The following is a 142106-nucleotide window of genomic DNA, read 5'->3' as shown; positions in this document are numbered from 1 at the left end:
TCTGTTGCCAGTTCGTCTTGTTTGTTCAAGTCAACCAGTATTTTGTGTCTCAGCTCCTGCTTTTTCCAGTCTCTCTTTGCTCGCCTTCCTGGTTTTGACCCTTGCTTGTCCTGCCTCAAAACCCACCTGCCTCACCACTCTGCCTGCTCCTGACCCTGAGTCTGAGCCTGCCTGCCAACCTGTACCTTTGCCCTCCTCTAGATTACCCACCTCTGCCTTACCCTGAGTCTGTCTGCCGCCTGGTACCTTTGCCGCTACTCTGGATTATCGACTCCTGCCTGCCTTGACCTTTCGTTTGCCTGCCGCTGTTGTTGCAGAAAACATTGTTACTTCTACACAATCTGCACTTGGGTCTTACCTGAAACCTGATTGGCGATTTGGGTCTGTTCCTGAGAGAGCGGTATATCCTTCTTGTCGGACTCGTTAAAGGAAAAAGATTTTTCCAGTTGGTGGTGAGTAATTGCTGTTCTGATGTACAGAAGTTGTTTTCGGTCGTAAGCAGCAGCATTACATAAAATTATATATTTTTTTACAATCAATTTTACAATCAACGCATAAAAAACGAACAAAATAGCACAATTGGTTAGGAGCATGTAAAACGTCAGCCGTCCTCTTCGGCGCCATCTTCACAGATTGTCCCATTTTGTGAATTCTTGGTTGGTGAGCAGACCCCAGACCTCACAACCATAAAGGGCAATGGGTTCTATAACTGATTCAAGTATTCTTTTGCCAGATCCTAATTGGTATGTCAAATGTAATATTTATTTTGATGGGATAGAAGGCCCTTCTTGCCATGCCTCTCCGTTCACATCCTTGTGTAAGTTAACTGTGGCGCAGATGCTTAGGCCAAGGTATGTATAGTTTTTTGTGTGCTCTAAGGAAGGTATTCCAAAACTGGGGTATGCCTACCCCAGGGGTACGCGCAATGCCATTGGGGTACACCAAATAAAAATGTGATTCCAATTTGTAAAAATATCAAATAAAAAAAAAAATATATATATATATATATATATATTCTTTTTTTTATGTTCCTCACATTTTCAAACAGTCCAATTATATTTTCCAACGGGGCTATACATATGGGCAAGTTTTTTTTCTTACGAGAATAGCCTTGTTTCACTGCAAAAAATAAAGTGAAACCATCTAGTGTTCGGCGAAATAACAGCACAATGTCAAATACAGGTAGCCTTGTCAAATAATGAACATCCAATCAAATGAACCTTTACTCTCTCGAGGAAATTCCACTAACAGTCCATGTGTAGCCAAATGTAGCTGCTGCTCATTCCGTTTGCTCAAAAATGTATAAATGCTTAAAAAGTAAGGCCTGCGTCCATAGAGACACATACCAGCTCTACTGGTAGTACTGCTACTACCAGCAGTACCACACCTGCACCTGTCGACAACACAAGTTGTTTTGCTTCCATGAGCACATCCAATGCTAGCATCAGTAATTCTACATTTGTTGATAGCCCAGCTAGCATGGACATCTGATGCATCCGAAAAGCTACTGCTCCCTTTACCCTGGAAAACAACAGACAGGGACGTTGGACCATCGAAGAGGCGCAAATATGATGAGAACTACATTGGTTTGGGGTTAACTTATATTGGGAGTAGTGCCTTTCCTAAGCCACAGTGTGTTATATGTGTAAAAGTACTCTCTCACAACTCAATGAAGTGGAGTTTTTTGAGAGAGAATTAAGATGACTTTCTAGTAGTAAGACATGTATAAAAGCAACAGATACCATTAATAAGAAGGGGCTAGTAGTGTCTTATATGGTGAGCTACCGAGTGGCTAGGACATGCAAGACCCATACAATTGTGGAGGACTTAATTCTTCCTGCAACCATGGATATGGCTAGGACAATGCTGGGGGAAAAGGCCCCAAAAAACTATACAGACAATTACTCCATCAAACAGCACTGTTTCACGACACATCAGTGACATGCAGGAAATGGTTTGAAACAATTTTACTGTTTCGCATACAAGCCAGTGAATTATATGCATTACAGCTGGATGAGTCAATAGACGTGGCAGGCCTGGCACAGCTCCTGGTACAGTATATGTCCATTACTTTTATGGGTGGTCAATTAAGGAAGACATCCTCTCTGCAAACCACTGGAAACCAGGACAACATGAGAGGATATTTTTTATGTATTGGACAGCTTTGTGACATCAAATGGACTTTGGTGGCCAAGATGAGTTGGTATCTGTACTGATGGTGCAAAAGCCATGACAGGGAGACATAGTGGAGTGGTAACGCGTGTGCAAGCAGTTGCTCCCGACGCCACTTGGGTACACTGCAGCATCCACCAAGAGGCTCTTGCTGCCAAAGTAATGACTGACAGCTTGAAAGACGTTTTGGACGCAACAGTGAAAATGGTTAACTTTGTTAAAGCAAGGCCCCTGTACTCTTGTGTATTTTCTGCACTATGCAATGATATGTGCAGCGACCATGTAATGCTTGGACAACATACAGAAGTGCGCTGGTTATCAAGGGCAAAGTATTGACACATTTTTTTGAATTGAGAGACGAGTTTGAAGTTTTCATTACTGACCATCATTTTCACTTGTCTGACCACTTGCATGATGACAAGATTCTCACACAACTGGCCTATCTGGGTGATGTTTTTTCTTGCCTGAGTGATCGGAATCTAGGATTACAGGGACTCTCCGCAACTACATTTTTGAAAAAATTGAGGCTATGATAAAGAAGTTGGAGCTCTTCTCTGCCTGCATTAACAAGGACAACACACAGGTCTTTCTATCATTGTATGATTTTTTGTGTGCAAATTAACTCAAGCTTACAGACAATGTTAAATGTAATATAGAGCAGCACCTGAGTGAGTTGGGTGTGCAAATACGCAGGTACTTTTCCGAAACGGATGACACAAACAACAGGATTCGTTATCCCTTTCATGCCCTGCCTCCAGTCCACTTACCGATATCTGAACAAGAGAGCCTCATCAAAATTGTAACAAGCAGTTCTGTGAAAATATAATTTAATCAGAAGCCAATACCAGATTTCTGTATTTGGCTGCGCTCCTAATATCCTGCCTTTGCAAATCGTGCTGTGAAGACACTGATTGTCTTTGCAACCACGCACCTACGTGAGAGTGGATTCTTTGCCCTCACTAGCATGAAAACAAAATACAGGCACAGACTGTGTGTGGTAAATGATTTAAGACTGAGATTCTCTCCAATACAACCTAACATTGCAGAGTTATGTGCATCTTTTCAAGCGCACCCTTCTCATTAACCCGTGGTGAGTTATGTGCATCTTTTCAAGCGCACCCTTCTCATTAACCCGTGGTGAGTTATGTGCATCTTTTCAAGCGCACCCTTCTCATTAATCCGTGGTGAGTTATGTGCATTTTTCAAGCGCACCCTTCTCATTAACCCGTGGTGAGTTATGTGCATCTTTTAAAGCGCACCCTTCTCATTAACCCGTAGTGAGTTATGTGCATCTTTTCAAGCGCACCCTTCTAATTAACCCGTGGTGAGTTATGTGCATCTTTTGAAGCGCACCCTTCTCATTAACCCGTGGTGAGTTATGTACATCTTTTCAAGCGCACCCTTCTCATTAACCCGTGGTGAGTTAGGTGCATCTTTTCAAGCGCACCCTTCTCATTAACCCGTGGTGAGTTATTGCAAATTTTCAATTAACAAATAGTTTTATATTTAAGATGTCTAAACAAAGAGCTTCATTTTAGATTAATATGATATTATTATTTGTGCCCTGGTCCTACAAGAGCTCTTTGTCACTTCCCACGAGCCGGGTTGTGACAAAAACTCACACTCATTCTTATGTTTAATAAATGTATCATATAGAGTGTGTGTGGCAGGCTTACAATGATGGCAAAAAAACATTTGAGAGTGCGCTGACCATGGTGCTAGAAGGGGTGTGCAGCTGGAGGTTGAATGTTTGAAGGGGTATGGGAACACTATTATCTTTGTCTTACTGAGATTTACTGTCAGGGCCCAGGTCTGACAGAATCTGTGCAGAAGATCTAAGTGCTGCTGTAGGTCCTCTTTAGTTGGTGACAGAGACACCATTTCATCAGTAAACAGTAGACATTTGACTTCAGATTCTAGTAGGGTGAGGCCAGGTGTTGCAGACTGTTCTATTGCCTTCACCAATTTGTTGCTATATATATGTTGAAGAGGGTGAGGCTTAAGCTTCATCCCTGTCTCACCCCCCTGCCCTGTGTAATGAAATGTGTGTATTTTTACCAATTTTAACCGCACAATTGTTGTTTGTGTACATAGATTTTATTATGTTGTTCATTTTCCCCACCAACACCACTTTCCATCAATTTGTAAAGAAGAGCGTCATGCAATATTGAGTCGAAAGCTTTTTTGAAATCAACAAAGCATGAGAATACTTTGCCTTTGCCTTTGTTTTGGTTTGTTTGCTTGTCAATTATGGTGTGCAGGGTGAATACGTGGATTGTCATAAAGTAATTTGGTAAAAATCCTATTTGACATTTGCTCAGTACATTGTTTTTGCAGAGGAAATGTGTTTGCTATTAATTATAATGCAGAGGATGATGTTACAGAGTTTCAGTATAGCCAATTGGAATTTGTGGTCTGTATTTTTTTAAATTTCATTTAGGATACCATCAACCCCACAGGCCTTTTTTGTTTGGAGGGTTTGTATTTTGTTCTGTAGTTCATTCAATGTAATTGGAGAATCCAGTGTGTTCTGGTAGTCTTTTAAAGTTGATTTTAAAATTTGTATTTGATCATGTATATATTTTTACTATTTGTTCTTAAAGAGCCAAAAACATTGGACAAGTGGTTTATCCATAAATCTCTGTTTTGGATAGATAACTCTTCGTGTTGTTGTTTGTTTAGCGTTTTCTGTTTTTCCCAGAAGTGGTTGAGTTTGTGTTTATTTACTTTTACATGGACAGTGCACATTAATCAGCGTTTCAGTAAAAGTGCGGGTTTTAGCCAGCCGGCTAATTTTCAACCGCAGTCCCTGGGCAGGTTATTAAAAACAATTACAATATAGACAATCATTGAGCAGTGAGCACACGCAGAGCAACATAGAACAAACAAGACATAGCATACAGACAGAGCAACATAGAACAAAAAGCAGATTAGATTCTATGAATTCTTCAGTTACATTGAGCTGATTTCTGACGTGCTGCTCCTTCTTTTTCTGTAGAGCATTTCTGTATTGTTTTAGTGATTCACAATAGTTAAGGCGTAGGCTCAGGTTTTCTGGGTCTTTATGTTTTTGGTTGGATAGGTTTCTCAATTTCTTTCTTAGGTTTTTGCATTCTTCATCAATCCATTTGTCATTGCTGTTAATTCTCTTAGGTTGTCTGCTTAACATTTTTTGATTTGATAGGGAAGCTGAGAGGTCAAATATACTGTTTAGGTTTTCTACTGCTAAGTTTACACCTTCACTATTACAGTGAAACATTTTGTCCAGGAAATTATCTAGAAGGGATTCGAATTTGTTGTTGTCTAATTGTTTTTTGGTAGATTTCCATACTAGTTTCCTTCCATCTATAGCATTTCTTAACATTATTCAGTTCCTTTGGCTTTGATGCCTCATGATTGAGCATAGCTCTGTTCAAGTAGTGTGTGATTTTCCTGTGATTTGATAGGGGTGTCAGTGGTGTGCTGTCACCTCCTGGTAGGTGTTTGTCCCCCTGTGTGCTGAGGGTGTCAGGTTTTTGTCCAGTTCTGGCATTTAGGTAGCCACAGACTAGTACACGTCCCTGGGCCTGGAAATGATTGATTTCCCCCTCCAGGATGGAGAAGCTGTCTTTATTAAAGTATGGGGATTCTATTGCGTGGATATAGGTAGCACACATGAGGACATTGTTCTCGGTTGAGATCATTTCCTTATTAATTTCTATCCAGATGTAACATTTTCCTGTTTTGACTAATTTAGTAGAGTGGGTTAAGTCTGCTATAGTTTGGTGGATGGGACTAACAGCTCTCTGTAACTTAGAGGGCAACCAGTGGGTCCGTCTCCATACCATGTTTTTTTGTAGGATGTATTTCCAATTTCTTTGAAGTCTGGGTTCCTGCTCTTTAGGCCAAAAGCAGATGATCTCTCTATCGCTCTCTCCCCCTCTACCCCCCTCTCTCTCTCTCCTCTCTCTCTCTCTCTCTCTCTCCCCCTCTACCCCCCCTCTCTCTCTCTCCTCTCTCTCTCTCTCTCTCCTCTCTCTCCTCTCTCCTCTCTCCTCTCTCTCTCTCTCTCTCTCTCTCGCTCTCTCTCTCTCGCTCTCTCCCCCTCTACCCCCTCCCCTCTCTCTCCTCTCTCTCTCGCTCTCTCCCCCTCTACCCCCCCCCCTCTCTCTCCCTGTCTCATGTGGAGGTTGTAGGGACTCTGAGGTATTGTGATGCTGTTGGACAGGCATGTCTCTCCATGGTGCTGACGTGACGTCCCCTCATGCCAAGACGTCACTGCTCCGGCACTCGGGAATAAATTGAAAGTCCCTGAGAACGGCGTTTGTAAAAACAAGACAAATAATAAATTACCCTGCCCCTCTTCCCTCATCTCCTCTGTCCTCTCCTCTCTCCTTCCCATCTTCTTTCTGCCTCTGTGTGGTTCTGCATTCTTGTAATGCCTCGATTATTCTCTCTTCATTCTTTATTCTTTGTCTCTGTCAGTCTTTCCCCTCCCTATCTATTTATTGCTGTCTACGCACAGAGATGTGTCCCTACTGCATGCCTCTAACCTCCCACTCCTCTATCTTGCGTGTTGTCAATACGAACGGTACACCCTCTTACTCTCTCCCAACTGTTATTAGGTGGTGAACACACTCGTTCTCCCTGGAGATGTCTAATCTTCTGCTGCTCCATGTCGGTGGAGACTTGTCCTCATAGCTTCCTATTGGAACAACTGTATATTATCTTTCCTTTTTCTTTTCCATATAGAACGTTGTAGCTGCAGAAAAAATGTCTCAGTAAATGAGGGCATGGACAATGTCTGCGTGTTTAGTGCGTACAGTATGTGACCACAGTTCAAAAGTAGGCTGAAGGGTTTGTCCATATGTCTTCTGTGAGGATGATGAGGACTATTAGGATGAAGACGAAAACAACAGCGAAAAGGGAAGCTCCAATCACAATTGAAAGTTTGAGAGAGGGAGCAATCACTTAGAAATGGCCAAAATTACTGTTTTAAGTATGGACTAAGAGGAATTTGAGGCCTTGAGAGAACAAAAGCATTGAGCAATCTTTCACTGTAAGAAATGTTTGTCATCATCACCTTCTAACATAATCCCACGCTTTTCCAAGGACATTCATTTTTTTATGGTAATTACAAAGCTTCCCGGGAATGCTGTTCAAGCTGTTCAAGCCTTGTGCCAAAGCTCCGATGCTCTATCTCCGCTCGCGCTGGGAGCTAGAAACTCAACATGGAGTAAAAAGTAAAGTAGAGCAGGATGCCTAGCTGTTGAATTGCATGGAACAAGACCTGACTACTTAAATCCACTTTGATCTCTGTTTCCTGAAGAGGGGATTGTCTGCTTCGTCCTGTGGTTACACTTTTGTCAGAGTCAGTGCTCCGTACATCAGCCTCCCTGTGAACAACTCAGGCTTTGCTTTTTTACCTCTCTATCCCTATCTTCTCTCTCTCACTATTTCTCTATTGCTTTCTCTCCTTCTCCCCTTTCCCTTTGACTTGGTGCGACCTCTAATTCACTTTCTTCAAGGACAAGCATCTGCAGCACATCATCTGAATAAGACTCAGAGTCTCTGTGGTCTACCAGGGCTTCAGTCCACAGAGCCAGAGAGCTCTCCCCTCCACGGAACCACTTTTAATGTCCTGTTATAATACCAGACGGTCACTGTCAATACCTGTCACTGTCAATACCCACTGGGCAAAAACTGGTTTAATCAATGTTGTTTCCATGTCATTTGAACAAAAACAATTCTATGTGATGACGTTGAATCAATGTGGAAAACTTGGATTTGCAAAAAGTCTTCAACATAAGATAATTATTTTTTTCACATTACTTTTAACCTTAATCCAATAACAAGGCAACATTTGTTGGTTGATTTCATGTCGAATGCACATTAGTTGACAACTCAACTAAACCTAAATCAAAACTAGATGTTGAAATGACCTCTGTGCCCAGTGGGTACATACTGTATTGACATCCAGAGGGAAGAACATAGTCACTCTGTTCGTCTCATCACACGTCCATGGGATATGGGAGTGGCTATCTGGAGATCCAGTGAGGTGGGTGTTGTGCTGATGACCAACTCCTGGGGTTAAGGGTGTTGGGTCCCTCCCTACCATTGATGATCAACTAATACTGGATACACATCTCATAATGGCCTCTGTTGCCTTTAATCAAGAACATATACCAATGACTGTAACATTGATGGAATGCCCAGCAGAAAGGAAGTCAGCATACACAGTGGAGCCCAGGATCAACATAATACTGACACACTTCTCTACAGTCTTCTGCCAGGCCCAGCCATAGTAGCCATAGCAGCAACAACAGCAGCAACAGCAACATCAGCAGCAACAACAGAAGCAACAGCAGCAACAGCACCATTATTAGCAACAGCACCATAATCAGCAACAGCAGCAACAGCAGCAGCAACAGCAGCAACATCACCAACAGCAACAACATCAGCAACCTCAGCAACAGCATCAGCAATAGCACCAACATCAGCAACAGCAACATCAGCAACAGCACCAACATCAGCAACAGCAGCAACATCAGCAACAGCAGCAACGTCAGCAACAGCAGCAACAGCAGAAACAGCAGCAACATCAGCAACAGCAGCAACAGCAGCAACATCAGCAACAGCAGCAATATCAGCAACAGCATCAGCAACAGCACCAACATCAGCAACAGCAGCACCATCAGCAACAGCAGAAACAGCAGCAACAGCAGAAACAGCAGCAACATCAGCAACAGCAGCAACATCAGCAACAGCAGCAACGTCAGCAACAGCAGCAACATCAGCAACAGCAGCAACGTCAGCAACAGCAGCAACGTCAGCAACAAAAGCAGCAGAAGCAACAGAAGCAACAGCAGAAACAGCAGAAACAGCACTAGTATAATCCTTCTCTGTTCCTGTCCCTGGCTCCTAGTTTAGCTCCACCCCTAAACCTAGATTAATTACCAGTCATAGCAGGGGTATTAAGATACGGCCGCATTAACAAAGTTGTCCTGTATCTTAATTGAATCTACCCCTGGAGAGCAGAATCTGGATTATGTTTACCTGAAATATAAGCAGCTCGCTCTGTGCTGGTACATGGCCTTGCTGATAAAACACTGGGTTATTCCGCCCAATCCTAATCCCCACTGTAATTTGTTCCCCCGATGGATGTGGCCAGCGCGATGGAAGCACCTGATTGGGATTCCAAAACTGGGAAATATTTCCAGGTAGGTCAACGTATTAAAAGGAAGTGTCTTTTTTTTTACAGGCGCGAGGAGGGGATATTGTGGCCATAGAGACAAACAAACTATTCGTCCACCAATGAACGAGTTAGCATGTACCAGCTTCGCCAGACAGGCGAGGTTTATCAGACTTGGATCAGGGGTTATAGGGTTTAGATAAGATATTTCTTACTGACAGTGAATATTCACCACTCCTTTGCTCAGCCACTATATACAGTACCATTTACTTCTTTGCTTAATGATGTTGTTTCAATTATGTTTATTTGAAATTCCAATCTCCTCCTGGACCATTTGTTAAGGTGGTGTATAATGCTGTAACATACAATTTATTCAGAAACATACTGGCCTCTCCTGACTACATTGTTGTAGTGACTATGGTGAGGACTTGGAGCTGAGGGGATGCCGTTCAGATGAAGCACCTTGCACAAGGGCATAGCCCACCTAGGGTCTGTCCCCGGACCTCTCACCCCATCACCCCACACCCTCTCCATTCCCTCCACTCTGAGGCTCTGGACAGACTGTGCTGGGGGCTGGGAGGGTTAGGTGGGGTTAGGTAAGGGACAGTCTGAAGGGTGGGAGGTCCTACATGAGGGATGACTATGTGTGACTACAAAAGGCAGGAGGCAGGTCCACAATCCTTTTGTCCTTTACAGGACACCAGACCCTCCCTCCCTCCCGCTCCCCTTTCCCCGTTCAGTACCCTAACTCACCCCTTCTCCCTGTTCAGTACCCTCCCTCCCTCTCCCCTTTCCCCGTACAGTACTCTACCTCACCCCTTCTCCCTGTTCAGGACCCTACCTCACCTTTCTCCCTGTTCAGTACTCTCGCTCACCCCTTATCCCTGTTCAGAACACTCGCTCACCCCTTCTCCCTGTTCAGTACCTCCCCCCTTCTCCCTGTTAAGTACCCTCACTTTCCCTTTTCCCTGTACAGTACCCTACCTCCCTCTTCTCCCTTTTTAGCAGCCTCCCCCTTCTCCCTTTTCTGTACCCTCCCTCCCCCTTCTCCCTGTTCAGAACCCTACATCACCCTTTCTCCCTGTTCAGCACCCTACCTCACCCTTTCTCCCTGTTCAGTATCCTCCCTCCCTCACCCTTTCTCCCTGTTCAGTACCCTTCCCCTTCTCCCTGTTCAGTACCCTCCCTCCCTCACCACTACTACCTGTTCAGTACCCTCCCTCCCTCACCCCTTCTCCCTGTTCAGTACCCTCCCTCCCTAACTCCATCTCCTTGTTCTGTACCCCCCCCACCCCACCCCATTTCGGACTAGTAAAGATGGCGCTGATAGAGATGGCAGCTTCGCTTCTATTCCTTAGGAAACTGTGCAGTATTTTTTTTTATGTATTATCTCTTACATTGTTAGCCCAGAAAACCTTAAGTGTTATTACATACACGTGGGAAGATCTATTGGATATCAGAGAGACGTCAACTTACCAGCACAACCAGCACTACGACCAGGAATACGACTTTCCCAAAGCGGATCCTTTTTCTGCACCTCCCAGGGCATTCGAACTGATTCTAGAGGCCGACTCAAAACAACACCGCCGTAGAAGAGGGTGGCGGAGCGGTCTTCAAGTGAGGCTTCAGATGCGCGCACACCACCCATCGCTTCTGACTATATTACTCGCTAATGTCCGGTCCCTAGTTAAGAAAGAAGTTAGGGAAAGAGTTGCTTTCCAAAGAGATATCCGGGATTGTAACATACTCTGTTTCACGGAAACATGGCTAGCTTGGGACATGCTGTCGGAGTCAGTACAGCCAATGGGATTTTCAGTTCATCTCTCCGGTAAGAAGAAGGGCGAGGTGTATGTTTCATGATTAACGACTCATGGTGGAATTGTAACAACATACAGGAACTCAAGTCCTTTTGTTCAGCTGACCTAGAATTCCTCACAATCAAATGCAGACCATATTATCTCCCAAGAGAACTCTCCTCCATTATTGTCACAGCCATGTATATTCCCCAGCATGTGGATACCAAGACAGCCATCAAGGAACTTCACTCGACTTTATGCAAACTGGAAACCATATATCCTGAGGCTGCATTTATTGTAGCTGGGGTGAACGAGTTTATAAGGAAGTGTATAGGAGATGTTGTACCCACTGTGACCATTAAAACCTTCCCTAAACAGAAACCGTGGATTGGTGGCAGCATTCGCACAAAACTGCTTTTAATCATGGCAAGGCAACTGGGAATATGGACGAATACAAACAGTGTAGTTATTCCCACCGTAAGGCAATCAAACAAGCAAAGTATCAGTATAGAGACAAAGTGGAGTCTCAATTCAATGGCTTAAACACAAGACATATGTGGCAGGGTCAACAGACAATCACGGATTTAAAAAAGAAAACCAGCCTCGTCACGGACATTGACGTCTTGCTTCCAGACAAATTGAACAACTTCTTTGCGCGCTTTGAGGACAATACAGTGCCACCGACACTAACCGCTACCAAAGACTGTGGGCTTTCCATCTCCGTGGCCGACGTGAGTAAAACATTTAAACATGTTAACCCTCGCAAGGCTGATGGCCCAGACGGCATCCCTAGCCATGTCTTCAGCACATGTGCAGATCTGCTGGCTGGTGTGTTTACGGACATATTAAATCAGTCCCTATCCCAGTCTGCTGTTCCCACATGCTTCAAGATGGCCACCATTGTTGCTGCTCCCATGAAAGCTAAGGTAACTGAACTAAATGACTGTCGCCCCATAGCACTCACATCTGTCATCATAAAGTGATTTGAGAGACTAGTCAAGGATTATATCACCTCCACCTTACCTGTCACCCTAAACCCACTTCAATTTGCTAATCGCCCCAATAGGTCCACAGACGACGCAATCGCAATCACACTGCACACTGCCCTAACCCACCTGGACAAGAGGAATACATATGTACGAATGCAGCTCAGCATTTAACACCATAGAACCCTCCAAACATGTTGTTAAGCTCGAGACCCTGGGCCTCGACCCCGCCCTGTGCAACTTGGTCCTGGACTTCCTGACGGGCCGCCCCCAGGTGGTGAAGGTAGGAAACAACATCTACACTCCGCTGGTCCGCAACACTGGGGTCCCACAAGGGTGCGTTCTCAGCACCCTCCTATACTCCCTGTTCACCCATGACTGCGTGGCCATACACACCTCCAACTCAATCATCAAGTTTGCAGACGACTTAACAGTGGTAGGCTTGATTACCAACAACGACGAGACGGCCTACAGGGAGGAGGTGAGGGCCCTCGGAGTGTGGTGTCAGGAAAATAACCCCACACTCAATGTCAGCAAAACAAAAGAGATGATCGTGGACTTCAGGAAACAGCCAAGGGAGCACCCCCCTATCCACATCGACGGGACAGCAGTGGAAGTGGAAAGATTTAAGTACCTCGGTATATATCACCAACATATCTGAAATGGTCCACGCACACAGACAACGCGGTGAAGAAGGCGCACCAGCACCTCTTCAACCTCAGGTGGCTGAAAAAATGTGGCTTGTCACCGAAAACCCTCACTAACTTTTACAGGTGAAATATCAAGAGCATCCTGTCAGGCTGCATCACCACCAGGTACGGCAACTGCACCGCCCACAGCCACAGGGCTCTCCAGAGGGTGGTGCGGTCTGCACAATTCATCACTGGTTCCCTCCAGGACACCTACAACACCTGATGTCACAGGAAGGCAAAAAATATCATCAAGGACGATAACCACCCGAGCCACTGCCTGTTCACCCCGCTTCCATCCAGAAGACGGGGTCAGTACAGGTGCATCAAAGCTGGGACAGAGAGATTGAAAAACAGCTTCTATCTCAAGGCCATCAGATTGTTAAACAGCCATCAGTAGCACAGAGAGGCGGATACCTACCTACCGATGTAATATCATTGGTCACTTTAATAAATTGGGAATTTAGCCAGGACACTGGGGTTAACATCCCTACTCTTACAATAAGTACCATGGGATCTTTAATGACCTCAGAGAGTCAGGACACCCATTTAACTTCCCATCCGAAAGACAGCACCCTACACAGAGCAGTGTCCCCAATCACTTCCCTATGATATCGGAAAATTTTTTTTAGACCAGAGGAAAGAGTGCCTTCTACTGGCCCTCCAACACCACCTGGTCTCCCATCCTGTGACCAACCAGGGCCAACCCTGCTTAGCTTCAGAAGCAAGTCAGCAGTGGAATGCATTGTGGTATGCTGCTGGAATGTTTCCATATCTCACATTACTTATCTCATATGTATGTACTGTATACTACACTATCTATTGCATCTTAGCCGCTCTGTCACTACTCATCCGTATATTTCATATTTATGTATTCTTATCCCATTCCTTTACTAGATTGTGTGTATTAGGTTTTGTTGTGGAATTGTTAGATATTACCTGTTAGATACTGCTACAATGTTGGATCTAGAAGCATGAGCATTTTGCAACACTCGCAATAACATCTGCTAACCATGTGTATTTGACCCATAAAATTTGATTGATTAGATTTGAAGACTTGAGGGAGGGGACACAGATGAAGGGGGGGGGGCAGTGAAGGGGTCCACTGTTGTCTCAAAGTTGGCATGGTGCACCCCCTGCTAGTGTATCATGTGCTCAAGGCAGGGTTGGTGAGCTGGAATGATGCGGGGCTGAGGGAGATGGTACCCCACCTGTTTGGTGATGCAGGGAGAGAGGATAAACAAATCCACCTGCCATCTACCTACACAACATCTGTACCAGTATAGGAGGACAGCTGAATAACAGCCTCTCCCACCATAGTCCCCACAGACTAGAAAACCCATGCATGCTCTGGGCTACACTCCTATACAGTCTCATCTGAAGAAGGATAGCTTAAGATATGAACCACAGTGTAATTATCACCATCTCACCGTCTCCCTCCCACCTTCTCTCCATCTTTCCCTCTTTCCCTCCCGCTGGCCCAGACTGAGCCCTCTGTAGTGGTGCTCAGGGACAAGGTAGAAAGAGAAGACCACCCGGGGCCAGATGGAGAGCCCGGAACAGTCAGTGTGTACTCAACCTGATATCCACCTCTCTCTCTACAGTGGCAACGAACCAAACAGTGTCACCGTCTGTGGTCACGCTGTGTCCAACTCTCCTCACTCGGCTCACCCGACCCCGGTCCCCTTGAACAGATGCTGGGAGTGTTGTGTGCACTCGCAAGGGGGGAGGAGGGTTAATTGGGGTAGTAGTGGGGGTTAATTTAAATTAAAATTGTAACTAATGGAGGTCAGGGAAGCATCTGCAAACACCTGATTAAAACAAATGGTCCTGCCAGTCAAAACTTTATCTTGGTCAGACCCTGGCCGAGCATCCTGGAGAGGGAGACGAGAGAGAGAGAGAGAGAGAGAGAGAGAGAGAGAGAGAGAGAGAGAGAGAGAGAGAGAGAGAGGGAGGGAGAGAGAGAGAGAAAGAGAGAGAGAGAGAGAGAGAGGGCAGGGGGGAGGAGGAGACGAAGTGTGGGATTACTAATGGGGACACTTGTTAGCGTAGCATCTGTAGGGAGAGGAGAGGGTGAAGAGAGAATGCACTGTATGTGTCTATCTCTGTCTCCATCTCTGTGAAGGAGGGAGGCCGGGGTAAACAAACTGTTATCCTTGCAGGAACCCAGGCTTGCTGTGCCACCCCGCTGCCACCCTGCTCCACCATGCGTGCCACAACAGTTCCCAACATCTGGTGCTGGCCCTCAAGGGGAGCACTGGGTCCCCAGCGCCCCGCCGTGGCTAAATATGGCGCAGGGTTACGCTGCGCGTCCCTAATCACTTAGCCGCTGTCTGGCAGCCACAACACCGCCGCTCCCTTTCCCTCTCCTTCTCCCTCCACTCTACACTGCTGCATGCCTGCCTCGAACATCACTGCCAGACATCTGCAGGCCTGCCAGGCATCTCTCTCTTTCCCCACTCGCTCGCTTTCTTGTTCTGCTGCCTCACCCGCTCCTCCCTCTTTCCCTTCTCTGCAGATCCATGTTATCTTCCACTCTTCTCTCCTCTCTTCCACTCTTCTCTCCTCTCTTTTCTTTCTCCCTCCTCTTCTCTTCTCTAATCTCTTCAACTCTCCTCTCTTCCACTCTCCTCTTCTCTCCTCTCTTCCACTCTCCTCTCCTCTCCTCTCCTCTCTTCTCTTCCTCCCTCCTCTTCTCTCCTCTCTTCCACTCTCCTCTTCTCTCTTCTCTTCCTCCTCCTATTCTCTCCTCACTTCTACTCTCCTCTTCTCTCCTCTCTTCCACTCTCCTCTCCTCTCCTCTCCTCTCCTCTCCTCTCCTCTCTCTCCTCTCCTCTCCTCTCCTCTCCTCTCCTCTCCTCTCCTCTCCTCTCCTCTCCTCTCTCTCTCTCCTCTTCTCTTCTACTCTCCTCTTCTCTCTTCTCTTCCTCCCTCCTCTTCTCTCCTCTCATCCACTCTCCTCTTCTCTCTTCTCTTCCTCCCTCCTTTCTCTCCTCTCTTCCACTCTCCTCTTCTCTCCTCACTTCCTATCCCCTTCTTTCCTCACTTCCACTCTCCTCTTCTTTCCTCTCTACTTTTCTTCTCCCCTCTCTTCTCTTCTTCTCTCCTCCTCTTCCTCTCTCCTCTTCTCTCCTCTCTTCCACCTCCTCTCCTCTCTTCCTCCTCCTCTTCTCTCCTCTCTCCACTCTTCTCTTCCTCTCCTCTCTTCTCTTCCTCCCTCCTCTTCTCTCCTCTCTTCCACTCTCCTCTCCTCTCTTCTCCTCTCTCGCCTCTTCCACTCTCCTCTCCTCTCTTCCACTCACCTCTCTTCTCTTCCTCACTCCTCTCCTCTCTTCCTCCCTCCTCTTCTTCACTCCTCTCCTCTCTTCCTCCCTCCCTTCTCTCCTCTCTTCCACTCTCCTCTCCTCTCCTCTCTTCTCTTCCTCCCTCCTCTTCTCTTCCTCCCTACTCTTCTCTCCTCTCTTCTACTCTTCTCTTCTCTTCCCACTCTCCTCTTCTCTTCTCACTTCCTCTCCTCTTCTTTCCTCACTTCCACTCTCCCTCTTCTTTACTCTCTACTTTTCTTCTCCCCTCTCTTCTCCTTTCTCTCCTCTCTTCCACTCTTCCACTCTCCTCTTCCTCTCTAACATTCTCTCCTCTCTTCCCACTCTTATCTCTTCTCTAGCCATCTTCTCTCCTCTCTACCCCTCTTCTCTCATCTCTTCTCTTCCACTCTCTTCTTCTCTCTTCTCGTCCCCTCTCCTCCCCCCCTCTCTTCCAATCTCCTCTTATCTCCTCTCTTCCACTCTCCTCTCCTCTCTTCTCTCTCCTCCCTCCTCTTCTCTCCTCTCTTCCACTCTCCTCTCCTCTCTTCTCCTCTCTCCCCTACTCCACTCTCCTCTCCTCTCTTCTCTCATCTCTTCCACTCTCCTCTCCTCTCTTCTCTTCCTCCCTCCTCTTCTCTCCTCTCTTCCGCTCTCCTCTCCTCTTCCTCCCTCCCTCTCTCCTCTCTTCCACTCTTCTCTCCTCTCCCCTCTTCTCTTCCTCCCTCCCTCCTCTTATCTCATCTCTTCTACTCTCCTCTTTCTCTTCTTCTTCCTCCCTTCTCTTCTCTTCCTCCCTCCTCTCTTCTACTCTTCTCTTCTCTTCCATTCTCCTCTTCTCTCCTCACTTCCTCTCCTCTTCTTTCCTCACTTCCACTCTCCTCTCCTCTCTTCTCTTCTCTTTTCTTCCTCCCTCCTCTCCCTCCTCTCTTCTCTCTTCCACTCTTCTCTCCTCTCCTCTCTTCTCTTCCTCCCTCCTCTTATCTCCTCTCCTATACTCTCCTCTTCTCTTCCACTCTCCTACCTTCTCTCTCTCTCTCTCTCTCTCTCTCTCTCTCTCCCTCCCCTTCTCTCCTTTCTTCCCTCCTCTCTTCCACTCTCCTCTCCTCTCCTCTCCTCTCCTCTCTTCCTCCCTCCTCTTATCTCCTCTCTTCCACTCTCCTCTTCTCTTCTCTTCTCTTCTCTTCTCTCTTCCACTCTTCTCTCCTCTCCTCTCTTCTTTTCCTCCCTCCTCTTATCTCCTCTCCTCTACTCTCCTCTTCTCTTCCACTCTCTCTCTCTCGCTCTCTCTCTCCCTCCTTCCCTCCCTCCCTCCCTCCCCTTCTCTACTCTCTTCCCTCCTCTCTTCCACTCTCCTCTCCTCTCCTCTCTTCCACTCGCTTCTCCTCTCTTCTCTTCCTCCCTCCTCTCCTCTCTTTCTCTTCCTCCCTCCTCTTCTCTCCTCTCTTCCACTCTTCTCTCTTCTCTCTTCTCTTCCTCCCTCCTCTTCTCTCCTCTCTTCCACTCTCCTCTTCTCTTTCACTCTCCTCTTCTCTCCTCACTTCCTCCCCTCTTCTTTCCTCGCTTCCACTCTCCTCTTCTTCCTCTCTACTTTTCTTCTCCCCTCTCTTCTCCTCTTCTCTCCTCTCCTCCACTCTCCTCTTCCTCTCTCCTCTTCTCTCCTCTCTACCCCTCTTCTCTCCTCTCTTCTCATCCCTTCTCCTTCTCCCCTCTCTTTCACTCTCCTCTTATCTCCTCTCTACCACTCTTCTCTCCCCTCTTCCTCCCTCCTCTTCTCTCCTCTCTTCCACTCTCCTCTTCTCTCTTCTTTTCCACTCTCCTTTTCTCTCCTCTCTACCACTCTCCTCTTCTCTCTTCTCTTCCTCCCCCTTCTTCTCTCCTCTCTTCCACTCTCTTCTTTTCCACTCTCCTCTTCTCTCCTCACTTCCACTCTCCTTTTCTTTCCTCACTTCCACTCTCCTCTACTTTCCTCTCTACCCCTCTACTCCCCTCTCTTCTCCTCTTCTCTCTTCCACTCTCCTCTTCCTCTCTCCTCTACTCTCCTCTCTTCCACTCTTCTCTCCTCTACACCTCTTCTCTTCTCTCTACCCCACTCCACTCCTCTTCTCTCTTCTTTCCCCTCTCCTCTTCTCTCTTCTCTTCCCCTCTCCTCTTATCTGCTCTCTACCTCTCTCCTCTTCTCTCCTCTCTACCCCTCTTCTCGCCTCTCTTCTCGTCCCCTCTCCTCTTCTCTCTTCTCGTTCCCTCTCCTCTTCTCTCTTCTCTTCCCCTCTCCTCTTCTCTCTTCTCTTCCCCTCTCCTCTTATCTCCGCTCTACCTCTCTCCTCTTCTCTCCTCTCTACCCCTCTTCTCTCCTCTCTTCTTGTCCCCTCTCCTCCTCTCTCCTCTCTAGCCCTTTCACATTGAGGCGACTAGTGTCAGATCTCTACATTAGCCCATGGAAAGGCCATGGCAGCATCATCTCCATTGTTAGAGCACCATGCTCTGTAACATGGAAACATATTCAAATTCCAGTTTGTTTGTCTTAATGGTTTGCTGGCAGTACCACCTCAATTGGAAAATGTTTGCAACTGCTGTACACACACACACACACACACACACACACACACACACACACACACACACACACACACACACACACACACACACACACGTGTCACCCATGGTCCCAGCAGTACACACTAAGCCAGGGCTCTCCATGAGGAGCAGCAGCTTTATAGAGCTTTGCCCCAGGCTGCACCTGTTTACCCGATACACACCGCTCGCCCATGCTTCACAACACTGCAGATGTGTGTGTGTAGTAGCAGGATTTGGAAGCTTGTATTTAGCTGCCAGGAGTCACGGTGATGAAGTAGCAGTGATAAACTGATAGATTGGCTGCCAGTGCCCATGATTGGGGGAAGGAGGTAGAGTGGTGGTCAGATAAACGTGGCAGGAAAAGAGGCTTGCAGTGTTGTGTGGCTTCATTTACACTCCAGACCTGAGGAAATTACAGGTGGAGAAGGAGAGAGAGCGGGGGTGGAGACAGAGAGTAGGGACATGGAAAGAGAGAGACAGAGGGAGGGAGGGAGGGAGGGAGGGAGGGAGGGAGGGAGGGAGGGAGGGAGGGAGGGAGGGAGGGAGGGAGGGAGGGAGGGAGGGAAGGAGGGAATCTGAAGAAGAAATTTAGAATTTAGAAAAAGGCTCTTAGGAAAACATCTACCTGAAAAAACTCTTAAAAGTAAAGACCCCTGCCAACTAATATCAACACATATTTCCTTTTGGAGAAATGTTTACCTTCTGTAAGTTATATTTAGGAAATATTGACTTGTACCTTGCAATTCTGTTACCAAAATTCCAAATATCTTTAAGATATTTCCTAATTTCTCTCCCTCATGTCTTCCCTAACACATGAGGAGGGAGGATGATACAAGTTCACAGAAGTAACAAGTAAAGGTAGACCTACCAATTATAGATGTAGTTATAGTGATTTTACTGATCAATTAAAACTTGTCATTCCGTTACTAAATTGATAATGGAATTACCCAAAAATTGGTAACAAAATTATTGCAACTGAATTGGCTACAATGGGAAATCATAATAGTCAAAAACCACAGTTGGGTCACCTGCTACTGTCCTCCATCCCACTGGCGTACTGTTATGTTCAGCTCATAACTGTTTTGTCTTTCTGTTGTCTGGTAACCAAAATGGTTAAAACAGTCGGAGTCTGGACAACCCTTCCCTCTCTCTATCTCTCACTCTGCCTCTCTCACTCTCCTGTTAATGTCACCTCTCCCACCTTTTTCTGACACGTACCAATGAGCCCTCTCTCTTTCCATTTACTGTAATCTGCATTCTCACCCACTGAGCACTGACAGACACAAGATATAGATGGATGTTGAAAATAGTTAACGTTTTGTCAGTCTGTGATGTCCAAAAGTTGTGAAATGAGAAGAATGACATTCATATCCATAGTGATGTCTTTCTGTGTGGTACAGATCAGGGACCCATGATGAAATTCCGTTACTGTCATTCCGTTACCGAGTGTTAATCCACTTCACTTACTGTAATTCAATAACCAAAATATATTTTCTCTAAGTCAATGTGTCATGTCATAGCTGACAGCCCATTATTTCTGCAGTTAAAAAAGGTAGACACATACTGTAAAAAACTGAGGGAGATTTGACCAAAAATATGTTACCAAACTGTGCATCTGAAAAGTTCTCCATGTTTTTTTTGTAAAATCTTCATTGTAAATTGTTAAAAGTAGTCCTTATACATAGAGCTGTATGGTTCGTTAAACTTTGAAATCAATGGTTTTTGTTTGGCAGACATTTTATGTTAGAAATCTGAGTCTCAGCGCAATTCCTTTATTATGGAATTCCCCAGATGCTCTTATCCGTAATATATATAGTGTTTGTATTTGCTCAAGTAGAAATGAGGAAATCTCCAATCACTGCTTTCTCACTTGTGTATTATCACACCCTGCCAGAGTTACACCAACACCTGGCTTCTCTATGAACTCTTCATATGTTCAACCCTTTAACCTGCCCTCCCCTTCCCTCAGCCCTAGTCACCGCCCTGGGCCTTCCACACTCCACCCTCCCCACACCTGATTTCCATCCCAGATAGTGAGGCTAATCCTGGCCTGGATCACTCCTGTGCATCCATACACACTTCACACATCCACAGTGATAGAATGGAAATGATGAGGTGGAAATCGGTTGCCAGGGGTGGGGGGAAGCATGTGTTACAAGGCTATCTGCACATCAGAGTGTTAATCTGTGCTAGAGATGCCACCTGATATGGTGGGTAGAAGGGGGAAAAAGGGACGGCCTTAATGCCTACCTGTTCACTCCTGCCAGGCTCCGCAGTCTCTCTCTGCCTTGGGTGGCGCATGCCTTTGCCCTTCTGTGTCTCATGTGCTGGCGCAGTTGACACTCTCTGTGTGTGTTGCCTCATCCCTGCTTCCCTGTGTTTGTCAAGACAGAGACTTGATGTAGTAACACATTAGTGTGTGTGTCTTCACCTCTAACTATGTCTGTCAAGGCAGATTAGCTCATTCCACCCATGCAGGTGGCCATGTGTGTGTGTGTGTGTGTCCTAGCTTCTTACTGTCAGGTGGCTCCCGTCCCACACACTGCACTGCTGAGCGCTGGGGGCCCGGGGGCCTGGCCATCTGCCAATGGGTGACTCCAGTCTGTGGGGAACCACAGACAGAGAAATGAGCCTCATGGACCCCCAGTGGTCTGTTGACACACAACACAGTGTGTGAGTGTGATTGTTGGGGTGGGGGGTGGGGAGGGGGGGGGGGGGGGGGCATCTGCGGCCCGCTAATCGTTAGCGGTCTTTTCGGCTGCTATCTGAATGGGTCTATCGGACAATTTTTCTTGGGTCACTATAACTATTTTGGGGGGGTGTAATGGCTAACTGTGGAACAAACCAAACTCTGTGAATCACTCCACTCAAGCTCACACAATATAAATAACAGACACACAGTGCATGCATCCACGGCAGATTTGTGATATGTGCCCCTGGGCCAAAGCTCATAGTTACATGTGTTGTATCAGGGATATGTTGCAGTACTGTAGTACATGGATAGCAGCCTGTAGACATTAGTTAAATATGTCCTGTCACATATGTGGACATTAGTTAAATATGTCCTGTCACATATGTGGACATTAGTTAAATATGTCCTGTCACATATGTGGAAATTAGTTAAATATGTCCTGTCACACATGTGGACATTAGTTAAATATGACCTGTCACACATGTGGACATTAGTTAAATATGACCTGTCACATATGTGGACATTAGTTAAATATGTTCTGTCACACATGAACGCAGGGGTCAACTTTGGTTTTGGAAGTGGGGAGTGGGGGCATGTCCCCTCCCCCGTCCCCATTGAAAGTTACGCCCCTGTATGAACACAAGTCACCTGATTCTATTGCATCCGGTGGTTATCAATCTTATACAGTACAGTGGCCAACGCAGTACTCACTACACTCATATGATTGGCTCTTAAATGTCACCCGTATGGGCTGTTCATTCATTCCACATAACTAATTGGGTAAAGAGTGTGTATACAGTAAGTGTATTTAAAAAGAGAGAACCTTCTTATCCTCCTGATTCTGTTCCCAGGAGCGAGAGGTGCTCTTTTATTTCCTCCTCCAGAAAGGTCAGACACTGTGTTCTCCCTTAATTGATTACTTAAATGCAGCGTGTGGAGCGATGGGGGAGAGATGGAAAAGAGACAGGGAGAGACAGAGGAGCTGGGAAAGGCAAGGGGGAGAGATGGAAAAGAGACAGGGAGAGACAGAGGAGGTGGGAAAGGCAAGGGGGAGAGATGGAAAAGAGACAGGGCGAGACGGGGAGGTGGGAAAGGCAAGGGGGAGAGATGGGAAAGAGACAGGGAGAGATGGGGAGGTGGGAAAGGCAAGGGGGAGAGATGGACAAGAGACAGGGAGAGATGGGGAGATGGGAAAGGTGAGGGGGAGAGATGGGAAAGAGACAGGGAGAGATGGGGAGGTGGGAAAGGCGAGGGGAAGAGATGGGAAAGAGACAGGGAGAGACAGAGGAGGTGGGAAAGGCGAGGGGAAGAGATGGGAAAGAGACAGGGAGAGATGGGGAGGTGGGAAAGAGACAGGGAGAGATGGGGAGATGGGAAAGGCGAGGGGGAGAGATGGGAAAGAGACAGGGAGAGATGGGGAGGTGGGAAAGGCGAGGGGGAGAGATGGGAAAGAGACAGGGAGAGATGGGGAGGTGGGAAAGGCAAGTTGGAGAGATGGAAAAGAGACAGGGAGAGACAGGGAGATGGGAAAGGCAAGGGGGAGAGATGGAAAAGAGAAGGGAGAGACGGGGGAGATGGGAAAGGCAAGGGGGAGAGATGGAAAAGAGACAGGGAGAGACGGGGAGGTGGGAAAGGCGAGGGGGAGAGATGGGAAAGAGACAGGGAGAGATGGGGAGGTGGGAAAGGCAAGTTGGAGAGATGGAAAAGAGAAAGGAGAGACGGGGGAGATGGGAAAGGCGAGGGGGAGAGATGGGAAAGAGACAGGGAGAGATGGGGAGGTGGGAAAGGCAAGGGGGAGAGATGGGAAAGAGAAGGGAGAGACGGGGGAGATGGGAAAGGCGAGGGGGAGAGATGGAAACGAGAAGGGAGAGACGGGGGAGATGGGAAAGGCGAGGGGGAGAGATGGGAAAGAGACAGGGAGAGATGGGGAGGTGGGAAAGGCGAGGGGGAGAGATGGGAAAGAGACAGGGAGAGATGGGGAGGTGGGAAAGGCGAGGGGGAGAGATGGGAAAGAGACAGGGAGAGATGGGGAGGTGGGAAAGGCAAGGGGGAGAGATGGAAAAGAGAAGGGAGAGATGGGGGAGGTGGGAAGGGCGAGGGGGAGAGATGGGAATGAGAAGGGAGAGACGGGGGAGATGGGAAAGGCGAGGGGGAGAGATGGGAAAGAGACAGGGAGAGATGGGGAGGTGGGAAAGGCGAGGGGGAGAGATGGAAAAGAGACAGGGAGAGATGCGGAGGTAGGAAAGGCGAGGGGGAGAGATGGGAAAGAGACAGGGAGAGATGGGGAGGTGGGAAAGGCAAGGGGGAGAGATGGGAAAGAGACAGGGAGAGACCAGGGAGATGGGAAGGGCGAGGGGAAGAGATGGGAAAGAGACAGGGAGAGATGGGGAGATGGGAAAGGCGAGGGGGAGAGATGGGAAAGGCGAGGGGAAGAGATGGGAAAGAGACAGGGAGAGACGGGGGAGATGGGAAAGGCGAGGGGGAGAGATGGGAAAGGCGAGGGGAAGAGATGGGAAAGAGACAGGGAGAGACGGGGGAGATGGGAAAGGGGGAGAGATGGGAAAGAGACAGGGAGAGATGGGGAGGTGGGAAAGGTGAGGGGGAGAGATGGGAAAGAGACAGGGAGAGATGTGGAGGTGGGAAAGGCGAGGGGGAGAGATGCGAAAGGCGAGGGGCAGAGATGGGAAAGAGACAGGGAGAGATGTGGAGGTGGGAAAGGCGAGAGATGGGATAGAGATAGGGGAGAGACGCAAAGGTGGGAAAGGCAAGAGGGAGAGATGCGGGAAACAGGTGAGATGGAGGAAAGAGAAAGATGGGGGAGAGACAGTGGAGAGATGGGAGACACATAGGGAGGTGGGAGAGAGATGGAAGAGGGATAGGAGAGCAAAGGGAGAGAGGAGGGGGAGATGGGGGAGATACTGTGATTTCAGACAAAAGAGACAGGGAGAGATGGGGAGGTGGGAAAGGCAAGGGGGAGAGATGGAAAAGAGAAGGGAGAGATGGGTGAGGTGGGAAGGGCGAGGGGCAGAAATGGGAAAGAGAAGGGAGAGACGGGGGAGATGGGAAAGGCGAGGGGGAGAGATGGGAAAGAGACAGGGAGAGATGGGGAGGTGGGAAAGGCGAGGGGAAGAGATGGGAAAGAGACAGGGAGAGACAGAGGAGGTGGGAAAGGCGAGGGGAAGAGATGGGAAAGAGACAGGGAGAGATGGGGAGTTGGGAAAGAGACAGGGAGAGATGGGGAGATGGGAAAGGCGAGGGGGAGAGATGGGAAAGAGACAGGGAGAGATGGGGAGGTGGGAAAGGCGAGGGGGAGAGATGGGAAAGAGACAGGGAGAGATGGTGAGGTGGGAAAGGCAAGGGGGAGAGATGGGAAAGAGACAGGGAGAGACCGGGGAGATGGGAAGGGCGAGGGGAAGAGATGGGAAAGAGACAGGGAGAGATGGGGAGATGGGAAAGGCGAGGGGGAAAGATGGGAAAGGCGAGGGGAAGAGATGGGAAAGAGACAGGGAGAGACGGGGGAGATGGGAAAGGCGAGGGGGAGAGATGGGAAAGGCGAGGGGAAGAGATGGGAAAGAGACAGGGAGAGACGGGGGAGATGGGAAAGAGGGAGAGATGGGAAAGAGACAGGGAGAGATGGGGAGGTGGGAAAGGTGAGGGGGAGAGATGGGAAAGAGACAGGGAGAGATGTGGAGGTGGGAAAGGCGAGGGGGAGAGATGCGAAAGGCGAGGGGCAGAGATGGGAAAGAGACAGGGAGAGATGTGGAGGTGGGAAAGGCGAGAGATGGGATAGAGATAGGGGAGAGACGCAAAGGTGGGAAAGGCAAGAGGGAGAGATGCGGGAAACAGGTGAGATGGAGGAAACAGAAAGATGGGGGAGAGACAGTGGAGAGATGGGGAGACACATAGGGAGGTGGGAGAGAGATGGAAGAGGGATAGGAGAGCAAAGGGAGAGAGGAGGGGGAGATGGGGGAGATACTGTGATTTCAGACAAAAGAGACAGGGAGAGATGGGGAGGTGGGAAAGGCAAGGGGGAGAGATGGAAAAGAGAAGGGAGAGATGGGGGAGGTGGGAAGGGCGAGGGGCAGAGATGGGAAAGAGAAGGGAGAGACGGGGGAGATGGGAAAGGTGAGGGGGAGAGATGGGAAAGAGACAGGGAGAGATGGGGAGGTGGGAAAGGCGAGGGGGAGAGATGGAAAAGAGACAGGGAGAGATGCGGAGGTAGGAAAGGCGAGGGGGAGAGATGGGAAAGAGACAGGGAGAGATGGGGAGGTGGGAAAGGCAAGGGGGAGAGATGGGAAAGAGACAGGGAGAGACCGGGGAGATGGGAAGGGCGAGGGGAAGAGATGGGAAAGAGACAGGGAGAGATGGGGAGATGGGAAAGGCGAGGGGGAAAGATGGGAAAGGCGAGGGGAAGAGATGGGAAAGAGACAGGGAGAGACGGGGGAGATGGGAAAGGCGAGGGGGAGAGATGGGAAAGGCGAGGGGAAGAGATGGGAAAGAGACAGGGAGAGACGGGGGAGATGGGAAAGAGGGAGAGATGGGAAAGAGACAGGGAGAGATGGGGAGGTGGGAAAGGTGAGGGGGAGAGATGGGAAAGAGACAGGGAGAGATGTGGAGGTGGGAAAGGCGAGGGGGAGAGATGCGAAAGGCGAGGGGCAGAGATGGGAAAGAGACAGGGAGAGATGTGGAGGTGGGAAAGGCGAGAGATGGGATAGAGATAGGGGAGAGACGCAAAGGTGGGAAAGGCAAGAGGGAGAGATGCGGGAAACAGGTGAGATGGAGGAAAGAGAAAGATGGGGGAGAGACAGTGGAGAGATGGGAGACACATAGGGAGGTGGGAGAGAGATGGAAGAGGGATAGGAGAGCAAAGGGAGAGAGGAGGGGGAGATGGGGGAGATACTGTGATTTCAGACCTCTGGATAAGACCCAGATGCCGACAGTTAGAAATAAAAAAAAGTGTATTTACAAAACAGGTGGCAGGCAAACAACAGGTCAGTAATCCAGGGCAGTGTCCGTAAAGTACAGAAAGGCAGGTAGGCTCAGTGTCAGGGCAGGCAGGGGTCAGTAATCCAAGGCAGTGACAGGAGGTACACAACGGCAGGTAGGCTCAGTGTCAGGGCAGGCAGGGGTCAGTAATCCAAGGCAGTGACAGGAGGTATAGAACGGCAGGTAGGCTCAGTGTCAGGGCAGGCAGGGGTCAGTAATCCAAGGCAGTGACAGGAGGTATAGAACGGCAGGTAGGCTCAGTGTCAGGGCAGGCAGGGGTCAGTAATCCAAGGCAGTGACAGGAGGTACACAACGGCAGGTAGGCTCAGTGTCAGGGCAGGCAGAATGGTCAAAAACCAGGAGAAGAAAAACAGGAACAGGAACGAGAAACTGGAGTACAGGAAAAACCTCTAGTAGGCCTGACGAGACAAGACGAACTGGCAACAGACAAACAGAAAACACAGGTATAAGTACACAGGGTACAACGGGGTAAAGGGGCGACACCTGAAGGGGTTGGAGACAAGCACAAGAAAGGTGAAACAGATCAGGGTGTGACAGGACAGGGAGCTAAGGAGATAGGCCTACCTTCCTTTTGCCATAGTGAAAGGGCCTGAAACAGTTTGCCATTCACACATAATTGTATTGTAGCTGCTGTGTGCATTGTGTAGGACAACCAAAGAGTGTTTGTGAGGACGAGCCTGTTTAGTTGGGTTGTTTTTGTCTGCTCTGTGAACTATGTGTAACTGTTTGTGTCTCTGAGTCTAACTTTAATCTGTATTTGTGTATGTTTTACTTTTAATCTGTTCCACATCGTTTTCAACCCCGCATAACATTTCGGCATTGGAAATGCATTGGCTCTCTAACTACAAGGACATTCTCTCTATGATGTACTGTGCACTTTGTCCAACGCTACAGTAGATTTCTTTGTTGTGCTCTGTCTGTAGAAACTTCTGTCTCCATCTGTTTGCAGTTTAACAAATGTTAGTGAATCGTAATGGCTATTAATTTGGCTTTCACTGCGTCTCTGTGCATAAGAGAAGCATCTGGACCATTCAGTCATACCAATAAAATACAAGATACACAATGTGTACTCAAATATTGCAAAAAAAATATGTTTTCTTTGTGGGCAATGCCCTAGCTGGGTTGTCAAATACGACCCAACTGAGAAGAGTTAGCCATGAAACAACTGTCTATTGCCTTCTGTCAGGCATGACATTGTATTTTTATTACAACTCTGGCCATCTACTTATCCATGATAGAAAGTTACATTTAGCAGTAATGGGGCTTTAGGTCTCTCTCGCTCTCTCGCTCTCTCGCCCTCGATCTCTCTCGCCCTCTCGCTCGCTCGCCCTCTCGCTCTCTCGCCCTCTCGCTCTCTCGCCCTCTCGCTCTCTCGCCCTCTCGCTCTCTCGCTCTCTCTCTGGTGTGCTGGCGAGTGTAGCAACACCTATTGACCGGGGTTCTCTGTGAATGATGACACGCGTCAGCTAACAGATTAATAACGTTCATCAAGCGTTCTGCACCCTGCTGCCACACTCTGGTATTGACCCGTTCTTCAACCCTCCCCTCACGTCTCCCCCTCTCTCAGCCCCCTCCATCAACTCCTATCAGATCAACATTTGTCTCATGCGTCGAACAAACTGCCACACATTCCAATCGCACCTTCAGATCTGGTGCAATCCCCCCACACACACATACAGTTGAAGTCGAAAGTGTACATGCACTTAGGTTGGAGTCATTAAAACGTGTTTTTCAACCACTCCACAAATTTCTTGTTAACAAACAATCGTTTTAGCAAGTTGATTAGGACATCTACTTTGTGCATGACTAGAGTAATTTTTCCAACAATTGTTTACAGACCGATTATTTAACTTATAATTCACTGTACCACAATTCCAGTCGGTCAGATGTTTACATACACTAAGTTGAATGTGCCTTTAATTAAAAACCACTTCAGTCTACCCCCTACTTTTTTGAACATTCTGTTAAAAATCGTGCAACATTTCAGCGTCCTGCTACTCATGCCAGGAATATAGTATATACATATGATTAGTATGTGTGCATAGAAAACACTCTGAAGTTTCTAAAACCGGTTAAATAATGTCTGTGACTATAACAGAACGTGAACAGCAAGCGAAATCCCAAGAAAAACCTGGTCACAAAAACCACAGAAAAGTATTAATCCACCAGTCTCTGAATTGTTTCTTGCAAGCAAAAATATATAGCCAGGAGCTTGCAGTTCCTACAACTTCCACACGATGTCGCCAAAAACATTTTCATTGACAAAAATCCTTTGTGTAATGACAAATAGATCCTTCATTTCGTCCAGCATACAGCAATCGATTTTGGAAGAGAGACAAAGGACAACGTTTTCTTGAGTAGCTGCTATTGAATACAGATCGCCCAGTGATCAATTTGATCGCTTATTAACGTTTACAAATACCTAAAGTTGGGTTACATACCTATGTAAATGATTACATCATTTGAGTCAATTGGAGGTGTACTTGTGGATGTATTTCAAGGCCTCCTTTCAAAATCAGTGCCTCTTTGCATGCTCAGAAAAAAAATTGTAGACCTCCACAAATCTGGTTCATTCTTGGGAGCAATTTCCAAATGCCTGAAGGTACCACTATCATCTGTACAAACAATAGTACTCAAGTATGAACACCATGGGACCACGCAGCCATCATACCGCTCAGGAAGGAGACGCGTTCAGTCACCTAGAGATGAACCTACTTTGGTGCGAGAAGTGCAAATCAATCCCAGAACAACAGCAAAGGACCTTGTGAAGATGCTGGAGGAAACAGGTACAAAAGTATCTATATCCACAGTAAAACAAGTCCAATATCGACATAACCTGAAAGGCCGCTCAGCAAGGAAGAAGCCACTGCTCCAAAACAGCCATAAAAAAGCCGGACTACTGTTTGCAACTGCACATGGTGACAAAGATCGTACTTCATGGAGAAATGTCCTCTGGTCTGATGAAACAATAATAGAACTGTTTGGCCATAATGACCATTGCTATGTTTAGAGGAAAAAGGGGGAGGCTTGCAAGTCGAAGAACACCATCCCAACCGTGAAGCACAGGGGTGGCAGCATCATGTTGTGGGGTTGCTTTGCTGCAGGAGGGACTGGTGCACTTCACAAAATGGAAGGCATCATGAGGATAGAGAATTGTGGATATATTGAAGCAACGTCTCAAGACATCAGTCAGGAAGTTGAAGCTTGGTCGCAAATGCGTCTTCCAAATGGACAATGACCCCAAGCATACTTCCAAAGTTGTGGCAAAATGGCTTAAGGACAACAAAGTCAAGGTATTGGAGTGGCCATCACAAAGCCCTGACCTCAATCCTATAGAAAATTTGTGGGCAAAACTGAAAAAGTGTGTGCGAGCAAGGAGGCCTACAAACCTGACTCAGTTACACCAGCTCTGTCAGGAGGAATGGGCCAAAATTCACCCAACTTATTGTGGGAAGCTTGTGGAAGGCTACCCGAAACATTTAACCCAAGTTAAACAATTTAAGGCAATGCTACCAAATACTAATTGAGTGTATGTAAACTTCTGACCCACTGTGAATGCTATGAAATAAATAAAAGTAAATATAAATCGTTCTCTACTATTATTCTGACATTTCACATTCATAAAATAAGGTGGTGATCCTAACTGACCTAAGACAGGGAATTTTTACTAGGATTAAATGTCAGGAATTGTGAATAACTGAGTTTAAATGTATTTGGCTAAGGTGTATGTAAACTTCCGACTTCAACTGTACGATGGCACCCACACACATACATACACAGAAATACACACAGAAACACACACCTGGAGCGCTCTTGACAAGAACGATAAGAACACACTTAACCATGCACTGTGCTTGCATACACACCCTCATGCACGACCAGATACACTCATAACGCAATTCACCAATGAGATCACATGACAATACTGTATGCACTCTTTCAATCAGGCTGTTGTGGCAACCTACACGTGTTCACTCAAGTACACCTTTGTCTTTGAAGCACCTCTCATTACTATTTTATCTCTATTCAGAGTGTAGTGTAGTGTGTGTGTGTGTGTGTGTGTGTGTGTGTGTGTGTGTGTGTGTGTGTGTGTGTGTGTGTGTGTGTGTGTGTGTGTGTGTGTGTGTGTGTGTGTGTGTGTGTGTGCGTGCGTGTGTGTACTGTGTGAAGTAATATAGTTAAGAGGTAAAATCTCAGACATTTGAAATGTAATTTAATTTATTTAATGTATTTACGTTCTCTCTTTGTACTGGAATATTCCTAAAATATAGCTAGAACAATTTAATAACACTGAAGTAGAGTGGGTCCTGTCTGGTCCTGATCACAATATTAGTGAAGCATGGGCATCAAGCTAAAGCTTCTTGCAATAACCAGCCTATAACCAGCACATAAGTTCCAAATACCAGGTTTAAATGCCTATCTAATCATGTTAAAGGCAATATTTTAGTTAGCAGTGGTGTTTTACAGCACCATTAAGGGATCTGATTATCTTTTTATTGAAGGGTGGCTAGATTTTGACTGGGCTTACAGTTGCTAGCTTAGCGACCATGGCTAAGGGGCAGGGCCCACTCCCTGCTGCAGCCCCACTGACAAACACAAACACTCACAAATCATATGCACACACACACACGCACGCACAAGCGCACACACACACACACACACGCACACAAGCACGAGCGCACACGCACACACGCAAACCTGCAGACATACACACCATTCTCAGGAAATGGTGTCATGGAGTAAGGAACAGGCTTACAGTACATCCTTATAAGAAGCCCACAGCACTTCTCTCTTTCTCTCCATTCCTCTCTCTCTTACCCTCATTCTATCTTTCACACATTCTCTGTCTCTATCTTTTTCTCATTCTTCCTTCCTAACTTCCTTCCTTCCTCTCGCTCTCTCTCTCTCTGTCTCTATCTCACCCCTCTCTCGCTCTCCCCAATTGTCAGTAACAAAGAACAAATTAGGCACTTTCAAGAACAAATCAACCCCCCCCCTAAAATCCACCTCAGGGAGGTTGGGGTTTTGACTTTGTGAGAACAGCAAGAGAACTGAAGATGGGGCATTACTAGAGGTGGCCAGGGTTGGCATCTTATGGAGTGAGTGATTGATATAGACGAACGGGCAGGGCCGGGCACATGGCAGTGCCACACTGACGGAGACAGAGCACTGCCCTACGCTCACACCACGTCCACTCAGCATGTAGTCATGGTGACCGGGAGCAACAGACAGCCAGCTAACCCCAGAGCTGCCGGGACAAAACGCTCGTCAACCTGTGGTCTGCCACAAAGTATTCTAGGTTATTGGTGTCATTTGTTTTTCATTCACGGTCCACTTTTTAAACAAACTCCAGCACACTGCACTGGTAGAGTTGCTCTTGTCTATAGTGGAAAAACGTTTTGGCTTGATCTGATTAAAGGTGAAATATACATATATTTACTTTATAACTACACTGAACAAAAATACAAGCGGCACATGTAACGGTTTGGTCTAATGTTTCAGGAGCTGAAATAAAAGATCCACGAAATGTTCCATATGCACAAAAAGTTTATTTCTCTCAAATTTTGTGCATCCACATGACAGGTGTGGCATATCAAGAAGCTGATTAAACAGCGTGATTGTTACACAGGTGCAGTTTTGTCACACAACACAATGCCACAGATGTCTTAAGTTTTGAGGGAGCGTACAATTGGCATGCTGACTGCAGGAATAGCCACCAGAGTATTGAATGTTAATTTCTCTACCATAAGCCGTCTCCAATGTCGTTTTGGGCAACTGGCCTCACAACCGAAGACCACGTATAACCATGCCAGCCCAGGAACTCCACATCTGGCTTCTTCACCTGCGGGATCGTCTGAGACCAGCCACCCAGACAGCTGATGAAACTGAGGAGTATTTCTGTCTCTAATAAAGTCCTTTTGGCGTAAAAAAACTAATTCTAATTGGCTGGGCCTGGCTCACCAGTGCGTGTGCCTATGCTAAACCCAACAAACGCGGCACCCCTGCCCAGTCATGTCATATCCATAGATTAGGGCTTGATGAATTGATTTACTTAAAATCTTTGAAATTGTTGCATGCTGCGTACATATTTTTGTTCAGTACACATTTCATTATTAGAGCTGTTCTTTATTAGGGATGTGATTGTTATTTCATGTGTCAGTATACTGTATGTGTCCTTCAGAGCAGAGCTCCATAAGTATCAAACAGCCCTTACTATGCATGCTGAGGAGAGGGGGCTCAGCACCCAGAGCCTAACCCTATCCCCAGCCTCCCATAGCAGGATGTCAGGCCTCATCTCCATAGGGATCAACAGACTACAGTAATAATGGGGATCTATTGAGACAAAATCAAAGACAGCCAGTGATCTACCCAGGGGAGGGCCGCATCCACTGACCTTTTAGGGTGTGATCAGAATAAACCATTTTCTTTACCCGCCCAAAGTGGATATATACATACACAGACTCATACTCACTCCCCCATCAGACCCCACCCCAGTCTATAGTCCTCAGCCCTCTAGGCCCTCTAGCCCCCACCATCCCACCAGACCGCCAGCTCAGGACCTACCTTCTAGGGTCTTGGTGTACTATGACATGGGCCACTGGCCCCATGCATGTTAATGCCCAGTTGAGGGAGCTAGGGGACAGGAGGGGACTATGACAAAGCAAAAGTGCAGACACACACACACACAAACTGTCCCGGTATCATGTCTAGGATCTCCCAGGTGGGTGTCTGAGAGAGCCCCTCCATGTTCTCTAGTCCAGATAGCACTCCACCCCTGGGCTCTGCACAGATCCACAGACAGATAGAGAGAGAGAAAGAGGGAAGGATCCATCTCTCTCTTCTCATCCTAATGTTTATACTGCTATCCTCCTCAACCTTCACTCCTTTATGTCATTCCTCTCTCTCCTCTCATACCTCTCCTCGTTATCTACCTCACTCTTCCCTCCCTCATCCCCCTCCCTATTTTCATCTTTCCTCTTTGATCCCATCTCTCTCTCTGTCTCTCTCTCTCTCTCTCTCTCTCTCTCTCTCTCTCTCTCTCTCTCTCTCTCTCTCTCTCTCTCTCTCTCTTTCTCTCTCTCTCTCTCTCCCTCTCGTTGGGTGCAAGGGGAGTCTGGTGCTCCATTGGAATAAGAATGCATGCATTATTTGATAATCAGAGTGTATTGTAATCCTTGACCCTGGCCCTGCATCTCAAACAGGGATTGGGGATTAGGCTGGGGACGGGGCTGCTAGCTAGTTTGTCTGTGTGCTCTCTGCTCTCTGACAGGCTGCCTGCATCCTCAGGGCACCACTACTCCCACTGTAATGTTCATGGGGACATGCTTTGGTGTGTGTGTGTGCATGCTTGTGTGCGTGTGAGTGCGTGCGCATGTGTGTGTGTTGGGGCGGGAGTATGGGGGAGAGGGGTTGTGATTATGGAAAGCAGGCGCTGGATGGTCATGGATTTGATGTACATGGGACACATTGCTGTGCCCTAGGATACACACATAGGTGTGAATATGAGAGAGGGCAATAGTAGAAGCATTTGTGTCAGTGTGTGTCTGTATGTCTGTGTGTGTGTGTGTGTATGTGTATGTCTGTGTCTGTGTGTGTGTGTCTGTATGTCTGTGTGTGTGTGTGTATGTGTATGTGTATGTGTATGTGTATGTGTATGTGTATGTGTATGTGTATGTCTGTGTCTGTGTCTGTGTCTGTCTGTGTGTTTGTGTCTGTCTTTGTCTGCATCTGTGTGTCTGCATGCACACGAGAGTGTGTATATGAAGTCTGATGATTGTGCAGAGGCCATGAGCTGACCCTTGTGATGCAGCGAGTGGAGAGGGAGATAGAGAGAGAGAGAGAGAGAGAGGGAGACTGACAGAGAGCGAGAGAGAGCGAGAGCGAGAGAGACAGAGAGAGAGAGAGAGAAAGAGAGAGAGAGAGACAGAGAGAGAGAGAAAGAGACTTTCTATCATGGAAAAGTAGATGCCTAGAGTTGTAAGAAATAGACGAAAAGAAGACAATGTCATGCCTGACAGAAGGAAATAGACAGTTGTTTCATGGCTTACTCTTCTCAGTTGGGTTGTATTTGACTACCCAGCTAGGGCATTGAAATACACATGACCAGACCTCATCTATCAGGCATCCTTTTCACAACAAACAACATGTAGATTCAGCCATCTGGACATGAGGCCAACTCTGGTTGCAATACACACTATTGACATGTATGATAACAGCTCCAGGACATTGTTTTGTATCCGTCTCCAGACCATTCTAGCCTTCCCAACAACGGTGACAGCTTTTCATTGAAGTGTGCAGAGAGAGGGATCACGCCAAACATCAGCACACCACACCGCTCTGTCAGACCCAAACAACCAAAACAACAAGCCAATTGAGGAAGAGAAAAATGGTGGTTACATACATATTGACAGGCAACAGAAATTTCCCCCTGAGCATGCTGCCCCAACGACTGGCTTTTAATAAATTACTTCATAGCTTAATAAGAACATAATTCTCTTGATGCAACTATTCATTTTTCCCTCCTTTTACCATCCCTTCTTTCAGTCACATTCATTCTCAATGATATCAATGTGGCAAACAGAGGAATCTGGGCTAAATATGCTTGTTTTTGTTTGGGTTTGGAACTAAAGGTGAGGTTGAGTTGACAGTTGGCATCCGTAATGACAGCTATAAAAACTGATAGAGAAAGGTAGAGGTAGAGAGAGAGGAAAGAGAGTAGTAGGTAGATGGAGAAAGAGAGAGAACCCCCAGAGCCATGCAGGCATTAATTGAACATTCTGAGCAGGCAATGCACAGGTGAGTTATTCACTGCCATTAGCAGCAGAGTTTTAAAGGTGCCTTTAATATGAGAGAGCTTAGTGGTAATTTCTTTCTCTGTTTCACACACACACACACACACACACACACACACACACACACACACACACACACACACACACACACACACACACACACACACACACACACACACACACACACACGCACGCGCACGCACACGCATACGTACACGCACACACACACTGACCTACTAACCTACTCACCACACGAGGTTGGTGGCACCTTATTTGGGGAGGATGGGCTTGTGGTAATGGCTGGGCCGCAATAGGTGGAATGGTATCAAATAGACAACAATAACCAAAAGTATGTGTACACCAAACATCTCATTTCAAAATCATTGGCATTACTGTAATATGGAGTTGGTCCCCTCTTTACTTACTGCCATAACAGCCTCCACTCTTCTGGGAAGGCTTAACACTAGATGTTGGAACATTTCTGCGGGGACTTGCTTCCATTCAGCCACAAGAGCATTAGTGAGGTTGGGCACTGATATTGGGTGATTAGGCCTGACTCGCAGTCGGTGTACTACTTCATCCTTAAGGTGTTAGATGGGGTTGAGGTCACGGCTCTGTGCAGGCCAGTCAAGTTCTTCCACACCGATCTGACAAACAATTTCGGGATGGACCTCGCTTTGTGCACAGGAGCATTGTCATGGTGAAACAAGAAAGGGCCTTCCCCAAACTGTTGCCACAAAGTTGAAAACCACTCCAGCTGACGCTTGGCATTGTGCATGGTGATCTTAGGCTTGTGTGCGGCTGCTCAGCCATGGAAACCCATTTCATGAAGCTCCCAATGAACAGTTCTTGTGCTGACATTGCTTCCAGAGGAAGTTTGGAACTCAGTAGTGAGTGTTGCAACCAAGGACAGACCATTTTTACACGCTACGCGCATCTGCATTCTATGGGCTTGTGTGGCCTAGTACCTTGTGGCTAAGCCTGTGTTGCACCTAGATATTTCCACTACACAATAACAGCACTTACAGTTGACTGGGGCAGCTCTAGCAGGGTAGAAATTTAACGAACTGACTTGTTGGAAAGGTGGCATCCAAAGACGGTCCCATGTTGAAAGTCACTGAGCTCTTCAGTAAGTCCATTCTACTGCCAATGTTTGTCTATGGAGATTGCATGGCTGTCTGTTTGATTATATACAGTTGTCACCAATGAGTGTGGCTGAAATAGGCAAATCTACTAATTTGAAGGGGTGTCCACATACTTTTCTATATATAGTGTACATCAAACACATGGTTTGATGCCATTCCATTTGTTCCGTTCCAGCTATTATTATGAGCCGTCGTCCCAAGAGCAGCCTCCACTGCTACTCACCTATCTCTCTAGTGAATGGTACCGGTGCTGAAACACGCATGTCTAACATTGCCATCTAGTGGTACTTTTCAACGACTTAACGGGCAATCCTATAGATAAACACTGTAGAAACCTGTGGCCCAGGCACACGCTTTTAGACATAGACAATTGAGCTTTCTAGGAAATTGTTATGATTTTATAACATAAATTGTGAAAACTGTGCATGGGTTTGTATGTTCTGTACTGTATGTTGTCTGTGTCTGTGATTTATGCAAGACTGTAAATCTATGGGAACACTCTGTAACCTCGACTCCAAGCCATTGCTGCGAAAGAGAGACACACATAGCGGGATGATTCAGAAAAATCTATCTGAGCATCTGAGTGGCCATAGTAGGAAGCACGAAAGGGAATGCAGATTGGGAAAGGATGCTCATCAGACGACAGCCAAGCCATGACGGACACACAGCTAGGTTCTATTCACATGTATAAACCTCCTAAAACATCCTGTTCCCCTTTCATCACTACTCAAACATACCATTATCTCCCTTAAAGTTAAACTCTGGAGAGTGTGCTTTTATGAATGTATTTTTCCCTAGGCTAGCCAGTCCCAATCCACTACCAGTAGCAATACAACACAAGCATTCAAAAGGATGGAACAATTTAAGACATTTGTCTCAGGAAATGGTCTTTGTCTTTTTATCTTGTTCACACTCCCTGACATACAGTGTGATTTAACTATACAACCTTTCCCATTATTACCATACTGTGTTCCTATACTGTAATACTGCTGTTGTGTCCTATGTTTATATAGGAATTCTATATACTCCAATTAAAGTGCATAAAGCTGTATTGCAAGCTCTCCACTGTCTATTTGTCATTGTCCTTGGAGTCTGCAGTAATAATGGTAGAGTGTTTGTCTACCCCTGCCTGCGTCAAAGCCAGCCTAGCTCCCTGCATGCCTGCGTCAGAGCTAGTCTAGCTCCCTACCTGCCTGCGTCAGAGCCAGCCTAGCTCCCTGCATGCCTGCGTCAGAGCCAGCCTAGCTCCCTGCATGAATGCGTCAGAGCTAGTCTAGCTCCCTGCATGCCTGCGTCAGAGAAAGCCTATCTCCCTGCATGCCTGTGTCAGAGCCAGCCTAGCTCCCTGCCTATCTGTGTCAGAGCCAGCCTAGCTCCCTGCCTATCTGCGTCAGAGCCAGCCTAGCTCCCGGCCTATCTGCGTTAGAGCCAGCCTAGCTCCCTGCCTATCTGCGTCAGAGCCAGCCTAGCTCCCTGCCTATCTGTGTCAGAGCCAGCCTAGCTAGCTCCCTGCCTATCTGCGTCAGAGCCAGCCTAGCTCCCTGCCTATCTGCATCAGAGCCAGCCTAGCTCCCTGCCTATCTGCGTCAGAGCCAGCCTAGATCCCTGCCTATCTGAGTCAGAGCCAGCCTAGATCCCTGCCTATCTGAGTCAGAGCCAGCCTAAATCCCTGCCTATCTGAGTCAGAGTCAGCCTAAATCCCTGCCTATCCGAGTCAGAGCCAGCCTAGATCCCTAACTCCCTGCCTATCTGCGTCAGAGCCAGCCTAGCTCCTGGCCTATCTGCATCAGAGCCAGCCTAGCTCCCTGCCTATCTGCGTCAGAGCCAGCCTAGATCCCTGCCTATCTCCCTGCCTATCTGCATCAGAGCCAGCCTAGATCCCTAACTCCCTGCCTATCTGCGTCAGAGCCAGCCAAGCTCCCTGCCTATCTGCGTCAGAGCCAGCCTAGATCCCTTCCTATCTGCGTCAGAGCCAGCCTAGATCCCTGCCTATCTACGTCAGAGCCAGCCTAGCTCCCTGCCTATCTGCGTCAGAGCCAGCCTAGATCCCTGCCTATCTGAGTCAGAGCGAGCCTAGATCCCTGCCTATCTGAGTCAGAGCCAGCCTAGATCCCTGCCTATCTGCGTCAGAGCCAGCCTAGCACCCGGTCTATCTGCGTCAGAGCCAGCCTAGCTCCCTGCCTATCTGTGTCAGAGCCAGCCTAGCTCCATGCCTATCTGCGTCAGAGCCAGCCTAGCTCCCGGCCTATCTGCGTCAGAGCCAGCCTAGCTCCCTGCATATCTGCGTCAGAGCCAGCCTAGATCCCGGCCTATCTGCGTCAGAGCCAGCCTAGCTCCCTGCCTATCTGCATCAGAGCCAGCCTAGCTCCGTGCCTATCTGAGTCAGAGCCAGCATAGCTCCCTGCCTATCTGCATCAGAGCCAGCCTTGCTAGCTCCCTGCCTATCTGCGTCAGAGCCAGCCTAGCTCCCTGCCTATCTGCATCAGAGCCAGCCTAGCTCCCTACCTATTTGCGTCAGAGCCAGCCTAAATCCCTGCCTATCTGAGTCAGAGCCAGCCTAAATCCCTGCCTATCTGAGTCAGAGCCAGCCTAGATCCCTAACTACCTGCCTATCTGCGTCAGAGCCAGCCTAGCTCCCGGCCTATCTGCGTCAGAGCCATCCTAGCTCCCTGCCTATCTGCGTCAGAGCCAGCCTAGATCCCTGCCTATCTCCCTGCCTATCTGCATCAGAGCCAGCCTAGATCCCTAACTCCCTACCTATCTGCGCCAGAGCCAGCCAAGCTCCCTGCCTATCTGCGTCAGAGCCAGCCTAGATCCCTGCCTATCTGCGTCAGCGCCAGCCTAGATCCCTGCCTATCTGTGTCAGAGCCAACCTCCCTGCCTATCTGCATCAGAGCCAGCCTAGCTCCCTGCCTATCTGCGTCAAAGCCAGCCTAGATCCCTGCCTATCTGCGTCAGAGCCAGCCTAGATCCCTGCCTATCTGTGTCAGAGCCAGCCTAGCTCCCTGCCTATCTGCATCAGGGCCAGCCTAGATCCCTGCCTATCTGCGTCAGAGCCAGCCTAGATCCCTGCCTATCTGAGTCAGAGCCAGCCTAGATCCCTGCCTATCTGCGTCAGAGCCAGCCTAGATCCCTGCCTATCTGAGTCAGAGCCAGCCTAGATCCCTTCCTATCTGCGTCAGAGCCAGCCTAGATCCCTTCCTATCTGCGTCAGAGCCAGCCTAGATCCCTGCCTATCTACGTCAGAGCCAGCCTAGCTCCCTGCCTATCTGTGTCAGAGCCAGCCTAGATCCCTGCCTACCTGAGTAAGAGCGAGCCTAGATCCCTGCCTATCTGAGTCAGAGCCAGCCTAGATCCCTGCCTATCTGCGTCAGAGCCAGCCTAGCACCCGGTCTATCTGCGTCAGAGCCAGCCTAGCTCCCTGCCTATCTGTGTCAGAGCCAGCCTAGCTCCATGCCTATCTGCGTCAGAGCCAGCCTAGCTCCCGGCCTATCTGCGTCAGAGCCAGCCTAGCTCCCTGCATATCTGCGTCAGAGCCAGCCTAGATCCCGGCCTATCTGCGTCAGAGCCAGCCTAGCTCCCTGCCTATCTGCATCAGAGCCAGCCTAGCTCCGTGCCTATCTGAGTCAGAGCCAGCATAGCTCCCTGCCTATCTGCATCAGAGCCAGCCTAGCTAGCTCCCTGCCTATCTGCGTCAGAGCCAGCCTAGCTCCCTGCCTATCTGCATCAGAGCCAGCCTAGCTCCCTACCTTTTTGCGTCAGAGCCAGCCTAAATCCCTGCCTATCTGAGTCAGAGCCAGCCTAAATCCCTGCCTATCTGAGTCAGAGCCAGCCTAGATCCCTAACTACCTGCCTATCTGCGTCAGAGCCAGCCTAGCTCCCGGCCTATCTGCGTCAGAGCCATCCTAGCTCCCTGCCTATCTGCGTCAGAGCCAGCCTAGATCCCTGCCTATCTCCCTGCCTATCTGCATCAGAGCCAGCCTAGATCCCTAACTCCCTACCTATCTGCGCCAGAGCCAGCCAAGCTCCCTGCCTATCTGCGTCAGAGCCAGCCTAGATCCCTTCCTAAATGCGTCAGCGCCAGCCTAGATCCCTGCCTATCTGTGTCAGAGCCAACCTCCCTGCCTATCTGCATCAGAGCCAGCCTAGCTCCCTGCCTATCTGCGTCAAAGCCAGCCTAGATCCCTGCCTATCTGCGTCAGAGCCAGCCTAGATCCCTGCCTATCTGTGTCAGAGCCAGCCTAGCTCCCTGCCTATCTGCATCAGGGCCAGCCTAGATCCCTGCCTATCTGCGTCAGAGCCAGCCTAGATCCCTGCCTATCTGAGTCAGAGCCAGCCTAGATCCCTGCCTATCTGCGTCAGAGCCAGCCTAGATCCCTGCCTATCTGAGTCAGAGCCAGCCTAGATCCCTGCCTATCTGTGTCAGAGCCAGCCTAGCTAGCTCCCTGCCTATCTGCGTCAGAGCCAGCCTAGCTCCCTGCCTATCTGCATCAGAGCCAGCCTAGCTCCCTGCCTATCTGCGTCAGAGCCAGCCTAGATCCCTGCCTATCTGAGTCAGAGCCAGCCTAGATCCCTGCCTATCTGAGTCAGAGCCAGGCTAAATCCCTGCCTATCTGAGTCAGAGTCAGCCTAAATCCCTGCCTATCCGAGTCAGAGCCAGCCTAGATCCTTAACTCCCTGCCTATCTGCGTCAGAGCCAGCCTAGCTCCTGGCCTATCTGCATCAGAGCCAGCCTAGCTCCCTGCCTATCTGCGTCAGAGCCAGCCTAGATCCCTGCCTATCTCCCTGCCTATCTGCATCACAGCCAGCCTAGATCCCTAACTCCCTGCCTATCTGCGTCAGAGCCAGCCAAGCTCCCTGCCTATCTGCGTCAGAGCCAGCCTAGATCCCTTCCTATCTGCGTCAGAGCCAGCCTAGATCCCTGCCTATCTACGTCAGAGCCAGCCTAGCTCCCTGCCTATCTGCGTCAGAGCCAGCCTAGATCCCTGCCTACCTGAGTCAGAGCGAGCCTAGATCCCTGCCTATCTGAGTCAGAGCCAGCCTAGATCCCTGCCTATCTGCGTCAGAGCCAGCCTAGCACCCGGTCTATCTGCGTCAGAGCCAGCCTAGCTCCCTGCCTATCTGCGTCAGAGCCAGCCTAGATCCCTGCCTATCTGCGTCAGCGCCAGCCTAGATCCCTGCCTATCTGTGTCAGAGCCAACTTCCCTGCCTATCTGCGTCAGAGCCAGCCTAGCTCCCTGCCTATCTGCGTCAGAGCCAGCCTAGATCCCTGCCTATCTGCGTCAGAGCCAGCCTAGATCCCTGCCTATCTGCGTCAGAGCCAGCCTAGCTCCCTGCCTATCTGCATCAGAGCCAGCCTAGATCCCTGCCTATCTGCGTCAGAGCCAGCCTAGATCCCTGCCTATCTGAGTCAGAGCCAGCCTAGATCCCTGCCTATCTGCGTCAGAGCCAGCCTAGCTCCCTGCCTATCTGCGTCAGAGCCAGCCTAGATCCCTGCCTATCTGCGTCAGAGCCAGCCTAGCTCCCTGCCTATCTGCGTCAGAGCCAGCCTAGATCCCTGCCTATCTGCGTCAGAGCCAGCCTAGATCCCTGCCTATCTGAGTCAGAGCCAGCCTAGATCCCTGCCTATCTGCGTCAGATCCAGCCTAGCTCCCTGCCTATCTGCGTCAGTGCCAGCCTAGATCCCTGCCTATCTGCGTCAGAGCCAGCCTAGCTCCCTGCCTATCTGCGTCAGAGCCAGCCTAGATCCCTGTCTATCTGAGTCAGAGCCAGCCTAGATCCCTGCCTATCTGCGTCAGAGCCAGCCTAGCTCCCAGCCTATCTGCGTCAGAGCTGGCCTAGCTCCCTGCCTATCTGTGTCAGAGCCAGCCTAGCTCCCGGCCTATCTGCGTCAGAGCCAGCCTAGCTCCCGGCCTATCTGCGTCAGAGCCAGCCTAGCTCCCTGCCTATCTGAGTCAGAGCCAGCCTAGATCCCTGCCTATCTGAGTCAGAGCCAGCCTAAATCCCTGCCTATCTGAGTCAGAGCCAGCCTAAATCCCTGCCTATCTGAGTCAGAGCCAGCCTAGATCCCTAACTCCCTGCCTATCTGCGTCAGAGCCAGCTTAGCTCCCGGCCTATCTGCGTCAGATTCAGCCTAGCTCCCTGCCTATCTGCGTCAGAGCCAGCCTAGATCCCTGCCTATCTCCCTGCCTATCTGCATCAGAGCCAGCCTAGATCCCTAACTCCCTGCCTATCTGCGTCAGAGCCAGCCAAGCTCCCTGCCTATCTGCGTCAGAGCCAGCCTAGATCCCTTCCTATCTGCGTCAGAGCCAGCCTAGATCCCTGCCTATCTGTGTCAGAGCCAGCCTCCCTGCCTATCTGCGTCAGAGCCAGCCTAGCTCCCTGCCTATCTGCGTCAAAGCCAGCCTAGATCCCTGCCTATCTGCGTCAGTGCCAGCCTAGATCCCTGCCTATCTGCATCAGAACCAGCCTAGCTCCCTGCCTATCTGCGTCAGAGCCAGCCTAGCTCCCTGCCTATCTGCGTCAGTGCCAGCCTAGATCCCTGCCTATCTGCATCAGAACCAGCCTAGCTCCCTGCCTATCTGCGTCAGAGCCAGCCTAGATCCCTGCCTATCTGTGTCAGAGCCAGCCTAGCTCCCTGCCTATCTGCATCAGAGCCAGCCTAGATCCCTGCCTATCTGCGTCAGAGCCAGCCTAGCTCCCGGCCTATCTGCGTCAGAGCAAGCCTAGCTCCGTGCCTATCTGAGTCAGAGCCAGCATAGCTCACTGCCTATCTGCAAAAGAGCCAGCCTAGCTAGCTCCCTGCCTATCTGCGTCAGAGCCAGCCCAGCTCCCTGCCTATCTGCATCAGAGCCAGCCTAGCTCCCTGCCTATTTGCGTCAGAGCCAGCCTAAATCCCTGCCTATCTGAGTCAGAGCCAGCCTAAATCCCTGCCTATCTGAGTCAGAGCCAGCCTAGATCCCTAACTACCTGCCTATCTGTGTCAGAGCCAGCCTAGCTCCCTGCCTATCTGCATCAGAGCCAGCCTAGATCCCTGCCTATCTGCGTCAGAGCCAGCCTAGCTCCCGGCCTATCTGCGTCAGAGCAAGCCTAGCTCCGTGCCTATCTGAGTCAGAGCCAGCATAGCTCACTGCCTATCTGCAAAAGAGCCAGCCTAGCTAGCTCCCTGCCTATCTGCGTCAGAGCCAGCCCAGCTCCCTGCCTATCTGCATCAGAGCCAGCCTAGCTCCCTGCCTATTTGCGTCAGAGCCAGCCTAAATCCCTGCCTATCTGAGTCAGAGCCAGCCTAAATCCCTGCCTATCTGAGTCAGAGCCAGCCTAGATCCCTAACTACCTGCCTATCTGCGTCAGAGCCAGCCTAGCTCCCGGCCTATCTGCGTCAGAGCCATCCTAGCTCCCTGCCTATGTGCGTCAGAGCCAGCCTAGATCCCTGCCTATCTCCCTGCCTATCTGCATCAGAGCAAGCCTAGATCCCTAACTCCCTGCCTATCTGCGCCAGAGCCAGCCAAGCTCCCTGCCTATCTGCGTCAGAGCCAGCCTAGATCCCTTCCTATCTGCGTCAGCGCCAGCCTAGATCCCTGCCTATCTGTGTCAGAGCCAACCTCCCTGCCTATCTGCATCAGAGCCAGCCTAGCTCCCTGCCTATCTGCGTCAAAGCCAGCCTAGATCCCTGCCTATCTGCGTCAGAGCCAGCCTAGATCCCTGCCTATCTGTGTCAGAGCCAGCCTAGCTCCCTGCCTATCTGCATCAGAGCCAGCCTAGATCCCTGCCTATCTGCGTCAGAGCCAGCCTAGATCCCTGCCTATCTGAGTCAGAGCCAGCCTAGATCCCTGCCTATCTGCGTCAGAGCCAGCCTAGCTCCCTGCCTATCTGAGTCAGAGCCAGCCTAAATCCCTGCCTATCTGAGTCAGAGCCAGCCTAGATCCCTAACTACCTGCCTATCTGTGTCAGAGCCAGCCTAGCTCCCTGCCTATCTGCATCAGAGCCAGCCTAGATCCCTGCCTATCTGCGTCAGAGCCAGCCTAGCTCCCGGCCTATCTGCGTCAGAGCAAGCCTAGCTCCGTGCCTATCTGAGTCAGAGCCAGCATAGCTCACTGCCTATCTGCAAAAGAGCCAGCCTAGCTAGCTCCCTGCCTATCTGCGTCAGAGCCAGCCCAGCTCCCTGCCTATCTGCATCAGAGCCAGCCTAGCTCCCTGCCTATTTGCGTCAGAGCCAGCCTAAATCCCTGCCTATCTGAGTCAGAGCCAGCCTAAATCCCTGCCTATCTGAGTCAGAGCCAGCCTAGATCCCTAACTACCTGCCTATCTGCGTCAGAGCCAGCCTAGCTCCCGGCCTATCTGCGTCAGAGCCATCCTAGCTCCCTGCCTATCTGCGTCAGAGCCAGCCTAGATCCCTGCCTATCTCCCTGCCTATCTGCATCAGAGCAAGCCTAGATCCCTAACTCCCTGCCTATCTGCGCCAGAGCCAGCCAAGCTCCCTGCCTATCTGCGTCAGAGCCAGCCTAGATCCCTTCCTATCTGCGTCAGCGCCAGCCTAGATCCCTGCCTATCTGTGTCAGAGCCAACCTCCCTGCCTATCTGCATCAGAGCCAGCCTAGCTCCCTGCCTATCTGCGTCAAAGCCAGCCTAGATCCCTGCCTATCTGCGTCAGAGCCAGCCTAGATCCCTGCCTATCTGTGTCAGAGCCAGCCTAGCTCCCTGCCTATCTGCATCAGAGCCAGCCTAGATCCCTGCCTATCTGCGTCAGAGCCAGCCTAGATCCCTGCCTATCTGAGTCAGAGCCAGCCTAGATCCCTGCCTATCTGCGTCAGAGCCAGCCTAGCTCCCTGCCTATCTGCGTCAGAGACAGCCTAACTCCCTGCCTATCTGCGTCAGAGCCAGCCAAGCTCCCTGCCTATCTGCGTCAGAGCCAGCCTAGATCCCTTCCTATCTGCGTCAGAGCCAGCCTAGATCCCTGCCTATCTGTGTCAGAGCCAGCCTCCCTGCCTATCTGCGTCAGAGCCAGCCTAGCTCCCTGCCTATCTGCGTCAAAGCCAGCCTAGATCCCTGCCTATCTGCGTCAGTGCCAGCCTAGATCCCTGCCTATCTGCATCAGAACCAGCCTAGCTCCCTGCCTATCTGCGTCAGAGCCAGCCTAGCTCCCTGCCTATCTGCGTCAGTGCCAGCCTAGATCCCTGCCTATCTGCATCAGAACCAGCCTAGCTCCCTGCCTATCTGCGTCAGAGCCAGCCTAGATCCCTGCCTATCTGTGTCAGAGCCAGCCTAGCTCCCTGCCTATCTGCATCAGAGCCAGCCTAGATCCCTGCCTATCTGCGTCAGAGCCAGCCTAGATCCCGGCCTATCTGCGTCAGAGCCAGCCTAGCTCCCTGCCTATCTGCATCAGAGCAAGCCTAGCTCCGTGCCTATCTGAGTCAGAGCCAGCATAGCTCACTGCCTATCTGCAAAAGAGCCAGCCTAGCTAGCTCCCTGCCTATCTGCGTCAGAGCCAGCCCAGCTCCCTGCCTATCTGCATCAGAGCCAGCCTAGCTCCCTGCCTATTTGCGTCAGAGCCAGCCTAAATCCCTGCCTATCTGAGTCAGAGCCAGCCTAAATCCCTGCCTATCTGAGTCAGAGCCAGCCTAGATCCCTAACTACCTGCCTATCTGCGTCAGAGCCAGCCTAGCTCCCGGCCTATCTGCGTCAGAGCCATCCTAGCTCCCTGCCTATCTGCGTCAGAGCCAGCCTAGATCCCTGCCTATCTCCCTGCCTATCTGCATCAGAGCAAGCCTAGATCCCTAAGTCCCTGCCTATCTGCGCCAGAGCTCCAAGCTCCCTGCCTATCTGCGTCAGAGCCAGCCTAGATCCCTTCCTATCTGCGTCAGCGCCAGCCTAGATCCCTGCCTATCTGTGTCAGAGCCAACCTCCCTGCCTATCTACATCAGAGCCAGCCTAGCTCCCTGCCTATCTGCGTCAGAGCCAGCCTAGATCCCTGCCTACCTGAGTCAGAGCGAGCCTAGATCCCTGCCTATCTGAGTCAGAGCCAGCCTAGATCCCTGCCTATCTGCGTCAGAGCCAGCCTAGCACCCGGTCTATCTGCGTCAGAGCCAGCCTAGCTCCCTGCCTATCTGTGTCAGAGCCAGCCTAGCTCCCTGCCTATCTGCGTCAGAGCCAGCCTAGCTCCCGGCCTATCTGCGTCAGAGCCAGCCTAGCTCCCTGCCTATCTGCGTCAGAGCCAGCCTAGATCCCGGCCTATCTGCGTCAGAGCCAGCCTAGCTCCCTGCCTATCTGCATCAGAGCCAGCCTGGCTCCGTGCCTATCTGAGTCAGAGCCAGCATAGCTCCCTGCCTATCTGCATCAGAGCCAGCCTAGCTAGCTCCCTGCCTATCTGCGTCAGAGCCAGACTAGCTCCCTGCCTATCTGCATCAGAGCCAGCCTAGCTCCCTGCCTATTTGCGTCAGAGCCAGCCTAGCTCCCTGCCTATCTGCGTCAAAGCCAGCCTAGATCCCTGCCTATCTGCGTCAGTGCCAGCCTAGATCCCTGCCTATCTGCATCAGAACCAGCCTAGCTCCCTGCCTATCTGCGTCAGAGCCAGCCTAGCTCCCTGCCTATCTGCGTCAGTGCCAGCCTAGATCCCTGCCTATCTGCATCAGAACCAGCCTAGCTCCCTGCCTATCTGCGTCAGAGCCAGCCTAGATCCCTGCCTATCTGTGTCAGAGCCAGCCTAGCTCCCTGCCTATCTGCATCAGAGCCAGCCTAGATCCCTGCCTATCTGCGTCAGAGCCAGCCTAGATCCCGGCCTATCTGCGTCAGAGCCAGCCTAGCTCCCTGCCTATCTGCATCAGAGCAAGCCTAGCTCCGTGCCTATCTGAGTCAGAGCCAGCATAGCTCACTGCCTATCTGCAAAAGAGCCAGCCTAGCTAGCTCCCTGCCTATCTGCGTCAGAGCCAGCCCAGCTCCCTGCCTATCTGCATCAGAGCCAGCCTAGCTCCCTGCCTATTTGCGTCAGAGCCAGCCTAAATCCCTGCCTATCTGAGTCAGAGCCAGCCTAAATCCCTGCCTATCTGAGTCAGAGCCAGCCTAGATCCCTAACTACCTGCCTATCTGCGTCAGAGCCAGCCTAGCTCCCGGCCTATCTGCGTCAGAGCCATCCTAGCTCCCTGCCTATCTGCGTCAGAGCCAGCCTAGATCCCTGCCTATCTCCCTGCCTATCTGCATCAGAGCAAGCCTAGATCCCTAAGTCCCTGCCTATCTGCGCCAGAGCTCCAAGCTCCCTGCCTATCTGCGTCAGAGCCAGCCTAGATCCCTTCCTATCTGCGTCAGCGCCAGCCTAGATCCCTGCCTATCTGTGTCAGAGCCAACCTCCCTGCCTATCTACATCAGAGCCAGCCTAGCTCCCTGCCTATCTGCGTCAGAGCCAGCCTAGATCCCTGCCTACCTGAGTCAGAGCGAGCCTAGATCCCTGCCTATCTGAGTCAGAGCCAGCCTAGATCCCTGCCTATCTGCGTCAGAGCCAGCCTAGCACCCGGTCTATCTGCGTCAGAGCCAGCCTAGCTCCCTGCCTATCTGTGTCAGAGCCAGCCTAGCTCCCTGCCTATCTGCGTCAGAGCCAGCCTAGCTCCCGGCCTATCTGCGTCAGAGCCAGCCTAGCTCCCTGCCTATCTGCGTCAGAGCCAGCCTAGATCCCGGCCTATCTGCGTCAGAGCCAGCCTAGCTCCCTGCCTATCTGCATCAGAGCCAGCCTGGCTCCGTGCCTATCTGAGTCAGAGCCAGCATAGCTCCCTGCCTATCTGCATCAGAGCCAGCCTAGCTAGCTCCCTGCCTATCTGCGTCAGAGCCAGACTAGCTCCCTGCCTATCTGCATCAGAGCCAGCCTAGCTCCCTGCCTATTTGCGTCAGAGCCAGCCTAGCTCCCTGCCTATCTGCGTCAAAGCCAGCCTAGATCCCTGCCTATCTGCGTCAGTGCCAGCCTAGATCCCTGCCTATCTGCATCAGAACCAGCCTAGCTCCCTGCCTATCTGCGTCAGAGCCAGCCTAGCTCCCTGCCTATCTGCGTCAGTGCCAGCCTAGATCCCTGCCTATCTGCATCAGAACCAGCCTAGCTCCCTGCCTATCTGCGTCAGAGCCAGCCTAGATCCCTGCCTATCTGTGTCAGAGCCAGCCTAGCTCCCTGCCTATCTGCATCAGAGCCAGCCTAGATCCCTGCCTATCTGCGTCAGAGCCAGCCTAGATCCCGGCCTATCTGCGTCAGAGCCAGCCTAGCTCCCTGCCTATCTGCATCAGAGCAAGCCTAGCTCCGTGCCTATCTGAGTCAGAGCCAGCATAGCTCACTGCCTATCTGCAAAAGAGCCAGCCTAGCTAGCTCCCTGCCTATCTGCGTCAGAGCCAGCCCAGCTCCCTGCCTATCTGCATCAGAGCCAGCCTAGCTCCCTGCCTATTTGCGTCAGAGCCAGCCTAAATCCCTGCCTATCTGAGTCAGAGCCAGCCTAAATCCCTGCCTATCTGAGTCAGAGCCAGCCTAGATCCCTAACTACCTGCCTATCTGCGTCAGAGCCAGCCTAGCTCCCGGCCTATCTGCGTCAGAGCCATCCTAGCTCCCTGCCTATCTGCGTCAGAGCCAGCCTAGATCCCTGCCTATCTCCCTGCCTATCTGCATCAGAGCAAGCCTAGATCCCTAACTCCCTGCCTATCTGCGCCAGAGCCAGCCAAGCTCCCTGCCTATCTGCGTCAGAGCCAGCCTAGATCCCTTCCTATCTGCGTCAGCGCCAGCCTAGATCCCTGCCTATCTGTGTCAGAGCCAACCTCCCTGCCTATCTGCATCAGAGCCAGCCTAGCTCCCTGCCTATCTGCGTCAAAGCCAGCCTAGATCCCTGCCTATCTGCGTCAGAGCCAGCCTAGATCCCTGCCTATCTGTGTCAGAGCCAGCCTAGCTCCCTGCCTATCTGCATCAGAGCCAGCCTAGATCCCTGCCTATCTGCGTCAGAGCCAGCCTAGATCCCTGCCTATCTGAGTCAGAGCCAGCCTAGATCCCTGCCTATCTGCGTCAGAGCCAGCCTAGCTCCCTGCCTATCTGCGTCAGAGACAGCCTAGATCCCTGCCTATCTGCGTCAGAGCCAGCCTAGCTCCCTGCCTATCTGCGTCAGAGCCAGCCTAGATCCCTGCCTATCTGCGTCAGAGCCAGCCTAGATCCCTGCCTATCTGAGTCAGAGCCAGCCTAGATCCCTGCCTATCTGAGACAGAGCCAGCCTAGATCCCTGCCTATCTGCGTCAGATCCAGCCTAGCTCCCTGCCTATCTGCGTCAGAGCCAGCCTAGATCCCTGCCTATCTGCGTCAGAGCCATTCAAGCTCCCTGCCTATCTACGTCAGAGCCAGCCTAGATCCCTGCCTATCTGCGTCAGCGCCAGCCTAGATCCCTGCCTATCTGTGTCAGAGCCAACTTCCCTGCCTATCTGCGTCAGAGCCAGCCTAGCTCCCTGCATATCTGCGTCAGAGCCAGCCTAGATCCCTGCCTATCTGCGTCAGAGCCAGCCTAGATCCCTGCCTATCTGCGTCAGAGCCAGCCTAGCTCCCTGCCTATCTGCATCAGAGCCAGCCTAGATCCCTGCCTATCTGCGTCAGAGCCAGCCTAGATCCCTGCCTATCTGCGTCAGAGCCAGCCTAGATCCCTGCCTATCTGAGTCAGAGCCAGCCTAGATCCCTGCCTATCTGCGTCAGATCCAGCCTAGCTCCCTGCCTATCTGCGTCAGTGCCAGCCTAGATCCCTGCCTATCTGCGTCAGAGCCAGCCTAGCTCCCTGCCTATCTGCGTCAGAGCCAGCCTAGATCCCTGTCTATCTGAGTCAGAGCCAGCCTAGATCCCTGCCTATCTGCGTCAGAGCCAGCCTAGCTCCCAGCCTATCTGCGTCAGAGCCAGCCTAGCTCCCTGCCTATCTGTGTCAGAGCCAGCCTAGCTCCCGGCCTATCTGCGTCAGAGCCAGCCTAGCTCCCGGCCTATCTACATCAGAGCCAGCCTAGCTCCCTGCCTATCTGAGTCAGAGCCAGCCTAGATCCCTACCTATCTGAGTCAGAGCCAGCCTAAATCCCTGCCTATCTGAGTCAGAGCCAGCCTAAATCCCTGCCTATCTGAGTCAGAGCCAGCCTAGATCCCTAACTCCCTGCCTATCTGCGTCAGAGCCAGCTTAGCTCCCGGCCTATCTGCGTCAGATTCAGCCTAGCTCCCTGCCTATCTGCGTCAGAGCCAGCCTAGATCCCTGCCTATCTCCCTGCCTATCTGCATCAGAGCCAGCCTAGATCCCTAACTCCCTGCCTATCTGCGTCAGAGCCAGCCAAGCTCCCTGCCTATCTGAGTCAGAGCCAGCCTAGATCCCTTCCTATCTGCGTCAGAGCCAGCCTAGATCCCTGCCTATCTGTGTCAGAGCCAGCCTCCCTGCCTATCTGCGTCAGAGCCAGCCTAGCTCCCTGCCTATCTGCGTCAAAGCCAGCCTAGATCCCTGCCTATCTGCGTCAGTGCCAGCCTAGATCCCTGCCTATCTGCATCAGAACCAGCCTAGCTCCCTGCCTATCTGTGTCAGAGCCAGCCTAGCTCCCGGCCTATCTGCGTCAGAGCCAGCCTAGCTCCCGGCCTATCTGCGTCAGAGCCAGCCTAGCTCCCTGCCTATCTGAGTCAGAGCCAGCCTAGATCCCTACCTATCTGAGTCAGAGCCAGCCTAAATCCCTGCCTATCTGAGTCAGAGCCAGCCTAAATCCCTGCCTATCTGAGTCAGAGCCAGCCTAGATCCCTAACTCCCTGCCTATCTGCGTCAGAGCCAGCTTAGCTCCCGGCCTATCTGCGTCAGATTCAGCCTAGCTCCCTGCCTATCTGCGTCAGAGCCAGCCTAGATCCCTGCCTATCTCCCTGCCTATCTGCATCAGAGCCAGCCTAGATCCCTAACTCCCTGCCTATCTGCGTCAGAGCCAGCCAAGCTCCCTGCCTATCTGAGTCAGAGCCAGCCTAGATCCCTTCCTATCTGCGTCAGAGCCAGCCTAGATCCCTGCCTATCTGTGTCAGAGCCAGCCTCCCTGCCTATCTGCGTCAGAGCCAGCCTAGCTCCCTGCCTATCTGCGTCAAAGCCAGCCTAGATCCCTGCCTATCTGCGTCAGTGCCAGCCTAGATCCCTGCCTATCTGCATCAGAACCAGCCTAGCTCCCTGCCTATCTGCGTCAGAGCCAGCCTAGCTCCCTGCCTATCTGCGTCAAAGCCAGCCTAGATCCCTGCCTATCTGCGTCAGTGCCAGCCTAGATCCCTGCCTATCTGCATCAGAACCAGCCTAGCTCCCTGCCTATCTGCGTCAGAGCCAGCCTAGATCCCTGCCTATCTGTGTCAGAGCCAGCCTAGCTCCCTGCCTATCTGCATCAGAGCCAGCCTAGATCCCTGCCTATCTGCGTCAGAGCCAGCCTAGATCCCTGCCTATCTGAGTCAGAGCCAGCCTAGATCCCTGCCTATCTGCGTCAGAGCCAGCCTAGCTCCCTGCCTATCTGCGTCAGAGCCAGCCTAGATCCCTGCCTATCTGCGTCAGAGCCAGCCTAGCTCCCTGCCTATCTGCGTCAGAGCCAGCCTAGATCCCTGCCTATCTGCGTCAGAGCCAGCCTAGATCCCTGCCTATCTGAGTCAGAGCCAGCCTAGATCCCTGCCTATCTGAGACAGAGCCAGCCTAGATCCCTGCCTATCTGCGTCAGATCCAGCCTAGCTCCCTGCCTATCTGCGTCAGAGCCAGCCTAGATCCCTGCCTATCTGCGTCAGAGCCATTCAAGCTCCCTGCCTATCTACGTCAGAGCCAGCCTAGATCCCTGCCTATCTGCGTCAGCGCCAGCCTAGATCCCTGCCTATCTGTGTCAGAGCCAACTTCCCTGCCTATCTGCGTCAGAGCCAGCCTAGCTCCCTGCCTATCTGCGTCAGAGCCAGCCTAGATCCCTGCCTATCTGCGTCAGAGCCAGCCTAGATCCCTTCCTATCTGCGTCAGAGCCAGCCTAGATCCCTGCCTATCTACGTCAGAGCCAGCCTAGATCCCTAACTCCCTGCCTATCTGCGTCAGAGCCAGCCAAGCTCCCTGCCTATCTGCGTCAGAGCCAGCCTAGATCCCTTCCTATCTGCGTCAGAGCCAGCCTAGATCCCTGCCTATCTACGTCAGAGCCAGCCTAGCTCCCTGCCTATCTGCGTCAGAGCCAGCCTAGATCCCTGCCTACCTGAGTCAGAGCGAGCCTAGATCCCTGCCTATCTGAGTCAGAGCCAGCCTAGATCCCTGCCTATCTGCGTCAGAGCCAGCCTAGCACCCGGTCTATCTGCGTCAGAGCCAGCCTAGCTCCCTGCCTATCTGTGTCAGAGCCAGCCTAGCTCCCTGCCTATCTGCGTCAGAGCCAGCCTAGCTCCCGGCCTATCTGCGTCAGAGCCAGCCTAGCTCCCTGCCTATCTGCGTCAGAGCCAGCCTAGATCCCGGCCTATCTGCGTCAGAGCCAGCCTAGCTCCCTGCCTATCTCCATCAGAGCCAGCCTGGCTCCGTGCCTATCTGAGTCAGAGCCAGCATAGCTCCCTGCCTATCTGCATCAGAGCCAGCCTAGCTAGCTCCCTGCCTATCTGCGTCAGAGCCAGCCTAGCTCCCTGCCTATCTGCATCAGAGCCAGCCTAGCTCCCTGCCTATTTGCGTCAGAGCCAGCCTAAATCCCTGCCTATCTGAGTCAGAGCCAGCCTAAATCCCTGCCTATCTGAGTCAGAGCCAGCCTAGATCCCTAACTACCTGCCTATCTGCGTCAGAGCCAGCCTAGCTCCCGGCCTATCTGCGTCAGAGCCATCCTAGCTCCCTGCCTATCTGCGTCAGAGCCAGCCTAGATCCCTGCCTATCTCCCTGCCTATCTGCATCAGAGCAAGCCTAGATCCCTAACTCCCTGCCTATCTGCGCCAGAGCCAGCCAAGCTCCCTGCCTATCTGCGTCAGAGCCAGCCTAGATCCCTTCCTATCTGCGTCAGCGCCAGCCTAGATCCCTGCCTATCTGTGTCAGAGCCAACCTCCCTGCCTATCTGCATCAGAGCCAGCCTAGCTCCCTGCCTATCTGCGTCAAAGCCAGCCTAGATCCCTGCCTATCTGCGTCAGAGCCAGCCTAGATCCCTGCCTATCTGTGTCAGAGCCAGCCTAGCTCCCTGCCTATCTGCATCAGAGCCAGCCTAGATCCCTGCCTATCTGCGTCAGAGCCAGCCTAGATCCCTGCCTATCTGAGTCAGAGCCAGCCTAGATCCCTGCCTATCTGCGTCAGAGCCAGCCTAGCTCCCTGCCTATCTGCGTAAGAGCCAGCCTAGATCCCTGCCTATCTGCGTCAGAGCCAGCCTAGCTCCCTGCCTATCTGCGTCAGAGCCAGCCTAGATCCCTGCCTATCTGCGTCAGAGCCAGCCTAGATCCCTGCCTATCTGAGTCAGAGCCAGCCTAGATCCCTGCCTATCTGAGACAGAGCCAGCCTAGATCCCTGCCTATCTGCGTCAGATCCAGCCTAGCTCCCTGCCTATCTGCGTCAGAGCCAGCCTAGATCCCTGCCTATCTGCGTCAGAGCCATTCAAGCTCCCTGCCTATCTACGTCAGAGCCAGCCTAGATCCCTGCCTATCTGCGTCAGCGCCAGCCTAGATCCCTGCCTATCTGTGTCAGAGCCAACTTCCCTGCCTATCTGCGTCAGAGCCAGCCTAGCTCCCTGCCTATCTGCGTCAGAGCCAGCCTAGATCCCTGCCTATCTGCGTCAGAGCCAGCCTAGATCCCTGCATATCTGCGTCAGAGCCAGCCTAGCTCCCTGCCTATCTGCATCAGAGCCAGCCTAGATCCCTGCCTATCTGCGTCAGAGCCAGCCTAGATCCCTGCCTATCTGAGTCAGAGCCAGCCTAGATCCCTGCCTATCTGCGTCAGAGCCAGCCTAGCTCCCTGCCTATCTGCGTCAGAGCCAGCCTAGATCCCTGCCTATCTGCGTCAGAGCCAGCCTAGCTCCCTGCCTATCTGCGTCAGAGCCAGCCTAGATCCCTGCCTATCTGCGTCAGAGCCAGCCTAGATCCCTGCCTATCTGAGTCAGAGCCAGCCTAGATCCCTGCCTATCTGCGTCAGATCCAGCCTAGCTCCCTGCCTATCTGCGTCAGTGCCAGCCTAGATCCCTGCCTATCTGCGTCAGAGCCAGCCTAGCTCCCTGCCTATCTGCGTCAGAGCCAGCCTAGATCCCTGTCTATCTGAGTCAGAGCCAGCCTAGATCCCTGCCTATCTGCGTCAGAGCCAGCCTAGCTCCCAGCCTATCTGCGTCAGAGCTGGCCTAGCTCCCTGCCTATCTGTGTCAGAGCCAGCCTAGCTCCCGGCCTATCTGCGTCAGAGCCAGCCTAGCTCCCGGCCTATCTGCGTCAGAGCCAGCCTAGCTCCCTGCCTATCTGAGTCAGAGCCAGCCTAGATCCCTGCCTATCTGAGTCAGAGCCAGCCTAAATCCCTGCCTATCTGAGTCAGAGCCAGCCTAAATCCCTGCCTATCTGAGTCAGAGCCAGCCTAGATCCCTAACTCCCTGCCTATCTGCGTCAGAGCCAGCTTAGCTCCCGGCCTATCTGCGTCAGATTCAGCCTAGCTCCCTGCCTATCTGCGTCAGAGCCAGCCTAGATCCCTGCCTATCTCCCTGCCTATCTGCATCAGAGCCAGCCTAGATCCCTAACTCCCTGCCTATCTGCGTCAGAGCCAGCCAAGCTCCCTGCCTATCTGCGTCAGAGCCAGCCTAGATCCCTTCCTATCTGCGTCAGAGCCAGCCTAGATCCCTGCCTATCTGTGTCAGAGCCAGCCTCCCTGCCTATCTGCGTCAGAGCCAGCCTAGCTCCCTGCCTATCTGCGTCAAAGCCAGCCTAGATCCCTGCCTATCTGCGTCAGTGCCAGCCTAGATCCCTGCCTATCTGCATCAGAACTAGCCTAGCTCCCTGCCTATCTGCGTCAGAGCCAGCCTAGCTCCCTGCCTATCTGCGTCAGTGCCAGCCTAGATCCCTGCCTATCTGCATCAGAACCAGCCTAGCTCCCTGCCTATCTGCGTCAGAGCCAGCCTAGATCCCTGCCTATCTGTGTCAGAGCCAGCCTAGCTCCCTGCCTATCTGCATCAGAGCCAGCCTAGATCCCTGCCTATCTGCGTCAGAGCCAGCCTAGATCCCGGCCTATCTGCGTCAGAGCCAGCCTAGCTCCCTGCCTATCTGCATCAGAGCAAGCCTAGCTCCGTGCCTATCTGAGTCAGAGCCAGCATAGCTCACTGCCTATCTGCAAAAGAGCCAGCCTAGCTAGCTCCCTGCCTATCTGCGTCAGAGCCAGCCCAGCTCCCTGCCTATCTGCATCAGAGCCAGCCTAGCTCCCTGCCTATTTGCGTCAGAGCCAGCCTAAATCCCTGCCTATCTGAGTCAGAGCCAGCCTAAATCCCTGCCTATCTGAGTCAGAGCCAGCCTAGATCCCTAACTACCTGCCTATCTGCGTCAGAGCCAGCCTAGCTCCCGGCCTATCTGCGTCAGAGCCATCCTAGCTCCCTGCCTATCTGCGTCAGAGCCAGCCTAGATCCCTGCCTATCTCCCTGCCTATCTGCATCAGAGCAAGCCTAGATCCCTAACTCCCTGCCTATCTGCGCCAGAGCCAGCCAAGCTCCCTGCCTATCTGCGTCAGAGCCAGCCTAGATCCCTTCCTATCTGCGTCAGCGCCAGCCTAGATCCCTGCCTATCTGTGTCAGAGCCAACCTCCCTGCCTATCTGCATCAGAGCCAGCCTAGCTCCCTGCCTATCTGCGTCAAAGCCAGCCTAGATCCCTGCCTATCTGCGTCAGAGCCAGCCTAGATCCCTGCCTATCTGTGTCAGAGCCAGCCTAGCTCCCTGCCTATCTGCATCAGAGCCAGCCTAGATCCCTGCCTATCTGCGTCAGAGCCAGCCTAGATCCCTGCCTATCTGAGTCAGAGCCAGCCTAGATCCCTGCCTATCTGCGTCAGAGCCAGCCTAGCTCCCTGCCTATCTGCGTCAGAGACAGCCTAGATCCCTGCCTATCTGCGTCAGAGCCAGCCTAGCTCCCTGCCTATCTGCGTCAGAGCCAGCCTAGATCCCTGCCTATCTGCGTCAGAGCCAGCCTAGATCCCTGCCTATCTGAGTCAGAGCCAGCCTAGATCCCTGCCTATCTGAGACAGAGCCAGCCTAGATCCCTGCCTATCTGCGTCAGATCCAGCCTAGCTCCCTGCCTATCTGCGTCAGAGCCAGCCTAGATCCCTGCCTATCTGCGTCAGAGCCATTCAAGCTCCCTGCCTATCTACGTCAGAGCCAGCCTAGATCCCTGCCTATCTGCGTCAGCGCCAGCCTAGATCCCTGCCTATCTGTGTCAGAGCCAACTTCCCTGCCTATCTGCGTCAGAGCCAGCCTAGCTCCCTGCCTATCTGCGTCAGAGCCAGCCTAGATCCCTGCCTATCTGCGTCAGAGCCAGCCTAGATCCCTGCCTATCTGCGTCAGAGCCAGCCTAGCTCCCTGCCTATCTGCATCAGAGCCAGCCTAGATCCCTGCCTATCTGCGTCAGAGCCAGCCTAGATCCCTGCCTATCTGAGTCAGAGCCAGCCTAGATCCCTGCCTATCTGCGTCAGAGCCAGCCTAGCTCCCTGCCTATCTGCGTCAGAGCCAGCCTAGATCCCTGCCTATCTGCGTCAGAGCCAGCCTAGCTCCCTGCCTATCTGCGTCAGAGCCAGCCTAGATCCCTGCCTATCTGCGTCAGAGCCAGCCTAGATCCCTGCCTATCTGAGTCAGAGCCAGCCTAGATCCCTGCCTATCTGCGTCAGATCCAGCCTAGCTCCCTGCCTATCTGCGTCAGTGCCAGCCTAGATCCCTGCCTATCTGCGTCAGAGCCAGCCTAGCTCCCTGCCTATCTGCGTCAGAGCCAGCCTAGATCCCTGTCTATCTGAGTCAGAGCCAGCCTAGATCCCTGCCTATCTGCGTCAGAGCCAGCCTAGCTCCCAGCCTATCTAAGTCAGAGCCAGCCTAGCTCCCTGCCTATCTGTGTCAGAGCCAGCCTAGCTCCCGGCCTATCTGCGTCAGAGCCAGCCTAGCTCCCGGCCTATCTGCGTCAGAGCCAGCCTAGCTCCCTGCCTATCTGAGTCAGAGCCAGCCTAGATCCCTACCTATCTGAGTCAGAGCCAGCCTAAATCCCTGCCTATCTGAGTCAGAGCCAGCCTAAATCCCTGCCTATCTGAGTCAGAGCCAGCCTAGATCCCTAACTCCCTGCCTATCTGCGTCAGAGCCAGCTTAGCTCCCGGCCTATCTGCGTCAGATTCAGCCTAGCTCCCTGCCTATCTGCGTCAGAGCCAGCCTAGATCCCTGCCTATCTCCCTGCCTATCTGCATCAGAGCCAGCCTAGATCCCTAACTCCCTGCCTATCTGCGTCAGAGCCAGCCAAGCTCCCTGCCTATCTGCGTCAGAGCCAGCCTAGATCCCTTCCTATCTGCGTCAGAGCCAGCCTAGATCCCTGCCTATCTGTGTCAGAGCCAGCCTCCCTGCCTATCTGCGTCAGAGCCAGCCTAGCTCCCTGCCTATCTGCGTCAAAGCCAGCCTAGATCCCTGCCTATCTGCGTCAGTGCCAGCCTAGATCCCTGCCTATCTGCATCAGAACCAGCCTAGCTCCCTGCCTATCTGCGTCAGAGCCAGCCTAGCTCCCTGCCTATCTGCGTCAAAGCCAGCCTAGATCCCTGCCTATCTGCGTCAGTGCCAGCCTAGATCCCTGCCTATCTGCATCAGAACCAGCCTAGCTCCCTGCCTATCTGCGTCAGAGCCAGCCTAGATCCCTGCCTATCTGTGTCAGAGCCAGCCTAGCTCCCTGCCTATCTGCATCAGAGCCAGCCTAGATCCCTGCCTATCTGCGTCAGAGCCAGCCTAGATCCCTGCCTATCTGAGTCAGAGCCAGCCTAGATCCCTGCCTATCTGCGTCAGAGCCAGCCTAGCTCCCTGCCTATCTGCGTCAGAGCCAGCCTAGATCCCTGCCTATCTGCGTCAGAGCCAGCCTAGCTCCCTGCCTATCTGCGTCAGAGCCAGCCTAGATCCCTGCCTATCTGCGTCAGAGCCAGCCTAGATCCCTGCCTATCTGAGTCAGAGCCAGCCTAGATCCCTGCCTATCTGAGACAGAGCCAGCCTAGATCCCTGCCTATCTGCGTCAGATCCAGCCTAGCTCCCTGCCTATCTGCGTCAGAGCCAGCCTAGATCCCTGCCTATCTGCGTCAGAGCCATTCAAGCTCCCTGCCTATCTACGTCAGAGCCAGCCTAGATCCCTGCCTATCTGCGTCAGCGCCAGCCTAGATCCCTGCCTATCTGTGTCAGAGCCAACTTCCCTGCCTATCTGCGTCAGAGCCAGCCTAGCTCCCTGCCTATCTGCGTCAGAGCCAGCCTAGATCCCTGCCTATCTGCGTCAGAGCCAGCCTAGATCCCTGCCTATCTGCGTCAGAGCCAGCCTAGCTCCCTGCCTATCTGCATCAGAGCCAGCCTAGATCCCTGCCTATCTGCGTCAGAGCCAGCCTAGATCCCTGCCTATCTGAGTCAGAGCCAGCCTAGATCCCTGCCTATCTGCGTCAGAGCCAGCCTAGCTCCCTGCCTATCTGCGTCAGAGCCAGCCTAGATCCCTGCCTATCTGCGTCAGAGCCAGCCTAGCTCCCTGCCTATCTGCGTCAGAGCCAGCCTAGATCCCTGCCTATCTGCGTCAGAGCCAGACTAGATCCCTGCCTATCTGAGTCAGAGCCAGCCTAGATCCCTGCCTATCTGCGTCAGATCCAGCCTAGCTCCCTGCCTATCTGCGTCAGAGCCAGCCTAGATCCCTGCCTATCTGCGTCAGAGCCAGCCTAGCTCCCTGCCTATCTGCGTCAGAGCCAGCCTAGATCCCTGTCTATCTGAGTCAGAGCCAGCCTAGATCCCTGCCTATCTGAGTCAGAGCCAGCCTAGATCCCTGCCTATCTGCGTCAGAGCCAGCCTAGCTCCCAGCCTATCTGCGTCAGAGCCAGCCTAGCTCCCTGCCTATCTGTGTCAGAGCCAGCCTAGCTCCCGGCCTATCTGCGTCAGAGCCAGCCTAGCTCCCGGCCTATCTGCGTCAGAGCCAGCCTAGCTCCCTGCCTATCTGAGTCAGAGCCAGCCTAGATCCCTGCCTATCTGAGTCAGAGCCAGCCTAAATCCCTGCCTATCTGAGTCAGAGCCAGCCTAAATCCCTGCCTATCTGAGTCAGAGCCAGCCTAGATCCCTAACTCCCTGCCTATCTGCGTCAGAGCCAGCTTAGCTCCCGGCCTATCTGCGTCAGATTCAGCCTAGCTCCCTGCCTATCTGCGTCAGAGCCAGCCTAGATCCCTGCCTATCTCCCTGCCTATCTGCATCAGAGCCAGCCTAGATCCCTAACTCCCTGCCTATCTGCGTCAGAGCCAGCCAAGCTCCCTGCCTATCTGCGTCAGAGCCAGCCTAGATCCCTTCCTATCTGCGTCAGAGCCAGCCTAGATCCCTGCCTATCTGTGTCAGAGCCAGCCTCCCTGCCTATCTGCGTCAGAGCCAGCCTAGCTCCCTGCCTATCTGCGTCAAAGCCAGCCTAGATCCCTGCCTATCTGCGTCAGTGCCAGCCTAGATCCCTGCCTATCTGCATCAGAACCAGCCTAGGTCCCTGCTTATCTGCATCAGAGCCAGCCTAGATCACTGCCTATCTGCGTCAGAGCCAGCCTAGATCCCTGCCTATCTGAGTCAGAGCCAGCCTAGATCCCTGCCTATCTGCTTCAGAGCCAGCCTAGATCCCTGCCTATCTGCTTCAGAGCCAGCCTAGCTCCCTGCCTATCTGCGTCAGAGCCAGCCTAGATCCCTGCCTATCTGCGTCAGAGCCAGCCTAGCTCCCTGCATATCTGCGTCAGAGCCAGCCTAGATCCCTGCCTATCTGCGTCAGAGCCAGCCTAGATCCCTGCCTATCTGCGTCAGAGCCAGCCTAGCTCCCTGCCTATCTGCATCAGAGCCAGCCTAGATCCCTGCCTATCTGCGTCAGAGCCAGCCTAGATCCCTGCCTATCTGAGTCAGAGCCAGCCTAGATCCCTGCCTATCTGCGTCAGAGCCAGCCTAGCTCCCTGCCTATCTGCGTCAGAGCCAGCCTAGATCCCTGCCTATCTGCGTCAGAGCCAGCCTAGCTCCCTGCCTATCTGCGTCAGAGCCAGCCTAGATCCCTGCCTATCTGCGTCAGAGCCAGACTAGATCCCTGCCTATCTGAGTCAGAGCCAGCCTAGATCCCTGCCTATCTGCGTCAGATCCAGCCTAGCTCCCTTCCTATCTGCGTCAGTGCCAGCCTAGATCCCTGCCTATCTGCGTCAGAGCCAGCCTAGCTCCCTGCCTATCTGCGTCAGAGCCAGCCTAGATCCCTGTCTATCTGAGTCAGAGCCAGCCTAGATCCCTGCCTATCTGAGTCAGAGCCAGCCTAGATCCCTGCCTATCTGCGTCAGAGCCAGCCTAGCTCCCAGCCTATCTGCGTCAGAGCCAGCCTAGCTCCCTGCCTATCTGTGTCAGAGCCAGCCTAGCTCCCGGCCTATCTGCGTCAGAGCCAGCCTAGCTCCCGGCCTATCTGCGTCAGAGCCAGCCTAGCTCCCTGCCTATCTGAGTCAGAGCCAGCCTAGATCCCTGCCTATCTGAGTCAGAGCCAGCCTAAATCCCTGCCTATCTGAGTCAGAGCCAGCCTAAATCCCTGCCTATCTGAGTCAGAGCCAGCCTAGATCCCTAACTCCCTGCCTATCTGCGTCAGAGCCAGCTTAGCTCCCGGCCTATCTGCGTCAGATTCAGCCTAGCTCCCTGCCTATCTGCGTCAGAGCCAGCCTAGATCCCTGCCTATCTCCCTGCCTATCTGCATCAGAGCCAGCCTAGATCCCTAACTCCCTGCCTATCTGCGTCAGAGCCAGCCAAGCTCCCTGCCTATCTGCGTCAGAGCCAGCCTAGATCCCTTCCTATCTGCGTCAGAGCCAGCCTAGATCCCTGCCTATCTGTGTCAGAGCCAGCCTCCCTGCCTATCTGCGTCAGAGCCAGCCTAGCTCCCTGCCTATCTGCGTCAAAGCCAGCCTAGATCCCTGCCTATCTGCGTCAGTGCCAGCCTAGATCCCTGCCTATCTGCATCAGAGCCAGCCTAGATCACTGCCTATCTGCGTCAGAGCCAGCCTAGATCCCTGCCTATCTGAGTCAGAGCCAGCCTAGATCCCTGCCTATCTGCTTCAGAGCCAGCCTAGATCCCTGCCTATCTGCTTCAGAGCCAGCCTAGCTCCCTGCCTATCTGCGTCAGAGCCAGCCTAGATCCCTGCCTATCTGCGTCAGAGCCAGCCTAGCTCCCTGCATATCTGCGTCAGAGCCAGCCTAGATCCCTGCCTATCTGCGTCAGAGCCAGCCTAGATCCCTGCCTATCTGAGTCAGAGCCAGCCTAGATCCTTGCCTATCTGCTTCAGAGCCAGCCTAGCTCCCTGCCTATCTGCGTCAGAGTCAGCCTAGATCCCTGCCTATCTGCGTCAGAGCCAGCCTAGCTCCCTGCCTATCTGCGTCAGAGCCAGCCTAGATCCCTGCCTATCTGAGTCAGAGCCAGCCTAGATCCCTGCCTATCTGAGTCAGAGCCAGCCTAAATCCCTGCCTATCTGAGTCAGAGCCAGCCTAGATCCCTAACTTCCTGCCTATCTGCGTCAGAGCCAGCTTAGCTCCCGGCCTATCTGCGTCAGATTCAGCCTAGCTCCCTGCCTATCTGCGTCAGAGCCAGCCTAGATCCCTGCCTATCTCCCTGCCTATCTGCATCAGAGCCAGCCTAGATCCCTAACTCCCTGCCTATCTGACTCAGAGCCAGCCAAGCTCCCGGCCTATCTGCGTCAGAGCCAGCCTAGCTCCCTGCCTATCTGCATCAGAGCCAGCCTAGCTCCCTGCCTATCTGAGTCAGAGCCAGCATAGCTCCCTGCCTATCTGCATCAGAGCCAGCCTAGCTAGCTCCCTGCCTATCTGCGTCAGAGCCAACCTAGCTCCCTGCCTATCTGCATCAGAGCCAGCCTAGCTCCCTGCCTATCTGCGTCAGAGCCAGCCTAAATCCCTGCCTATCTGAGTCAGAGCCAGCCTAAATCCCTGCCTATCTGAGTCAGAGCCAGCCTAGATCCCTAACTACCTGCCTATCTGCGTCAGAGCCAGCCTAGCTCCCGGCCTATCTGCGTCAGAGCCATCCTAGCTCCCTGCCTATCTGCATCAGAGCCAGCCTAGATCCCTAACTCCCTGCCTATCTGCGCCAGAGCCAGCCAAGCTCCCTGCCTATCTGCGTCAGAGCCAGCCTAGATCCCTTCCTATCTGCGTCAGCGCCAGCCTAGCTCCCTGCCTATCTGTGTTAGAGCCAACCTCCCTGCCTATCTGCGTCAGAGCCAGCCTAGCTCCCTGCCTATCTGCGTCAAAGCCAGCCTATATCCCTGCCTATCTGCGTCAGAGCCAGCCTAGATCCCTGCCTATCTGCGTCAGAGCCAGCCTAGCTCCCTGCCTATCTGCATCAGAGCCAGCCTAGATCCCTGCCTATCTGCGTCAGAGCCAGCCTAGATCCCTGCCTATCTGAGTCAGAGCCAGCCTAGATCCCTGCCTATCTGCGTCAGAGCCAGCCTAGCTCCCTGCCTATCTGCGTCAGAGCCAGCCTAGATCCCTGCCTATCTGCGTCAGAGCCAGCCTAGCTCCCTGCCTATCTGCTTCAGAGCCAGCCTAGATCCCTGCCTATCTGCGTCAGAGCCAGCCTAGATCCCTGCCTATCTGAGTCAGAGCCAGCCTAGATCCCTGCCTATCTGCGTCAGAGCCAGCCTAGATCCCTGCCTATCTGCGTCAGAGCCAGCCAAGCTCCCTGCCTATCTGAGACAGAGCCAGCCTAGATCCCTGCCTATCTGCGTCAGAGCCAGCCTAGATCCCTGCCTATCTGCGTCAGAGCCAGCCAAGCACCCTGCCTATCTACGTCAGAGCCAGCCTAGATCCCTGCCTATCTGCGTCAGCGCCAGCCTAGATCCCTGCCTATCTGTGTCAGAGCCAACTTCCCTGCCTATCTGCGTCAGAGCCAGCCTAGCTCCCTGCCTATCTGCGTCAGAGCCAGCCTAGATCCCTGCCTATCTGCGTCAGAGCCAGCCTAGATCCCTGCCTGTCTGCGTCAGAGCCAGCCTAGCTCCCTGCCTATCTGCATCAGAGCCAGGCTAGATCCCTGCCTATCTGCGTCAGAGCCAGCCTAGATCCCTGCCTATCTGAGTCAGAGCCAGCCTAGATCCCTGCCTATCTGCGTCAGAGCCAGCCAAGCTCCCTGCCTATCTGCGTCAGAGCCAGCCTAGATCCCTGCCTATCTGCGTCAGAGCCAGCCTAGCTCCCTGCCTATCTGCGTCAGAGCCAGCCTAGATCCCTGCCTATCTGCGTCAGAGCCAGCCTAGATCCCTGCCTATCTGAGTCAGAGCCAGCCTAGATCCCTGCCTATCTTAGTCAGAGCCAGCCTAGATCCCTGCCTATCTGCGTCAGATCCATCCTAGCTCCCTGCCTATCTGCGTCAGAGCCAGCCTAGATCCCTGCCTATCTGCGTCAGAGCCAGCCTAGCTCCCTGCCTATCTGCGTCAGAGCCAGCCTAGATCCCTGCCTATCTGAGTCAGAGCCAGCCTAGATCCCTGCCTATCTGAGTCAGAGCCAGCCTAGATCCCTGCCTATCTGCGTCAGAGCCAGCCTAGCTCCCAGCCTATCTGAGTCAGAGCCAGCCTAGATCCCTGCCTATCTGCGTCAGAGCCAGCCTAGCTCCCAGCCTATCTGTGTCAGAGCCAGCCTAGCTCCCGGCCTATCTGCGTCAGAGCCAGCCTAGATCCCTGCCTATCTGCGTCAGAGCCAGCCTAGCTCCCAGCCTATCTGAGTCAGAGCCAGCCTAGATCCCTGCCTATCTGCGTCAGAGCCAGCCTAGCTCCCTGCCTATCTGCGTCAGAGCCAGCCTAGATCCCTGCCTATCTGCGTCAGAGCCAGCCTAGCTCCCTGCCTATCTGCGTCAGAGCCAGCCTAGCTCCCTGTCTATCTGCGTCAGAGCCAGCCTAGATCCCTGCCTATCTGAGTCAGAGCCAGCCTAGATCCCTGCCTATCTGAGACAGAGACAGCCTAGATCCCTGCCTATCTGCGTCAGATCCAGCCTAGCTCCCTGCCTATCTGCGTCAGAGCCAGCCTAGATCCCTGCCTATCTGCGTCAGAGCCAGCCAAGCTCCCTGCCTATCTACGTCAGAGCCAGCCTAGATCCCTGCCTATCTGCGTCAGCGCCAGCCTAGATCCCTGCCTATCTGTGTCAGAGCCAACTTCCCTGCCTATCTGCATCAGAGCCAGCCTAGCTCCCTGCCTATCTGCGTCAGAGCCAGCCTAGATCCCTGCCTATCTGCGTCAGAGCCAGCCTAGATCCCTGCCTATCTGCGTCAGAGCCAGCCTAGCTCCCTGCCTATCTGCATCAGAGCCAGCCTAGATCCCTGCCTATCTGCGTCAGAGCCAGCCTAGATCCCTGCCTATCTGAGTCAGAGCCAGCCTAGATCCCTGCCTATCTAAGTCAGAGCCAGCCAAGCTCCCTGCCTATCTGCGTCAGAGCCAGCCTAGATCCCTGCCTATCTGCGTCAGAGCCAGCCTAGCTCCCTGCCTATCTGCGTCAGAGCCAGCCTAGATCCCTGCCTATCTGCGTCAGAGCCAGCCTAGATCCCTGCCTATCTGAGTCAGAGCCAGCCTAGATCCCTGCCTATCTTAGTCAGAGCCAGCCTAGATCCCTGCCTATCTGCGTCAGATCCAGCCTAGCTCCCTGCCTATCTGCGTCAGAGCCAGCCTAGATCCCTGCCTATCTGCGTCAGAGCCAGCCTAGCTCCCTGCCTATCTGCATCAGAGCCAGCCTAGATCCCTGCCTATCTGAGTCAGAGCCAGCCTAGATCCCTGCCTATCTGAGTCAGAGCCAGCCTAGATCCCTGCCTATCTGCATCAGAGCCAGCCTAGCTCCCAGCCTATCTGAGTCAGAGCCAGCCTAGATCCCTGCCTATCTGCGTCAGAGCCAGCCTAGCTCCCTGCCTATCTGTGTCAGAGCCAGCCTAGCTCCCGGCCTATCTGCGTCAGAGCCAGCCTAGCTCCCGGCCTATCTGCGTCAGAGCCAGCCTAGCTCCCTGCCTATCTGAGTCAGAGCCAGCCTAGATCCCTGCCTATCTGAGTCAGAGCCAGCCTAAATCCCTGCCTATCTGCGTCAGAGCTAGCCTAGATCCCTGCATATCTGCGTCAGAGCCAGGCTAGCTCCCTGCCTATCTGCGTCAGAGCCAGCCGAGATCCCTGCCTATCTGAGTCAGAGCCAGCCTAGATCCCTGCCTATCTGCGTCAGAGCCAGCCTAGATCCCTGCCTCTCTGCGTCAAAGCCAGCCTAGATCCCTGCCTATCTGCGTCAGAGCCAACCTAGCTCCCTGCCTATCTGTGTCAGAGCCAGCCTAGCTCCCGGCCTATCTGCGTCAGAGCCAGCCTAGCTCCCTGCCTATCTGAGTCAGAGCCAGCCTAAATCCCTGCCTATCTGAGTCAGAGCCAGCCTAAATCCCTGCCTATCTGAGTCAGAGCCAGCCTAGATCCCTAACTCCCTGCCTATCTGCGTCAGAGCCAGCTTAGCTCCCTGCCTATCTGCGTCAGAGCCAGCCTAGATCCCTGCCTATCTGCGTCAGAGCCAGCCTAGCTCCCTGCCTATCTGCGTCAGAGCCAGCCTAGATCCCTGCCTATCTGCGTCAGAGCCAGCCTAGATCCCTGCCTATCTGAGTCAGAGCCAGCCTAGATCCCTGCCTATCTGTGTCAGAGCCAGCCTAGCTCCCTGCCTATCTGCGTCAGAGCCAGCCTAGCTCCCTGCCTATCTGAGTCAGAGCCAGCCTAGATCCTTGCCTATCTGCTTCAGAGCCAGCCTAGCTCCCTGCCTATCTGCGTCAGAGTCAGCCTAGATCCCTGCCTATCTGCGTCAGAGCCAGCCTAGCTCCCTGCCTATCTGCGTCAGAGCCAGCCTAGATCCCTGCCTATCTGATTCAGAGCCAGCCTAGATCCCTGCCTATCTGAGTCAGAGCCAGCCTAAATCCCTGCCTATCTGAGTCAGAGCCAGCCTAGATCCCTAACTTCCTGCCTATCTGCGTCAGAGCCAGCTTAGCTCCCGGCCTATCTGCGTCAGATTCAGCCTAGCTCCCTGCCTATCTGCGTCAGAGCCAGCCTAGATCCCTGCCTATCTCCCTGCCTATCTGCATCAGAGCCAGCCTAGATCCCTAACTCCCTGCCTATCTGACTCAGAGCCAGCCAAGCTCCCTGCGTCAGAGCCAGCCTAGCTCCCTGCCTATCTGCGTCAAAGCCAGCCTAGATCCCTGCCTATCTGCGTCAGTGCCAGCCTAGATCCCTGCCTATCTGCATCAGAACCAGCCTAGCTCCCTGCCTATCTGCATCAGAGCCAGCCTAGATCCCTGCCTATCTGCGTCAGAGCCAGCCTAGATCCCTGTCTATCTGAGTCAGAGCCAGCCTAGATCCCTGCCTATCTGCGTCAGAGCCAGCCTAGATCCCTGCCTATCTCCCTGCCTATCTGCATCAGAGCCAGCCTAGATCCCTAACTCCCTGCCTATCTGCGTCAGAGCCAGCCAAGCTCCCTGCCTATCTGCGTCAGAGCCAGCCTAGATCCCTTCCTATCTGCGTCAGAGCCAGCCTAGATCCCTGCCTATCTGTGTCAGAGCCAGCCTCCCTGCCTATCTGCGTCAGAGCCAGCCTAGCTCCCTGCCTATCTGCGTCAAAGCCAGCCTAGATCCCTGCCTATCTGCGTCAGTGCCAGCCTAGATCCCTGCCTATCTGCATCAGAGCCAGCCTAGATCACTGCCTATCTGCGTCAGAGCCAGCCTAGATCCCTGCCTATCTGAGTCAGAGCCAGCCTAGATCCCTGCCTATCTGCTTCAGAGCCAGCCTAGATCCCTGCCTATCTGCTTCAGAGCCAGCCTAGCTCCCTGCCTATCTGCGTCAGAGCCAGCCTAGATCCCTGCCTATCTGCGTCAGAGCCAGCCTAGCTCCCTGCATATCTGCGTCAGAGCCAGCCTAGATCCCTGCCTATCTGCGTCAGAGCCAGCCTAGATCCCTGCCTATCTGAGTCAGAGCCAGCCTAGATCCTTGCCTATCTGCTTCAGAGCCAGCCTAGCTCCCTGCCTATCTGCGTCAGAGTCAGCCTAGATCCCTGCCTATCTGCGTCAGAGCCAGCCTAGCTCCCTGCCTATCTGCGTCAGAGCCAGCCTAGATCCCTGCCTATCTGAGTCAGAGCCAGCCTAGATCCCTGCCTATCTGAGTCAGAGCCAGCCTAAATCCCTGCCTATCTGAGTCAGAGCCAGCCTAGATCCCTAACTTCCTGCCTATCTGCGTCAGAGCCAGCTTAGCTCCCGGCCTATCTGCGTCAGATTCAGCCTAGCTCCCTGCCTATCTGCGTCAGAGCCAGCCTAGATCCCTGCCTATCTCCCTGCCTATCTGCATCAGAGCCAGCCTAGATCCCTAACTCCCTGCCTATCTGACTCAGAGCCAGCCAAGCTCCCGGCCTATCTGCGTCAGAGCCAGCCTAGCTCCCTGCCTATCTGCATCAGAGCCAGCCTAGCTCCCTGCCTATCTGAGTCAGAGCCAGCATAGCTCCCTGCCTATCTGCATCAGAGCCAGCCTAGCTAGCTCCCTGCCTATCTGCGTCAGAGCCAACCTAGCTCCCTGCCTATCTGCATCAGAGCCAGCCTAGCTCCCTGCCTATCTGCGTCAGAGCCAGCCTAAATCCCTGCCTATCTGAGTCAGAGCCAGCCTAAATCCCTGCCTATCTGAGTCAGAGCCAGCCTAGATCCCTAACTACCTGCCTATCTGCGTCAGAGCCAGCCTAGCTCCCGGCCTATCTGCGTCAGAGCCATCCTAGCTCCCTGCCTATCTGCATCAGAGCCAGCCTAGATCCCTAACTCCCTGCCTATCTGCGCCAGAGCCAGCCAAGCTCCCTGCCTATCTGCGTCAGAGCCAGCCTAGATCCCTTCCTATCTGCGTCAGCGCCAGCCTAGCTCCCTGCCTATCTGTGTTAGAGCCAACCTCCCTGCCTATCTGCGTCAGAGCCAGCCTAGCTCCCTGCCTATCTGCGTCAAAGCCAGCCTATATCCCTGCCTATCTGCATCAGAGCCAGCCTAGATCCCTGCCTATCTGCGTCAGAGCCAGCCTAGCTCCCTGCCTATCTGCATCAGAGCCAGCCTAGATCCCTGCCTATCTGCGTCAGAGCCAGCCTAGATCCCTGCCTATCTGAGTCAGAGCCAGCCTAGATCCCTGCCTATCTGCGTCAGAGCCAGCCTAGCTCCCTGCCTATCTGCGTCAGAGCCAGCCTAGATCCCTGCCTATCTGCGTCAGAGCCAGCCTAGCTCCCTGCCTATCTGCTTCAGAGCCAGCCTAGATCCCTGCCTATCTGCGTCAGAGCCAGCCTAGATCCCTGCCTATCTGAGTCAGAGCCAGCCTAGATCCCTGCCTATCTGCGTCAGAGCCAGCCTAGATCCCTGCCTATCTGCGTCAGAGCCAGCCAAGCTCCCTGCCTATCTGAGACAGAGCCAGCCTAGATCCCTGCCTATCTGCGTCAGAGCCAGCCTAGATCCCTGCCTATCTGCGTCAGAGCCAGCCAAGCTCCCTGCCTATCTACGTCAGAGCCAGCCTAGATCCCTGCCTATCTGCGTCAGCGCCAGCCTAGATCCCTGCCTATCTGTGTCAGAGCCAACTTCCCTGCCTATCTGCGTCAGAGCCAGCCTAGCTCCCTGCCTATCTGCGTCAGAGCCAGCCTAGATCCCTGCCTATCTGCGTCAGAGCCAGCCTAGATCCCTGCCTGTCTGCGTCAGAGCCAGCCTAGCTCCCTGCCTATCTGCATCAGAGCCAGGCTAGATCCCTGCCTATCTGCGTCAGAGCCAGCCTAGATCCCTGCCTATCTGAGTCAGAGCCAGCCTAGATCCCTGCCTATCTGCGTCAGAGCCAGCCAAGCTCCCTGCCTATCTGCGTCAGAGCCAGCCTAGATCCCTGCCTATCTGCGTCAGAGCCAGCCTAGCTCCCTGCCTATCTGCGTCAGAGCCAGCCTAGATCCCTGCCTATCTGCGTCAGAGCCAGCCTAGATCCCTGCCTATCTGAGTCAGAGCCAGCCTAGATCCCTGCCTATCTTAGTCAGAGCCAGCCTAGATCCCTGCCTATCTGCGTCAGATCCATCCTAGCTCCCTGCCTATCTGCGTCAGAGCCAGCCTAGATCCCTGCCTATCTGCGTCAGAGCCAGCCTAGCTCCCTGCCTATCTGCGTCAGAGCCAGCCTAGATCCCTGCCTATCTGAGTCAGAGCCAGCCTAGATCCCTGCCTATCTGAGTCAGAGCCAGCCTAGATCCCTGCCTATCTGCGTCAGAGCCAGCCTAGCTCCCAGCCTATCTGAGTCAGAGCCAGCCTAGATCCCTGCCTATCTGCGTCAGAGCCAGCCTAGCTCCCAGCCTATCTGTGTCAGAGCCAGCCTAGCTCCCGGCCTATCTGCGTCAGAGCCAGCCTAGATCCCTGCCTATCTGCGTCAGAGCCAGCCTAGCTCCCAGCCTATCTGAGTCAGAGCCAGCCTAGATCCCTGCCTATCTGCGTCAGAGCCAGCCTAGCTCCCTGCCTATCTGCGTCAGAGCCAGCCTAGATCCCTGCCTATCTGCGTCAGAGCCAGCCTAGCTCCCTGCCTATCTGCGTCAGAGCCAGCCTAGCTCCCTGTCTATCTGCGTCAGAGCCAGCCTAGATCCCTGCCTATCTGAGTCAGAGCCAGCCTAGATCCCTGCCTATCTGAGACAGAGCCAGCCTAGATCCCTGCCTATCTGCGTCAGATCCAGCCTAGCTCCCTGCCTATCTGCGTCAGAGCCAGCCTAGATCCCTGCCTATCTGCGTCAGAGCCAGCCAAGCTCCCTGCCTATCTACGTCAGAGCCAGCCTAGATCCCTGCCTATCTGCGTCAGCGCCAGCCTAGATCCCTGCCTATCTGTGTCAGAGCCAACTTCCCTGCCTATCTGCATCAGAGCCAGCCTAGCTCCCTGCCTATCTGCGTCAGAGCCAGCCTAGATCCCTGCCTATCTGCGTCAGAGCCAGCCTAGATCCCTGCCTATCTGCGTCAGAGCCAGCCTAGCTCCCTGCCTATCTGCATCAGAGCCAGCCTAGATCCCTGCCTATCTGCGTCAGAGCCAGCCTAGATCCCTGCCTATCTGAGTCAGAGCCAGCCTAGATCCCTGCCTATCTAAGTCAGAGCCAGCCAAGCTCCCTGCCTATCTGCGTCAGAGCCAGCCTAGATCCCTGCCTATCTGCGTCAGAGCCAGCCTAGCTCCCTGCCTATCTGCGTCAGAGCCAGCCTAGATCCCTGCCTATCTGCGTCAGAGCCAGCCTAGATCCCTGCCTATCTGAGTCAGAGCCAGCCTAGATCCCTGCCTATCTTAGTCAGAGCCAGCCTAGATCCCTGCCTATCTGCGTCAGATCCAGCCTAGCTCCCTGCCTATCTGCGTCAGAGCCAGCCTAGATCCCTGCCTATCTGCGTCAGAGCCAGCCTAGCTCCCTGCCTATCTGCATCAGAGCCAGCCTAGATCCCTGCCTATCTGAGTCAGAGCCAGCCTAGATCCCTGCCTATCTGAGTCAGAGCCAGCCTAGATCCCTGCCTATCTGCATCAGAGCCAGCCTAGCTCCCAGCCTATCTGAGTCAGAGCCAGCCTAGATCCCTGCCTATCTGCGTCAGAGCCAGCCTAGCTCCCTGCCTATCTGTGTCAGAGCCAGCCTAGCTCCCGGCCTATCTGCGTCAGAGCCAGCCTAGCTCCCGGCCTATCTGCGTCAGAGCCAGCCTAGCTCCCTGCCTATCTGAGTCAGAGCCAGCCTAGATCCCTGCCTATCTGAGTCAGAGCCAGCCTAAATCCCTGCCTATCTGCGTCAGAGCTAGCCTAGATCCCTGCATATCTGCGTCAGAGCCAGGCTAGCTCCCTGCCTATCTGCGTCAGAGCCAGCCGAGATCCCTGCCTATCTGAGTCAGAGCCAGCCTAGATCCCTGCCTATCTGCGTCAGAGCCAGCCTAGATCCCTGCCTCTCTGCGTCAAAGCCAGCCTAGATCCCTGCCTATCTGCGTCAGAGCCAACCTAGCTCCCTGCCTATCTGTGTCAGAGCCAGCCTAGCTCCCGGCCTATCTGCGTCAGAGCCAGCCTAGCTCCCTGCCTATCTGAGTCAGAGCCAGCCTAAATCCCTGCCTATCTGAGTCAGAGCCAGCCTAAATCCCTGCCTATCTGAGTCAGAGCCAGCCTAGATCCCTAACTCCCTGCCTATCTGCGTCAGAGCCAGCTTAGCTCCCGGCCTATCTGCGTCAGATTCAGCCTAGCTCCCTGCCTATCTGCGTCAGAGCCAGCCTAGATCCCTGCCTATCTCCCTGCCTATCTGCATCAGAGCCAGCCTAGATCCCTAACTCCCTGCCTATCTGCGTCAGAGCCAGCCAAGCTCCCTGCCTATCTGCGTCAGAGCCAGCCTAGATCCCTTCCTATCTGCGTCAGAGCCAGCCTAGATCCCTAACTATCTGCGTCAGTGCCAGCCTAGATCCCTGCCTATCTGCATCAGAACCAGCCTAGCTCCCTGCCTATCTGCATCAGAGCCAGCCTAGATCCCTGCCTATCTGCGTCAGAGCCAGCCTAGATCCCTGCCTATCTGAGTCAGAGCCAGCCTAGATCCCTGCCTATCTGCTTCAGAGCCAGCCTAGCTCCCTGCCTATCTGCGTCAGAGCCAGCCTAGATCCCTGCCTATCTGCGTCAGAGCCAGCCTAGATCCCTGCCTATCTGAGTCAGAGCCAGCCTAGATCCCTGCCTATCTGAGTCAGAGCCAGCCTAGATCCCTGCCTATCTGAGTCAGAGCCAGCCTAGATCCCTGCCTATCTGTGTCAGAGCCAGCCTAGCTCCCTGCCTATCTGCGTCAGAGCCAGCCTAGCTCCCTGCCTATCTGAGTCAGAGCCAGCCTAGATCCTTGCCTATCTGCTTCAGAGCCAGCCTAGCTCCCTGCCTATCTGCGTCAGAGTCAGCCTAGATCCCTGCCTATCTGCGTCAGAGCCAGCCTAGCTCCCTGCCTATCTGCGTCAGAGCCAGCCTAGATCCCTGCCTATCTGATTCAGAGCCAGCCTAGATCCCTGCCTATCTGAGTCAGAGCCAGCCTAAATCCCTGCCTATCTGAGTCAGAGCCAGCCTAGATCCCTAACTTCCTGCCTATCTGCGTCAGAGCCAGCTTAGCTCCCGGCCTATCTGCGTCAGATTCAGCCTAGCTCCCTGCCTATCTGCGTCAGAGCCAGCCTAGATCCCTGCCTATCTCCCTGCCTATCTGCATCAGAGCCAGCCTAGATCCCTAACTCCCTGCCTATCTGACTCAGAGCCAGCCAAGCTCCCTGCCTATCTGCGTCAGAGCCAGCCTAGCTCCCTGCCTATCTGCGTCAAAGCCAGCCTAGATCCCTGCCTATCTGCGTCAGTGCCAGCCTAGATCCCTGCCTATCTGCATCAGAACCAGCCTAGCTCCCTGCCTATCTGCATCAGAGCCAGCCTAGATCCCTGCCTATCTGCGTCAGAGCCAGCCTAGATCCCTGTCTATCTGAGTCAGAGCCAGCCTAGATCCCTGCCTATCTGCTTCAGAGCCAGCCTAGATCCCTGCCTATCTGCTTCAGAGCCAGCCTAGCTCCCTGCCTATCTGCGTCAAAGCCAGCCTAGATCCCTGCCTATCTGCGTCAGTGCCAGCCTAGATCCCTGCCTATCTGCATCAGAACCAGCCTAGCTCCCTGCCTATCTGCATCAGAGCCAGCCTAGATCCCTGCCTATCTGCGTCAGAGCCAGCCTAGATCCCTGCCTATCTGAGTCAGAGCCAGCCTAGATCCCTGCCTATCTGCTTCAGAGCCAGCCTAGATCCCTGCCTATCTGCTTCAGAGCCAGCCTAGCTCCCTGCCTATCTGCGTCAGAGCCAGCCTAGATCCCTGGCTATCTGCGTCAGAGCCAGCCTAGCTCCCTGCCTATCTGAGTCAGAGCCAGCCTAGATCCTTGCCTATCTGCTTCAGAGCCAGCCTAGCTCCCTGCCTATCTGCGTCAGAGTCAGCCTAGATCCCTGCCTATCTGCGTCAGAGCCAGCCTAGCTCCCTGCCTATCTGCGTCAGAGCCAGCCTAGATCCCTGCCTATCTGATTCAGAGCCAGCCTAGATCCCTGCCTATCTGAGTCAGAGCCAGCCTAAATCCCTGCCTATCTGAGTCAGAGCCAGCCTAGATCCCTAACTTCCTGCCTATCTGCGTCAGAGCCAGCTTAGCTCCCGGCCTATCTGCGTCAGATTCAGCCTAGCTCCCTGCCTATCTGCGTCAGAGCCAGCCTAGATCCCTGCCTATCTCCCTGCCTATCTGCATCAGAGCCAGCCTAGATCCCTAACTCCCTGCCTATCTGACTCAGAGCCAGCCAAGCTCCCTGCCTATCTGCGTCAGAGCCAGCCTAGCTCCCTGCCTATCTGCGTCAAAGCCAGCCTAGATCCCTGCCTATCTGCGTCAGTGCCAGCCTAGATCCCTGCCTATCTGCATCAGAACCAGCCTAGCTCCCTGCCTATCTGCATCAGAGCCAGCCTAGATCCCTGCCTATCTGCGTCAGAGCCAGCCTAGATCCCTGTCTATCTGAGTCAGAGCCAGCCTAGATCCCTGCCTATCTGCTTCAGAGCCAGCCTAGATCCCTGCCTATCTGCTTCAGAGCCAGCCTAGCTCCCTGCCTATCTGCGTCAAAGCCAGCCTAGATCCCTGCCTATCTGCGTCAGTGCCAGCCTAGATCCCTGCCTATCTGCATCAGAACCAGCCTAGCTCCCTGCCTATCTGCATCAGAGCCAGCCTAGATCCCTGCCTATCTGCGTCAGAGCCAGCCTAGATCCCTGCCTATCTGAGTCAGAGCCAGCCTAGATCCCTGCCTATCTGCTTCAGAGCCAGCCTAGATCCCTGCCTATCTGCTTCAGAGCCAGCCTAGCTCCCTGCCTATCTGCGTCAGAGCCAGCCTAGATCCCTGGCTATCTGCGTCAGAGCCAGCCTAGCTCCCTGCCTATCTGCGTCAGAGCCAGCCTAGCTCCCTGCCTATCTGCGTCAGAGCCAGCCTAGCTCCCTGCCTATCTGCGTCAAAGCCAGCCTAGATCCCTGCCTATCTGCGTCAGTGCCAGCCTAGATCCCTGCCTATCTGCATCAGAACCAGCCTAGCTCCCTGCCTATCTGCATCAGAGCCAGCCTAGATCCCTGCCTATCTGCGTCAGAGCCAGCCTAGATCCCTGTCTATCTGAGTCAGAGCCAGCCTAGATCCCTGCCTATCTGCTTCAGAGCCAGCCTAGATCCCTGCCTATCTGCTTCAGAGCCAGCCTAGCTCCCTGCCTATCTGCGTCAAAGCCAGCCTAGATCCCTGCCTATCTGCGTCAGTGCCAGCCTAGATCCCTGCCTATCTGCATCAGAACCAGCCTAGCTCCCTGCCTATCTGCATCAGAGCCAGCCTAGATCCCTGCCTATCTGCGTCAGAGCCAGCCTAGATCCCTGCCTATCTGAGTCAGAGCCAGCCTAGATCCCTGCCTATCTGCTTCAGAGCCAGCCTAGATCCCTGCCTATCTGCTTCAGAGCCAGCCTAGCTCCCTGCCTATCTGCGTCAGAGCCAGCCTAGATCCCTGGCTATCTGCGTCAGAGCCAGCCTAGCTCCCTGCCTATCTGCGTCAGAGCCAGCCTAGCTCCCTGCCTATCTGCGTCAGAGCCAGCCTAGCTCCCTGCCTATCTGCGTCAGAGTCAGCCTAGATCCCTGCCTATCTGCGTCAGAGCCAGCCTAGATCCCTGCCTATCTGAGTCAGAGCCAGCCTAGATCCCTGCCTATCTGCTTCAGAGCCAGCCTAGCTCCCTGCCTATCTGCGTCAGAGTCAGCCTAGATCCCTGCCTATCTGCGTCAGAGCCAGCCTAGCTCCCTGCCTATCTGTGTCAGAGCCAGCCTAGATCCCTGCCTATCTGAGTCAGAGCCATCCTAGATCCCTGCCTATCTGAGTCAGAGCCAGCCTAGATCCCTGCCTATCTGAGTCAGAGCCAGCCTAGATCCCTGCCTATCTGCGTCAGAGCCAGCCTAGCTCCCTGCCTATCTGTGTCAGAGCCAGCCTAGATCCCTGCCTATCTGAGTCAGAGCCATCCTAGATCCCTGCCTATCTGAGTCAGAGCCAGCCTAGATCCCTGCCTATCTGAGTCAGAGCCAGCCTAGATCCCTGCCTATCTGCGTCAGAGCCAGCCTAGCTCCCTGCCTATCTGCGTCAGAGCCAGCCTAGCTCCCTGCCTATCTGCGTCAGAGCCAGCCTTGCTCCCTGACTATCTGCGTCAGAGCCAGCCTAGCTCCCGGCCTATCTGCGTCAGAGCCAGCCTAGCTCCCTGCCTATCTGCGTCAGAGCCAGCCTAGCTCCCTGCCTAGCTGCGTCAGAGCCAGCCTAGCTCCCTGCCTATCTGCGTCAGAGCCAGCCTAGCTCCCTGCCTATCTGAGTCAGAGCCAGCCTAACTCCCTGCCTATCTGCGTCAGAGCCAGCCTAGCTCCCGGCCTATCTGCGTCAGAGCCAGCCTCTGCTCCCGGCCTATCTGCGTCAGAGCCAGCCTAGCTCCCTGCCTATCTGCGTCAGAGCCAGCCTAGGTCCCCACCTATCTGCGTCAGAGCCAGCCTAGCTCCCTGCCTATCTGCGTCAGAGCCAGCCTAGGTCCCTACCTATCTGCGTCAGAGCCAGCCTAGCTCCCGGCCTATCTGCGTCAGAGCCAGCCTAGCTCCCTGCCTATCTGCGTCAGAGCCAGCCTAGCTCCCTGCCTATCTGCGTCAGAGCCAGCCTAGCTCCCTGCCTAGCTGCGTCAGAGCCAGCCTAGCTCCCTGCCTATCTGCGTCAGAGCCAGCCTAGCTCCCTGCCTATCTGAGTCAGAGCCAGCCTACCTCCCTGCCTATCTGCGTCAGAGCCAGCCTAGCTCCCTGCCTATCTGAGTCAGAGCCAGCCTAACTCCCTGCCTATCTGCGTCAGAGCCAGCCTAGCTCCCTGCCTATCTGCGTCAGAGCCAGCCTAGCTAGCTCCCTGCCTATCTGCGTCAGAGCCAGCCTAGCTCCCTGCCTATCTGCATCAGAGCCAGCCTAGCTCCCTGCCTATCTGCGTCAGAGCCAGCCTAGATCCCTGCCTATCTGCGTCAGAGCCAGCCTAGATCCCTGCCTATCTGCGTCAAAGCCAGCCTAGATCCCTGCCTATCTGCTTCAGAGCCAGCCTAGCTCCCTGCCTATCTGCGTCAGAGTCAGCCTAGATCCCTGCCTATCTGCGTCAGAGCCAGCCTAGCTCCCTGCCTATCTGCGTCAGAGCCAGCCTAGATCCCTGCCTATCTGAGTCAGAGCCATCCTAGATCCCTGCCTATCTTCGTCAGAGCCAGCCTAGATCCCTGCCTATCTGAGTCAGAGCCAGCCTAGCTCCCTGCCTATCTGCGTCAGAGCCAGCCTAGATCCCGGCCTATCTGCGTCAGAGCCAGCCTAGCTCCCTGCCTATCTGCGTCAGAGCCAGCCTACCTCCCTGCCTATCTGAGTCAGAGCCAGCCTAGCTCCCTGCCTATCTGAGTCAGAGCCAGCCTAGATCCCTGCCTATCTGCGTCAGAGCCAGCCTAGCTCCCTGCCTATCTGCGTCAGAGCCAGCCTAGCTCCCTGCCTATCTGCGTCAGAGCCAGCCTAGCTCCCTGCCTATCTGCGTCAGAGCCAGCCTAGATCCCGGCCTATCTGCGTCAGAGCCAGCCTAGCTCCCTGCCTACCTGTGTCAGAGCCAGCCTAGCTCCCTGCCTATCTGAGTCAGAGCCAGCCTAACTCCCTGCCTATCTGCGTCAGAGCCAGCCTAGCTCCCGGCCTATCTGCGTCAGAGCCAGCCTCTGCTCCCTGCCTATCTGCGTCAGAGCCAGCCTAGCTCCCTGCCTATCTGCGTCAGAGCCAGCCTAGGTCCCTGCCTATCTGCGTCAGAGCCAGCCTAGCTCCCTGCCTATCTTCGTCAGAGCCAGCCTAGCTCCCTGCCTATCTGCGTCAGAGCCAGCCTAGCTCCCTGCCTATCTGCGTCAGAGCCAGCCTAGATCCCGGCCTATCTGCGTCAGAGCCAGCCTAGCTCCCTGCCTATCTGCGTCAGAGCCAGCCTACCTCCCTGCCTATCTGAGTCAGAGCCAGCCTAGCTCCCTGCCTATCTGAGTCAGAGCCAGCCTAGATCCCTGCCTATCTGCGTCAGAGCCAGCCTAGATCCCTGCCTATCTGAGTCAGTGCCAGCCTAGATCCCTGCCTTTCTGCTTCAGAGCCAGCCTAGGTCCCTGCCTATCTGCTTCAGTTCCAGCCTAGCTCCCTGCCTATCTGCGTCAGAGCCAGCCTAGATCCCTGCCTATCTGAGTCAGAGCCAGCCTAGATCCCTGCCTATCTGAGTCAGAGCCAGCATAGATCCCTGCCTATCTGAGTCAGAGCCAGCCTAGATTCCTGCCTATCTGCGTCAGAGCCAGCCTAGCTCCCGAACTATCTGCGTCAGAGCCAGCTTAGCTCCCTGCCTATCTGCGTCAGAGCCAGCCTTGCTCCCTGCCTATCTGCGTCAGAGCCAGCCTAGCTCCCGGCCTATCTGCGTCAGAGCCAGCCTAGCTCCCTGCCTATCTGCGTCAGAGCCAGCCTAGCTCCCTGCCTATCTGCGTCAGAGCCAGCCTAGATCCCTGCCTAGCTGTGTCAGAGCCAGCCTAGCTCCCTGCCTATCTGCGTCAGAGCCAGCCTAGCTCCCTGCCTATCTGAGTCAGAGCCAGCCTAACTCCCTGCCTATCTGCGTCAGAGCCAGCCTAGCTCCCGGCCTATCTGCGTCAGAGCCAGCCTCTGCTCCCTGCCTATCTGCGTCAGAGCCAGCCTAGCTCCCTGCCTATCTGCGTCAGAGCCAGCCTAGATCCCTGCCTATCTGCGTCAGAGCCAGCCTAGATCCCTGCCTATCTGAGTCAGTGCCAGCCTAGATCCCTGCCTATCTGCTTCAGAGCCAGCCTAGGTCCCTGCCTATCTGCTTCAGTTCCAGCCTAGCTCCCTGCCTATCTGCGTCAGAGCCAGCCTAGATCCCTGCCTATCTGAGTCAGAGCCAGCCTAGATCCCTGCCTATCTGCTTCAGAGCCAGCCTAGGTCCCTGCCTATCTGCTTCAGTTCCAGCCTAGCTCCCTGCCTATCTGCGTCAGAGCCAGCCTAGATCCCTGCCTATCTGAGTCAGAGCCAGCCTAGATCCCTGCCTATCTGAGTCAGAGCCAGCCTAGATCCCTGCCTATCTGAGTCAGAGCCAGCCTAGATTCCTGCCTATCTGCGTCAGAGCCAGCCTAGCTCCCGAACTATCTGCGTCAGAGCCAGCTTAGCTCCCTGCCTATCTGCGTCAGAGCCAGCCTTGCTCCCTGCCTATCTGCGTCAGAGCCAGCCTAGCTCCCGGCCTATCTGCGTCAGAGCCAGCCTAGCTCCCTGCCTATCTGCGTCAGAGCCAGCCTAGCTCCCTGCCTATCTGCGTCAGAGCCAGCCTAGATCCCTGCCTAGCTGTGTCAGAGCCAGCCTAGCTCCCTGCCTATCTGCGTCAGAGCCAGCCTAGCTCCCTGCCTATCTGAGTCAGAGCCAGCCTAACTCCCTGCCTATCTGCGTCAGAGCCAGCCTAGCTCCCGGCCTATCTGCGTCAGAGCCAGCCTCTGCTCCCTGCCTATCTGCGTTAGAGCCAGCCTAGCTCCCTGCCTATCTGCGTCAGAGCCAGCCTAGGTCCCTACCTATCTGCGTCAGAGCCAGCCTAGCTCCCTGCCTATCTGCGTCAGAGCCAGCCTAGCTCCCTGCCTATCTGCGCCAGAGCTAGCCTAGATCCCGGCCTATCTGCGTCAGAGCCAGCCTAGCTCCCTGCCTATCTGCGTCAGAGCCAGCCTAGATCCCTAACTCCCTGCCTATCTGCGTCAGAGCCAGCTTAGCTCCCGGCCTATCTGCGTCAGATTCAGCCTAGCTCCCTGCCTATCTGCGTCAGAGCCAGCCTAGATCCCTGCCTATCTCCCTGCCTATCTGCATCAGAGCCAGCCTAGATCCCTAACTCCCTGCCTATCTGCGTCAGAGCCAGCCAAGCTCCCTGCCTATCTGCGTCAGAGCCAGCCTAGATCCCTGCCTATCTGCGTCAGCGCCAGCCTAGATCCCTGCCTATCTGTGTCAGAGCCAGCATCCCTGCCTATCTGCGTCAGATCCAGCCTAGCTCCCTGCCTATCTGCGTCAAAGCCAGCCTAGATCCCTGCCTATCTGCGTCAGTGCCAGCCTAGATCCCTGCCTATCTGCATCAGAAACAGCCTTGCTCCGTGCCTATCTGCATCAGAGCCAGCCTAAATCCCTGCCTATCTACATCAGAGCCAGTCTAGATCCCTGCCTATCTGAGTCAGAGCCAGCCTAGATCCCTGCCTATCTGTGTCAAAGCCAGCCTCCCTGCCTATCTGCGTCAGATCCAGCCTAGCTCCCTGCCTATCTGCGTCAGAGCCAGCCTAGCTCCCTGCCTATCTGCGTCAGAGCCAGCCTAGATCCCTGCCTATCTGAGTCAGAGCCAGCCTAGATCCCTGCCTATCTGCTTCAGAGCCAGCCTAGATCCCTGCCTATCTGCGTCAGAGTCAGCCTAGATCCCTGCCTATCTGCGTCAGAGCCAGCCTAGCTCCCTGCCTATCTGCGTCAGAGCCAGCCTAGATCCCTGCCTATCTGAGTCAGAGCCAGCCTAGATCCCTGCCTATCTGAGTCAGGGCCAGCCTATATCCCTGTCTATCTGCGACAGAGCCAGCCTAGATCCCTGCCTATCTGAGTCAGAGCCAGCCTAGCTCCCTGCCTATCTGCGTCAGAGTCAGCCTAGATCCCTGTCTATCTGAGTCAGAGCCAGCCTAGATCCCTGCCTATCTGAGTCAGAGCCAGCCTAAATCCCTGCCTATCTGAGTCAGAGCCAGCCTAGATCCCTAACTCCCTGCCTATCTGCGTCAGAGCCAGCTTAGCTCCTGGCCTATCTGCGTCAGATTCAGCCTAGCTCCCTGCCTATCTGCGTCAGAGCCAGCCTAGATCCCTGCCTATCTCCCTGCCTATCTGCATCAGAGCCAGCCTAGATCCCTAACTCCCTGCCTATCTGCGTCAGAGCCAGCCAAGCTCCCTGCCTATCTGCGTCAGAGCCAGCCTAGATCCCTTCCTATCTGCGTCAGCGCCAGCCTAGATCCCTGCCTATCTGTGTCAGAGCCAGCATCCCTGCCTATCTGCGTCAGATCCAGCCTAGCTCCCTGCCTATCTGCGTCAAAGCCAGCCTAGATCCCTGCCTATCTGCGTCAGTGCCAGCCTAGATCCCTGCCTATCTGCATCAGAAACAGCCTAGCTCCCTGCCTATCTGCATCAGAGCCAGCCTAAATCCCTGTCTATCTACGTCAGAGCCAGTCTAGATCCCTGCCTATCTGAGTCAGAGCCAGCCTAGATCCCTGCCTATCTGTGTCAGAGCCAGCCTCCCTGCCTATCTGCGTCAGATCCAGCCTAGCTCCCTGCCTATCTGTGTCAAAGCCAGCCTAGATCCCTGCCTATCTGCGTCAGAGCCTGCCTAGATCCCTGCCTATCTGAGTCAGAGCCAGCCTAGATCCCTGCCTATCTGCTTCAGAGCCAGCCAAGATCCATGCCTATCTGCGTCAGAGTCAGCCTAGATCCCTGCCTATCTGCGTCAGAGCCAGCCTAGCTCCCTGCCTATCTGCGTCAGAGCCAGCCTAGATCCCTGCCTATCTGAGTCAGAGCCAGCCTAGATCCCTGCCTATCTGAGTCAGAGCCAGCCTATATCCCTGTCTATCTGCGTCAGAGCCAGCCTAGATCCCTGCCTATCTGAGTCAGAGCCAGCCTAGCTCCCTGCCTATCTGCGTCAGAGTCAGCCTAGATCCCTGCCTATCTCCCTGCCTATCTGAGTCAGAGCCAGCCAAGCTCCCTGCCTATCTGCGTCAGAGCCAGCCTAGATCCCTTCCTATCTGCGTCAGCGCCAGCCTAGATCCCTGCCTATCTGTGTCAGAGCCAGCATCCCTGCCTATCTGCGTCAGATCCAGCCTAGCTCCCTGCCTGTCTGCGTCAAAGCCAGCCTAGATCCCTGCCTATCTGCGTCAGTGCCAGCCTAGATCCCTGCCTATCTGCATCAGAAACAGCCTAGCTCCGTGCCTATCTGCATCAGAGCCAGCCTAAATCCCTGCCTATCTACGTCAGAGCCAGTCTAGATCCCTGCCTATCTGAGTCAGAGCCAGCCTAGATCCCTGCCTATCTGTGTCAGAGCCAGCCTCCCTGCCTATCTGCGTCAGATCCAGCCTAGCTCCCTGCCTATCTGTGTCAAAGCCAGCCTAGATCCCTGCCTATCTGCGTCAGAGCCAGCCTAGCTCCCTGCCTATCTGCGTCAGAGCCAGCCTAGATCCCTGCCTATCTGAGTCAGAGCCAGCCTAGATCCCTGCCTATCTGCGTCAGAGCCAGCCTAGATCCCTGCCTATCTGCGTCAGAGTCAGCCTAGATCCCTGCCTATCTGCGTCAGAGCCAGCCTAGCTCCCTGCCTATCTGCGTCAGAGCCAGCCTAGATCCCTGCCTATCTGAGTCAGAGCCAGCCTAGATCCCTGCCTATCTGAGTCAGAGCCAGCCTATATCCCTGTCTATCTGCGTCAGAGCCAGCCTAGATCCCTGCATATCTGAGTCAGAGCCAGCCTAGCTCCCTGCCTATCTGCGTCAGAGTCAGCCTAGATCCCTGTCTATCTGAGTCAGAGCCAGCCTAGATCCCTGCCTATCTGAGTCAGAGCCAGCCTAGATCCCTGCATATCTGAGTCAGAGCCAGCCTAGCTCCCTGCCTATCTGCGTCAGAGTCAGCCTAGATCCCTGTCTATCTGAGTCAGAGCCAGACTAAATCACTGCCTATCTGAGTCAGAGCCAGCCTAGATCCCTAACTCCCTGCCTATCTGCGTCAGAGCCAGCTTAGCTCCTGGCCTATCTGCGTCAGATTCAGCATAGCTCCCTGCCTATCTGCGTCAGAGCCAGAATTGATCCATGCCTATCTCCCTGCCTATCTGCATCAGAGCCAGCCTAGATCCCTAACTCCCTGCCTATCTGCGTCAGAGCCAGCCAAGCTCCCTGCCTATCTGCGTCAGAGCCAGCCTAGATCCCTGCCTATCTGAGTCAGAGCCAGCCTAGATCCCTGCCTATCTGAGTCAGAGCCAGCCTAGATCCCTGCCTATCTCCCTGCCTATCTGCATCAGAGCCAGCCTAGATCCCTAACTCCCTGCCTATCTGCGTCAGAGCCAGCCTAGCTCCCTGCCTATCTGCGTCAGAGCCAGCCTAGATCCCTGCCTATCTGAGTCAGAGCCAGCCTAGATCCCTGCCTATCTGAGTCAGAGCCAGCCTAGATCCCTGCCTATCTGCGTCAGAGCCAGCCTAGCTCCCTGCCTATCTGCGTCAGAGCCAGCCTAGCTCCCTGCCTATCTGCGTCAGAGCCAGCATAGATCCCGGCCTATCTGCGTCAGAGCCAGCCTAGCTCCCTGCCTATCTGCGTCAGAGCCAGCCTAGCTCCATGCCTATCTGAGTCAGAGCCAGCCTAGGTCCCGCCTATCTGCGTCAGAGCCAGCCTAGCTCCCTGCCTATCTGCGTCATAGCCAGCCTAGATCCCTGCCTATCTCCCAGCATATCTGCATCAGAGCCAGCCTAGATCCCTAACTCCCTGACTATCTGCGTCAGAGCCAGCCTAGCTCCCTGCCTATCTGCGTCAGAGCCAGCCTAGATCCCTGCCTATCTGAGTCAGAGCCAGCCTAGATCCCTGCCTATCTGAGTCAGAGCCAGCCTAAATCCCTGCCTATCTAAGTCAGAGCCAGCCTAGATCCCTGCCTATCTGCTTCAGAGCCAGCCTAGATCCCTGCCTATCTGCGTCAGAGTCAGCCTAGATCCCTGCATATCTGCGTCAGAGCCAGCCTAGCTCCCTGCCTATCTGCGTCAGAGCCAGCCTAGATCCCTGCCTATCTGAGTCAGAGCCAGCCTAGATCCCTGCCTTTCTGAGTCAGAGCCAGCCTATATCCCTGTCTATCTGCGTCAGAGCCAGCCTAGATCCCTGCATATCTGAGTCAGAGCCAGCCTAGCTCCCTGCCTATCTGCGTCAGAGTCAGCCTAGATCCCTGCCTATCTGAGTCAGAGCCAGCCTAGATCCCTGCCTATCTGAGTCAGAGCCAGACTAAATCACTGCCTGTCTGAGTCAGAGCCAGCCTAGATCCCTAACTCCCTGCCTATCTGCGTCAGAGCCAGCTTAGCTCCTGGCCTATCTGCGTCAGATTCAGCCTAGCTCCCTGCCTATCTGCGTCAGAGCCAGCCTAGATCCCTGCCTATCTCCCTGCCTATCTGCATCAGAGCCAGCCTAGATCCCTAACTCCCTGCCTATCTGCGTCAGAGCCAGCCAAGCTCCCTGCCTATCTGCGTCAGAGCCAGCCTAGATCCCGGCCTATCTGCGTCAGCGCCAGCCTAGATCCCTGCCTATCTGTGTCAGAGCCAGCCTCCCTGCCTATCTGCGTCAGATCCATCCTAGCTCCCTGCCTATCTGCGTCAAAGCCAGCCTAGATCCCTGCCTATCTGCGTCAGTGCCAGCCTAGATCCCTGCCTATCTGCATCAGAACCAGCCTAGCTCCCTGCTTATCTGCATCAGAGCCAGCCTAGATCCCTGCCTATCTGCGTCAGAGCCAGCCTAGCTCCCTGCCTATCTGCGTCAGAGCCAGCCTAGATCCCTGCCTATCTGAGTCAGAGCCAGCCTAGATCCCGGCCTATCTAAGTCAGAGCCAGCCTAGATCCCTGCCTATCTGAGTCAGAGCCAGCCTAGATCCCTGCCTATCTGCGTCAGAGCCAGCCTAGCTCCCTGCCTATCTGCGTCAGAGCCAGCCTAGATCCCTGCCTATCTGCGTCAGAGCCAGCCTTGATCCCTGCCTATCTGAGTCAGAGCCAGCCTAGATCCCTGCATATCTGAGTCAGAGCCAGCCTATATCCCTGTCTATCTGAGTCAGAGCCAGCCTAGATCCCTGCCTATCTGCGTCAGAGCCAGCCTAGCTCCCGGCCTATCTGCATCAGAGCTAGCCTAGCTCCCGGCCTATCTGCGTCAGAGCCAGCCTTGCTCCCTGCCTATCTGCGTCAGAGCCAGCCTAGCTCCCGGCCTATCTGCGTCAGAGCCAGCCTAGCTCCCTGCCTATCTGCGTCAGAGCCAGCCTAGCTCCCTGCCTATCTGCGTCAGAGCCAGCCTAGCTCCATGCCTATCTGCGTCAGAGCCAGCCTAGCTCCCTGCCTATCTGCGTCAGAGCCAGCATAGATCCCGGCCTATCTGCGTCAGAGCCAGCCTAGCTCCCTGCCTATCTGCGTCAGAGCCAGCCTAGCTCCATGCCTATCTGAGTCAGAGCCAGCCTAGATCCCTGCCTATCTGCGTCAGAGCCAGCCTAGCTCCCGGCCTATCTGCGTCAGAGCCAGCGTCTGCTCCCTGCCTATCTGCGTCAGAGCCAGCCTAGCTCCCTGCCTATCTGCGTCAGAGCCAGCCTAGATCCCTGCCTATCTGAGTAAGAGCAGGCCTAAATCCCTGCCTATCTGAGTCAGAGCCAGCCTAGATCCCTAACTCCCTGCCTATCTGCGTCAGAGCCAGCCTAGGTCCCGCCTATCTGCGTCAGAGCCAGCCTAGCTCCCTGCCTATCTGCGTCATAGCCAGCCTAGATCCCTGCCTATCTCCCTGCATATCTGCATCAGAGCCAGCCTAGATCCCTAACTCCCTGACTATCTGCGTCAGAGCCAGCCTAGCTCCCTGCCTATCTGCGTCAGAGCCAGCCTAGATCCCTGCCTATCTGAGTCAGAGCCAGCCTAGATCCCTGCCTATCTGAGTCAGAGCCAGCCTAAATCCCTGCCTATCTGCGTCAGAGCCAGCCTAGCTCCCGCCTATCTGCGTCAGAGCCAGCCTAGCTCCCTGCCTATCTGCGTCAGAGCCAGCCTAGCTCCCGCCTATCTGCGTCAGAGCCAGCCTAGCTCCCTGCCTATCTGCGTCAGAGCCAGCCTAGATCCCTGCCTATCTGAGTCAGAGCCAGCCTAGATCCCTGCCTATCTGCGTCAGAGCCAGCCTAGATCCCAGCCTATCTCCCTGCCCATCTGCATCAGAGCCAGCCTAGATCCCTAACTCCCTGACTATCTGCGTCAGAGCCAACCTAGCTCCCTGCCTATCTGCGTCAGAGCCAGCCTAGATCCCTGCCTATCTGAGTCAGAGCCAGCCTAAATCCTTGCCTATCTGAGTCAGAGCCAGCCTAGATCCCTAACTCCCTGCCTATCTGCGTCAAAGCCAGCCTAGCTCCCTGCCTATCTGCGTCAGAGCCAGCCTAGCTCCCTGCCTATCTGCGTCAGAGCCAGCCTAGCTCCCGCCTATCTGCGTCAGAGCCAGCCTAGCTCCCTGCCTATCTGCGTCAGAGCCAGCCTAGATCCCTGCCTATCTGAGTCAGAGCCAGCCTAGATCCCTGCCTATCTGCGTCAGAGCCAGCCTAGATCCCTGCCTATCTGCATCAGAGCCAGCCTAGATCCCTAACTCCCTGACTATCTGCGTCAGAGCCAGCCTAGCTCCCTGCCTATCTGCGTCAGAGCCAGCCTAGATCCCTGCCTATCTGAGTCAGAGCCAGCCTAGATCCCTGCCTATCTGAGTCAGAGCCAGCCTAAATCCTTGCCTATCTGAGTCAGAGCCAGCCTAGATCCCTAACTCCCTGCCTATCTGCGTCAGAGCCAGCCTAGCTCCCGCCTATCTGCGTCAGAGCCAGCCTAGCTCCCTGCCTATCTGCGTCAGAGCCAGCCTAGCTCCCGCCTATCTGCGTCAGAGCCAGCCTAGCTCCCTGCCTATCTGAGTCAGAGCCAGCCTAAATCCCTGCCTATCTGAGTCAGAGCCAGCCTAGATCCCTAACTCCCTGCCTATCTGCGTCAAAGCCAGCCTAGCTCCCTGCCTATCTGCGTCAGAGCCAGCCTAGATCCCTGCCTATCTGAGTGAGAGCCAGCCTAGATCCCTGCCTATCTGAGTCAGAGCCAGCCTAAATCCCTGCCTATCTGAGTCAGAGCCAGAATAGATCCCTAACTCCCTGCCTATCTGCTTCAGAGCCAGCCTAGCTCCCTGCCTATCTGCATCAGAGCCAGCGTAGCTAGCTCCCTGCCTATCTGCGTCAGAGCCAGCCTAGCTCACTGCCTATCTGCATCAGAGCCAGCCTAGCTCCCTGCCTATCTGCGTCAGAGCAAGCCTAGATCCCTGCCTATCTGAGTCAGAGCCAGCCTAGATCCCTGCCTATCTGAGTCAGAGCCAGCCTAAATCCCTGCCTATCTGAGTCAGAGCCAGCCTGGATCCCTAACTCCCTGCCTATCTGCATCAGAGCCAGCCTAGCTCCCGCCTATCTGCGTCAGAGCCAGCCTAGCTCCCTGCCTATCTGCGTCAGAGCCAGCCTAGATCCCTGCCTATCTGCGTCATAGCCAGCCTAGATCCCTGCCTATCTCCCTGCCTATCTGCATCAGAGCAAGCCTAGATCCCTGCCTATCTGAGTCAGAGCCAGCCTAAATCCCTGCCTATCTGAGTCAGAGCCAGCCTGGATCCCTGCCTATCTGCGTCATAGCCAGCCTAGATCCCTGCCTATCTCCCTGCCTATCTGAGTCAGAGCCAGCCTAGATCCCTGCCTATCTGAGTCAGAGCCAGCCTAAATCCCTGCCTATCTGAGTCAGAGCCAGCCTGGATCCCTAACTCCCTGCCTATCTGCATCAGAGCCAGCCTAGCTCCCGCCTATCTGCGTCAGAGCCAGCCTAGCTCCCTGCCTATCTGCGTCAGAGCCAGCCTAGATCCCTTCCAATCTGCGTCAGCGCCAGCCTAGATCCCTGCCTATCTGTGTCAGAGCCAGCCTCCCTGCCTATCTGCGTCAGAGCCAGCCTAGCTCCCTGCCTATCTGCATCAGAGCCAGCGTAGCTAGCTCCCTGCCTATCTGCATCAGAGCCAGCCTAGCTCCCTGCCTATCTGCGTCAAAGCCAGCCTAGATCCCTGCCTATCTGCGTCAGTGCCAGCCTAGATCCCTGCCTATCTGCATCAGAACCAGCCTAGCTCCGTGCCTATCTGCATCAGAGCCAGCCTAAATCCCTGCCTATCTACGTCAGAGCCAGTCTAGATCCCTGCCTATCTGTGTCAGAGCCAGCCTCCCTGCCTATCTGCGTCAGATCCAGCCTAGCTCCCTGCCTATCTGCGTCAAAGCCAGCCTAGATCCCTGCCTATCTGAGTCAGAGCCAGCCTAGATCCCTGCCTATCTGTGTCAGAGCCAGCCTCCCTGCCTATCTGCGTCAGATCCAGCCTAGCTCCCTGCCTATCTGCGTCAGAGCCAGCCTAGCTCCCTGCCTATCTGCATCAGAGCCAGCCTAGCTCCCTGCCTATCTGCGTCAAAGCCAGCCTAGATCCCTGCCTATCTGCGTCAGTGCCAGCCTAGATCCCTGCCTATCTGCATCAGAACCAGCCTAGCTCCGTGCCTATCTGCATCAGAGCCAGCCTAAATCCCTGCCTATCTACGTCAGAGCCAGTCTAGATCCCTGCCAATCTGAGTCAGAGCCAGCCTAGATCCCTGCCTATCTGAGTCAGAGCCAGAATAGATCCCTAACTCCCTGCCTATCTGCTTCAGAGCCAGCCTAGCTCCCTGCCTATCTGCGTCAGAGCCAGCCTAGCTCCATGCCTATCTGAGTCAGAGCCAGCCTAGCTCCATGCCTATCTGAGTCAGAGCCAGCCTAGATCCCTGCCTATCTGCATCAGAGCCAGCCTAGATCCCTAACTCCCTGACTATCTGCGTCAGAGCCAGCCTAGCTCCCTGCCTATCTGCGTCAGAGCCAGCCTAGCTCCATGCCTATCTGAGTCAGAGCCAGCCTAGATCCCTGCCTATCTGCGTCAGAGCCAGCCTAGCTCCCGGCCTATCTGCGTCAGAGCCAGCATCTGCTCCCTGCCTATCTGCGTCAGAGCCAGCCTTGCTCCCTGCCTATCTGCGTCAGAGCCAGCCTAGATCCCTGCCTATCTGAGTAAGAGCCAGCCTAAATCCCTGCCTATCTGAGTCAGAGCCAGCCTAGATCCCTAACTCCCTGCCTATCTGCGTCAGAGCCAGCCTAGCTACCGCCTATCTGCGTCAGAGCCAGCCTAGCTCCCTGCCTATCTGCGTCAGAGCCAGCCTAGCTCCCGCCTATCTGCGTCAGAGCCAGCCTAGCTCCCTGCCTATCTGCGTCAGAGCCAGCCTAGCTCCCGCCTATCTGCGTCAGAGCCAGCCTAGCTCCCTGCCTATCTGCGTCAGAGCCAGCCTAGATCCCTGCCTATCTGAGTCAGAGCCAGCCTAGATCCCTGCCCATCTGCATCAGAGCCAGCCTAGATCCCTAACTCCCTGACTATCTGCGTCAGAGCACACCTAGCTCCCTGCCTATCTGCGTCAGAGCTAGCCTAGATCCCTGCCTATCTGAGTCAGAGCCAGCCTAAATCCTTGCCTATCTGAGTCAGAGCCAGCCTAGATCCCTAACTCCCTGCCTATCTGCGTCAAAGCCAGCCTAGCTCCCTGCCTATCTGCGTCAGAGCCAGCCTAGCTCCCTGCCTATCTGCGTCAGAGCCAGCCTAGCTCCCGCCTATCTGCGTCAGAGCCAGCCTAGCTCCCTGCCTATCTGCGTCAGAGCCAGCCTAGATCCCTGCCTATCTGAGTCAGAGCCAGCCTAGATCCCTGCCTATCTGCGTCAGAGCCAGCCTAGATCCCTGCCTATCTGCATCAGAGCCAGCCTAGATCCCTAACTCCCTGACTATCTGCGTCAGAGCCAGCCTAGCTCCCTGCCTATCTGCGTCAGAGCCAGCCTAGATCCCTGCCTATCTGAGTCAGAGCCAGCCTAGATCCCTGCCTATCTGAGTCAGAGCCAGCCTAAATCCTTGCCTATCTGAGTCAGAGCCAGCCTAGATCCCTAACTCCCTGCCTATCTGCGTCAGAGCCAGCCTAGCTCCCGCCTATCTGCGTCAGAGCCAGCCTAGCTCCCTGCCTATCTGCGTCAGAGCCAGCCTAGCTCCCGCCTATCTGCGTCAGAGCCAGCCTAGCTCCCTGCCTATCTGAGTCAGAGCCAGCCTAAATCCCTGCCTATCTGAGTCAGAGCCAGCCTAGATCCCTAACTCCCTGCCTATCTGCGTCAAAGCCAGCCTAGCTCCCTGCCTATCTGCGTCAGAGCCAGCCTAGATCCCTGCCTATCTGAGTGAGAGCCAGCCTAGATCCCTGCCTATCTGAGTCAGAGCCAGCCTAAATCCCTGCCTATCTGAGTCAGAGCCAGAATAGATCCCTAACTCCCTGCCTATCTGCTTCAGAGCCAGCCTAGCTCCCTGCCTATCTGCATCAGAGCCAGCGTAGCTAGCTCCCTGCCTATCTGCGTCAGAGCCAGCCTAGCTCCCTGCCTATCTGCATCAGAGCCAGCCTAGCTCCCTGCCTATCTGCGTCAGAGCAAGCCTAGATCCCTGCCTATCTGAGTAAGAGCCAGCCTAGATCCCTGCCTATCTGAGTCAGAGCCAGCCTAAATCCCTGCCTATCTGAGTCAGAGCCAGCCTGGATCCCTAACTCCCTGCCTATCTGCATCAGAGCCAGCCTAGCTCCCTGCCTATCTGCGTCAGAGCCAGCCTAGATCCCTGCCTATCTGCGTCATAGCCAGCCTAGATCCCTGCCTATCTCCCTGCCTATCTGCATCAGAGCAAGCCTAGATCCCTGCCTATCTGAGTCAGAGCCAGCCTAAATCCCTGCCTATCTGAGTCAGAGCCAGCCTGGATCCCTGCCTATCTGCGTCATAGCCAGCCTAGATCCCTGCCTATCTCCCTGCCTATCTGAGTCAGAGCCAGCCTAGATCCCTGCCTATCTGAGTCAGAGCCAGCCTAAATCCCTGCCTATCTGAGTCAGAGCCAGCCTGGATCCCTAACTCCCTGCCTATCTGCATCAGAGCCAGCCTAGCTCCCGCCTATCTGCGTCAGAGCCAGCCTAGCTCCCTGCCTATCTGCGTCAGAGCCAGCCTAGATCCCTTCCAATCTGCGTCAGCGCCAGCCTAGATCCCTGCCTATCTGTGTCAGAGCCAGCCTCCCTGCCTATCTGCGTCAGAGCCAGCCTAGCTCCCTGCCTATCTGCATCAGAGCCAGCGTAGCTAGCTCCCTGCCTATCTGCATCAGAGCCAGCCTAGCTCCCTGCCTATCTGCGTCAAAGCCAGCCTAGATCCCTGCCTATCTGCGTCAGTGCCAGCCTAGATCCCTGCCTATCTGCATCAGAACCAGCCTAGCTCCGTGCCTATCTGCATCAGAGCCAGCCTAAATCCCTGCCTATCTACGTCAGAGCCAGTCTAGATCCCTGCCTATCTGTGTCAGAGCCAGCCTCCCTGCCTATCTGCGTCAGATCCAGCCTAGCTCCCTGCCTATCTGCGTCAAAGCCAGCCTAGATCCCTGCCTATCTGAGTCAGAGCCAGCCTAGATCCCTGCCTATCTGTGTCAGAGCCAGCCTCCCTGCCTATCTGCGTCAGATCCAGCCTAGCTCCCTGCCTATCTGCGTCAGAGCCAGCCTAGCTCCCTGCCTATCTGCATCAGAGCCAGCTTAGCTCCCTGCCTATCTGCGTCAAAGCCAGCCTAGATCCCTTCCTATCTGCGTCAGTGCCAGCCTAGATCCCTGCCTATCTGCATCAGAACCAGCCTAGCTCCGTGCCTATCTGCATCAGAGCCAGCCTAAATCCCTGCCTATCTACGTCAGAGCCAGTCTAGATCCCTGCCAATCTGAGTCAGAGCTAGCCTAGATCCCTGCCTATCTGAGTCAGAGCCAGAATAGATCCCTAACTCCCTGCCTATCTGCTTCAGAGCCAGCCTAGCTCCCTGCCTATCTGCATCAGAGCCAGCGTAGCTAGCTCCCTGCCTATCTGCGTCAGAGCCAGCCTAGCTCCCTGCCTATCTGCATCAGAGCCAGCCTAGCTCCCTGCCTATCTGCGTCAGAGCAAGCCTAGATCCCTGCCTATCTGAGTCAGATCCAGCCTAGATCCCTGCCTATCTGAGTCAGAGCCAGCCTAAATCCCTGCCTATCTGAGTCAGAGCCAGCCTGGATCCCTAACTTCCTGCCTATCTGCATCAGAGCCAGCCTAGCTCCCGCCTATCTGCGTCAGAGCCAGCCTAGCTCCCTGCCTATCTGCGTCAGAGCCAGCCTAGATCCCTGCCTATCTGCGTCATAGCCAGCCTAGATCCCTGCCTATCTCCCTGCCTATCTGCATCAGAGCCAGCCTAGATCCCTAACTCCCTGCCTATCTGCGTCAGAGCCAGCCAAGCTCCCTGCCTATCTGCGTCAGAGCCAGCCTAGATCCCTTCCAATCTGCGTCAGCGCCAGCCTAGATCCCTGCCTATCTGTGTCAGAGCCAGCCTCCCTGCCTATCTGTGTCAGAGCCAGCCTAGCTCCCTGCCTATCTGCATCAGAGCCAGCGTAGCTAGCTCCCTGCCTATCTGCTTCAGAGCCAGCCTAGCTCCCTGCCTATCTGCATCAGAGCCAGCCTAGCTCCCTGCCTATCTGAGTCAAAGCCAGCCTAGATCCCTGCCTATCTGCGTCAGTGCCGGCCTAGATCCCTGCCTATCTGCATCAGAACCAGCCTAGCTCCGTGCCTATCTGCATCAGAGCCAGCCTAAATCCCTGCCTATCTACGTCAGAGCCAGTCTAGATCCCTGCCTATCTGTGTCAGAGCCAGCCTCCCTGCCTATCTGCGTCAGATCCAGCCTAGCTCCCTGCCTATCTGCGTCAAAGCCAGCCTAGATCCCTGCCTATCTGAGTCAGAGCCAGCCTAGATCCCTGCCTATCTGTGTCAGAGCCAGCCTCCCTGCCTATCTGCGTCAGATCCAGCCTAGCTCCCTGCCTATCTGCGTCAGAGCCAGCCTAGCTCCCTGCCTATCTGCATCAGAGCCAGCCTAGCTCCCTGCCTATCTGCGTCAAAGCCAGCCTAGATCCCTGCCTATCTGCGTCAGTGCCAGCCTAGATCCCTGCCTATCTGCATCAGAACCAGCCTAGCTCCGTGCCTATCTGCATCAGAGCCAGCCTAAATCCCTGCCTATCTACGTCAGAGCCAGTCTAGATCCCTGCCAATCTGAGTCAGAGCCAGCCTAGATCCCTGCCTATCTGTGTAAGAGCCAGCCTCCCTGCCTATCTGCGTCAGATCCAGCCTAGCTCCCTGCCTATCTGCGTCAAAGCCAGCCTAGATCCCTGCCTATCTGCGTCAGAGCCAGCCTAGCTCCCTGCCTATCTGCGTCAGAGCCAGCCTAGATCCCTGCCTATCTGAGTCAGAGCCAGCCTAGATCCCTGCCTATCTGCTTCAGAGCCAGCCTAGATCCCTGCCTATCTGCGTCAGAGTCAGCCTAGATCCCTGCCTATCTGCGTCAGAGTCAGCCTAGCTCCCTGCCTATCTCCGTCAGAGCCAGCCTAGATCCCTGCCTATCTGAGTCAGAGCCAGCCTAGATCCCTGCCTATCTGAGTCAGAGCCAGCCTATATCCCTGTCTATCTGCGTCAGAGACAGCCTAGATCCCTGCCTATCTGAGTCAGAGCCAGCCTAGCTCCCTGCCTATCTGCGTCAGAGTCAGCCTAGTTAGCTCCCTTCCTATCTGCGTCAGAGTCATTCTAGCTCCCTGCCTATCTGCATCAGAGCCAGCCTAGCTCCCTGCCTATCTGTGTCAGAGCCATCCTAGCTCCCTGCCTATCTGCGTCAGAGCCAGCCTAGCTCCCGGCCTATCTGAGTCAGAGCCAGCCTAGCTCCCTGCCTATCTGCATCAGAGCCAGCCTAGTTAGCTCCCTGCCTATCTGCGTCAGAGCCAGCCTAGCTCCCTGCCTATCTGCATCAGAGCCAGCCTAGCTCCCTGCCTATCTGCGTCAGAGCCAGCCTAGATCCCTGCCTAACTGAGTCAGAGCCAGCCTAGATCCCTGCCTATCTGAGTCAGAGCCAGCCTAGATCCCTGCCTATCTGAGTCATAGCCAGCCTAGATCCCTAACTCCCTGCCTATCTGCGTCAGAGCCAGCCTAGCTCCCGGCCTATCTGCGTCAGAGCCAGCCTAGCTCCCTGCCTGTCTGCGTCAGAGCCAGCCTAGATCCCTGCCTATCTTCCTGCCTATCTGCATCAGAGCCAGCCTAGCTCCCTGCCTATCTGCATCAGAGCCAGCGTAGCTAGCTCCCTGCCTATCTGCGTCAGAGCCAGCCTAGCTCCCTTCCTATCTGCATCAGAGCCAGCCTAGCTCCCTGCCTATCTGCGTCAAAGCCAGCCTAGATCCCTGCCTATCTGCGTCAGTGCCAGCCTAGATCCCTGCCTATCTGCATCAGAACCAGCCTAGCTCCGTGCCTATCTGCATCAGAGCCAGCCTAAATCCCTGCCTATCTACGTCAGAGCCAGTCTAGATCCCTGCCTATCTGTGTCAGAGCCAGCCTCCCTGCCTATCTGCGTCAGATCCAGCCTAGCTCCCTGCCTATCTGCGTCAAAGCCAGCCTAGATCCCTGCCTATCTGAGTCAGAGCCAGCCTAGATCCCTGCCTATCTGTGTCAGAGCCAGCCTCCCTGCCTATCTGCGTCAGATCCAGCCTAGCTCCCTGCCTATCTGCGTCAGAGCCAGCCTAGCTCCCTGCCTATCTGCATCAGAGCCAGCCTAGCTCCCTGCCTATCTGCGTCAAAGCCAGCCTAGATCCCTGCCTATCTGCGTCAGTGCCAGCCTAGATCCCTGCCTATCTGCATCAGAACCAGCCTAGCTCCGTGCCTATCTGCATCAGAGCCAGCCTAAATCCCTGCCTATCTACGTCAGATCCAGTCTAGATCCCTGTCTATCTGCGTCAGAGACAGCCTAGATCCCTGCCTATCTGAGTCAGAGCCAGCCTAGCTCCCTGCCTATCTGCGTCAGAGTCAGCCTAGTTAGCTCCCTGCCTATCTGCATCAGAGCCAGCCTAGCTCCCTGCCTATCTGTGTCAGAGCCATCCTAGCTCCCTGCCTATCTGCGTCAGAGCCAGCCTAGCTCCCGGCCTATCTGAGTCAGAGCCAGCCTAGCTCCCGGCCTATCTGCGTCAGAGCCAGCCTAGCTCCCTGCCTATCTGCGTCAGAGCCAGCCTAGATCCCTGCCTATCTGCGTCAGAGCCAGCCTAGCTCCCTGCCTATCTGCGTCAGAGCCAGCTTTGCTTCCTGCCTATCTGAGTCAGTCCCAGCCTAGATCCCTGCCTATCTGCGTCAGAGCCAGCATATTTCCCTGCCTATCTGAGTCAGAGCCAGCCTAGATCCCTGCCTATCTGCTTCAGAGCCAGCCTTGCACCCTGCCTATCTGAGTCAGAGCCAGCCTAGCTCCCTGCCTATCTGCGTCAGAACCAGCCTATTTCCCTGCCTATCTGAGTCAGAGCCAGCCTATATCCCTGCCTATCTGCTTCAGAGCCAGCCTAGCTCCCTGCCTATCTGAGTCAGAGCCAGCCTAACTCCCTGCCTATCTGCATCAGAGCCAGCCTAGCTCCCTGCCTATCTGATTCAGAGCCAGCCTAGATCCCTGCCTATCTGCGTCAGAGCCAGCCTATTTCCCTGCCTATCTGAGTCAGAGCCAGCCTATATCCCTGCCTATCTGCTTCAGAGCCAGCCTTGCTCCCTGCCTATCTGAGTCAGAGCCAGCTTAGCTCCCTGCCTATCTGAGTCAGAGCCAGCCTAGATCCCTGCCTATCTGCGTCAGCGCCAGCCTAGATCCCTGCCTATCTGTGTCAGAGCCAGCCTCCCTGCCTATCTGCGTCAGAGCCAGCCTAGCTCCCTGCCTATCTGCGTCAAAGCCAGCCTAGATCCCTGCCTATCTGCGTCAGAGCCAGCCTAGATCCCTGCCTATCTGCGTCAGAGCCAGCCTAGCTCCCTGCCTATCTGCGTCAGAGCCAGCCTAGATCCCTGCCTATCTGCGTCAGAACCAGCCTAGCTCCCTGCCTCTCTGCGTCAGAGCCAGCCTAGATCCCTGCCTATCTGAGTCAGAGCCAGCCTAGATCCCTGCCTATCTGCGTCAGAGCCAGCCTAGATCCCTAACTCCCGGCCTATCTGCGTCAGAGCCAGCCTAGCTCCCTGCCTATCTGCGTCAGAGCCAGCCTAGCTCCCTGCCTATCTGCGTCAGCGCCAGCCTAGATCCCTGCCTATCTGCGTCAGAGCCAGCCTCCCTGCCTATCTGCGTCAGAGCCAGCCTAGCTCCCTGCCTATCTGCGTCAGAGCCAGCATTGCTCCCTGCCTATCTGAGTCAGAGCCAGCCTAGATCCCTGCCTATCTGCGTCAGAGCCAGCCTATTTCCCTGCCTATCTGAGTCAGAGCCTGCCTAGATCCCTGCCTATCTGCTTCAGAGCCAGCCTTGCTCAATGCCTATCTGAGTCAGAGCCAGCCTAGCTCCCTGCTATCTGAGTCAGAGCCAGCCTATCTCCCTGCCTATCTGCGTCAGAGTCAGCCTAGCTCCCTGCCTATCTGAGTCAGAGCCAGCCTAACTCCCTGCCTATCTGCGTCAGAGCCAGCCTAGCTCCCTGCCTATCTGATTCAGAGCCAGCCTAGATCCCTGCCTATCTGCATCAGAGCCAGCCTAGCTCCCTGCCTATCGGCGTCAGAGCCAGCCTAGCTCCCTGCCTATCTGCATCAGAGCCAGCCTAGCTCCCTGCCTATCTGATTCAGAGCCAGCCTAGATCCCTGCCTATCTGATTCAGAGCCAGCCTAGCTCCCTGCCTGCCTGTGGTATTTCCCTCGTATTTAAAGGGCATAGAAGATCAAGCTTCTGAGAGACACTTTAATTTACTTACTGGCCTTTAAAAATAAACTCCGATTTTGATTTGGCGACGCAATTCAGTTAATGGTGTATATCTGTTAAATGGCAATCGCACGCTCGGGTATCGATCATCTCCAAGAGAGCACCTGACAGCACTTGGAGGACAATATCCTTTGTCACATGAGCTGGAGGGCTTATTGTGCGTTTACAACACTCTCAATGCATTTTTTATTAATATCATGAGATATGTCCATCATCTGTATAGGCCATTGCCATACTGTATAACATACGTAGAAATCTGACGGACTGAAAGAGTTACTGTACAGGTAGTAAAGGAGTAAATGAGGAATACAAAGTATATTGAAAGCAGGTGCTTCCACACAGGTGTGGTTCCTGAGTTAGTTAAGCACATTAAGCTCATGTCCACATCCCACTGGGCACAGACATCATTTCAACATCTTTTCCACATTGGTTCAATTTAATTTTCTTGAAATGACATGGAAACACGGTTGATTCAACCAGTGTGTGCCTGGTAGGATAGGATGACAATGCCCCCACAGGGCACGAGTGGTCACTGAATGGTTTGATGAGCATGAAAATGATGTAAACAATATGCCATGGCCGTCTCAGTCACCAGATCTCAACCTATTTGAACAGTTATAGGAGATTCTGGTGCTTTCCTCAACTATCAACAAAACACCAAATGATGGAATTACTCGTGGAGTTTCAGACACTTGTAGAATCTATGCCAAGGTGCATTAAGCCTGTTCTGGCTTGTGGTGGCCCAACGCCATATTAAGACACTTTATGTTGGTGTTTCCTTAATTTTGTTATCTCTACATACCTTACTGTAAAGAGACAAATACACACAAACTGTACAGACAGGACAACCAGACAGATAGACGTCAGACAATCCTCTCCAGGAATTTCTAGTCCCAGTCTCAATCATATTTTTCCACTGGAAAATACACCCCTTCATCACCCCCACATCCCATCCTCACCCCTCCTCCCACTCCCTACCCCTTCCCTGATTAAAATAACTCCCAGCCTGCCTTGGAGGGGTCGAGGTATTCAGAAATAACTATTCCCCTGACTAGCAGATGGGCAGGGTGGATAGACACACAGACTGGCATACAGAAGGATGGACGGAGAGACAGTGGGACGGGATGATGCACAGCTGTGGCCCGTGATGCCTTATCTGCCTCCCCTATTTCCCCCGCTCTTTATCACAGACCCACACTTGTGCCCCGCTGGTAATCAGAGAGGCCTGGCCCCTTCCACAGAGCCAGCAACCGCATTCTAATCTCAACTGTTGCATATCTAATACTAATTGGAATCCTGCAACTGGGTCACTGTCATTGTTTTTCAAGTACTGTCAAGTCGGAGGAAACATATGAAACTGAAATTACACCCCTGCTCCACACAGGAGCGTCTTGATTGGAGCGTCTCCCTCTCCCTCTCTCTCTCTCTCCTACTCTCCCTCTCCCTCTCCCTCCCTCTCCCTCCCTCTCTCTCTCTCTCCCTCTCCCTCTCCCTCTCCCTCTCCCTCTCTCTCTCTCTCTCCCTCTCCCTCTCCCTCTCCCTCTCTCCGTCTCCCTCTCTCTCTCTCCCTCCCCCTCTCCCTCTCCCTCTCCCTCTCCCTCTCCCCCTCTCTCTCTCCCTCTCTCTCTCTCTCTCTCTCTCTCTCTCCTACTGTCCTACTCTCCCTCTCCCTCTCCCTTTCCCTCTCTCTCTCTCTCTCATGCTGTCCGATGGGCTGAAGGGGGGCAAGTAGGGTAAGGGCAGATGTTCCCAAGGCTTGCATGCACCCTGTGTGTGTGTGTATGTGTTTTTTTTATCAGTATGCGTGTATGTGTGTGTGCGCTCATGCGCATGTGTGCATGTGTCTCTATCTCTTTTCCAGGGATTGCAAACGCAGTGCTCGTCCTTGGGCCCCATAGACAGGGGGCTTCAGCACAGTGTGTGTGTGTGTGTGTGTGTGTGTGTGTGTGTGTGTGTGTGTGTGTGTGTGTGTGTGTGTGTGTGTGTGTGTGTGTGTGTGTGTGTGTGTGTTTGTTTGTTGGTTCAATGTAGGCCTATACGTCTCGCTGACGACATTTCCAATCTTGACAGCCTGTACAACAGACATTTTGGGGTCACTTTTGTGATGTTTGTTTATATCTTTAAAGTGTATAATTCTCCCCCCAAAAGCAATCAGATTAGGCTATCATTCTGTCCTAAAGCCGATCCCATAAAACATCTACATTTATATGTTCAATTGGGCATGTCATGGACTGGTCTTAGCCTCGCTAAGCTAATGCACTAGAGGAACGACATCTCAAAAGCGCATCAGATGGGGGCTACTGTTAATGTACTTCTCCCGTCGAGATGCTGAGAGGATAAATAGAGATGGGGGGGGGGATTATGTGTTGATGAGTGCCGATCCAAATTAATGCTCACTCAATCATACGGCCAAACTGTCCGGGACTCATTTCTTTGGAAGATGGCCGGGTGGTTTGTGCTCTCTCTCGTTATTAATGTACAAGGCCCACTCCTGATTGGCAGGGACATTTCTGATGTGACTGCTTGGTCAATCTGGCCACTAATTAATGTCTATACTATTAGACCAGCTCCCATGTCAGATTGGGCTCTCCCTCCCTCTCTCTCTCCCTCAGATTATAGGCCTACTTCATTTGCATATGTATGTAAAATGTTATCATTTTATTAATTTGTTAATTTTGCTTGGAGTATGTTGTTTAACTTAGGTGTGTTTCATTTAAGGTAAATATACAGCTTTGCAATTTATTTTGTGTCTTTTAATTGAATGCACAAGTTTGATTATGTTTCATTGTTATTCTTATTCCCTCTGATTGGAATTGACATTCAGGCTCCTGTTATGACTGTATGCAGTTTGAATATTTGTTGATGTTTTCCATGGCTGCCTTATTAGAAGGTCGCAGGTCAAATCCAAACTGTTTTACTGACAACTACTGTTTCACTCCTCTCCCTGGCAAAGCCTATTTCACACTGTGATTATCAACAAATGAATCATCGCAAATAAAGGTATCTACCTAGACAATAACAACAACAACAGAAGGAAACAGAAAAAAACATGACCACACACTTAATTCTTTGTTTCTTTTTCTTTTTTGTCCAACTTAGCACGGTTCTCTGTTCTTCCTTGCTACTAAAAATTGTATTTGAGAGACAAACAACTTCATTCTGCTGTGCGTCAGTAATTAGCTGTGGAATTAGCGGGCTTGACGTGCCTCCACAGATCAGCCAGGCCCTCCAGGGAGGCCTGCGGGTCCAGGCAAGCCGCATTTCCAATTATTGTGTTGAATTGCTAATTTAGTTATTGTGCCTGGCGTAATTGTGATGGGTATTGGGTGTGCGATTCAATTTGTTTAAAATATTTGTGGGCTGGCGGCTTGGTAATAGAGCTGACCTATCTGGTGGCCCAGCACAGCGAGGAGAGTTACGAGACGGCAAACAAAGGGAGGACACAACAAAGATGTTGGCTTTTTCTTGCTCCCCTCTTCCTTCCTTCCTTCTCTCTCTCTCTCTCTCTCTCTCTCTCTCTCTCTCTCTCTCTCATCTCTTTAGTTTGATCTGCCTCATCCCTCTTAAGACTGTTGAAGTTAAAAAGCTTGAAATTTAGAAAAATAGCACTTTGATCATCTTCAGGGTGGAAGGCACAGCACATTAGACGTCGAGAACATTGAGAGCTTTGGTTTTGTAGATAAGCAGGGGAATGCCATTCTATCCAAAATATTGTCTGCAGGAGTATTGTGTACATGTTGAAGGTACCCCATGCCCTGGCCGGATTAGCTAGCCATTTTAACAGGACTCTGAAGACTTTGCCTAGCTGGTTGACAGCAGAGGAGTGTTGTCTCTCCCTATAGGCTACAAGGGGCTCATTTGACAAAGCTGTCTTCATCGTTGTGGTATTAGTTTGTATTATTAGGTCACCAATATACAGTACAACGGGGACAATTAAATGAATAACCTCTTGGGCTGACAGTGAGGTGTTTGGCTTACATTGATATACAAGGTATCAATTGCTCTCTACTGATTGAATTATGTGAACAGTTTTTATTGTTGTAGCCTGGAAGTTTTGAGGCCTGACTTGAGAACTCTTTCAGAATAATTACAGTGTCTTCAGATATGACAAATGCAATTTTCTTGTTACTTTAAATTTAGTTAAAACTCGCAGTGTGATATCTTCACACCAATTTATACCAGACTGTACCAACATATTCAAACGACCAGATGAATATGAGAAACAAGCCCTCACTTGCCAATAACAAGGAACCCATCATGTCACTGACATTACAATCAGTCCAATGTGGTCCGCCTGTCTGTCTGTCTCTGTCTACCTGTCTGTCTGTCTGTCTACCTGTCTGTCTGTCTGTCTTTGTCTGTATGTATGTCCGTCTGTCTCTATCTGTCTGTTAGTCTGTCTGTCTGTCTGTCTGTATGTATGTATGTCCGTCTGTCTCTATCTGTCTGTCTTTTTGCTCAGCATGGAAACATGATAACACATCCTGAAGGATTAACAACACAAAACCACACAACCCAGTTTTCCTTATTGGATTCATATCTAACTTGTAATCAATATTTAGCATGATCGTGTCCCTGTTTCCAGCTCTAATACCATTATGAAAGAGATAGATGAAAGGTAGTATTTCTGTGCGTGTGTGGACTGGTTCAAGCGTTTACGCTGTTGCTGTCTGAAGTGTTCATTATGAATGAGGTGTTTGGCGAGGTGTTTGTGTGTGGATATGAGTTCTGGGACAGTTTTAGAGAGCTCATTGTGATTGTCTTGAGGGGTGTGTGTGTGTGTTGTTTGTGCTTTCATCTTGGTAGCACTGCATGTGTGTATGCCTGTCCACATGTAACCTCAGGGTCAAAATGAAAGGCTCAGGTTTGAATGGGGCCTCTTGAGCTCTTTGAAATCTCCTCTAGCCTACTCTCTCTGGTCCAGCCTGTCCACCTCTCTCTCTATCCCTCTTTCCCTCTATTTATTCATCCCTCTTTCCCTCTCTATTTATTCATCCATCTTTCCCTCTATTTATTCATCCCTCTTTCCCTCTCTATTTCTTCATCCCTCTGTCCCTCTCTATTTATTCATCCCTCTTTCCCTCTATTTATTCATCCCTCTTTCCCTCTCTATTTATTCATCCCTCTTTCCCTCTATTTATTCATCCCTCTTTCCCTCTCTATTTATTCATCCCTCTTTCCCTCTCTATTTATTCATCCCTCTTTCCCTCTATTTATTCATCCCTCTTTCCCTCTATTTATTCATCCCTCTTTCCCTCTCTATTTATTCATCCCTCTTTCCATCTCTATTTCTCATCCCTCTTTCCATCTCTGTTTCTCCTCCCTCTTTCCATCTCTATTTCTCCTCCCTCTTTCCATTTCTATTTCTCATCCCTCTTTCTCTCTCTATTTCTCATCCCTCTTTCTCTCTCTATTTCTCCATCCCTCCTTGTCTCTCTATTTCTCCATCCCTCTTTCTCTCTCTCTATTTCTCCATCCCTCTTTCTCTCTCTCTATTTCTCCATCCCTCCTTCTGTCTCTATTTCTCCATCCCTCTTTCTCTCTCTATTTCTCCATCTCTCTTTCTCTATTTCTCCATCCCTCTTTCTCTATTTCTCCTCCCTCTTTCTCTATTTCTCCATCCCTCTTCCTCTATTTCACCATCCCTCTTTCCCTCTCTATTTCTCCTTCCCTCTTTCCATCTATTTTTCACCATCCCTCTCTCCCTCTCTTTTTCACCATCCATCTCTCCCTCTCTATTTCACCATCCCTCTCTCCCTCTCTTTTTCACCATCCCTCTCTCCCTCTCTATTTCTCCTTCCCTCTCTCCCTCTCTTTTTCACCATCCCTCTCTCCCTCTCTATTTCACCATCCCTCTCTCCCTCTCTTTTTCACCATCCCTCTCTCCCTCTCTTTTTCACCATCCCTCTCTCCCTCTCTATTTCACCATCCCTCTCTCCCTCTCTTTTTCACCATCCCTCTCTCCCTCTCTATTTCACCATCCCTCTCTCCCTCTCTTTTTCACCATCCCTCTTTCCATCTCTATTTCTCCTCCCTCTTTCCATCTCTATTTCTCATCCCTCTTTCTCTATCTATTTCTCCTCCCTCTTTCTCTATTTCTCCATCCCTCTTCCTCTATTTCTCCTTCCCTCTTTCCATCTCCTTTTCACCATCCCTCTCTCCCTCTCTTTTTCACCATCCCTCTCTCCCTCTCTTTTTCACCATCCCTCTCTCCCTCTCTATTTCTCCATCCCTATTTCCCGCTCTTTTTATTTACTCACTTTCTGTCTCCCTTTCTTTCTCTCTCTCTCACACACACACACACACACACACACACACACACACACACACACACACACACACACACACACACACACACACACACACACACACACAACAGCTATTTACACCTGCAGCGTTTCATCATCAATTAAGTGCTCCTTCTCCGGGTGTTTAATCTCCCACACGTTTGGCACTGCCCCCTCAATCAGTCCGCCTCACTACTTCACAGACAGATTGGTATCACTGCACGCCTCGCCTGCCTCTCACACAAACAAGCACCGCACCAAAACACACATCAAGTACAGTCACTCACACCTCTTTATTAAGTTCATGAAGTCTGTAATGAAGTCCATCTGAGTTATCATGAAAACAGATTTTGTAACAGGCCTCCATTTGAATTTTAAATAGCAAAGATGATTGTAAAGTAGCTCTATGTCATCACCAAGTCATCTTGTTTAGTCATGTGTGTCCATCACATAATGTTGGCCCACGATTGAGAGGAGGAATCCAATCATAGGAACAACCAACTAAATAAACAAACAAGCAACCGAACGAACAGGCACCAATCTCTTACAGGTATCTTAACCTCCCTGCAAATATTTTTTTATGATTTAAAACTTGTTTACTATTCCGGGGCCCTCTCTTTCCAGAGACAAATGCATGCAGGCTGATGGGAATCTGGCCATGTGGTCTGGGAGTCTAGGGAGACAGAGGGACAGCAGAGAGAAAGAAAGGAGGATAGAGTGGAGAAGAGAAAGAGAGGGAGATAGAGGGGAGAGTGGTGGGATAGAGGAGATAGAGAGAGAGGGGGGAGAGAGAGAGGGGAGAGAGAGAGGTGAGAGAGAGGAGGGAGAGAGAGGGGAGAAAGAGAGGGGAGAGAGAGGGGCGAGAGAGAGGGGAGAGAAAGGGGAGAGAGAGAGAGAGAGGGGAGAGAGAGGGGTGAGAGAGAGAGGGGAGAGAAAGAGGAGAGAGAGAGGGGTGAGAGAGAGAGGGGCGAGAGAGGCACGAGAAAGAGGGGGAAGAGAGAAGGGCGAGAGAGAGAGGGGAGAGAAAGGGGAGAGCCTGGTAGCAGAGGCAAATGAAATCAATTTGAAAAGCTGTGTAGTAATTGGTTTCTAAACAGAATTCTTTCCTGACTGTCTGGTACCTATTTCCATTTGGCTTCAGCAGGATAATAAGTCCCTTTCCCTCCTTGCTGAGATGACAATACAACCACCTTGTTCCTGATTCTGCACTCTTCCCCACAATCACACAATCAAGACAATAGATGTTTGTATATGTGTGTGTGTGTGTGTGTGTGTGTGTGTGTGTGTGTGTGTGTGTGTGTGTGTGTATTTGTGCGTGTGTGTGTGTGTGCGTGTGTGCGTGTGTGTGCGTGCGTGCGTGTGCGTATTTATGAGATATCCTGCAGTGCTATTGTGTCTGACATTGTATGTAACTCTAACAATGTGAGCCACAGGTGCAGAATAGCCCTCTTCTTCCTCATGATGAGGACAGTGGTTGTATAGAATAGCCCTCGTCTTCCTAATAATGAGGGCAGGGTTGTGCAGAATAGCCCTCTTCTTCCTCATAATGAGGGCAGGGTTGGGCAGAATAGCCCTTTTCTTCCTCACACTGAGGGCAGGGTTGTGCAGAATAGCCCTGTTCTTCCTCATAATGAGGGCAGGGTTGTGCAGAATAGCCCTCTTCTTCCTCACACTGAGGGCAGGGTTGTGCAGAATAGCCCTCTTCTTCCTCATAATGAGGGCAGTGGTTGTACAAAATAGCCCTCTGCTTCCTCATAATGAGGGCAGTGGTTGTGCAGAATAGCCCTCTTCTTCCTCATAATGAGGGCAGTGGTTGTACAAAGTAGCCCTCTTCTTCCTCATAATGAGGGCAGCGGTTGTACAAAGTAGCCTTCTTCTTCCTCATAATGAGGGCAGTGGTTGTACAAAGTAGCCCTCTTCTTCCTCATAATGAGGGCAGCGGTTGTACAAAGTAGCCCTCTTCTTCCTCATAATGAGGGCAGCGGTTGTACAAAATAGCCCTCTTCTTCCTCATAATGAGGGCAGCAGTGGTTGTGCAGAATAGCCCTCTTCTTCCTCATAATGAGGGCAGCGGTTGTACAAAGTAGCCCTCTTCTTCCTCATAATGAGGGCAGGGTTGTGCAGAATAGCCCTCTTCTTCCTCATAATGAGGGCAGGGTTGTGCAGAATAGCCCTCTTCTTCCTCATAATGAGGGCAGCAGTTGTGCAGAATAGCCCTCTTCTTCCTCATAATGAGGGCAGCGGTTGCTAAACCAATGTGATTTACTCGTGATTCTTCCAAATGTATTTAATCTTACAGTTAAGATACAGTAATCTTGTTCATAATTGCCATTTTAAAAATAGAAGTTATTAAATTTGCAGAAAAAAGACTCACATGGTCAATTAGAAATAACACTTGGTACCGGAAGCTTTGGTCATGAGCCATATAAGGGTTTAAATTAAATAGGGCCTGATTATAGAACTGCTGAATATAGAAGCAGTATGGTAATTCTACAATTGTATCCAAAATGTTAGCATTCACAGTCTCTTGTTGCAAGCCTTTCTCTAATGTTGGGTCAATGGCTGAAACATGTTTCATTTTGATAGTGTGACATCACTGGGCAATGTTACACACACACACGCACACACACACACACTCACACGCACGCACGCACGCACACACACACACACACACACACACACATACACACACACACACACACACACACATACATACACACACACACACACACACACACACACACACACACACACACACACACACACACACACACACACACACACACACACACACACACACACACACACACACACACACACACACACACGCACACGCACACAGAGACACATACTGCTTCCAATTCATCAACCAGCAACTAGTGAGGAACAGGTTAAGTTTCTGGCCTCCACTACAAAGGGAATGTAAAATGTCGGAATCAAAAAAGTCAACAAGTTCCACAGCGACCAGACGAACAAACGCCACACCAATGCCTTTTGGTCTCAACTTGATAGGGCGAAATGCATATTCATGAAGTAAGCAACTTGTGATCCCAAACAAAGTAAAGCTCTGGCTCAGAGAGATTGGCCAAGCCGTAATGACTTCTTCGTTTTAAGCCTGCATAAGAAAGCCAGATTCCCCGTGCTTGTAGTCCATGAGAATATTTAATACCGTTATTAATCATTTTTAATCCGTTTGCTTTTAATTAAGAAACAGCATGTTGCTGTCCTATCAGCGCGTGCCAGGGCTCAGATTAATTGTAGCTTAAGATAGCTCGCCTTGATTGGTGTAATGTATTAGCTAACAAGACGCCGACTTCTAAAGATACTTGTATACTACCTTGGGAACTTGGCACCACTCCAGGGCCCCCCTCTCTCTCTCTCTCTCTCTCTCTCTCTCTCTCTCTCTTTCTCTCTCCCCTCCCTGCTCCCACTTACTCTGTCTATCCCCTCTCTCTCCCTCCCTGCTCCCTATCTCTCTCCCCTCCTTCTCCCTCCCTGCTCCCACTTTCTCTCTCTATCCCTCCCTCTCCCTCTACCTCCCTGCTCCCTCTCTATCTTTCCTCCCCTGTGTCTGCCATTTGAAGCTGCAGTCTGGAGTCGTAGCGACACCTCTCTCATCTCAGACTGGTGGTTTATGTGTACCTCTGTCACCAGCTTGCCTGCCAGGCCTGGCTCCCCTGGTGAGGCAGTGTGATGTTATAGAAGCATTCCTCCAGACAGGCCTAAAGCGCTACACTGAAATCCAGCTAGCCCTTCTGGCCCCTATAGCGCCAGACTCTGCTTGGCTTGGAGCCAGGATTACAGAGTTTCAAATCAAATCAAATTGTATTTGTCACATTTGACGAATACAACAGGTGTAGACCTTACAGTGAAATGCTGAATTACAAGCCCTTATCCAACAACGCAGTTTTAAGAAAATACAAAAAAAGTAAGAGATAAGAATAACAAATAATTAAAGAGCAGCAGTACATAACAATAGAGGGGCTATATACAGGGGGTACCAGTACAGAGTCAATGTGCCGGGGCACCGGTGTCAAGGTAATTGAGATAATATGTACATGTAGGTAGAGTTATTAAAGTGACGATGCGTAGATAACAACCGAGATTAGCAGCAGCGTAGAAGGGGGGGGGGTCAATGCAAATAGTCTTGGTAGCCATTTGATTAGCTGTTCACGAGTCTTATGGCTTGGGGGTAGAAGATGTTTAGAAGTCTTTTGGACCTAGACTTGGCGCTCAGGTACCGCTTGCCATGCGGTAGCAGAGAGAACAGTCTATGACTTGGGTGGCTGGAGTTGTTGACAATTTTTAGGGCCTTCCTCTGACATCGCCTGGTATAGAGGTCCTGGATGGTAGGAAGCTTGGCCCCAGTGATGTACTGGACATTACGCACTACCCTCTGGAGAGCCTAACGGCCAGAGGTCGAGCAGTTGCCATACCAGGCAATGACGCAACCCTTCAGGATGCTCTTGATGGTACAGCTGTAAAACATTTTGAGGATCTGAGGACCCATGCCAAATCGTTTCAGTCTCCTGAGGGGGAATAGGTTTTTGTCTTGACCTCTTCACGACTGTCTTGGTGTGCTTGGACCATGTTAGTTTGTTGGTGATGTGGACGCCAAGGAACTTGAAGCTCTCAACCTGCTCCATTACTGCCCCGTCGATGAGAATGGGGGCGTGCTCGGTCCTCCTTTTCCTGTAGTCCACAATCATCTCCTTTGTCTGGCTCACATTGAGGGAGAGGTTGTTGTCCTTTTACCACACAGTCAGGTCTCTGACCTCCTCCATATAGGCTGTCTCATTGTTGTCGGTGATCAGGTCTACCACTGTTGTGTCATCAGCAAATGTAATGATTGTGTATGAGTCATGCCTGGCCATGCAGTCATGATTGAACAGGGAGTACTGGAGGAGACTGAGCACTCACCCCTGACGGGCCCCCATGTTGAGGATCAGCGTGTCAAATGTGTTGCTACCTACCCTTAACACCTGGGGGCGGACCGTCAGGAAGTCCAGGATCCAGTTGCAGAGGGAGGTGTTTAGTCCCAGGGTCCTTAGCTTAGTGATGAGCTTAAAGCCGACCACCATAGTCCCTGTGCTCAAGAACACTAAGGTAACCTGACTAAATGACTACCAACCCATAGCACTCACATCTGTAGCCATGAAATGCTTTGAAAGGCTGGTCATGGCTCACATCAACACCATTATCCCAGAAACCCTACACCCACTCCAATTTGCATAACACACCAACAGATCCACAGATAATGCCATCTCTATTGCACTCCACACTGCCCTTTCACACCTGGATAAAGGGAACACCTATGTGAGAATACCATTCATTGACTACAGCTCAGCTTTCAACACCATAGTGCCCTTAATTCTTAGGGCTAGGAGTCCCGTCAGCAGGACACCTGTCGACAACTTCCGGTGAAATTGGAGGGCGTGCAATTCAAATAAATAATTATAAAACTTATGGATATTAAACCATTAGGTACAGTGCCTTGCGAAAGTATTCGGCCCCCTTGAACTTTGCGACCTTTTGCCACATTTCAGGCTTCAAACATAAAGATATAAAACTGTATTTTTTTGTGAAGAATCAACAACAAGTGGGACACAATCATGAAGTGGAACGACATTTATTGGATATTTCAAACTTTTTTAACAAATCAAAAACTAAAAAATTGGGCGTGCAAAATTATTCAGCCCCTTTACTTTCAGTGCAGCAAACTCTCTCCAGAAGTTCAGTGAGGATCTCTGAATGATCCAATGTTGACCTAAATGACTAATGATGATAAATACAATCCACCTGTGTGTAATCAAGTCTCCGTATAAAATGCACCTGCACTGTGATAGTCTCAGAGGTCCGTTAAAAGCGCAGAGAGCATCATGAAGAACAAGGAACACACCAGGCAGGTCCGAGATACTGCTGTGAAGAAGTTTAAAGCCGGATTTGGATACAAAAAGATTTCCCAAGCTTTAAACGTCCCAAGGAGCACTGTGCGAGCGATAATATTGAAATGGAAGGAGTATCAGACCACTGCAAATCTACCAAGACCTGGCCGTCCCTCTAAACTTTCAGCTCATACAAGGAGAAGACTGATCAGAGACGCAGCCAAGAGGCCCATGATCACTCTGGATGAACTGCAGAGATCTACAGCTGAGGTGGGAGACTCTGTCCATAGGACAACAATCAGTCGTATATTGCACAAATCTGGCCTTTATGGAAGAGTGGCAAGAAGAAAGCCATTTCTTAAAGATATCCATAAAAAGTGTTGGTTACCTGGGAGACACACCAAACATGTGGAAGAAGGTGCTCTGGTCAGATGAAACCAAAATTGAACTTTTTGGCAACAATGCAAAACGTTATGTTTGGCGTAAAAGCAACACAGCTCATCACCCTGAACACACCATCCCCACTGTCAAACATGGTGGTGGCAGCATCATGGTTTGGGCCTGCTTTTCTTCAGCAGTGACAGGGAAGATGGTTAAAATTGATGGGAAGATGGATGGAGCCAAATACAGGACCATTCTGGAAGTAAACCTGATGGAGTCTGCAAAAGACCTGAGACTGGGACGGAGATTTGTCTTCCAACAAGACAATGATCCAAAACATAAAGCAAAATCTACAATGGAATGGTTCAAAAATAAACATATTCAGGTGATAGAATGGCCAAGTCAAAGTCCAGACCTGAATCCAATCGAGAATCTGTGGAAAGAACTGAAAACTGCTGTTCACAAATGCTCTCCATCCAACCTCACTGAGCTCGAGCTGTTTTGCAAGGAGGAATGGGAAAAAATTTCAGTCTCTCGATGTGCAAAACTGATAGAGACATACCCCAAGTGACTTACAGCTGTAATCGCAGCAAAAGGTGGCGCTACAAAGTATTAACTTAAGGGGGCTGAATAATTTTGCACGCCCAATCTTTCAGTTTTTGATTTGTTAAAAAAGTTTGAAATATCCAATAAATGTCGTTCCACTTCATGATTGTGTCCCACTTGTTGTTGATTCTTCACAAAAAAATACAGTTTTATATCTTTATGTTTGAAGCCTGAAATGTGGCAAAAGGTCGCAAAGTTCAAGGGGGCCGAATACTTTCGCAAGGCACTGTATATACAAGTGTCTTAAATCGGTCAAAAGCTTAAATTCTTGTTCATCTAACCTTATTGTCCGATTTATAGTAGGCTTTACAGCATGCCATGCGATTGTTTGAGGACGGCGCTCCACATCAAAATATTTTTCAACCTGCACAGGCTTCGTAAAATCCCAAATAGCAATTAAATATTCACTTACTTACTCTTCCTCTGATTTTGCAATCCAATGGGTCCCAGCCACAACATGCATGGTCGTTTTGTTAGATAAAATCCTTCTTTACATCCCAAAAAGTCTGTTTAGTTGGCGCCATCGATTTGAGTAATTCACTCGTTCCACTTGCAAAGAAAGGAATCCAAAAATCGTTGTTAAAACAAGTCAAAATATGTTTCTACTTAATCCTCAGGTACCCTAAAATGTAAATAACCTATTATATTTCATACAGAAAAAAGTATGATCAATAGGAAAGCAAAATTAGCAGGTGCGCGTCCTCTTCATCGCGCATGCACAGACTGATTTCCAACTGATTTGACTCCCAGTACTAAACTCCAAATTCTTTCTCGTTTGGGAAGAAACAAGTCTGAAACCTTGAGCAAAGACTGTTGACATCTAGTGAAAGCCTTTGGAATAGCAATCTGGGAGCTGGATATGGATACGACCCTATACTTTCCATTGGAAGAGCATGGGCTCTCTTTAGAAAAGAATCTGGGTTGGTTTTTCTTTGGATTTTCTCCTACCATATCTATTGTGTTTTCTTCTCATACCTTATTTTAACATTTCTACACTATTTAAAAAAAAATGTTTTCTATCAAATGGTACTAATTATATGCATAGCTTCTGGGCCTGAGTAACAGGCAGTTTACTTTGGGCACATCAGTCAGACAGGAAGTGGAGAAAAATAAACCCTAGCCTGAAGAAGAACATGTTGGTATTACAGACTCAGACAGGGAGAGGTTGAAAATGTCAGTGAAGACACTTGCCAGTTAGTCAGCGCATGCTCGGAGTCCACGTCCTGGTAATCCATCTGTACCTGCGGCCTTGTGAATGTTGACCTGTTTAAAGGTCTTACTCACATCGGCTGCGGAGAGCGTGATCACACAGTCGTCCGGAACAGATGATGTTCTCATGCATGTTTCAGTGTTACTTGCCTCTAAGCGAGCATAAGTTATTTAGCTGGGCAGCTCTCGCCTGTGCTTTCCTTTGTAGTCTGTAGTAGTTTGCAAGCCCTGCCACATCCGACGAGCATCGGAGCCAATGTAGTACGATTCGATCTTAGTCCTGTATTGACGCTTTGCCTGTTTGATGGTTCGTCGGAGGGCATAGCGGGATTTATTATAAGCTTCCGGGTTAGAGTCCCGCTCCTTGAAAGCGGCAGCTCTACATGTGTACGTGGATTAAGGTAGTTGCAATTCTGTTAGAGTGAGAGGTGGGATTGTATGTTAGTCGTTGGAAATTTAGCGAATGAATGAATAAATAGATTTCCAGCACTAATCTCTGCGGCTGCCTAAAATACCCTGTCTTCTCACTTTATTTATCTCTCTCTCTCTCTCTCTCTCCCTCTCTCTCTCTCTCTCTCTCTCTCTCTCTCTATCTCTCTCGCTCTCTCTCTCTGTATCTCTGTCTCTCTGCTGTGAAGAGATGCCAATTGTGTGTGATGGGTTTGATTGGATGTGTCCCCTGGGGGATGCTCTCCATTAGCTAAGGTGATCTAACAGGTAATCAGGAGATAATTAAAAGCCTTCACTTTCTAAAAGAGCTCTACTGGGATGGAGTGGAGGGGATAGGGATGTTGTGAGGCCTTCTACAGGCAGTCTAGATCACAGACTTGTGGTTGCTTGAAGAGTGGCTAATAGCAGCGATTCAGTAGCGAATCAGCACCACTTAAGTGGACAGTGACAAAAAAACTGAATTCTGGAGTTCAGCACCACAGGGCAGAGGACAGCGACATCTCCGATGCAGCCATTCTCCATGGGGAGAATTCCTGACGGTAAACAGGGCAGTAGCCACAACCAGGAGGTAAGACTCACTACTGAAGGGAGAGGCTCCCTTTCAAACTCTGTTTGCCATCCTGTTCAACCATATTAATTCAAACAAAGAGAAAATACACCTCTACATTATTTATTTGAGCATGGAGCACATTTTCTTTTGTGCAGTGACGTCATCCAGCTTACTCTGGCATTACTCTGGCAGCACTCTGACACACACGCACACATGCACAGGGTGAGCCTTTAAGTGCTCTGCTGAGAGCCTGCATAGAGGATGGGGCGGCCAGCGATTAAGATGATATTAACAAATAGGTCAATGTCTATTTTCTGCTCAATTTAAAGCCTCACTGCAGTAAAGATTGCCTACTCTCCCTGGAGAGCCCACAAAATACAGAAAGACAGAACCGAAAAAGAAAATGTGTTTGTGTGTGTGTGTGTGTGTGTGTGTGTGTGTGTGTGTGTGTGTGTGTGTGTGTGTGTGTGTATGTGTGTGTGTGTGTGTGTGTGTGTGTGTCAGATGGAGGCTGACCTAGATCGATACTTGTCTATGATGGACTGATTGGAGGAGTGTGTCTGACGTTCTGGATGGGCAGACAAGCAGCTGAGCACACTTACACACACTTTATCCTTTTAGATAAAACTATACAACATATATTCACGTCACCAAAGAATTTATTAAAACACATTGTTTGCATGCTTCTCACCCCTTTCCATAGACTTACACAGTAATTATGACAACTTCAGGAGGACATTCTCTAACTATCAGAGCTCTTGCAGCATGAACTGACATGATGTCCACCCAATCAAAGGAACAAAGAATGAATCTAGTAATGAACGCAGCTAGCTAGCACTGCGGTGCATAAAATGTGGTGAGTAGTTGACTCAAAGAGAGAGAAAGACAATAGTTGAACAGTTTCAAACAAATGTATCTCTTCAAAAATGAAGGAGGAGCAAGACAGAGTGAGAGGGATAGTTATATTTAGTCATTTGTTTCACTTTCACTGACTTAACTAGCAAATGCAGCTAGCTAGTTTAGCCTACTCAAACAAATGGATGATATGTTAGCTAGCTGGCTATGACTATCCAACACTGGAAATCTTCCAAGTCAAGGTAAGCTTTTGGCCCGCCAGTGTAACGGCTAAACTGCTTACTGACTGTACACTGTACTGCATGATTGTAGCGGGTTCACTAATGCATTAGTTCTATTAGCTATGTTGACTATGGTGTTACTTTAGCTAATATGGTGACAACTATGTAGGTTGTGTGTAGCAGTAATGATATGAAGGTTTGGCTTGGAAAAACATTTCTGCCTAGTCACAGACAGCTGGTGTTGTGCATTGAAGTCCATGAGCGAAAGGAAAAGGTGACAGGAGGAGAGGGTGTAGATGCGAGAAGGAATACAACAAGCTGCTTGTATGTGGTTATGAAACTGTTTGCGTGTGATCAAGGGTGTGTTCATTCTGCCGATTCTATTGAAAAATGTTTCTTGAATGGAGGCAAATAGAATGAAACAGGGATAAACATACCTGAATTTGTCTAATAAAAACAATGCAGGCAAAACAATGCAGGCAAGAGTGTGCAAGGCGGTATTGAATGTGTCACTGTCTGTCACATCCAATGTTTCTCTCAACCATTGTGCACCTATGTTGTAAACTTTCATTCATAGGCTAGGTTGTAGGAACCTCATGATGGGTATAGGGAAAACTCAAGATTCCTCCCTCATCTTAAATGGCACCGACCGCCACTGGTATAAATGTCCCCTTCCATCGTACATTCTATTGTGGTTCTCCAACATCAAACTTATCCTTGTCATTATGCAAAAAGTATATACAAAACGGTAGTCTGTATGGAACAGCCTGGTCCAAATAGCAATGTAATATTCGTAAGGTATTGTTGGACTACCACAAATTATTACATACCATACAAAACGTAACATATCGTCCTGGATTTACTCAACCTGAGTCCAGCTTGAGTAAATCTAGCAAGCTAGGAAACTACACACAACTTGCTAGACAATGTTTTGGTTAGTTGCTACCTTGTTAGCTAACTTAAACTAGCTTGCTAGCCAGCTAATATAGCTAATTACCAGAACATAGTAAAAATGCTAATGAGCTAACAAAATTCAGTACTTGAGAATGATTGGCAGTCGTATTTTCTTCTCTTGTTGTTCTCTTGGTGAGCGCCGTGTTCATGCCTTGGACACCTGCTCCTCGAACACCTCATTCCAAAATGATGGGCATTAATATGGAGTTGGTCCCCAGTTGCTGCTGTAACAGCCATACACAACTGCTATGTGCACGGGGGCATTCATGCTGAAACAGGAAGGGCCTTCCCCAAACTGTTTAACAGAATCATCTAGAATGTCATTGTATGCTGTAGCGTTATGATTACCCTTCAAAGGAATTAAGGGGCCTAGCCCGAACCATGAAAAACATCCCAAAACCATTATTCCTCCATCACCCAACTTTACAGTTGGCACTACGCATTGGGGCAGGTAGCCGTCTCCTGTCATCTGCAAAACCCAGATTTGTCCGTCGGACTACCAGTTGGTGAAACATGATTCCTAACTCCAGAGAACGTGTTTCCACTGCTCCAGAGTCCAATGGCGGCAAGCTTTACACCACTCTAGCTGACGCTTTGCATTGCGCATGGTGAACTTAGGCTTGTGTGAGGCTGCTCGACCACGGAAACCCATTTCATGAAGCTTCCGACAAACAATTATTATGCTGACGTTGCTTACAGATGAAGTTTGGAACTCGGTAGTGGGTGTTGCAACAAGAACAGATGATTTGTGAGCTTGTGTGGCCTATCACATCGCGGCAGAGCTGTTTTTGCTCCTACACGTTTCCACTTCACAGTTGACCGGGGCAGCTCTAGCAGGGCAGACATTTTGAAAGTCACTGAGCTCTTCAGTAAGGCCATTCTACTGGCAATGTTTGTCTATCGAGATTGAATGACTGTGTGCTCGATTTTATACACCTGTCAGCAACGGTTTTGGCTGAAATAGCTGAATCCACTCATTTGAATGGGTGTCCACATACTTTAGTGTATATAGTTTATCTGATTCAATTTAGATTTGAACTCTTTAACATTTTATTCACCATAACAGGAAAATTAACACATTACAAAGTAATTATATTATCAATTATTTACAAGTACAGCGTGCTGCTAACTTACTGTTGTGAATGTGAAGAAATAAAAGGGAACTCTATCGGGTATTTAGTATAACTTGCTGCTGTCACGTCAGGTTACCATGACATTTGACGCAACAAAAGGTTCAAAGTTGAATACCTCTTCATTGTTCCAACTAATCATGGTCTGTGCTATCTGGGATCCTTGGGACTTCCCTACCTCATTGAAGTTGACATTTTAAATTGTTAAGGTAAGGGGTAAGGTTAGGGCTTAGGGTGGGTACATCCCAAGGATCCCAGATGGCACTGATCCTAAAGCAATTGCGATATAAAAGGTGAATGCCAACAAGAAAGAGTTTGAAAGAGTGATGTTTGAAAGACGATCATATAAACAATTGTTTTTACAGGCAACATAGTGTGAATCATATCTGAAAGCAGTGTCAAAGACACTCTTCACAAAACAGCTGCAAGACAAAAAGTAGTTTAATTGTTCCCCAACGTTCGCCAGAGTATGGTCTCTCATCCTTTGTCTTTAGAATTTTGAGATGCGCCCGCCCCCACAGCCCCCACTTCATCTGCCTTTGTTCCAAACTTGTTTTGGCCAATCAACCTCTCCCTTGGGTGAGGCAGGCATAGTCTCTGATCCTAAATGCCCTTTAAGCGTTTAATCGGCTCAGTAATTACTTAAACGACCTCGGGACGCAGGATCACTCCACGTAATTATGAATCGGGAGGCAGGAGAGGATGGAGCGTCTCGGTTTGGGGGGGAAAATCAGGCAGAAAATCTCCTTTTTTATCTCAGGCCCTTTACCAAGACCCACAGGGGTGAGTGTAGAGGACTGGAGAGAGAGGTGGCGATATCTGGGAATATGTGTACATCCGTGCGTGTGTATTAGTCCGCCTCCAAACACGTAATGCAGCATTGGATCTCTTCTCCCTAGACCCCCTTGCTCATCAGCTGTGAGATTGATCCCTGTCAAATCCAATCTGTCAGTCTCAACACAGATAGACCAGCCCACCAGCCGGCAATCTACAGCTCCAGGCAGTCCTACAACGTCTACCCTACACCAAGCTCTGTCCTCTACCACATCTCATCCCAGCCTCAGCGCCAGAACCCAGCCCAGCCCTAGGATCCAGACCCTGTACCAACAGTCTCATTGCTAGTTCAATCAACAATGCCCAGACACTGAAGCGCCAGCCCCAGCCTAAAACACAGAGCCCATCCTCGGCACATTGCCAACCAACAGATGCGTATTTTCAGCTGTGAATCAAATCAATTGCTGGAGAATGAAAAGCTTAATCATACTCTGATTGATCTGTGGACGCTCAGATTGACACATATCCCCAGGGGAAGGAACTGAAAGGGTTACACACACGCACGCACGCACGCACACGTACACACAAACACACACACACACACACACACACATACACACACATACACATATCACTGGTATCTATGCAAGGATAGGCATGATATAGCTAGACTGTTTTTAGGTAGACTGTTGCATTGTGTTGGATGGTGAAATAACAGCATCACTAGCAGAGAGGTTGAAATAACAATGCATTCTGTTGACTACCTGTTCACCACTTCCTTTTATATATGCTATTATTTATGCTGTGGGTTGGTTTACTAACGCGTGTTCACGAACATAATCACAGTTGGTGTCTGTGTTGACGTGAACATGTTTGTAAACATAATGACAATGTGTGTGCGCACATGGAGTGTGCATGTGTTGGCGAACCTAATAAGTGTGTGTAAGAGTGCGTTTGTGAACCTAATGTGTGCGTGTCAGTGTGCGTGTGTGAACCTAATATGTGCGTGTAAGTGTGTGTTTGTGAACCTAATGTGTGCATGTCAGTGTAAGTGTGTACGTGCGTTTGTGAGCCTAATGTGTGTGTGTAAATGTGTGTGTGTGTGTGCGTTGTGAACCTAATGTGTGTCTGTGTGTGTCTGTGTGTGTGTGTGTTGGGGAGAGATGTGAGGGTTAACCTGGCGAGGGCCCCTGTAATGAGTAAGCATTCAGTCGTCGGGGCAAGATAAATGGACTACTACTGCAGCAGTCAGCAGGAAGAGAGGCCCGCGGCTTGTTTGTGCCAAATGGAGCTCGCAAAATATCAAAGGCCAGCCATCCAGAAGACGCCCGCGTTTGACAAATTTTAAATTAGCCAGAAAGATAGAGAGTGAGGGAGAGGGAGGGAGAAAAGGAGGGAGAAATTCGATTGGGGGGGGGGGGTAGTAAGGGGAGTGGAAGAGGGGTGGAAGAGGGGAAGAGAGGAGGAGAGAAAAAGGAGGGTAAATTATGCAATCCTTTCTGTCATCCAACACACTGAAATCCATACTCGTCCGCCCTTTGTTTTGTTTTTGGGGGGATCATGCCAACTAGCTCTCACAGAATTAGATGTTGTTTGTTTTGTTTTTGGGGGGGATCATGCCAACTAGCTCTCACAGAATTAGATGTTGTTTGTTTTGTTTTTGGGGGGGATCATGCCAACTAGCTCTCACAGAATTAGATGTTGTTTGTTTTGTTTTTGGGGGGATCATGCCAACTAGCTCTCACAGAATTAGATGTTGTTTGTTTTGTTTTTTGGGGGGGATCATGCCAACTAGCTCTCACAGAATTAGATGTTGTTTGTTTTGCTTTTTGGGGGGGATCATGCCGACAGGCTCTCACAGAATTAGATGTTCATCCATGATTCTCAAACGTCAAATTTCAAAGATGTTTCAAATGTAAGTGTTTAAGGTTAAGTTTAGGCATTACCTCAGAAATCTTAAGGCCAGGCATTAACTCTGAATGGTTAAGGTTTGGGATAGTCATTAAACAAAAATCTCAACAACATCTTTCTATTGCTGAATTCAAACCTTTGGAATCTGATGCTTACACCCTTCCGCCAACACCCTGGCAAAACTGAAACCTACTTGAAGGTAACAGAGCTCCCTGTTGCCCCTAGTGGCCAGTTTCCACGTCATCTCCTAATGTCCAAAGTCATGGATGGACGTTGAATGCTGATTTATATCACGGGTGACCTGGCTGGTCCAAGCGGCGAAGCTGACGTACAGTACATGCATGGACACAGACAAACACACACACAAACACACAGACAAACACACACACACACAGTCTGGGAATAATGTGTGCTCACCCCAGGCTTAATTGGTTTTAGAAAACTAAACAGAAATCTCTGCTTAGTGGCAGCGATTGCAGTCCTTCTTCCTCTCTCTCCCTCCCGGACGACTCAACACACCAGGAGGCCGGTTCTTTACACACACCATTTCTCTCCCAGCAGCCACTGCCTGTTCTCAAGGGCTGTTTTAACTCCCACAACGCCACAGCACAGATCACAACGGTCTATTGGCATGGAATGAGGCACAAAATGACAACCCCAGGCAAGAATAGATGCTGAGAAGGAAAGGGAAGGGATGACAACAAGGTCAGTGGTGTCAATGGGCTGTATGTATGCATTGGGTTGTGTTGTGGTGTGTTGTGGTGTATTGTGTTTTGGCAATGTGGTGTGTTGTGCTGCGTTTTGGTTTGTTGTGTTGTCTTGACAACCCCCCCCCCTGCCCATCTTCCAAAAACATATAAAACCCTACCTCTTCAAAGAGTATCTTAAATAATCCCATAGTACCCCCCCTTCGCACCCCCTTCTCACCCCATTCTCACCCCCTTCTCACCCCGGAAAAAAACTAGCTCTGACTTATGGCTGACTGTGATATATGGTTGTCTGTAAGTTGCTGTGGATAAGAAAGTCTGCTAAATGACTAAAATATGAAATGTTGTGGTGTGTTGTATTGTGGTGTGTTGTATTGTGGTGTGTTGTATTGTGGTGTGGTGTGTTGTATTGTGGTGTGGTGTGGTGTATAGTGGTGTGTTGTATTGTTTTGTGGTGTGTAGTGGTGTGTTATATTGTGTTGTGGTGTGTTGTATTGTGTTGTGGTGTGTTGTATTGTGTTGTATTGTGGTGTGTAGTGGTGTGTTGTGGTGTGGTATGTTGTGGTGTGTTGTTGTGTGGTGTCTTGTTGTGTGTTGCGTTGTGTTGTGGTGTGGTGTGTTGTATTGTGTTGTGGTGTGGTGTCTTGTTGTGTGTTGTGTTGTGTTGTGGTGTGGTGTGTTGTATTGTGTTGTGGTGTGTTGTATTGTGTTGTATTGTGGTGTGTAGTGGTGTGGTGTGTTTTGGTGTGTTGTGGTGTGGTGTCTTGTTGTGTGTTGCGTTGTGTTGTGGTGTGGTGTGTTGTATTGTGTGTTGTGGTGTCTTGTTGTGTGTTGTGTTGTGGTGTGGTGTGGTGTGGTGTGGTGTGTTGTATTGTGTGTTGTGTAATGTTGATGTGTTGTGGCGTGTTATGTTGTGATGTGTGTTGTATTGTGGTGTGTGGTGTGGTCTGTCGTGGTGTGATGTGACGTATGTTGTATTGTAGTGTGGTGTGTTGTGGTGTGGTGTGTTGTATTGTGGTGTGGTGTCTTGTTGTGTGTTGCGTTGTGTTGTGGTGTGTTGTATTGTGTTGTGGTGTGGTGTCTTGTTGTGTGTTGCGTTGTGTTGTGGTGTGGTGTGGTGTTTTGTATTGTGTTGTGGTGTGGTGTCTTGTTGTGTGTTGCGTTGTGGTGTGGTGTGGTGTGGTGTGTTGTATTGTGTTGTGGTGTGTTGTATTGTGTTGTATTGTGGTGTGTAGTGGTGTGGTGTGTCGTGGTGTGATGTGACGTATGTTGTATTGTAGTGTGGTGTGTTGTGGTGTGGTGTGTTGTATTGTGGTGTGGTGTCTTGTTGTGTGTTGCGTTGTGGTGTGGTGTGGTGTGGTGTCTTGTATTGTGTGTTGTGTAATGGTGATGTGTTGTGGCGTGTTATGTTGTGATGTGTGTTGTATTGTGGTGTGTGGTGTGGTCTGTCGTGGTGTGATGTGACGTATGTTGTATTGTAGTGTGGTGTGTTGTGGTGTGGTGTGTTGTATTGTGGTGTGGTGTCTTGTTGTGTGTTGCATTGTGGTGTGGTGTGCTGTGGTGTCTTGTATTGTGTGTTGTGTAATGGTGATGTGTTGTGGCGTGTTATGTTGTGATGTGTGTTGTATTGTGGTGTGTGGTGTTGTCTGTCATGGTGTGATGTGACGTATGTTGTATTGTAGTGTGGTGTGTTGTGTTGTATTGTATTGTGGTGTATTGTGTTGTGGTTTGTTGTGTTGTGGTGTGTTGTATTGTGTTGTGGTGTCTTGTATTGTGTTGTATTGTGGTGTGTAGTGGTGTGGTGTGTTGTATTGTGTTGTGTTGTGGTGTCTTTTTGTGTGTTGTGTTGTGTTGTGGTGTGGTGTGTTGTATTGTGTTGTATTGTGTTGTATTGTGGTGTGTAGTGGTGTGTTGTGGTGTGGTATGTTGTGGTGTGTTGTTGTGTGGTGTCTTGTTGTGTGTTGCGTTGTGTTGTGGTGTGGTGTGTTGTATTGTGTTGTGGTGTGGTGTCTTGTTGTGTGTTGTGTTGTGGTGTGGTGTGGTGTGTTGTATTGTGTTGTGGTGTGGTGTCTTGTTGTGTGTTGTGGTGTGGTGTGTTGTATTGTGTTGTGGTGTGTTGTATTGTGTTGTATTGTGGTGTGTAGTGGTGTGGTGTGTTTTGGTGTGTTGTGGTGTGGTGTCTTGTTGTGTGTTGCGTTGTGTTGTGGTGTGGTGTGTTGTATTGTGTGTTGTGGTGTCTTGTTGATGTGTTGTGGCGTGTTATGTTGTGATGTGTGTTGTATTGTGGTGTGTGGTGTGGTCTGTCGTGGTGTGATGTGACGTATGTTCTATTGTAGTGTGGTGTGTTGTGGTGTGTTGTGGTGTGGTGTCTTGTTGTGTGTTGCGTTGTGTTGTGGTGTGGTGTGTTGTATTGTGTTGTGGTGTGGTGTCTTGTTGTGTGTTGTGTTGTGGTGTGGTGTGGTGTGTTGTATTGTGTTGTGGTGTGTTGTATTGTGTTGTATTGTGGTGTGTTGTATTGTGTTGTATTGTGGTGTGTAGTGGTGTGGTGTGGTGTGTTGTGGTGTGGTGTGTTGTGTTGTATTGTGTTGTGGTGTGGTGTCTTGTTGTGTGTTGCGTTGTGTTGTGGTGTGGTGTGGTGTGTTGTATTGTGGTGTGTTGTATTGTGTTGTGGTGTGTTGTATTGTTTTGTGGTGTGTTGTATTGTGTTGTATTGCGGTGTGTTGTATTGTATTGTGTTGTATTGTGGTGTGTAGTGGTGTGGTGTGGTGTGTTGTGGTGTGGTGTGTTGTATTGTGTTGTGGTGTGGTGTCTTGTTGTGTGTTGCGTTGTGTTGTGGTGTGGTGTGGTGTGTTGTATTGTGTGTTATGTAATGGTGATGTGTTGTGGCGTGTTATGTTGTGATGTGTGTTGTATTGTGGTGTGTGGTGTGGTCTGTCGTGGTGTGATGTGACGTATGTTGTATTGTAGTGTGGTGTGTTGTGGTGTGGTGTGGTGTCTTGTTGTGTGTTGTGTTGTGGTGTGTTGTGGTGTGTTGTATTGTGTTGTGTTGTGGTGTCTTGTTGTGTGTTGCGTTGTGTTGTGGTGTGGTGTGGTGTGTTGTATTGTGTTGTGGTGTCTTGTTGTGTGTTGTGTTGTGGTGTGGTGTGGTGTGGTGTGTTGTATTGTGTTGTGGTGTGGTGTCTTGTTGTGTGTTGTGTTGTGTTGTGTTGTGGTGTGGTGTGTTGTATTGTGTGTTGTGTAATGGTGATGTGTTGTGGCGTGTTATGTTGTGATGTGTGTTGTATTGTGGTGTGTGGTGTGTTCTGTCGTGGTGTGATGTGACGTATGTTGTATTGTTGTGTTGTATTGTGTTGTGGTGTCTTGTTGTGTGTTGTGTTGTGTTGTGGTGTGGTGTGGTGTGGTGTGTTGTGTTGTGGTGTGTTGTATTGTGTTGTGGTGTGGTGTCTTGTTGTGTGTTGCGTTGTGTTGTGGTGTGGTGTGGTGTGTTGTATTGTGTGTTGTGTAATGGTGATGTGTTGTGGCGTGTTATGTTGTGATGTGTGTTGTATTGTGGTGTGTGGTGTGGTCTGTCGTGGTGTGATGTGACGTATGTTGTATTGTAGTGTGGTGTGTTGTGTTGTATTGTAGTGTGGTGTCTTGTATTGTGTTGTATTGTGGTGTGTAGTGGTGTGGTGTGTTGTATTGTGTTGTGTTGTGGTGTCTTTTTGTGTGTTGTGTTGTGTTGTGGTGTGGTGTGTTGTATTGTGTGTTGTGTAATGGTGATGTGTTGTGGCATGTTATGTTGTGATGTGTGTTGTATTGTGGTGTGTGGTGTTGTCTGTCATGTTGTGATGTGACGTATGTTGTATTGTAGTGTGGTGTGTTGTATTGTGTTGTGGTGTGTTGTATTGTGTTGTATTGTGGTGTGTAGTGGTGTGGTGTGTTTTGGTGTGTTGTGGTGTGGTGTCTTGTTGTGTGTTGCGTTGTGTTGTGGTGTGGTGTGGTGTGTTGTATTGTGTGTTGTGTAATGGTGATGTGTTGTGGCGTGTTATGTTGTGATGTGTGTTGTATTGTGGTGTGTGGTGTGGTCTGTCGTGGTGTGATGTGACGTATGTTGTATTGTAGTGTGGTGTGTTGTGGTGTGTTGTTGTGTGGTGTCTTGTTGTGTGTTGCGTTGTGTTGTGGTGTGGTGTGTTGTATTGTGTTGTGGTGTGGTGTCTTGTTGTATGTTGTGTTGTGGTGTGGTGTGGTGTGGTGTGTTGTATTGTGTGTTGTGTAATGGTGATGTGTTGTGGCGTGTTATGTTGTGATGTGTGTTGTATTGTGGTGTGTGGTGTGGTCTGTCGTGGTGTGATGTGACGTATGTTGTATTGTAGTGTGGTGTGTTGCGTTGTGTTGTGGTGTGGTGCGGTGTGTTGTATTGTGTTGTGGTGTCGTGTTGTGTTGTGTTGAGGTGTGGTGTGTTGTATTGTGTGTTGTGTAATGGTGATGTGTTGTGGCGTGTTATGTTGTGATGTGTGTTGTATTGTGGTGTGTGGTGTGGTCTGTCGTGGTGTGATGTGACGTATGTTGTATTGTAGTGTGGTGTGTTGTGTTGTATTGTAGTGTGGTGTATTGTGTTGTGGTTTTTTGTGTTGTTGTGTGTTCAATCAATCAATCAATCAAATTTATTTTATATAGCCCTTCGTACATCAGCTGATATCTCAAAGTGCTGTACAGAAACCCAGCCTAAAACCCCAAACAGCAAGCAATGCAGGTGTAGCAGCACGGAGGCTAGGAAAAACTCCCTAGGAAGGCCAAAACCTAGGAAGAAACCTAGAGAGGAACCAGGCTATGTGGGGTGGCCAATCCTCTTCTGGTTGTGCCGGGTGGAGATTATAACAGAACATGGCCAAGATGTTCAAATGTTCATAAATGACCAGCATGGTCAAATAATAATAATCACAGGCAGACCAGTTGAAACTGGAGCAGCAGCACGGCCAGGTGGACTGGGGACAGCAAGGAGTCATCATGTCAGGTAGTCCTGGGGCATGGTCCTAGGGCTCAGGTCCTCCGAGAGAGAGAAAGAGAGAAGGAGAGAATTAGAGAACGCACACTTAGATTCACACAGGACACCGAATAGGACAGGAGAAGTACTCCAGATATAACAAACTGACCCTAGCCCCCCGACACATAAACTACTGCAGCATAAATACTGGAGGCTGAGACAGGAGGGGTCAGGAGACACTGTGGCCCACTCCGAGGACACCCCCGGACAGGGCCAAACAGGAAGGATATAACCCCACCCACTTTGCCAAAGCACAGCCCCCACACCACTAGAGGGATATCTTCAACCACCAACTTACCATCCTGAGACAAGGCTGAGTATAGCCCACAAAGACCTCCGCCACGGCACAACTTAAGGGGGGGGGGGGGGGGGGGGGGGGGCGCCAACCCAGACAGGATGACCACATCAGTGACTCAACCCACTCAGGTGACGCACCTCCTCCAGGGACGGTGTGTTGTATTGTGTTGTGGTGTCTTGTATTGTGTTGTATTGTGGTGTGTAGTGGTGTGGTGTGTTGTATTGTGTTGTGTTGTGGTGTCTTTTTGTGTGTTGTGTTGTGTTGTGGTGTGGTGTGTTGTGTTGTATTGTGTGTTGTGTAATGGTGATGTGTTGTGGCATGTTATGTTGTGATGTGTGTTGTATTGTGGTGTGTGGTGTTGTCTGTCATGTTGTGATGTGATGTATGTTGTATTGTAGTGTGGTGTGTTGTATTGTGTTGTGGTGTGTTGTATTGTGTTGTATTGTGGTGTGTAGTGGTGTGGTGTGTTTTGGTGTGTTGTGGTGTGGTGTCTTGTTGTGTGTTGCGTTGTGTTGTGGTGTGGTGTGGTGTGTTGTATTGTGTGTTGTGTAATGGTGATGTGTTGTGGCGTGTTATGTTGTGATGTGTGTTGTATTGTGGTGTGTGGTGTGGTCTGTCGTGGTGTGATGTGACGTATGTTGTATTGTAGTGTGGTGTGTTGTGGTGTGTTGTTGTGTGGTGTCTTGTTGTGTGTTGCGTTGTGTTGTGGTGTGGTGTGTTGTATTGTGTTGTGGTGTGGTGTCTTGTTGTGTGTTGTGTTGTGGTGTGGTGTGGTGTGGTGTGTTGTATTGTGTGTTGTGTAATGGTGATGTGTTGTGGCATGTTATGTTGTGATGTGTGTTGTATTGTGGTGTGTGGTGTTGTCTGTCATGTTGTGATGTGACGTATGTTGTATTGTAGTGTGGTGTGTTGTATTGTGTTGTGGTGTGTTGTATTGTGTTGTATTGTGGTGTGTAGTGGTGTGGTGTGTTTTGGTGTGTTGTGGTGTGGTGTCTTGTTGTGTGTTGCGTTGTGTTGTGGTGTGGTGTGGTGTGTTGTATTGTGTGTTGTGTAATGGTGATGTGTTGTGGCGTGTTATGTTGTGATGTGTGTTGTATTGTGGTGTGTGGTGTGGTCTGTCGTGGTGTGATGTGACGTATGTTGTATTGTAGTGTGGTGTGTTGTGGTGTGTTGTTGTGTGGTGTCTTGTTGTGTGTTGCGTTGTGTTGTGGTGTGGTGTGTTGTATTGTGTTGTGGTGTGGTGTCTTGTTGTATGTTGTGTTGTGGTGTGGTGTGGTGTGGTGTGTTGTATTGTGTGTTGTGTAATGGTGATGTGTTGTGGCGTGTTATGTTGTGATGTGTGTTGTATTGTGGTGTGTGGTGTGGTCTGTCGTGGTGTGATGTGACGTATGTTGTATTGTAGTGTGGTGTGTTGCGTTGTGTTGTGGTGTGGTGCGGTGTGTTGTATTGTGTTGTGGTGTCGTGTTGTGTTGTGTTGAGGTGTGGTGTGTTGTATTGTGTGTTGTGTAATGGTGATGTGTTGTGGCGTGTTATGTTGTGATGTGTGTTGTATTGTGGTGTGTGGTGTGGTCTGTCGTGGTGTGATGTGACGTATGTTGTATTGTAGTGTGGTGTGTTGTGTTGTATTGTAGTGTGGTGTATTGTGTTGTGGTGTGTTGTATTGTGTTGTATTGTGGTGTGTAGTGGTGTGGTGTGTTTTGGTGTGTTGTGGTGTGGTGTCTTGTTGTGTGTTGCGTTGTGTTGTGGTGTGGTGTGGTGTGTTGTATTGTGTGTTGTGTAATGGTGATGTGTTGTGGCGTGTTATGTTGTGATGTGTGTTTTATTGTGGTGTGTGGTGTGGTCTGTCGTGGTGTGATGTGACGTATGTTGTATTGTAGTGTGGTGTGTTGTGGTGTGTTGTTGTGTGGTGTCTTGTTGTGTGTTGCGTTGTGTTGTGGTGTGGTGTGTTGTATTGTGTTGTGGTGTGGTGTCTTGTTGTATGTTGTGTTGTGGTGTGGTGTGGTGTGGTGTGTTGTATTGTGTGTTGTGTAATGGTGATGTGTTGTGGCGTGTTATGTTGTGATGTGTGTTTTATTGTGGTGTGTGGTGTGGTCTGTCGTGGTGTGATGTGACGTATGTTGTATTGTAGTGTGGTGTGTTGCGTTGTGTTGTGGTGTGGTGTGGTGTGTTGTATTGTGTTGTGGTGTCTTGTTGTGTGTTGTGTTGTGTTGTGTTGTGGTGTGGTGTGTTGTATTGTGTGTTGTGTAATGGTGATGTGTTGTGGCATGTTATGTTGTGATGTGTGTTGTATTGTGGTGTGTGGTGTGGTCTGTAGTGGTGTGTTGTGGTGTGTTGTGTTGTATTGTGTTGTGGTGTGGTGTCTTGTTGTGTGTTGCGTTGTGTTGCGTTGTGTTGTGGTGTGGTGTGGTGTGTTGTATTGTGTTGTGGTGTGGTGTCTTGTTGTGTGTTGCGTTGTGTTGTGGTGTGGTGTGGTGTGTTGTATTGTGTGTTGTGTAATGGTGATGTGTTGTGGCGTGTTATGTTGTGATGTGTGTTGTATTGTGGTGTGTGGTGTGGTCTGTCGTGGTGTGATGTGACCTATGTTGTATTGTAGTGTGGTGTGTTGTGGTGTGGTGTGTTGTATTGTGGTGTGGTGTCTTGTTGTGTGTTGCGTTGTGTTGTGGTGTGGTGTGGTGTGTTGTGTTGTGTGTTGTGTAATGGTGATGTGTTGTGGCGTGTTATGTTGTGATGTGTGTTGTATTGTGTTGTGGTGTCTTGTTGTGTGTTGTGTTGTGTTGTGGTGTGGTGTGTTGTTTTGTGTTGTATTGTGGTGTGTTGTATTGTGTTGTATTGTGGTGTGTAGTGGTGTGGTGTGGTGTGTTGTGGTGTGGTGTGGTGTGTTGTATTGTGTTGTGGTGTGGTGTCTTGTTGTGTGTTGTGTTGTGGTGTGGTGTGGTGTGGTGTGTTGTATTGTGTGTTGTGTAATGGTGATGTGTTGTGGCGTGTTATGTTGTGATGTGTGTTGTATTGTGGTGTGTGGTGTGGTCTGTCGTGGTGTGATGTGACGTATGTTGTATTGTAGTGTGGTGTGTTGTGTTGTATTGAGTGTGGTGTATTGTGTTGTGGTGTGGTGTCTTGTTGTGTGTTGCGTTGTGTTGTGGTGTGGTGTGGTGTGGTGTGTTGTATTGTGGTGTGGTGTCTTGTTGTGTGTTGCCTTGTGTTGTGGTGTGGTGTGGTGTGTTGTATTGTGTGTTGTGTAATGGTGATGTGTTGTGGCGTGTTATGTTGTGATGTGTGTTGTATTGTGGTGTGTGGTGTAGTCTGTCGTGGTGTGATGTGACGTATGTTGTATTGTAGTGTGGTGTGTTGTGGTGTGGTGTGTTGTATTGTGGTGTGGTGTCTTGTTGTGTGTTGCGTTGTGTTGTGGTGTGGTGTGGTGTGTTGTGTTGTGTGTTGTGTAATGGTGATGTGTTGTGGCGTGTTATGTTGTGATGTGTGTTGTATTGTGTTGTGGTGTCTTGTTGTGTGTTGCATTGTGTTGTGGTGTGGTGTGGTGTGTTGTGTTGTGTTGTGGTGTCTTGTTGTGTGTTGTGTTGTGTTGTGGTGTGGTGTGTTGTGTTTTGTTGTATTGTGGTGTGTTGTATTGTGTTGTATTGTGGTGTGTAGTGGTGTGGTGTGGTGTGTTGTGGTGTGGTGTGGTGTGTTGTATTGTGTTGTGGTGTGGTGTCTTGTTGTGTGTTGTGTTGTGGTGTGGTGTGGTGTGGTGTGTTGTATTGTGTGTTGTGTTGTATTGTGGTGTGGTCTGTCGTGGTGTGATGTGGCGTATGTTGTATTGTAGTGTGGTGTGTTGTGGTGTGGTGTGTTGTATTGTGGTGTGGTGTATTGTTGTGTGTTGCGTTGTGTTGTGGTGTGGTGTGGTGTGTTGTGTTGTGTGTTGTGTAATGGTGATGTGTTGTGGCGTGTTATGTTGTGATGTGTGTTGTATTGTGTTGTGGTGTCTTGTTGTGTGTTGTGTTGTGTTGTGGTGTGGTGTGTTGTGTTGTGTTGTATTGTGGTGTGTTGTATTGTGTTGTATTGTGGTGTGTAGTGGTGTGGTGTGGTGTGTTGTGGTGTGGTGTGGTGTGTTGTATTGTGTTGTGGTGTGGTGTCTTGTTGTGTGTTGTGTTGTGGTGTGGTGTGGTGTGGTGTGTTGTATTGTGTGTTGTGTAATGGTGATGTGTTGTGGCGTGTTATGTTGTGATGTGTGTTTTATTGTGGTGTGTGGTGTGGTCTGTCGTGGTGTGATGTGACGTATGTTGTATTGTAGTGTGGTGTGTTGCGTTGCGTTGTGTTGTGGTGTGGTGTGGTGTGTTGTATTGTGTTGTGGTGTCTTGTTGTGTGTTGTGTTGTGTTGTGTTGTGGTGTGGTGTGTTGTATTGTGTGTTGTGTAATGGTGATGTGTTGTGGCATGTTATGTTGTGATGTGTGTTGTATTGTGGTGTGTGGTGTGGTCTGTAGTGGTGTGTTGTGGTGTGTTGTGTTGTATTGTGTTGTGGTGTGGTGTCTTGTTGTGTGTTGCGTTGTGTTGCGTTGTGTTGTGGTGTGGTGTGGTGTGTTGTATTGTGTTGTGGTGTGGTGTCTTGTTGTGTGTTGCGTTGTGTTGTGGTGTGGTGTGGTGTGTTGTTGTGTGTTGCGTTGTGTTGTGGTGTGGTGTGGTGTGGTGTGTTGTATTGTGGTGTGGTGTCTTGTTGTGTGTTGCGTTGTGTTGTGGTGTGGTGTGGTGTGTTGTATTGTGTGTTGTGTAATGGTGATGTGTTGTGGCGTGTTATGTTGTGATGTGTGTTGTATTGTGGTGTGTGGTGTGGTCTGTCGTGGTGTGATGTGGCGTATGTTGTATTGTAGTGTGGTGTGTTGTGGTGTGGTGTGTTGTATTGTGGTGTGGTGTATTGTTGTGTGTTGCGTTGTGTTGTGGTGTGGTGTGGTGTGTTGTGTTGTGTGTTGTGTAATGGTGATGTGTTGTGGCGTGTTATGTTGTGATGTGTGTTGTATTGTGTTGTGGTGTCTTGTTGTGTGTTGCATTGTGTTGTGGTGTGGTGTGGTGTGTTGTGTTGTGTGTTGTGTAATGGTGATGTGTTGTGGCGTTTTATGTTGTGATGTGTGTTGTATTGTGTTGTGGTGTCTTGTTGTGTGTTGCGTTGTGTTGTGGTGTGGTGTGGTGTGTTGTATTGTGTTGTGATGTCTTGTTGTGTTGTGTTGTGGTGTGGTGTGTTGTGTTGTGTTGTATTGTGGTGTGTTGTATTGTGTTGTATTGTGGTGTGTAGTGGTGTGGTGTGGTGTGGTGTGTTGTATTGTGTTGTGGTGTGGTGTCTTGTTGTGTGTTGTGTTGTGGTGTGGTGTGGTGTGGTGTGTTGTATTGTGTGTTGTGTAATGGTGATGTGTTGTGGCGTGTTATGTTGTGATGTGTGTTGTATTGTGGTGTGTGGTGTGGTCTGTCGTGGTGTGATGTGACGTATGTTGTATTGTAGTGTGGTGTGTTGTGTTATATTGTAGTGTGGTGTATTGTGTTGTGGTGTGTTGTGGTGTGGTGTCTTGTTGTGTGTTGCGTTGTGTTGTGGTGTGGTGTGTTGTATTGTGTTGTGGTGTGGTGTCTTGTTGTCTGTTGTGTTGTGGTGTGGTGTGGTGTGTTGTATTATGTTGTGGTGTGTTGTATTGTGTTGTATTGTGGTGTGTTGTATTGTGTTGTATTGTGGTGTGTAGTGGTGTGGTGTGGTGTGTTGTGGTGTGGTGTGGTGTGTTGTATTGTGTTGTGGTGTGGTGTCTTGTTGTGTGTTGCGTTGTGTTGTGGTGTGGTGTGGTGTGTTGTATTGTGGTGTGTTGTATTGTGTTGTGGTGTGTTGTATTGTGTTGTGGTGTGTTGTATTGTGTTGTATTGTGGTGTGTTGTATTGTGTTGTATTGTGGTGTGTAGTGGTGTGGTGTGGTGTGTTGTGGTGTGGTGTGGTGTGTTGTATTGTGTTGTGGTGTGGTGTCTTGTTGTGTGTTGCGTTGTGTTGTGGTGTGGTGTGGTGTGTTGTATTGTGTGTTGTGTAATGGTGATGTGTTGTGGCGTGTTATGTTGTGATGTGTGTTGTATTGTGGTGTGTGGTGTGGTCTGTCGTGGTGTGATGTGACGTATGTTGTATTGTAGTGTGGTGTGTTGTGTTGTATTGTAGTGTGTTGTATTGTGGTGTGTTGTATTGTGGTGTGGTGTATTGTGTTGTGGTGTGGTGTGGTGTGGTGTGTTGTATTGTGGTGTGGTGTGGTGTGGTGTGGTGTGTTGTGGTGTGGTGTGTTGTGTTGCGTTGTGGTGTGGTGTGGTGTGGTGTGTTGTATTGTGTTGTGGTGTGGTGTGGTGTGGTGTGGTGTGGTGTGTTGTGTTGCGTTGTGTTGTGGTGTGGTGTGTTGTATTGTGGTGTGGTGTCTTGTTGTGTGTTGTGTTGTGTTGTGGTGTGGTGTGGTGTGTTGTATTGTGTGTTGTGTAATGGTGATGTGTTGTGGCATGTTATGTTGTGATGTGTGTTGTATTGTGGTGTGTGGTGTGGTCTGTCGTGGTGTGATGTGACGTATGTTGTATTGTAGTGTGGTGTGTTGTGTTGTGGTGTGTTGTATTGTAGTGTGGTGTATTGTGCTGTGGTTTGTTGTGTTCTGGTGTGATGTGATGTGTGGTGTGTTCTAGGTAATCCACATTTTACCCCAACCACTGGCTCCATAGATGTCCCATTTATAATGTAAATTTGTATAGCAGTATAGTCCACAACAATACAGCTCAATATATATAGTGGTGGTAAACTCATTCCTGTGGAGAATGGGATTTTCATTATGTGTTTTTTGGAAAGTATGTGTGTCAGTGTGTATGGATGTCGCAAGACAGGACTGCGTTGTTCATTTGCAGTGATTTTTAATTTCCAATTTCCACTTGGGCTGTTCACACATAGAAACACCACCTCCAACACTGGAGCCTCACAATCCCTTTACACACACACACACACACACACACACACACACACACACACACACACACACACACACACACACACACACACACACACACACACACACACACACAAACAAACAATTAAATTCAATTCCGCATTATGCTGAATAACCTTGTACTTAGATTGAAACACAAAGAATATGATACGCTACTCGAGACACAACATCCAAGCTTTTTTCTGTCGTTCTTATTCTCCCCCATCGCCCTTTCCTTTCTTCTTTCTTGTTTTACTGCCTAAATTACAGTGCCGTGCCCGCCCAGTAAAGAGTTTTCTTTTACTAATGTCAATTTACAGCCTAGCAAGAGGGAGCTGGCTCTAATCTTCTCCTACTCATTACACACCATTTCCAAGTCGTTTGGCCGCCATGCCGATTGGCTCCTCATGGTGTGTGCAGTGAGGGGTGACCTGATTGTTTATTATTTATTTATTTATTTATGTTTGTATTTACACAACCACATCCCTCTCTCCCTCCTTCCCTCTCTCCACTCCTGTTCTCTTTCTCCTGAGCCCTTCTCCTGCATTTTCTATGAATAATCAAAGTGGTCCTTAAGCAACTGGATCTGCTCCCCTGCATCCACACACGCACGCACGCACGCACACACACACACACACACACATGCATGCACACACACACACACACACGCGCGCCCACACGTACATGCACGCGCGCACACACACGCTCACACACATACACACACACGCACACACGCACACACATACACACAAACACACAAACACACACACACACACACACAGGGTGGGGAAACATGGATAACAGAAAAACACACAGCATAAAAGTACCAATGGTGGCCCCTCAGAGGAGAAAATGGAAGAGAATCGTTCTCAGTCAAAGCATTAAAACATTATGATATGTTAGCTAGCTGTCTATGAATATCCAACACAATATCCAACACACAAGTGGAGGGAAAAGGTGAGAGGATGAGAGCACATAGATGGCTGCTGTGATCAGGGATGTATTCATTCCGCCGTTTCTTAAACAGAAGCAAACGGAATGAAACAGGGATAAACATACCTGAATTTGTCCAATTGAAACTCTCGTTTGCAACTGTTGGACTAATGATTACACGCTAGATCAGCTAGATGCAGGCAAGAGTCTGCAAGGCGGTATTGAATGTGTCACTGTCTATCCATGTGTCACCGTGTGTCACCTAACATTTTTCTCTCGGCCTGTGTGCACCTACGTTGCAAACTTTCATTCATAGGCTAGGTTGTAGCAACCTCATGATGGGTATAGGGAAAATTAGAGTATGATGCAATAGTCTAAACCTATCGCTGTTACATGGAACGGGGTGAATGGAATATGAATGACAGTTATCCTATAGGTTGTAATAGAAATAAGGCCATGCTCATGAAAAATCAATTCTTCCTCCCTCTTCATAAAAGGCACCGACCGCCACTGACCAGTACTATACACACACAGCAGGTCTCTCTCGCATACACAGCTCAGATAAACATATTAAACCCTTAAAAAAAGATAGTGGTGTACACAGATCTGTAAACTGCCATGGAGTTAACAGTGAATTCACATAAAGACAGACTCAGTTTCTCACTCTTTATCTGGCGGCAGGTAGCCTCGAGGTTAAAGTGTCGGGCCAGCAAACGCAAGGTCGCTGGGTTAAATCCCGGAGCCGACAAGGTGAAAAAAATCTGTCGATGTGCCCTTGAGCAAGGCACTTAACCTCAACCAGTCCATGGGTGCTTGACCATGGTGACCTTGGCTGTGACCGCTCTCCCTCCGAGTGTTTCAGGTGGAGTTGAGATAGGCTGGTTTGACACTGTCTAGGGGGGACGGGATCAAGGCTCATCCTCATGTAAACTGGGCAGCACGGAAGTCCCATGATGCACTGCTCCGCTCATCCTTTTTGTCTGTCTTCATGTTCTCCTGGCTAAAGGGCTGTGGGCCGTGGTTACCATGTGGCCCATGACTATCAAAGTAGGAGAGCAGAACAAACTAAATTAATGAATTAAAAGCAAGGTGTTTGACACCTAGCTGTCAGTCGACGCACCATCAACCAATACACAATCAAACACATATATAGAGCCTTCAGAGAGTATTCAAACCCCGTATTCCAGATTTTGTTTTGTTACAGCCTGCATTCAAACTGTATTAAATATTTAAATATAATAATACCCCATGATAATAAAGTGAAAACATGTTTTTTGACATTGATGTAAATTTCTTGAAAATGAAGTACAGAAATAACAAATTTACAAAAGTGTTCACACCCCTGAATCAATACATGATAGATTCACCTTTGACAACGATTAAGTCTTTCTGGGTATGTCTCTAAGTGCTTTGCACACCTGGATTGCACAATATTTAACCATTATTATTTTCAAAATGTTTCAAGCTCTGTCAAATTGGTTATTGATCATTGCTAGACAACCATTTTCAGTCTTGCCATAGACTCAAGCAGATTTAAGTCAAAACTGTAGCTCGGCCACTCAGTCTTCGAGGTAAACAACTCCAGTGTAGATTTGGCCTTGTGTTATAGATTATTGTTCTGCTGAAAGGTGAATTCATCTCCCAGTGTCTGGTGGAAAGCAGACTGAACCAGGCTTTTCTCAAGGATTTTGCCTGTGTTTAGCTCCATTCCATCTATTTTTTATCCTGAAAAACTCCCCAGTCCTTAACTATTACAAGCATACCCATAACATGATGCAGCCACCACTATGCTTAAGCATTTTGGAGAGATGTACTCAGTAATATGTGATATTGGATTTGCCCCAAGCATAACACCTTATATTCAGGAGAAAGGTGAATTGCTTTGCCATATTCTTTGCAGTATTGCTTTAGTGCTTTGCTGCAAACACGATGTATGCTTTGGAATATTTTTATTCGGTAGAGGCTTTCTTCTTTTCACTCTGTCAATTAAGTTAGTATTGTGGAGTAACTACAATGTTGTTGAGCCATCCTCAGTTTTCTCCTATCACAGCCGTTAAACTCTGTAACTGTTTTAAAGTCACCATTGGCCTCATGGTGAAATCCCTGAGCGGTTTCCTTCCTCTCCAGCAACTGAGAAAGAAAGGACGACTATATATTGGTAGTGACTGGGTGTATTGATACACCATGCAATGTATAATTAATAACTTCACCATGCTCAAAGGGATTTTCAATGTGTGCTTTTTTTTCATTTTTAATTGTACCCATCTACCAATATGTGCCCTTTTGTATATTGCAAAACCTCCCTGGTCTTTGTGGTTGAATCTGTTTGAAATGTACTACTTCACTGAGGAACCTTACTGATAATTGTATGTTTAGGGTACTGAGATGAGCCAGTCATTCAAAAATACTTTTAAACACTATTATTGCACACAGAGTCCATGCAACTTCTGTGATTTTTTACTTCAGAATGTATTTAGGCTTGCCATGACAAAGTGGTTGAATACTTATCGACTTAAAACATTTCAGCTATTAATTTTTTATCAATTTGTAAAAACATTTTTTTCCCACGTTTTAAGGGGTATTGTGTGTAGTAGGCCAAATACTGGCTGCTGGCCAAATTAGCTTTCGTTCTTGATTCTAGTTAGCAAGATAAATAAAACGTTCAAATTAGGTGGGAGAAATGGGAGAAACTCCCCAAATACAGGTGTGCCAAGCCTGTAGCATCATACCTAAGAAGACTTTAGGCTGTAATCTCTGGCAAAGGTGCTTCAACAAAGTACTGAGTAAAGGGTCTGAATACTTACGTAAATGTAATATTTCCGTTTTTTTTTAATGAATTTGCAAACATTTCTAAAAACCTGTTTTTGATTTATTATTATGGGGTATTGTTTGTAGATTGATGAGGGTAAACAACTATTTATACAATTTTGGGATAAAGTTGTAATGTAACAAATTGTGGAAAAAGTCAAGTGAGCTGAATACTATTCAAATGCACAGTATAAGTGAATTTGGGGGACCATGTACAAAAAGTGCTGTAATTTCTGAATGGTTCACCCAATATGGATAAAAATGCCCTCAAATTTTAACTCTTCATTCTACCCCCTCCTTTTTCGAACATTCTGTTAAAAATCGCGCAACATTTCAGCGTCCTGCTACTCATGCCAGGAATATAGTATATGCATATGATTAGTATGTGTGGATAGAAAACACTCTGAAGTTTCTAAAACTGGTTAAATCACGGCTGTGACTATAACAGAGCGTGTGTTTCATCGAAAAGCGCAAGAAAAACTGGTCACTGAAAGCTGAAAAAAGTATCCATGCGCCACTTTCATGTATTGTTTAAAGGACACCAAATTTAATATGGACACGGATGCAATTCCTACAGCTTCCACACGATGTCGCTAAAAACGTAATTTTCATTGACAAAAATCCTTTGAGACATGACCAATAGATCCGTCATTCCATCCAGCCTACAACAATCGATTTTGGAAGATTGAAAAATGGACATTGTTTTCTTGAGTAGCTGCTATTGAATACAGATCGCCCAGTGATCAATTTGATCGCTTATTAACGTTTACAAATACCTAAAGTTGGGTTACAAAAGTAGGTTGAAGTGTTTTGTCAAAGAATATAGGCAACTTATATAATTTTTAAAAATGACGTTGCGTGTTGGAAGAGAGCTTTTTTCCTGAACTAGACAGGCTATACAAATGGATATTTTGGGCATACATGGACGGATTTAATCGGGAAAAATACCAATTTGTGATGTTTATGGGACATATAGGAGTGCCAACAAAGAATATCATCAAAGGTAATGAATGTTTTATATTTTATTTCTGCGTTTTTGTGTAGCGCCGGCTACGCTAATTCTTTTGTTTACGTCCCCTTCAGGTATATTGGGGTGTTGCATGCTATCAGATAATAGCTTCTCATGCTTTCGCCGAAAAGCATTTTAAAAATCTGACTTGTTGGCTAGATTCACAACGAGTGTAGCTTTAATTCAATACCCTGCATGTGTATTTTAATGAACGTTTGAGTTTTAACGAGTACATTTAGCATTTAGCGTAGCGCATTTGCATTTCCAGGTGCCTACTTGAGACGTCTGCGTCTCAAGTAGGATCAAGAGGTTTTAAGCTAACACTTTACGGGATCGGTGTCCCTCCACCGGGACGGTTGAGCTAACGTGTGCTAATGTGATTAGCATGAGGTTCTAAGTAACAAGAACATTTCCCTAAACTTAGTGGAACAATACCATGCTAATGGTGAGGTGAGTGCACAACAACAAACTTAGTGGAACAATACCATGCTAATGGTGAGGTGAGTGCACAACAACAAACTTAGTGGAACAATACCATGCTAATGGTGAGGTGAGTGCACAACAGCAAACTTAGTGGAACAATACCATGCTAATGGTGAGGTGAGTGCACAACAACAAACTTAGTGGAACAATACCATGCTAATGGTGAGGTGAGTGCACAACAACAAAACACTTTTATCACTGCAACTGGTATGATACAATCACCTCTGAAGTTAAAAAAGTACTTATGTTCAGTAATCTTGCTCTGATGTGTCATCCTGAGGGTCCCAGAGATAAAATGTAGCAGAGTTTTGTTTGATAAAGTCTATAGTTTGAACCCCTGCTGTTTCTGCATATCCTTGCTTCAGGTCCTGAGCTACAGGCAGTTAGATTTGGGTATGTCATTTTAGGCGAAAATTGAGAAAAAGGGTCCGATCCTGAAGTTCAGTATAGTCATTGTATGATTTAAAATCCAAAATCCTGGAGTACAGAGCCAAAACAATACACTGTCTTAATACTTTTGGAGCTCACTGTAAGTCGGCCAGATAGGAAAAGTTGACCAGATAGCACAGGCTTTGCCAGCCAGACAGACTAAATAGCATAAGTTCGGCCAGCCAGACAGAAGGGATACGTTTGGCAGGTCAGCCAGACAGATAGGAAATGTTGGCCAGATTGGACAAGTCGGCGAGATAGGACAAGTCGGCCAGATAGCATAAGTTCAGCAGGCCGGCCACATAGGATAAGTTTGGCCTTCTGGACAGATAATACAAGTCTGCAAGATAGGATAAGTGGATCAGATTGATTAAGTTTAGAGGGCCGGCCAGATAGGATAAGTGGATCAGATTGATTAAGTTTAGAGGGCCGGCCAGATAGGATAAGTTGGCTGATATGACAAGTCGGTCAGAAAGCATAAGTACCGCAGGTCGGTCAGATAGGATGGGTTCGACCGTGTGGCCAGCTCTGTACATTCGGCTGGTTGGACAGATTGGATGGGTTCGGCCGTGTGGCCAGCTCTGTACATTCGGCTGGTAGGACAGATAGGATGGATTTGGCCGTGTGGCCAGCATTGTACATTCGGCTGGTAGGACAGATAGGATGGGTTCGGCCGTGTGGCCAGCTCTGTACATTCGGCTGGTCGGACAGATAAGATGGGTTCGACCGTCTGGCCAGCTCTGTACATTCGGCTGGTAGGACAGATAGGATGGGTTTGGCCGTGTGGCCAGCTCTGTACATTCGGCTGGTCGGACAGATAAGATGGGTTCGACCGTCTGGCCAGCTCTGTACATTCGGCTGGTTGGTCAGATAGGATGGGTTCGGCCGTGTGGCCAGCTCTGTACATTCGGCTGGTTGGACTGATAGAATGGGTTCGGCCGTGTGGCCAGCTCTGTACATTCGGCTGGTCGGACAGATAGGATGGGTTTGGCCGTGTGGCCAGCTCTGTACATTTGGCTGGTTGGACAGATAGGATGGGTTCGGCCGTGTGGCCAGCTCTGTACATTCGGCTGGTTGGACAGATAGGATGGGTTCGGCCGTGTGGCCAGCTCTGTACATTCGGCTGGTCGGACAGATAGGGCAAGTCGAACAAATAGGATTAATCAGACAGATAGCCTAAGTTGTCCCGATAGGACAAGGTGGTCAGATAGAACAAGTTCGGCCTACCGGACAGATAGGACAAGTTGGCCAGATGGCCAGATAGGATACATTTGGCCAGCTGTCCAGATATGAGAAGATCGGCCGCCCAGATGAGTGTATGGATAGAGGAAGGAGGGAAAAGGCCATGAGGTCACCCTGAGGGCAGTGCATTTGTCTGTCTGGCACATCTGTGTGTGTCTGTGTGTGTCTGTATGGGTGAGTGCGTTTGTGTGTGTGTGTGTCTGCATGTGTGTATGTCTGTGTGTGTGTGTCTGTATGGGTGAGTGCGTGTGTAAGGGGTATCTTTGTCTCTATGTTTAGGTTAGCAGGGTCAGCTTGGATAGACAGCGCCACAGATTTTGTCACCAAGGCAACCAGTCTTGTAGGTATTTCACCGAGGCCAACAACCGGCAGCAACACTCATCACTGTCACTGGATGCTGTCCTGGAAATGCGTACATGCGCAAACAGACACACACACACACACACACACACACAAATACACACACCCACACACACACACAACCAACAGCAGCTTACATTCAAACTTTGACAGACTCACAATCCCATTGTAACAAATAATTTTTGTTCTGTCATGCCTTACAATACTCTAATAATACTTTGTCCATGATCCTCAATGTAGCCTTTGTCGATTACCTACAGTATTTCTCTGTGACTGTAATATCACCAACTCTAATAGTATTCTGCAGTCATTACCGGCAGGTAGCTTAGTGTTAAGAGCGTTGGACCAGTAACCACAAGGTTGCTGGTTCGAATGTCTGAGCTGACTAGGTGAATAATCTGCCGATATGCCCTTGAGCAAGGCACTTAACCCTAATTGCTCTGGATAAGTGTGTCTGCTAAAAGTAAAATTACCAAACACCTGTCTTTGAACACCCACAAAAGCATGGCCCTGTGTGTCTAGACGGACAGACAAGCTGACTTTTGCTTCACACACACATTACCGTCTCTGCCCATCCCGTCTCTATTCAAAGTGTAACTGGGTAATTGGGATGTTTTTCATTAGCCGTTAGATGAGAATCCAGAGATTAGGGGAGAAAATGGCCTTATCATGGTGTGGGTGTATGTGTGTGTATGTGTGCGTGCCATGCGGCCCGGAACGAAGACGCTCCCGCTCACAAAAGGGAACAAATTGTCCTGACTCTTATAACAGCAGGCCTTATTCCACCATTACTACAGAAGAAGAGAAGGGAAGGAGTCATCCCAAAATCCAAAAAAGATTGCTGTAAAGAGAGAGCAGGAGATGGAAAGGTAGAGAAAAATAAGACTGGAGATAAAGAGGGGAAATGAAAAGAAAAGATGAGCTGATGATGAGGCAATCGGTTGGGTTGGGATGAGAGAGAGGGACAAATGAAACGAGAGAGACAAAGAGAGAGAAGGAGGGAGAGAGAGAGAGGGAAGGAGACAGAGAGAGCAGGAGCGAGAGAGCAGGAGCGAGAGAGCAGGAGCGAGAGAGCAGGAGCGAGAGGGAGAGAGAGAGAGGGAAGAAGCGAGAGGGAGAGAGAGGGAGAGAGAGAGAGAGAGAGAGAGCAGGATTGAGAGAGAGAGCGGGAGAGAGAGAGAGAGCAGGAGATAGAGAGACAGAGAGAGAGAGCTGGAGGGAGAGAGAGAGAGAGACAGAGAGAGAGCGTGATTGAGAGAGAGAGAGCGGGAGAGAGAGCGTGATTGAGAGAGAGAGAGCGGGAGAGAGAGCGGGATTGAGAGAGAGAGAGCGGGAGAGAGAGCGGGATTGAGAGAGAGAGAGCGGGAGAGAGAGAGGGATTGAGAGAGAGAGAGCGGGAGAGAGAGAGAGAGAGAGAGAGACAGCGGGAAGGAGAGAGAAAGAGAGCAGGAGGGAGAGAGACAGAGAGAGAGTGGGAGAGAGAGAGTGACAGAGAGAGCAGGATTGAGAGAGAGAGAGCGGGAGAGAGAGAGAGAGAGAGAGACAGCGGGAAGGAGAGAGAAAGAGAGAGAGCGGGAGGGAGAAGCAGCCCAGTGAGGCAGAACGGTGAGGGGTTAGAGAGGATCAGAGGAATCGGGGTAAATGTGATGTGTGTGAACATACTTGATGTTAGCAGTGGCCATACTGTACAGTTTATAGAGTGTACAGTACACAGTATGTTTGGGGTAATTCAAACATTGTATTCAATGTTTACTGTACCGTGTGAACGCATTTCACTGGTTCTGGAGTGTGGAGAATTTCAGTGTGTGTGTGTGTGTCCGTGCATGATGCTCTATCTCACGCTGGGGTCAGGTGGATGAGACAGGGACAGACGAGCACACAAAAGGGCCCTCTCAGCACTTCTCTTTCCCTCCCTCCCTCCCTCCCTCCCTCCCTCCCTCCCTCCCTCCCTCTCTCTCTGCAGTGTTAGCACAACAGTTCCAGAGGTTACCATTCAATTAAGCGTCAGTGCTCATCTAGCTCGGGCTAGACAAAGACTCCACTCCTCCTTCTCTCGTCCCTCTATCCCTCCTTTCCTCTCTCTTTTCCCTCCACAAAACTTGTAATTACAATGTTCAACACTCTGCTCCTTCGTGACCCACTGTAAAATATGACCATCAATTTGGACCTTATCCTTTCATCAGGCTTGCTTGGCCGATGCTGGGTGATTCTGGCTAGGCCCCCGTCAGGATGAAGAATATTGCCGGCCGCTATCTCCCGTAATGAATTACTTTCACTTTTCACCTCGCCCAGATATCAGCTTGAACTTATCGCCACAAATCATCTTCTTTTTCATTTTTTTTTTACCTCCACCCTCCCTTTTAACCATGTAGGCTTACACTAAATTAAAATATGAAGTCACTCCATTTAGAAGTTGCTGCTGCAAGCATTTGTGTGATGGGCGATGTAGAGGAATAAAGATGACCTGAAATAAAAAAGAAACATGATTAAAAAGAAAAATATAGATCGTTTAAAAACACAGAAAAATCCCCCTCTAATTTGAGCGCTGTAGATTGTAGAGGCTGTTAATATGGCCGGACCGTCTCCAGCCAAAGAGAACATAAATCACACAGGGTGTGCATGTCTTTGTGTGTGTGTGTGTGTGCGTATGCGTGTGTGTGTGTGAGAGAGAAATAGAGAGAGAGAGAGAAAGAGAGAGAGAGTGAGAAATAATTAGAACGAGAGAGTGTTGATTTGTTTTTTCAACCTTATACAATGACATTTGAAAACCATGCAAGGCGAGCTGACTAATAACGGCAGACAATTCTACAGTTACAAAACACCTCAAGGCTTGTCTACCTGCCACAGACCACAGTGTCCAGGGCAATGTGTCTCACAGATATCTTCAGTGTCCAGGGCAATGTGTCTCACAGATATCTTCAGTGTTCAGGGCAATGTGTCTCACAGATATCTTCAGTGTTCAGGGCAATGTGTCTCACAGATATCTTCAGTGTCCAGGGCAGTGTGTCTCACAGATATCTTCAGTGTTCAGGGCAATGTGTCTCACCGATACCTTCGGTGTTCAGGGCAATTTGTCTCACAGATATCTTCGGTGTCCAGGGCAATGTGTCTCACAGATATCTTCAGTGTTCAGGGCAATGTGTCTCACAGATATCTTCAGTGTCCAGGGCAATGTGTCTCACAGATATCTTCAGTGTCCAGGGCAATGTGTCTCACCGATACCATCAGTGTTCAGGGCAATGTGTCTCACAGATATCGTCAGTGTCCAGGGCAATGTGTCTCACCGATACCTTCAGTGTCCAGGGCAATGTGTCTCACAGATATCTTCAGTGTCCAGGGCAATGTGTCTAACTAATACCTTCAGTGTCCAGGGCAATGTGTCTAACCGATACCTTCAAGTCGGTCAGAAAGCATAAGTTCCGCAGGCCGGTCAGATAGGACAGGTTCGGCCGGGTGGCCATGTATGTAATTTTGGACGATTGGACAAGTTCGGCCGACCTGACCGGTAGGATAAATTCGGCCAACCGAAAAGATGGGTAAAGTCGGCCAGATAGTACTAGACATGTTGGCCAGATAGAATCAGTCTGGCCGGCAGACCAGATATGATGAGTGCGGCCGGCCAGACAGAAATGTATAAGTTCGGCCGGCTGGCCAGATAGGATAAGTTAGCCAGATAGGACAAGTCAGTCAGATAGCATAAGTTCAGCCAGCCAGATAGGATAAGTTTGGCAAAATAGGACAAGTCGGCCGAACAGATAGGATAAGTTTGGCCGGCTGGACAGATAGGATAACTTAGGCCAGCCAGCCACAAGTCGGTCAGACAGGACAAGTTGGACAGACAGCCTAAGTTCAGCCAGTTAGCCAGCTAGGGCAATGTGTCTAACCGATACCATCAGTGTCCATGAAAATGTGTCTAACCAATGCCTTCATTGTCCATGGAAATGTGTCTAACCGATACCATCAGTGTCCATGAAAATGTGTCTAACCAATGCCTTCATTGTTCATGGAAATGTGTCTAACCGATACCATCAGTGTCCATGAAAATGTGTCTAACCGATACCTTAAGTATCCATGGAAATGTGTCTAACCGATACCTTAAGTGTCCATGGAAATGTGTCTAACCGATACCATCAGTGTCCATGGAAATGTGTCTAACCGATACCTTAAGTATTCATGGAAATGTGTCTAACCGATACTTCAGTGTCCATGGAAATGTGTCTAACTGATACCTTAAGTGTGCAGGGTATGACCAGGGTCTGACTCTGAGTCAAAACATTTAATGAACTGTTTTTATGTCAAAGAGATAAATTAATGTGAGACCACTGAATCCCTGAATGCATGCCAATTTCTGCTCTTCTTTAACATATAGTTCTCTACTCTTAGATGAATCAAAATGGATGAAAAAAATTGTTTGGAAATGTTGTCTTAGTGAAGGACCTCCGTGATAAATGGCTTCA

Source organism: Oncorhynchus mykiss, chromosome 24 (genome assembly GCF_057628025.1).
Source record: "Oncorhynchus mykiss isolate SJ-2025 chromosome 24, ASM5762802v1, whole genome shotgun sequence".
Taxonomy (NCBI): Eukaryota; Metazoa; Chordata; class Actinopteri; order Salmoniformes; family Salmonidae; genus Oncorhynchus; species Oncorhynchus mykiss.
The sequence above is the reverse complement of the archived record's forward strand: the minus strand, read 5'-3'. Positions refer to the sequence as shown.